Genomic DNA, 144,179 nt, shown 5'->3' with positions numbered 1-144,179 from the left:
ATGGAATATTTGTTCGTCTATAATGTATTTAAAGAAGTTGAGAATGTCTCCATTTCCCGTTTCCAGCCTATTTTAAAGAAAAATTCCCGCATTCCCGCCACTGCTCAGAATTTCGCATTTTACGGGAAATTTCCCACAATCTGGCATTACTGGCTTGGCTGTGCTTACCTCATGACGTCACACGGTGTTGGGCATAGTTCGTAATCTCAGTTTGCGGCGCCCCCCTAGTTTGAAATATGTTGCAATTTCATCAAATTAATAGCGTTTCCAACTAGACATAAAGTTGTTTTGAAATAACGTTATGCCAGATTATTATATATTTCAAATGTACATGACAAACGAAAACTTGTATAATCACAATTATTATTCAGTGTTTGAAATTAGGGATGGTGTGCTATCAGAAACATCTAAAGTTTGGAAGCTTTGCAGCAGTAATAAAGCAAGAGAAATGGCCGGGGCGATGTATATCCGAATAATCACAAAAAACTGACGGTAGTTTTTATATTGTCATCATAATGTAACGTATTTCTAATGAATAGGACAAAACTACAGAGGTTGAGAATTTTACTTTAAAAATATTTTAATTCATATTACTCCTTACAGTTAGAGAAATATCACATACAATTACGTATATTGTTTTCAATAGACATAAAGATCATAATGCCGTTTACAAAGTTTGGTATCACTAACTCTCGAAGTGATATAAAAAAAACATAGGTAAAGGTACCTACTGCTTAAAATGACGTATTCCTGGAAATTGAAAATAAAGTTTTTGTCTGATTCTACAACTTTACAGCAATAGTTTTTGGTGGAAGTATATAATTACAAGAAGATACTATAAGTTGCTCATAACTTTACACAATGTTCCAAATTTTTCCGATGTTCATCATATCAGCGAGTTGATTTGATATCATATTACTGTAAAGGGCTTTAGGTTTATTTGTTTATTGGGAACGATTTACATTAGTTATATAAGCAACTTTCGGAAATAAGACATTTTGAAAGAAATTTTGTTCAACATGAAATTCGTTCCTAGAAATTTTATAAGGACATAGATAGGTATTGAATACATTTTTATAGATACATTTGAATGTCAGAGGAAAGGCATAACGCTGCAATGTTGGCCAAACAAACATTTAGTCGTTAAAAAGGTTCCTGGTTCAATTCAAACTTGAAAGGTATAGTCCAAAAGCTTGTTAGTTAATCAACTAATTGTATGGCTTACATTCATCCCCGGAGAATGAAAAGCCCACTAAAGGAAAAGGGTGAAACGTTTAAGATAGCCAATTATGATTAAATGAAGGATACTAAAGGACATAACTGATCTCCATATCCTTATATTCGTTAATTAAATTATTTTAATATTCAAATATACAGAAAGTCGACAAAGTAATGTGAACATCTAGCTGAAAAGAGAATATCACACCGAACATCGTGTATGACTTTCATTGGCATCCAATACAGCTTGGATCCAATTGGGAATGGAAGCATACATATTTTAAGTCACATTAGTGAAATTTTATGCGGCACGCAATGAGTTTTAGACTAGATGACATGAATGATTAATGAAACTGGATCATACTGAATCTCCTGGTTGGACAAAAATGACGGAGGAAACGAGAGATATCCTATAAAACTCAGTAGTAGAAAATGGATCGATCTGGGCCAGACCTGGCTCATAATAGAACAACTCAGGAGCCACTGGGAAAATGACCACCGTGCACCGTGAGCCCACGGTCTTTTACGACCTCCATTTTAGGGGTGAATTTATTCCCTTTTATGACCACTTTTTAGGGGGTGTACTCGTTCTCTTTTATGAGCACATTTTTAAGGGTGTACTCGTTCCCTTTTACGAGCACTTTTCCAACCCCTATGTTAATTACGAACACGTAGAAGAAGAGATAACACATAACACTACGTAACACACAGCAGAACAGATAACAGATAAGAATATGAAACATAGAAGGGGTGTATTCGTTCTCTTTTATGAGCATATTTTCCAACCCCTATTTTAAGATAACAGAAATTACATACGATTACGAACACATAGAAGAGCAGATAACACATAAGAGTACCTAACATAACAAGGGTGTATTCATTCCCTTTTATGAGCATATTTTCCAACCCCTATTTTAACATAGCAGAAATTACGAACACATAGAAGAGCAGATAACACATAACATAGCAAGGGGGAACTCGTCCCCTTTTATGAGCATATTTTCCAACCCCTATTTTAACATAGCAGAAATTACACTGAGACTATGGACACACAGCAGAACAGATAATACATAGCACAGCTAATAAAAGAACATGGCTTATTTTTCAATCCCTATTTTAACATAGTAGAAATTACACTGAGACTATGGACACACAGCAGAAAAGATAATACATAGCACAGCTAATAAAAGAACATGGCTTATTTTTCAACCCCTATTTTAACATAGCAGAAATTACACTGAGACTATGAACACACAGCAGAACAGACAATACATAGCACAGCTAATAAAAGAGCATGGCTTATTTTCCAACCCTTATTTTAACATAGCAGAAATTACACTGAGACTATGAACACATAGCAGAGCATAAGACTACGTAACACACAACAACCTCCATTTTAAGGGTGGACTCGTTCTCTTTTATAATTACTTTTCCAACCCCTATTTTACCATAGCAGAAATTACATAAAAAATTTTTTTCAACCCTTATTTTAAGACAATGAATACCTATGTAACATAGCGATTGGATACGCTTTTTGAACCGATTTGGATGGAACTCGGCATATGGAGGTTTTCGAGCATGCTGAGTACGAATATCATACTTATTTTTACCTGGGTCCTATAGTTTATGTGGCATACGCCCTTTTTATGACAATTTTAACCGATTTGGGTGAAACTCGGTATATGGGGGTTTTCGGACATGCTGATTACAAATAACATACTTATTTTTATCTTGGTCTTATAGTTTATGTGGGATACGCCCTTTCTATGACAATTTTAACCGATTTGGATGAAACTTGGTATATCAGGGTTTTCGGACATGCTGATTACAAATATCATGCTTATTTTTATCTGGGTCTGATAGTTTATGTGGGATACGCCCTTTGTATAACACTTAAAGCCTAATAACTCGAAAACGGAGCCAAATATCGAAGTGGTGTTTCCACATTTAGCAATAGGTCATCAGGTACTACAAGTTCCAAAATTAGTGGTCATCGAGGTCAAAGGTCAAAATACTTAAAACCCAATCACTCGTAAACTGCGCAACATATTGAGATGGTGTTTCCACATTTAGCAATAAGTCATCAGGTACTACATGTTCCAAAATTAGTGGTCATCGAGGTCAAAGGTCAAATACTTAAAACCCAATAACTCGAAAACGAAGCAACGTATTGAGATGCTGTTTCCACATTTAGTAACTGGTCATCCACTACTACAAGTTCCAAAATAATGATCATCGAGGTCAAAGGTCAAAATACTTAAAACCCAATCACTCGTAAACTGCGCCACATATTGAGATGGTGTTTCCACATTTAGCAATAGGTCATCAGGTACTACATGCCCCAAAATTAGAGGTCATCGAGGTCAAAGGTCAGATACTTAAAACCCAATAACTCGAAAACGAAGCAACGTATTGAGATGCTGTTTCCACATTTAGTAACTGGTCATCAACTACTACAAGTTCCAAAATAATGATCATCGAGGTCAAAGGTCAACATACGTAAAACCTAATAACACGAAAACTGAGCCACATATTGAGGTGCTGTTTCCACATTTAGTAATCGGTCACCAACTACTACAAGTTCCAAAATACTGATCATCGAGGTCAAAGGTCAAACTCAAAAACGGAGACAAATATTGAGGTGGTGTTTCCAAATCTAGTAACTGGTCATCAACTACTACAAGTTCCAAAATACTGATCATCGAGGTCAAAAGTCAACATACTTAAAACCTAATAACACGAAAACTGAGCCACATATTGAGGTGCTGTTTCCACATTTAGTAATAGTTCATCAATCACTGCAAGTTCCAAAATAATGACCATCGAGAACTTGTAAACGGAGCAACGGATAAATTTTGTACAAAGCAGAAAAAGGGAAGGAGGAATAAATTTGAGTGCCCTATTCAATTTTGTACCAACGAGAAATGCCATTTTAACTAGCTGAGAATTATATGTCTTCTTGTACTAATTAAATAAACGAAAGAATATTGTACCAATGAGAAATGTCATTTTTTCTAGACCATGTTCTAATATTTAAACAAACGAAGGGGTGAATTTGAGTGACCTATTCAATTTTGCACCAACGAGAAATAATTGCGTATTTTAAACAAACAATCGAATAAATTTAACCGGCTCAGAAGTTCAATACTATTTAGTACTCTTGAGTGAGCTTTCCAATTTTGTAGCAAGAAGGACCATTTTTTAAACTAACTCAGAATTTCATTTCATTTTGTAATACTCAAATTTGGATGGAGTGTTTAGTTTTGTACGAACCAGAAACATTTGATTGGATTATTTCCTTATGTACTAACTGGAAAAAGTGAAGGGCCATTATTCAAATAAATGAAGGAATACCAACTAGAAAAAAGAGGTGAAGTATGAATAAAATTTAGGTGGACTATTTTCTATTGTACCAACTGGAATGTTCTATTTTTGTATCAATCAGAAAAAAAACGAAGAAGAGACATTTTAACAAGTTCATAATTTCGATGTTCTACTTTTTATACCAACGAGAAAAAAATGAACTAGCTGAATATTTAAATATACGAAAGAACAAATTTAAGTGACCTATTCAATTTTGTACCAATGAGAAATGACTCAGCAAAAGGCGAAGAAGGACTATTTTATATAATTTTACTACTCAAATAAACAATGGAGTATTTAGTTTTGTACCATTTTGGAGTATTCAAATAAACAAAAGACTTATAATTTGTGTCAACTCTAAAATCAATTAAACGAAGTAATGCATTTGAAAAACCGAAGTTAAGTATTTTATACCGTTTTGTATTATTTCAACAAACAAAGGAATAAGCAAAAACAAAAAGGATCGTTTTATATCGTTTTAAACTAGTCTAATAAACGAAGGCATAAATATGAGTGAGCTATTTAATTTTGTAGCAACCAAAGGATTTTCACGAAAGAACAAAATTGTACTAATCAGAAAAAACCGAAGAAGACCCATTTTAACTAACTGAGAATTTCCGTACCTTTTTGTACTATTTAAATAAACGAAGGGATAAATTTGAGTGACCTGTTTTTTGTACTAACCAGAAAAATCGAAGAAGGTACCTTTATACTAGCTCAATGAACGAAAGAACAAATTTGGGTGTTCTACTTTTTTATACCAAACAAGGAAGAACCATTTTAACTTGCTGAGTATTTTATACCATTTTGTACTACTTAAATAAACGAAAGAAAAAGCGAAAAAATACCTTTTTAACTAGCGCAGAATTTCTGTAACGCAAAAATTAATTTGGATGGAGTAACAAGAAAGAAAGCAAATATATGCCATATTAACTATTTAAATAAACGAAGGGATAAATATAAGTGATCTATTCCATTTTCTACCAAGGAGAAATGTCATTTTTATCTAACTTAGAATTTCTAGTGCATGTTGTATTATTTAAACAAAACGAAGGGCTAAATTTGAGAAAGCGAATATGAACCATTTTACTCAAAATTTGGATGGAGTATTTAGCTTTGAATGAACCATTTTAACTAACTCAGATCTTTATACCATTCTGTACTATTTTTTGTACCAATCAGAAGAAAATCAAAGAAGGGTCATTTTAACTAGCCAAGCAGAAAAAAGGCAAGAATTAACACTTTGTACTAACCCGAAAAGGAGAAGGATCAGCATTCTATACTTTTTATGCCATTTATTGGGGTGTCCTATTTCTTTTTTTACCAACGAGAACCATTTTTAACTGACTTAGAATTTTATACCTTTTTGAAAAATTTGTATCAAATCGAAAAAAGCAAGGAAATACCATTTTAAATAGCTCAGCATGTTATAGCTTTTTGTGTTTTTGGTCTACCCAATTTCTTGACCATGTTGTACTATTTAAACAAACAAAGGAATAAATTTGTGTGACCTATTCACTTTTATAGCAAGCAGAAAAAGGAAAGAAAAATTTGAGTGCCTTAAGCAAAGAAGGTCAATGGTAACTAGCCTATTGAAGAATGAATAAATTTTGTTTGCAATTAAAAAAGCGGAGAAGGTCTGCTTTCTGCACCAACCATAGAAAAACAAATTTGTTTGACCTATTCACTTTTATAGCAAGCAGAAAAAGCACGAAAAAAAGGGAAGAAGGTTCATTATAACAAGCTAGGTATTTTTATACCATTTTGTATTACGGATGGTCTATTTCATTTTTGTAACAATCAGAAGAAAAGCTCAGAATGTTATACCTTTGTGATGCTACATTTTGTATTATTTTTGTGTCATCCAGAGAACAATTTAAATTGCCTCTCCCGTCACTAAGTAAGGCTTATAAAATATTTCAACGTAAGATTTAACAAACCTGAATTGCGTCATAATTGTGTAGAACAGACTCCATAGTTATTTGCGTAACATCATGCATGGCCATTTTTGATCACAGCAGAAGAAGAGATCATATCAAAGTAAGAAAAGTTTTCAAAGTTCCATGTTGCTGCAAAGCAACGTTATGAATGCGTTACCTAACATTTGTACTGCTAGTATAGTGAGGGTCCTAAGGTATTGCCTATTTCTCGACGATTCAATTATTTATAGACTTTCCTTCCTCGTCTAAGTCAAAAAGACAAATATATATTTTTGCATTTATGTATTTTATTATAATGGAATATAAGTTTATGGAGTATACTTGGAAAATAATAGGACATACATCATGATGTTATATTGCCTTGAAATATATTATTAAACACGGAGAATACATAGAATGTTTTTATTGTATGTATATAAAATTATTTATTTGATTTGTTTTTGCTGATGAGCAGAAAAATGACGACTAGCATGGAGATTGTTTATGTTTCACCTAGAGAAAAAGAAATTCAGCGTGAAAACGAGAAACCTATACTGTTAATCCAGCCGTCTGACCCCGATTTGCCAGACGAATTACGTGATAAAGTGAGAATCATATATCCAACACAAGAAATAGAAGAAGTGTATTATTTTAGTCGCTATAACAGATATAATGATAAAATACTCCCGGAAAGTGATGATGACAGTGTTTCAAATATTACCTGTTTTGAACTGGAAGCTAATGAGTGCGACTGTACTAATAAAACTATTAGTGATACATGTGTTATACAATTATTTAATGAGTATACACCAAATTCAGTATTATTATGTGAAGCATGTTCTAACCATAATGAAAATGAAAAAGATCACAACTGTTTGCTGCAGTATGATTACGAACTATTACAAAAGGTGTGGACAATCTTAATTAAACGTGCAATGGGAGAGAAAATCTATAAACTTTATATAAAGAAGCATTTTAAAGGTTGTAATATTAAGAACACTTATACTTTGGAGAAAAAATTTAATCTGGTATATGAATACATTACAGTGTGATTATTATATCAACAAAATAGTAGAAATATTTTAAGAGAAAGATAAACAATTATTTAATTCTGTAAATGAACACTGAGCCCACAGTAGCATATACATTTGATTGTGAATGAATAGAAGAACTTGAACTGATAAATGGATCAATTTGTAGTATTGTAATATTAAGAATTTAATAGATTACAAACATTGGACTCTGGCAACTGATTTGTCAGGGAGAGGCAATTTAAATTGTTCTCTGGATGACACAAAAATAATACAAAATGTAGCATCACAAAAGTATAACATTCTGAGCTTTTCTTCTGATTGTTACAAAAATGAAATAGACCATCCGTAATACAAAATGGTATAAAATACCTAGCTTGTTATAATGAACCTTCTTCCCTTTTTTCGTGCTTTTTCTGCTTGCTATAAAAGTGAATAGGTCAAACAAATTTGTTTTTCTATGGTTGGTACAGAAAGTAGACCTTCTCCGCTTTTTTAATTGCAAACAAAATTTATTCATTCTTCAATAGGCTAGTTACCATTGACCTTCTTTGCTTAAGGCACTCAAATTTTTCTTTCCTTTTTCTGCTTGCTATAAAAGTGAATAGGTCACACAAATTTATTCCTTTGTTTGTTTAAATAGTACAACATGGTCAAGAAATTGGGTAGACCAAAAACACAAAAAGCTATAACATGCTGAGCTATTTAAAATGGTATTTCCTTGCTTTTTTCGATTTGATACAAATTTTTCAAAAAGGTATAAAATTCTAAGTCAGTTAAAAATGGTTCTCGTTGGTAAAAAAAGAAATAGGACACCCCAATAAATGGCATAAAAAGTATAGAATGCTGATCCTTCTTCTCCTTTTCGGGTTAGTACAAAGTGTTAATTCTTGCCTTTTTTCTGCTTGGCTAGTTAAAATGACCCTTCTTTGATTTTCTTCTGATTGGTACAAAAAATAGTACAGAATGGTATAAAGATCTGAGTTAGTTAAAATGGTTCATTCAAAGCTAAATACTCCATCCAAATTTTGAGTAAAATGGTTCATATTCGCTTTCTCAAATTTAGCCCTTCGTTTTGTTTAAATAATACAACATGCACTAGAAATTCTAAGTTAGATAAAAATGACATTTCTCCTTGGTAGAAAATGGAATAGATCACTTATATTTATCCCTTCGTTTATTTAAATAGTTAATATGGCATATATTTGCTTTCTTTCTTGTTACTCCATCCAAATTAATTTTTGCGTTACAGAAATTCTGCGCTAGTTAAAAAGGTCTTTTTTCGCTTTTTCTTTCGTTTATTTAAGTAGTACAAAATGGTATAAAATACTCAGCAAGTTAAAATGGTTCTTCCTTGTTTGGTATAAAAAAGTAGAACACCCAAATTTGTTCTTTCGTTCATTGAGCTAGTATAAAGGTACCTTCTTCGATTTTTCTGGTTAGTACAAAAAACAGGTCACTCAAATTTATCCCTTTGTTTATTTAAATAGTACAAAAAGGTACAGAAATTCTCAGTTAGTTAAAATGGGTCTTCTTCGGTTTTTTCTGATAAGTACAATTTTGTTCTTTCGTGAAAATCCTTTGGTTGCTACAAAATTAAATAGCTCACTCATATTTATGCCTTCGTTTATTAGACTAGTTTAAAACGATATAAAATGATCCTTTTTGTTTTTGCTTATTAATTTGTTTGTTGAAATAATACAAAACGGTACAAAATACTCAACTTCGGTTTTTGAAATGCATTACTTCGTTTAATTGATTTTAGAGTTGACACAAATTATAAGTCCTTTGTTTATTTGAATACTCCAAAATGGTACAAAACTAAATACTCCATTGTTTATTTGAGTATTAAAATTATATAAAATAGTCCTTCTTCGCCTTTTGCTGAATCATTTCTCATTGGTACAAAATTGAATAGGTCACTTAAATTTGTTCTTTCGTATATTTAAATATTCAGCTAGTTCATTTTTTTTTCTCGTTGGTATAAAAAGTAGAACATCGAAATTATGAACTTGTTAAAATTCTCTTCTTCGTTTTTTTTTCTGATTGATACAAAAATAGAACATTCCAGTTCGTACAAAAGAAAATAGTCCACCTAAATTTTATTCATACTTCACCTCTTTTTTCTAGTTGGTATTCCTTCGTTTATTTGAATAATGGCCCTTCACTTTTTCCAGTTAGTACATAAGGAAATAATCCAATCAAATGTTTCTGGTTCGTACAAAACTACACTCCATCCAAATTTGAGTATTACAAAATGAAATGAAATTCCGAGTTAGTTTAAAAAATGGTCCTTCTTGCTACAAAATTGGAAAGCTCACTCAAGAGTACAAAATAGTATTGAACTTCTGAGCCGGTTAAATTTATTCGATTGTTTGTTTAAAATACGCAATTATTTCTCGTTGGTGCAAAATTGAATAGATCACTCAAATTCACCCCTTCGTTTGTTTAAATATTAGAACATGGTCTAGAAAAAATGACATTTCTCATTGGTACAATATTCCTTCGTTTATTTAATTAGTACAAGAAGACATATAATTCTCAGCTAGTTAAAATGGCATTTCTCGTTGGTACAAAATTAAATAGGCCACTCAAATTTATTCCTCCTTCCCTTTTTCTGCTTTGTACAAAATTTATCCGTTGCTCCGTTTACAAGCTCTCGATGGTCATTATTTTGGAACTTGCAGTGATTGATGAACTATTACTAAATGTGGAAACAGCACCTCAATATGTGGCTCAGTTTTCGTGTTATTAGGTTTTAAGTATGTTGACTTTTGACCTCGATGATCAGTATTTTGGAACTTGTAGTAGTTGATGACCAGTTACTAGATTTGGAAATACCACCTCAATATTTGGCTCCGTTTTTGAGTTTGACCTTTGACCTCGATGATCAGTATTTTGGAACTTGTAGTAGTTGGTGACCGATTACTAAATGTGGAAACAGCACCTCAATATGTGGCTCAGTTTTCGTGTTATTTGGTTTTAAGTATGTTGACCTTTGACCTCGATGATCATTATTTTGGAACTTGTAGTAGTTGATGACCAGTTACTAAATGTGGAAACAGCATCTCAATACGTTGCTTCGTTTTCGAGTTATTGGGTTTTAAGTATTTGACCTTTGACCTCGATGACCACTAATTTTGGGACATGTAGTACCTGATGACCTATTGCTAAATGTGGAAACACCATCTCAATATGTGGCGCAGTTTACAAGTGATTGGGTTTTAAGTATTTTGACCTTTGACCTTGATGATCATTATTTTGGAACTTGTAGTAGTGGATGACCAGTTACTAAATGTGGAAACAGCATCTCAATACGTTGCTTCGTTTTCGAGTTATTGGGTTTTAAGTATTTGACCTTTGACATCGATGACCACTAATTTTGGAACATGTAGTACCTGATGACTTATTGCTAAATGTGGAAACACCATCTCAATATGTGGCGCAGTTTACGAGTGATTGGGTTTTAAGTATTTTGACCTTTGACCTCGATGACCACTAATTTTGGAACTTGTAGTACCTGATGACCTATTGCTAAATGTGGAAACACCACTTCGATGTTAGGCTCCGTTTTCGAGTTATTAGGTTTTAAGTGTCATACAAAGGGCGTATCCCACATAAACTATCAGACCCAGATAAAAATAAGTATGATATTTGTAATCAGCATGTCCGAAAACCCTGATATACCGGGTTTCATCCAAATCGGTTAAAATTGTCATAGAAAGGGCGTATCCCACATAAACTATAAGACCCAGATAAAAATAAGTATGTTATTTGTAATCAGCATGTCCGAAAACCCCCATATACCGAGTTTCACCCAAATCGGTTAAAATTGTCATAAAAAGGGCGTATGCCACATAAACTATAGGACCCAGGTAAAAATAAGTATGATATTCGTACTCAGCATGCTCGAAAACCCAAATATGCCGAGTTCCATCCAAATCGGTTCAAAGAGCGTATCCAATCGCTATGTTACATAGGTATTCATTGTTTTAAAATAAGGGTTGAAAAAAATATGTAATTTCTGCTATGGTAAAATAGGGGTTGGAAAAGTAATTATAAAAGAGAACGATTCCACCCCTAAAATGGAGGTTTTTGTGTGTTACGTACTCTCAGTGTAATTTCTGCTATGTTCAATTAGGGGTGGAGAAAATGAATACACCCCCTGTGCTATGTCCGCCATGTTTCGTAGTCTCTGTCAGGTTGAAATAGGGGTTGGAAAATATGCTCATAAAAGAGAATGAATACACCCTTGTGTGTTACGTATTCTTATGTATTATCTGTTCTGTTGTGTGTTACGTAGTGTTATGTGTTATCTTCTCTTCTATGTGTTCGTAATCTTATGTGTTATCTCCTATGTTAAAATAGGGGTTGAAAAATATGCTCATAAAAGAGAACGAGTACACCCTTAAAATGGAGGCCTGCTATGTTACAATAAGGGTTTAAAAATAAGCCATGCTGTTTTATTAGCTGTGCTATCTGCTATGTTAAAATAGGGGTTGGAAAAGGGAACGAGTTCTAAAATAGTGCTATGTGTTATCTGCTCTACTATGTGTTCGTAACTGCTATGTTGCATAGTCTTATGCTAAGGGGTTGAAAACGAATACACCTCTGCTATGTGTTCGTAGGAGTTGAAAAATATGCTCATAAAAGAGAACGAGTCCACCCCTAAAATGGAGGTTGTTGTGTGTTACGTAGTCTGATGTTCTGCTGTGTGTTCATAGGGGTTGAAAAATAAGCTCATAAAAGGGAACGAGATCACCCCCTAAAATGGAGGTCGTAAAAGAGAACGAATACACCCCCTAAAAAGTGCTCATAAAAGGGAATAAATTCACCCCTAAAATGGAGGTCGTAAAAGACCGTGGGCTCGCGGTGCACGGTGGTCATTTTCCCAGTGGCTTGCGAGTTGTTAAACGCTGGCCCAGGTCTGAGCCAGATCGATCCATTTCGTACTACTAAACTCATAGACACGATGCTATGTATAACAAACTCACACGCCTTGAATCGTACTAGAGATTTTTTCAACCAGAGGCCAGCTATCCATGTTATATGTAAATTTGGTTATTGCACAACACAGAAGAGACATGCTAGTTTGTGTTGATACCCTCAAAATTTCTTAGTTAATTCTTACAGACACAGCGTCCTTGTAGATTGCATTATAGGTATGGAAACTATTTGATAGAAAAAATCCTAAAAATAAACTCACAGACCTATCAGTCATTCTTCTTTGTAGGGTAGATGATATTTAGAGAATATTAAGATAACCATCTACACCATGTTAGAATATTTCTCTTGATTGACAATTTGGATTGTTGGCTTCTGTGGGTGTTCTTTTGTTCTTCGATAGTGAATAAAGTAAAGACGATCAATTGATCAGCAGTCGATTATATTTGGTTATTGCATCAGTGTAATAAATTTATATGATTCACCAATGTAGAAGTATATTGACGATACCACTCTGAAATAAATGATCATCCTGTAAAGTTCCCGCTGAAAAGTTTTCGAGGAAACCAATATTCTTTAAATAGCAATAGAGTTCTTAGGTCACTTGAATAGAGCTGAAAGTTTTTAAATTAAATTACAAACAAATTTAACGATTTTCTTTCCCTATCAAAGAGTTTCATTTACTTTGCTGAGTATTGTGTTTCGCGGAAAAGATTTTCCCACTTACACATTATGCTAGCATGACGTTGACAAAGTAGTTTGTGATACCTCCAGACACATGATACTATTATCAGAGACTCACGCAATGGCAATCTGACCTATTTGGAAGTGCGTAGTTCATATCTAATAATACATCAATACAACACCGCTCCCAATACTGAACTGATGATAAGTATGTATTTAGGACAGATCACACTAGAATTGCAGAAATATATCACTGTCCGCAACGTATGATGCTCAATAAAGATGAAAACTATATTTCGGGTTTATATGGCTGGTCATATAATTTTTGCCCCTTGTATATATAGGATTAATACTTCTAAACAAGAAAGATTACCAATCTCGCTCACTTTTTGATAAACTGTAATTTCAGTTAAATACTTTTTTATTCGATAAGTGGCCTAACTAGAAGATATAAATCATATATTAGTATAAAGTAATACAGATATGAAAATATGATTTCTTGATCTATACAAAAGGTGAAACTGTAAATATCTTAGATTAACTACTTTGATAATTAATGGGAATTAATGGCTAGACATATATTTAACATTATCAATTTGTCTTATGTTATTGTATTTTATTTGTAACAACCAATGAATTCCTTTCCTGAAAGTTTACCTTTCTCTGGAGATCGTACGTTGTTTTCAGGACGAGGAAAGGGAAAAGCAAAGAAAAGAAAGCATTGTCTTACATATATTTTCTTAATATTGTCTCGTTATACAATGGTGAGCAAATCTACTTGAGAAAACAATTTCCATTTTAGAACTTGCATTACTGTCGAATCAGAGATGCTGTATTTGTTAACGAAATTTATTTTATGGTTTTCGATTCTCAGAAGAAGAGAGAGAATTTTAGAGAACATCTAAATCAATTTAAGATATCTATCAGCCGGGAAATGTTTACAAAAAAAAAAAAAAAAAAAAAAAGTCGAAATGAAGGTTCTACAGTCTCAACGTAGTTGCCTTGTAGCTCTGAAAAGTGTCTTAAAATAAAAGTTCTCTGGCATTCTGGATGCAAATCTGCAAGTCATTAGTTCCTTTATAAGATGATAAGATTTGATTTTAATGACGTCCTTGTCTACCGTCAGAGAATAGAACTTCTGCATGAATCGAGAAAGAAAGAGTCCTATATTCCCATGTATAAGGTACAAATTTATACGAATTTTCCGTAATGAGAATATTGTTTATTTATACATTTACGAGCATAATTCAACATATACACCACTTTACACTGAAGTATCTAACAAATCTAAGGAATGAAACATAATAATAATAATAATAATAATAATAATAATAACAATATTTAAGTGATAAGAAGAAGGTTAACAAGAAAGTTTATCCACCAAACTGACATCTTAGTACACAGTTATATACAGCTTCAGAATTAAATAATTCTATGGGTGTATGTGGCGTTTCGTTGTATAGTTTAGGAAACCTGTAGAACAGAAAATGTTACAGTATTGACACTGTATGAAAAATATATGTGTTTCTTGTTTGTCTCAAGGATTCGGAAACACAAATCTGAGAGTAGCATTTCAGACTTGAATTGACCATGTGTGCGTTGATGCAGATGTTTGATGTCACTGATTTTATGAGAAGTGTCAGGTAATTTAATATTTAGTGACTATGACAATCCATTCTTTGTTATCATACGTATGCTAGGCACTCTAAAGCATACATTACTATTGCAATTAAGAAGTTTAGAACTGAGTGGTGCCGAGAAAGGTTTGTAAGGGCTGTCCATTGTCCAGATAGGTGAACAATATTCCAATTTAGGAGAAATTATTGTCTTGTAGAAAGTCGCTAAGGTTTCGTATTTCTGTTAATCTGCACAAAAATCCTAGAAGACGCATGGAGTGTTTAGTGATAGTGTTTATATGTTCTGTGAAAGTAAGTTTTGTGTCAACAGTAGCTCCGAGATCCTTATGACTATGACTCTCGTAATGAGCAAACCATTTATGTTGTATGAAGTGAACACAATATTTTTCTTTAGGGAAAATATCATGAATTTACTCTTATCAGGATAAACTTTTGGGAGCCATGTGTTACACCAGGAGGAAAAATTATCTATGTCGTTTTTAAGTAGCTCGAAGTCTTCTATACTGCTCACTTCTCTGAAGATTTTGCAGTCATCTGCAAATAATAGGATTCTGCTGGGATTTGAGTTGAAGCACTAGTTAGGTCATCCGTATACAATATGAATAAGAGTGGTCCAAGTACAGGTGCATATGCTACTCTGGATGTTTCAGGTAAGGTGTTAGTAATCGATCACGCCAAGATGACTCTCTGCGTGTAACCTTGTAAGTATTAGTGACCAGAGATGGAAGTGGCCAATGTACACCGAGTTTATTGGAGATTTTGTAAATTAGATGTGAATGTTTACTGGAATCGAAGGCATTAGATAAATTGAAATAAATGGTGTTAAGTTGTGCATTGTTGGAAATAATATTTTTAATAATTAACTTCCTGTCTACATGAAGTTAAACCTTAAATCTCTACTAAGTCAATTTAAGGAGTTTGTTTAAATATAGAAAAAGAACTTACGCTAAAAAGATTAACGAAAGGTTTTCCACTAACATTTATTGTACTTCTAATGAGAAAGCTGTTAGTTTGAGCTGGACTTGAAACACAATGAATTCAATGTTCATCTGCTGTTCTCTTACTCACTAGCAAACAGATCAACAATGAAAGTGAAATGATTTGGAAATTAGAAGAAATAATCAAGAAGTGGAATAATTTAGAAATACGTATAAAAAGCAAAGAATTTATGAACTACGAGTGTGAGAGGAAACGTATGAAGCTCGAAGAAACCCACAGACGTGATTTTATTCACCACACGGCTTTTAATTCAATCCATAATGATTTGTATTGGTTCGTGATTCGACCTCAGGTGGTTTCATTAGAAGTTGAATGTTCTAAAAGGAGATACTCTTGAAATGAAACGAGCGCTCTAGGAGAGATAGAAGTAAATAGGTGGCATGGTTTGAGATTGGATCACAAAATGGTCTGTACGTAGTTCAAATGGCAGACCATTGGAAATGGAAATGGACCTGGCTATGGCAGAAGAATCTTCTTTAGTATGAGTCATAACATAGTATTACATAGGAACGTTGAACTTTAGTTTCTTTGTTCGAAAGTTGGAAAATGGTTTTTATCATTATCTTCCCCCGAGCCACTGAAGTGAGAAACAAAACTAAGATAATTTATATTTATTTTAGAGAATGTAATATAATATTAATGAAATTGAAGGCTAACTGAACTATTACAGTAAGTGGATCTGCTGAATTTTTATAAACCATAACATTCCTTTTGAAGAATCAAGTTCTAAATAACGTTTTATTATATGCTTTTTCTAATCTCCAAAATTGTATTTGTGAAGAAAGGTGTAATTATCTATTTATTTTGTTAGGATGGATGAATGATTATTACTACATTTTGAAGTATAGATATAAACTAAAGTATGACATACCTCTCACTTATATTATTACAATTTCTTAATTATCTACCTTTCGGTTTCTCAGAGTCAAGTATTGCAATTAAATTTTGCACACACTTTCATACTACATCTCTGATATTTTTTACAGGTACGCAAACCTGTTTGCAATACAAAATTTTATACAATTGAAAATTTAGCATATCCTATTATAGTAAAATTATTAAAAGTACGTGTTGAGTGAACCTAAACCGTCATGGCCTGGTACCAAACAACTAGGTATTTTCTTGATTTCATATCAAGTAGTTCTAGCAGTTCTATTTTTGTAATAATAATAATAATAATAATAATAATAATAATAATAATAATAATAATAATAATAATAATAATAATAATAATAATAATAATAATGTATTCCACAATGCAATTTAAACCTTTAATGTACCATGAACAATGAAAAACGCGCATGGTACAAAATGTACCAAAAGATCCCCAAAGGGTTAAAGGGATGTTTTGATACCTGCTCTTTGTTCGTATAGTGTATCAGTTCATATACAGTATTTAACTATGTTGTAAAATCGAATAACCTAGGACATAAAATATTACTATATAGAAAAATCACAATAGGATGTTAAATAAACATGCTTTATTATGCGACGTACTAAATGTTAAATTTGATTAATACAAGGATTAGGCAATTTACTAGCTGCTTTGCTTAAAGATCTAATCAGCGATACAGCTATTAGTCCTCAATGGATGCTATAAGCTGAGGATGGAGATTATTTCATATTATGTAAAAAGTCTTGAGGTTTGGAATGCTCTTGTAACATCTTGATTCCTCTGGCTATCTAAATAGAATAACAAAAAAATAAATATTAAAATCTACGTTTTCTTACTATGAATTAAAGATAGATAAAACATTTATTTTTATAAGGTAATATTTGAATAATAACTTAGTAGAAGTTATTTCAAGGGGTATATTCTGAAACTAGGATTCCTGAATTTATACACTGTAAAAAATGAGGTGTTGAAACAACACAAAATGACTACCACTCTAACGTGTTATTTGTGCGTCAATTCAGCATAATCTTTTTTTTTTTTTTTTTGCTAGTCCTGGACGACTCGCTCCCGCCCAAAGGGTACCGCCCTTTATATCGGGAAGTGGACTAAAGGAATAATGGGGATTAGGAAATTGTGGATGGGTACTAGTAGATTTATTAAACCTATTTCAACATTTTATTTTACATGATCATAAATATATTAATGCATTTACTTATCATCAGAGTAGTATATCATATATTATGAGAAGGGTTGGATATTATGGCCGTTAACCATACTCATATTTGAAGGTGGATGGGAATGAATGGTAATGAGGAGCACAAGACGTCACAGCAGCGGGTTTTGTTAGCAAGACAGATGCGTGTTATCTTCTGATCCGGGGGAAACTCTGGATCTGGTGGAGACAGGGGAAGCCCAGTTAGACAAGAGGACTACTGTGCATAAGATGGAATAATGCAAGGTGATGCCGTGTCAGTGATGTAGTCTGTGATGAAAAGATGGTGAGCACTGTCAGGTGGTAAGGAGAAGTGGTACAGGGTAAAGAGGAACGAAAGAGGGGTATGACGTAGAAGGACATCGTTCGGCTGTAAACCAAAGGGATGCATCATGTCTAGAAGTAGGGGGTGATGAGTTTGAAAGCGAGTTGAAATGTAGCGGAGGCGTAAGGTTTCAGGGTGATAGCGTATGTGGGGAAATGGAGTACGATCGTATAGTTCATGCGTTGGACTGGGAAGGCGGATACGTAAACGGAGTGCGTGCCGTTCAAGAATTTGAAGTCTGTTATAAATGTGATGGAGGTGCGGCAATCCAGGCAATAAACCCGAAAGTTTGGGCGGAGAAAATCTTTATAGGTGGTTAAGAGGTTGTGGGTGTTCAATCCCCAGGTAGTACCAGTGATACGGCGTAAAAGGTTGAGATGATTATGGGCTTTGCTGCAGATGGACTTGAGATGGGCAGTCCATTTAAAATGTCTGTCAAAAACTATCAATAAATAAGTGACGGTGTTTTGAGGCTGAAGAGGACTTTGTCAACATGAACATGGAAGTTAGCACGGTTGCGATACACGCGAGAGCGTTTGTTGAGAGGAAGAAAGATGATGGTTTGCGTTTTAGCAGCATTTAAAGCCAGTCGCCAGTGTGTGCACCAAAGAGAAATGTGTCAATAGCACTCTGCAGAGTTCGGTTCATCTCTTGGATAGTGTTGGCTATGGCGAGAAAGGCGGTGTCATCTGCAAATTGATATAAACTGATATTTGCAGGCAAAGGAGGTAAGTCGGCCACATATAACAGATATAATAACGGAGACAGTAAGGACCCTTGAGAGACACCAGAATGCAGAAATATAGGGTGTGAGAGGTGGTCGTTGATAGATATATAACTAAGGCTTCAAGAGGAAAGTGGAAGATAAAACGAATGTAACACAGAGGAAGGCGGTAAGAGAAGAGTTTGTACACAAGACCAAGATACCACACCTTATCAAAAGCTTTTTCTAAATCGAATAAGAGCAGGCAGGAAGGTTTGGATGTGTTGAACTGCATTGTGATATAGGTGGTAAGGCGCATAAGCTGATCATTGATACTATAAAAAGGTCGAAAGCCTGTTTGCGGAAGTATAACGAAATATTGGATAGGTTAATAATTACCTGTACCTTGGGTAGAAAGTGCTCATATATAAGCACTATACCTTATAGAATGTTAATTTAATAATAACAAAAGAAGAAGGTTTTTAATATCTGTAAGATATGAGAGAGTATTATATAGTTCGTTGCTATGTAATTGTTTATGGATACCTAATTCTCGTGTATGTGCACGACAGTGTGAATGACAAATACATTAAAAGTGTATCAACTAATAAACCATTTAAAACCGTTCATCTACTTTATAATTCTGATAGAGAAGGTGAGAATAGTATTATATACATAATTATAAAACAATATTTTTACATGAAAACAGTTACTACCACTCAAGTTCTTTATATCATCGATCGAACCAGGTTGACGACTACCCTTGGTGAGTCGTTATAAAAATTTTGGTTTACCTCACCCGGGATTTCTTGTAAATTCGCTACCCGAAGCAAAGTAAGGGTGAATTTACTTTTGTAATAAAGTTAATGAATACAAATTTCACAAGACTGAGAAGTGGTAGAATAATAATAAGAAAAATGAACGGTAACGCTATGGAGAATGAACCCAATGATAGTGACAACGGTGAACATAGTGTAACACCAGGAATGACACTAGAAGACCGAATCTTGTTAGCCTTACAGCGGCAAGAACAATATCGTAAAGACGATTCGGAAGCTATGAAGCGAATGGAACAAAATTTGGTTCATATATCCAACAAGCAATACGAGGAATTGAAGCAGACGATAGAACAGAAGTCCGAAGAAAACAACAAGCAATACGAGGAATTGAAGCAGACGATAGAACAGAAGATAGAACATAAGTTCGAAGAATCCAACAAGCGATATGAGGAATTAAGTAAACGAATGGAACAGAAGTCAGATGAAACGAAACAATCAATTATCCAGGCGATGGATGACATCACCTCGCAGTTCGAGGAAAAATTAAAAAGAATATCTGAGGGTTGTCAGGATAATCACGACCACATTATCCAAGAAATCAGTGATGTAAAAAAGGATTTAGAAAAGTAATGGAATCTTCTGTTCGTCAGCAAAAGGTTCAGGTCACCAATAATTCAAACAACATACGTGCAAATACACAACTGATAGCTACTCTACAGGAGGAAATGAGGAAGCTACAGGTCAAGGACAACGCACACCACAATAATACGGTCAGTGATCATTTGGAGTTTCCCCATTCACAAGAGATGACCTCGCCTCCACCCACATCTGATGAGGACCTTATTTTGGAAGAAATTCATCCGAAGAGTACTGATGGACGGATAAGAGACGGTGCAACAACACATCACGTCATGGATAGGAGTTGTCACCCAATAAGTACTCGGAACGATAAAAGGAAGGTAAAGTTAAACGTTAAGATGAGTGAAATACGTGCCATGAGTAAATTCAGTGGTAAATGTAATGAGAATGCTACTTCGTTCCTGGAAAAATTTCAGGACGAATGCAATATAATGTGTATAGATAGATCACAATATATGAAGCTAATCCCTCATTTATTACTCCCACCATGTTCCTTATGGTTTAAGGCAATACGTGATCACATCAATACATATGAGGAATTCAAGGCAGCGCTGATCGCCAATTATGAAAATGATTTTTTGCTTGCAAATAGAGATGCCACGATTAGAAATCAACATTTCAATCCTCGTTTACACAAATCTGTTGTCGAGTTTGTTGTAAATACTTACAACGAATTAAAAGTTGTTAATCCATTGCAGTCGGAATCTAGAATAATAGCATCCATTCGAAATTTGCTCCCATTTAAGTTACAACAAATCTTGTTTTCTACACAGTGTATGAGTTTCAACCATTTGTTAATGCTCGTTCAATGTTATGAAAATCAATACCAGGCTTTGAATCAACAAGCAGGTGTGAGTAAAAATAAGAATAATTCAGATCATTTTGTACCTGTTAGGAATCTAGATATCCGTAGTATGAACGATACGGAATACAACCGAAGCCTAGTAAATTCTAGCAATCCAAACGAGCAAAATAGGCAAAGCTATGTAGGAAATCAACCTAACCTAACCAATCACAATAATAATTATGTCAGTTCACCTGATCGAAGTAGACATAAAAACAATCGAAAGATATGGCGAAATTCCAGGAATACGACAAATTACGTGGATAGACATAATCGCTGTTCAAGAGATGGCACTTCGTATCAAAATCAGAATCACGATGCAATACATGTACAACATATGGTGGAACCTAATCAAGATTGTGCCGTACAATGTACCTTATTAGAATCATATGCTAGTACAAATTTAAATTGATTCTAGTTAATGAAGTTAGGGTTAAACCCATATCAGTTATATATTCTTGTGAATTTTTATTTTTAAGTTTATGTGTTAATATCAATAATGAAAACAATTCTTATAGCTTCGATATACAAGCAATATGAGGAATTATAATTCAGTTCATAATTGATTAAAAGCAAAGATTATTTATATTAGATTGACTTGTGTTGAAAACTTAATTGTCAGAGATTATGTTAAGTATAAGATTCATTCTTTTAAGCTAATTATTCAACGACTATCTTGAATAAGATTCTTCATTATTCTGATGCCTTATAGATCCAATGTTTATTTTGAAATATCATCTGAAATAATTAATATATATAATGCGCCCTGCATCACGGTGACCCATGTATTAAAACGTAATTGATTCTTACGATTTTGACTTCGTACCCTTCAAAAATTATATATTAAGCGACGACGTTTAATAAATGAATATAATTAATGTAATAAAATATAAGTAGTAATGAAATGAAAGATTTGTTATAAATGTATCTATATATGAAATGTAATGAAGATATACGAGGGGCGATCGAAATGTAAAGGACATATGTAATGTAAGATTTCTATTGTAAACGGACCAGTGATTCTTGAAGATAAAAGCCAAGTTCGTTTATGACTTTTATATTCAGTCCCATCGTCGGGCGACATTTTTATATAACGAAATATTGGATAGGTTAATAATTACCTGTACCTTGGGTAGAAAGTGCTCATACATAAGCACTATACCTTATAGAATGTTAATTTAATAATAACAAAAGAAGAAGGTTTTTAATATCTGTAAAATATGAGAGAGTATTATATAGTTCGTTGCTATGTAATTGTTTATGGATACCTAATTCTCGTGTATGTGCACGACAGTGTGAATGACAAATACATTAAAAGTGTATCAACTAATAAACCATTTAAAACCGTTCATCTACTTTATAATTCTGATAGAGAAGGTGAGAATAGTATTATATACATAATTATAAAACAATATTTTTACATGAAAACAGTTACTACCACTCAAGTTCTTTATATCATCGATCGAACCAGGTTGACGACTACCCTTGGTGAGTCGTTATAGAAGAGGAAAAAGATTATCAGCGGAAAGATGACGATGTAGACGTGTGACAAGGATGCGTTCCAGAGTTTTGCTGAACACAAGAGTGAGCTGAATGGGCCGATAAGAAGAGACAGCATGTGGAGGTATGTTTGGTTTGGGAAACATTAGAGTGATCGATGATTTTCAGTGAGTCGGGATGAAGACTGTGCGCGAAATAAATGTGTAAATAACTGCAAGTAAATAGAGAAGAACATAGGAAGCCTCTTTGATATGTCGGTAAGAAATACGATCGGCGCCTGGAGCGGACTGACGTTTTCGCGCGACTCTACTGTGGATATCTTCGATCGTAATAGGAGCAGTGAGATAACTATTTGCAGGTAGGTGGTGCTTGGAATTGGGTTGAAGATCGGGTGAAGAAAGATTGATATTTTCTGCTGGATGACGACGTATGGATGGATCAGATGCAAGAGGAGTGAAAATGCTTTGAAGATAATCAGCAAAGACGTTTGCTTTAGCAGTATCGTCAGCGAGAGGGTCGTCTCCGTCTAAGAGAGAGTACGGTGTACGAGATGGTCGTCTAGTGAGTTGGTGGAATCGTTTCCAGTATCTGGTAGAATGGATGATGGTGGAAAGATCATTGCAGGTAGGGATCCAACGACGACGTTTATAAGCAACAAGGTAGCTGTGAACAGTGCGTTGATACTGACGGTGGAGACGAAGAGACTCAAGGTTACCATTGTGAGTGAAATCACGATAATGTGCCCGGGAACGTTTGATAAGTGTAAGATACTGAGGAGGAAGAGCTGGTTTGTAAGCAGGAGTGGTACGAAGCAGAATATTTTGGACAGAGGCAGTGTGGGTGGAAGATGTAATAGTATCTAATGCGACATAAAGGTTATCTTCTGTTTGTAGTTCCGGGACATTTTCTAAGTGATGTTGAAGAAATGTGCGGTAACCGTTCCAGTTTGCTTTGTCGAACATAGGATAAGAGCGTGGGGGTGAAGGAGTAGTGCGAGAGGATCACTGCCGAGAGAATTCAGGACATGTACTTGCACCGAATCTGTATGTTGAGAGAAGTGATAACAATATCTGGTGTTGTATTACTACAAGGTCTTGTAGGCTTAGGTAGCGGATGAAAGTGGTCGGAAATATGCTTTATAAGGTAGTTGCGGAAATTCTGTTGCTGGCGAGGAGTGCGATTGTGAAAATTCTGATCCGCTAGAATGGTGTAAGTACGATAGGTATCTGAAATGTACTGAATAAACAAATATGGAAGAGGATGTCCAGGACGGATGTAGATTGTCGCAACAGTGATGTTGAGCTGTTTGAAATATAAAGTAGTAACTAGATTTTCGGGCAGTGGTTGTATGGGAAGAGTAGGGTGGCGAAAAGGAAGAGATGGTGAAAATCCTTTGGTGACATCGCCACTTGCCCTCCTTGCTGGAATCGAGTTATCGTGCCGAAGCACAGTATAATTTGGTAGGTGTACGTGGGTGCGGGCCTTAAGATGAGTCTCTCTCGAAACGAAACACGCAATATGTTTTGCAAAGAGGAGCTGTTCAAATAAGAGTTTATGTTGAGATAAAGAACGAATGTTCAGAAAGAGAAGCGTAATGTCCATAACGATGTTAAGAAACAATATATTGTCGGATAGAGTCTTAAACGTCTGTTTGCAACGGATCTGAATGAAAATAAACAGATTGGCCCTAGTAAGTAGCTGTGAAGTTGATGTTATTTATGGCTTTGGCAGTTTGTTGGACTTGGCAAAGAATATGGTTGCGCAGTAGCGGATTGAAAATTTCGTAGAGTAACAGTAAGAAAGGACAAGAATTGGGTAATTGTGATGGGCTGACAGATATCCTGATACATATAAGCTGTTTGAGTCATATGCGGTTTTAATGGTAATGTTAAGTCTGGCTTGAATGGATCTGCAGTAGGTTTAGCCTTGCATTAATAACTGCTAAGTAGGATGTCCAGTTTCGTTACAGGTGGAACATTTAGGAGTATCCTTCAGGTTAAGAACAATTGCGGATGCTATGGGCCAGTGCAGAACCCACGTTTAAGTTGGTTTGGACATGCGACGGTGGGATGATTATTATATACCTGGCACTTTTCACACTGCATTGGAAGTTGAGCAGGAGAAAAAGAAGGCTCGGCACGATGACGTTTGCGATAGATGAAGGATCCATTTGAGGAAGAAAGTCTATGGTGTGTGAATTGGTTTAAACACGAACCATGTAGGTGTTTCCTTGTGGGTTTTTGATACGGGTACATTTAATTATAGCATGTCCCTCAAGCTGGAGTTCCTGACTGATTTCTTCGTCCGTCAACACCTCGGATGACAACTGACAAAGCAGGTTGTTTGCGTGATGGCGGTGGTTGCTTGGCTGATGGACTTTTGAGTGTAGTGATAGAAGCGTTTTTACCAAAGATTTCGAAGGAATGACTATTGCGAAGTGTGGACGCAAATTTATAGTCTGGCGTTTTAATAATGATACCTGTCTGGGTGTAGATGATTTGTGTGATGCTCGTCCGTTGGATGTATTTGGTGATGCGATGATAGAGTTTGTTGAGACCGAGATATTAAGGGTCATAATTCGTGAGTAGAAATTAATGAACAGGTGGTTTTACAGATGTAAATGTAGAAGTTTCAGCGTCCATGCGAAGGGATGAGTCTGATGCAGTAAGATTCGCTGAGAGTACGATGACGCTTTGGTTGAGGTGACTGAGGCTGATTCTGATGAACTTCGTTACATGAGGTGCGTTTAGAGCTCTCCCTTCGCTTGTCGGCAGATGCTGACGGAGCGTAGGGGCCAAAGGAAATATTAATAGAAGTGTGAGGCCCAGTAGCCATGATAAGGAGTAGAAAAAACAAAACACACAAAACAGCTAATAACGTATGGTGAGCAGGCAGAAGCCACCCATTCGGATAGTGGCTTAGGTGAGGAAATGCCCCAGTCTAAACGTGTCGCAATGAGTTACCCTTGGCTGAGATAAATCTGATAGCTGTTGCTCAGCGAATATCTGACGAGCAAGTCCCAGGATCGTGGACAGGATTACAAAAAGCAGCCGTCAGAACAAAAACATCGCATTTCGAGCATATCAAAAATAACTAGTGACTACCTAGGAGATTTTGCATTCGTATTTATTGTTTAATATGAGTAAAGCTTTACAAGATATCGTTGGCACTTCTGCCAAGTAATGAATAATGTTATATGTTTTCAGTAATCGGTCACAATAATATTGTTGTAAACCTGAGAATCGTCTGACAAGAGTAACACAGGCAACAGTTCTGCCATCTTATGTTCATATATGCTAAGACACAAGAATAACAGATAAAGAAAAGAGATGAAAGTACTCCCATATGGAAGATTTCATTTCATTTTAAAGTTGAAACGCAATGATCCAGATTCCACCTTAAACTGTAGACCTATGTCTCATAGATCATAGATGTTGTAGTGGAATATCAATTGGAGGTTTTTTGATGCCACATATTAAGTTTTCATTTTTTACAGCTCATTATTGTATAAGCAGCTTTGTATACTGAGCATAATTTTAAGTTTTTGGATGATTTATTAACAAACAGGAAACATTCAATATATTAACAAATAATATATAACAGGAAATAATTGCAATAGATACTATTGTATATACAAAAGCAGTATGTTAAATAAATATAATAAGATCTGTTTTTCTTAGTTTAACCCTTAACACACCAAACGGGGTCCTCTAAGAAACCCTGAGGGTGAAATTTGTTGATACTGCTGCAACTATAAGATCCAATTTATTCTCGATTTTTATATGTGCCCTGCATCCTTTTGGGATATTTGCTACTTCATTAGATCAGTGATATGTTCATTAAAAAAGTGAAAAAAAATAAGTTGAGCAATTAAAATAATGCTTGGGGACTCCAGAAGACCATAGCTTGGTAAACAACGTTCACGATTTAGGCTTAAGGGTTAAATATTTCATAGGTTATCAGAGACGTAGTAATTGGAACCTATTTCAAGGTATCAACAGCATTATATTGCTATTGTATGATGCCAGAAACATTAGGACTCTACAACATTGTATCGGAACATCATTTCAATGAAGTAAAATGATTTCGATCAAATTTACAGGTAGATATTTCTTATGAAAGAAGAGAATACGTGATATTATCTTTAGCGGTAAATTGACTGTTGGAGAGGAAAGCCGTCGCCCAAAAATTAAAAAGATGACTCCAAGAGACATAAGAAAATGAAGTTGCGCACATATATAGTACGTGTAAAATAATGAAAGGCAAAGTGGCCCCCTCCAACTTATGGTTTCGAACTGTCAAAATTGATAATAAAGGTTAGTCAGAAGTACCTAAAGTATATATAGGATTTTAAATAAGCTGCCTACAGAATCAATACATATAAAGTAAGGGAATACGCGTTTTTTCTTTTATTTCCTGCAGAAAACTATTATTGGGGGCAAAAGCTTCTGTTAAAGGATTTAAAACTCGATGCCACGATTACAGGAAAATATAAGTGAATGAAATTCCGAACAGGTATACTAGAAATAGGATAAGGAAATGTTTTTTTATATATGCGAGGGTTTTTATATATATCGAGGAGAAAACGATTAGGGGTAAAAGCCCCTCCAAATGTAAGACCAAGAAATGTAAAAGTGGATAATAAAAGCAGCTCAGAAGTACGTAATGTACATGCAGGATTGCAACGAAAATGTGAACAGAAATAGTACATAAGATAAACGAACACTTATTTTTTTTTTTTTTTTTTGTTTTCGATGGGGAGAAAATATTCTTGAGGAAGAACCCCTCACCCAGAAATTTTCAAATCGACAACAAGAGCCCAGGAAGAAAAATAACAAAACAAATGAAATTGGATATAGATACAGTAAGCGTGTAACTATAAATCTAGTAGAGTACAGATAGCAAGAGAACAACTACGCAAACTCTGAATACACCCCTATAAAGGTAGAAGGGTATGAGGAATCATTATGTCGTTTTGTAACGGGCGTCTATAGGTAGGGGTGCAGCTTATTGTAGATACGGTGACAGTAGGGGCCATCTTAAAATCCGCTATCTTGGATTTGGGTTACATTTTTTAAATGGGAAAAGGGTCATGTTGTATATTATTTGACACATTCCTTTTCTGAGGGATACACCTGTGCAACTCGTTTTGCGATATCTTTATTTGTATAGGAGTTATGACCTGTTAAATTTTGGGACACTTCTCACAGTGGACATTACTACAGCATATACTCAATATGACCTCCATTGCGCTGGATGCACGGTCGAAGTCTTCTTTTTTTCAGTCCTGCTGCGCACGTCGCAAGGTCTGTGGTTAACAGAGTCACACACACCCTCAATACGCAGGCAGAGATAGGCTGCATTGCTGATTTTTACCTCATAGATAATTGATACCAAATGGCCCCACAGATAAAAGTCAAGAAGTGTGAGATCAGGGGACCGTGGTGATCATTCCATAGGACCTCTCTTACCTATTCACTAACCTGGAAACTATTCATCCAGAAGCTCTCTAACCTCAGTAGCATAGTGGAGAGGTACATCATCCATTAAAAAAAAAGTTGGGAAATCACTATGCGGATTCAACAACGTAGGAAACACATAATACCGGAGCATGTTAAGATACCTCTCCCCATTCAAAGTTTCATCAATAAACACCGGACCCATGATTCTTATGTCCCAAATCCCACAGCAAACCATCACTTTTCTACCACTAGCAACTTTACAGAGATCCACGACGAGGGGCTTGCATGTGACTAGTAACGGTGATTCTGTTTGTTTACTTCACCTTGCGCATAAAAGTTAGCTTCGTCACTGAACAACACCTGTTGTATAAAGTTCTGATTACTGTCACATTGATCTAGAGTCCATTCTGCAAACCGTAACATTCGATCAGGGTCATCCTCCGAGAGATGATGTTGTAACCGTAACTTATACGAGTACCATTTATGTGTGTGCAACACAGGCAAGGTTGAATGTTGACTGGCACAGAGTATTGCTGATAATCGGCGCGTAGTGCGATGTTTACTTTGTACAACCAACGAAACAATTGTTGTTGCAATCTCCTCCTCAGTGGCTGTTCTTGGAAGTCCACTGCGAGGCTTGTCACCCACAGAACATGTTGCACGAAATTTATCCAATAACTTGGTCAAATATCACTTCTCTCAGGATGCCGGGCATTAATGTCAGTAGCAATCACTCTGGTAGTTCGTTCGCTACTCATTAACACAATTTCAATGTGTTCCTCCTGTGAAAATGCCATTGTGGATCACCTGCAACGATAAAGAAAATTGATGACCTCCTTGCAATTTTAAACTTTAACAGGTCATAACTCCTACACAAATAAATATATCGCAATACGGATTGCACAGATGTATTCCTGAGAAAAAGGCAGTATAAAATGGCATATGACGTGATCCCATTTCCATTTAAAAAACATAACCCAAATGCAGGAAAGCTTAATTCAAGATGACCGTCGCTGTCTCCACACTTTTGCCTGACCCTCTACATTCATCATTACACCAGGGAATCTGTAGTTCTTATATTATAAAGTGTTGTTTGAATGGAATACTTCAAATCAGGAAAATCTAAATAACAATATCTAGATTTGAGCCAACTCTAATAATAATGATAATAATAATAATGATAATAATAATAATAATAATAATAATAATAATAATAATAATAATAATAATAATAATAATAATAATAATAATAATAATAATAATAGCAGCTCCATCGTGACTAAGCAATTAATGTACTCACCTTTGGCGAGAAGAGTCGAATTCGATTCCCGACGGGAGCTCATGTGGTTCGGATCCTAGGTTAAGCTGTAGGTCCAGGTCTCATAAAGCCTCGCTGCTGAAAGGGACACTCAACTAAAAAAACAAATCATATAATAATAATATGTTCGTTAAAAGTGAGTAATTAGAACATTTAATTAAATCGTATTTAATCTACAGTGTACAGTTGGAGCAAAGAGATCAAAACTAGAAGAACTAAATGATCAGTTGTTCACTTTCGGTACAAACATTTAGACACGTGTATTGTGATGCGTTTAGACATTTAGGTTAGAGAAATGTAGTTTAGTGAAAAGACTAAAATGTTTACACTCATATTTATATAATGAAATAATTTTGTTACACAAACTTGCAATCTCGAATATACACGCGTTATGTAATTGTTGGTATTTTACAAAAACTTGAGACAAGAAAAATGCGTATCTGTTCGTTAAAAAGGAGTCAGTAAGGTGAATCTAATGTATAATTTTCAAATATTATTAGCATTTAACGAAGAAAGACTTGTTTAAAGGTGAAACATGTGCTAGTAGATATATGTATGTTATTGGGTTGAATAAAATTATACTTGTGATTGTAAGCTCTCATAGGTACTTTTGGATATGGCGGAGAAATACAATTAATTTTGTAAAATTAAAAACAAAAACAATTCTGTACGAGAAATATGTCACTTATTTCGGTGAAACTGATTCTGAAATGTGCCCTCGTTAAGCTCTACGTTACATCACTGGAAAGAAGTAATGAAATATGGTATAAAATTATCATTACCTTCTAATTGTCAAGTTCAATTTAATTAACAGTTTATCCAAACATAAGGCATATCTCAATCAATGGATCACATCGAGTTGAAACAACACAACATACTCAAAGAAACATTTTCATTTGGTAGTTTTCGAGGAAATAATAATAATTTTTGGGCGTCAAAGTGAATAACGCTCGTTTGCTTATATTAACTGAAAAAAATATGTTACTGCAATTAATAATAATACTAACGATAATAATACGAAGATGATAACGATGAAGAAGAACAAAACTGATGATAAATATAAATTTGAATTAAAGCGTAAGTTATAACAATATTTGATTGTTAAATTTGAAATTTATTGTTTCATTTTAAATCTTTTTATAATAGTTTGTTTTATAATCATTATTATTAATCATTATTAATAAAAAATATTCAATAATAGTCTGTTTTGACAATCTGAGGAATTTTCGAACATTTTTGTCGTATGTCCATATCATAAAGCTATAGATATATGTTTTCATAACCTCATGGGGTAACATATGACCATTTTAATGTTAGTACCACTGAAATATAGGTACTCAAAATAAATAATATTAACCATTTAATGAAATATTATGCATACAAAAAATGCTAAAAATGGAATTTCGTGTATATGTATGTTTGTATTTAAATGTATGGTATCCATTTATACTAAACGAATTTTTGTTCAACCAACAGTTTCCATATGTAATTATTTAACTAATAAACTAAACTTTAGTTATTTATGTACTTTATTTGTAGCAAAGTGCTCTGTTAACTAGTAGAATGTTCTTTCTCTTTCGCTAACGATGACACAAACACACACATATTCTTTACGGACATACTATATCTTTGTTATTTGTAGGCAAAGTTATCTTTTATACGCATAAGATATCTTTGCAATTTAACTCTTTATTATTTTAAAAAGGAAGAGAGCAAAAGTTGATTTCGACGGACCCCTCATTAAATGGAAATGTATCCTGAAACTAGAAACTTTCATGGTCATATGAATAGAGCTCCTTTCCAAATACCACTTAAGTCAGTTTTTCTCAATTTTAAACCTTTTGTTATTATGATATTGTGGATAAGATGCACATATTAATCTTGAATAAACTGCAAAATTCACTCAAGTCTCACTGGTGTAATGGCTCAAAAACTACGGTTTTTTTTTTTTTTTTTTTGCAAAGTCCACCTTAGTAATTGAAGTTTTTGGTGTTTCCTGTAAATTTTAAAAATATGACTTAAGTGGTATTTGGAAAGGAGCTCTTCTATTTTGAAGTGAAAAAATATTTTAAATTATCTTTCTAAACGCAAACTGTGTTAAACGAACACCGGAAGCCGAAATAAGCCTCTTAACGGAAACTTCAAGTTCCGACATGCAGCGTTAAGAAACTTTCCAGACTTCATGTGAGAGGTCAGGTGTGTATATATGTATATGTAAGAGGTATGACACACTACATTGCCTGCGTAAAGGTTTTCGTCTTCTTGTTATCCAACATACAGTTTTAACCCTTTGATCGACAAAGTTCGTCCTGTTACGTAACGCTCTAAGTACCGTACAACTTTTTGAGTGAATTTTAATATTCGTTTACTTAGTTTCAATTGCTAGTAACTTATTTCGTAAGTGGTATAGACACATCAAACAAAAAGTAATACAGCACGCACAGTAGATGAAAGAACAGACAGCCAAAACTTGAAAGCGGACTCCTGTCAAAGCAGAAAGCATTCAAAATGTGTCTTCACCTGAGACAAACAGCTCATTTGTACAACATTTGAGAAAACTATGCGTATGTCATTTTTCTAAATTCATTGAAGGTTTGGGCGTATTAATTCGTAGCAAAAGTAAATACTGTAATTAAATAACGCAGCTCTAAAATATATTTCAATTTGTCAATTTTATATATATATATATGTACAGTCAGCGACAAAGGTTCTTTCCATTTGATGAAATTAGTTTCGTAGATAAGTTCAGATTGGAAGGACAAGCTGAGCACAGTTTGCAGTAAATTTTTTAATGATTCATTTTACTTTATTTGTTTATTTACTTTTTTAAAGGAATTAGTTTTGTGAAATCTCCTTTATACATTTAGCCTGTTTATCCATTTGGAGCCAAAAATTCTCAAGAACTCTTGACCAATCATCATCAAATTTGGTGCAAATATAGAGGGTCAAAACTTAGGAACCGATTTCTCTCTTCTTTTTTTTGAGTCGATACTAAAACCGGAAGTGGTAGACGTTAATTATTATCGGTTTTTACCTGGACCACTATAGAGCAAAAATGGTAATAGACAGAAGTCAAATGAAATATTTCAGTTTAATCTCTCATGATTTTGTCCTTATTTTAAGGAAGATGATTAAAACAAGTGAATAATGATAGAAGAATTGGTTTAATGAGAAAGTGAGAAGAGACGGGAGTACCCCGCTAAAGCCCATGGACACGATGTCTACCACAAACGTTCTTGGCTGGGGATTGAACCAGATATCCTATGCACTAGAGGTAAACTTTCTACCTTGAGCCACCATAACAGATAGAGAGAGCCACGATAATAGATAGAGAGAGAGAGATGTAGTTTTCTGCAATTGGTTAAGCGTCCCAAGAATATATTACATCTTCATCTTTCACTCCCTATTAAGACTAGAAGTGATAGGAATCCCCTCCACCCTCTAGTTTCAATATTAATTTATATAAGGGAAGAATGATAAAGGATAACGAGAAGTTGTTTTATGAAATCCATTTGGCCTCCTAGAAGTAGATAGCAATTTCTCTCTTAACCTTCTATTCAAATCGAAAATGGTGCAAACCAACCACTTATGCTTATAACTTTGATCATTATAGAGTGAAAACGTTAACAGATAACAAGAGTGGTTCTTTGCAACCTATTGAGCGACCCAAGAATATACTACAACTTCACTCTAATCTCTTTATTAAAGCCGGGAATGGCAGAAGTAAATCACTTACAGATTCATTGTTAATTCCTATAGAGAAGAAATGGTAATAGATGCAGAGAAGCGGTTTCCTGCAAACGGTTAAGCGTCTCAACAACACATTTCATCTCAACAATACATTCTATATCCATAAATCAACCACTATATAAATACAAATCAACCACTTCCGGTTTTCGCGTTAATTGTTATACAGCGGAAACTGCAACATATAGTGAGAAGCGATTTTTTGTCCAAAGAACATATTCCATCTTCATCTGTACTGAACTTGGCACATTGATATAAGTAACATTTACACATCTATGAAATTCAAACGTTTCTGGTACCACTGCAAGGGAATTGGAAGTTTGCTAGAGTAGACAAAAAGGAAAAAGCAAAAATAATGGAACTTATTCCCAAAAAAGTGATTTCTGCGTTAAATTTTAGCCAGTTCTCTGCCAATCAACATGTTAAAATTGTACATAAATATAGGCATGTGAAAGAAATTTCGCGGCTACAATCTTGAAGAAATGGCGCCGAAATTTAAAAGAAAGTATGAAATCACGTGGGGTATCAAATTACAAGGAATATAATGATGTACGCGAAAATGGTGTTGGTTTTTTGGTAAATTATCTTTTCATAATCTATTTACTACAAGGTATAGTGAAGTAAGTTATATGAAGAACAGCAAGGAGTCAAATTAATTGTACAAAATGTACATATCTGAATCCAAGACAGTAAATGTCAAAATGGAGCCAAGTTTCGAACACGTACAAAAAAGTTATCAAAGTTATCAAACCCAAATTCTTTATCCTAGGCAAGTTATGATCGATTCTGCCAAGATTTGGAATAAATGGCAGAAGGGATAGAAAAGATGACTTACTGTTTCAACGTTGATCATTATATTGTTAAAATGGTAATAGTGATAAGCTGTATTTTTGCAATCAGTTAAGAATGTATGTTATCTCTATTCTAATATTTCTACTAAAACTGGAAGGGGTAGATATCTACATCATATAGGGTCTCAATATTAAATGATAAAATATGACGCCATACAAAGCAAACTTATTTACATGATGTACACGTGACTTTTCTACTTGTTTTATAGCACCAACAGTAATAATAGTTTTATCTACTTCAAATTTCACAGTGCTTCCCCTATTAATGTAACGTATTTTGGTGGTCATTATAAACAAAGTTTTATACTCCTTTTAGTTGTGATTCTCTTTCCTTAGTTCTCAAATGTTTGAGTAACTCTTTTTTTTCCCTTATGAATTGAAAAATTTAGTTACTCTTCAGAAAAAAAAAACAATCTTTTTAAATCATTAGTTTAACATCATCTGGTGAGTCGATGTCAAATATATTGTTTGGTATTTTTGCAGAAAGCATTTCCGAAGACCCGTGATTTTTATTTTCTTGGTCTTGTGTTTCTGAATCCCCAACTTCATCTGTCAATTTGTCTGATAGTTCGAAGGCATCATTACTTGATGATTTCTCTAAAATCTTTTCTTGTGAACTACCTTCAAACACTTCTGTTGATTCTAAATATTCACTTACAGATGATACTGTTGTATCTTCATTATTTGAATTTGTCGTCGTCACCTGGAGCGAATGCGTTGGTGAAGGTGATACAATTTTCTTACTGTTGTTGTGTTCCCCATTCCTTGGATCTCTCGTAGTACCAATGAAAAGAATTGCGTTGCTTAGCTCCTCTTGTACAAGAAACACAAATGAGTGATTCATCTTGAATTCAACTACGTTGTCCGTTGGAACTCATTTACCTGACATGTTTGCTGTAAGAAAAGATAATAAATAACATTAAACAGCTGGTGAAGTAACATAAGGGATAACGGATAAAAGTAACTTTGAGAGAAAAAGTGAAAATATAGATGTTATCTTCTAAAGCTTATATAATAATCGTAATTTTAACAAGACAAGCTGTAAATGTGAACAATTGGTAATTCAATTTTCAAGATACATCAGTATGATTAGAACTGTAATGTTTAAAACATATTCTCTCATATATTTTACATAGCACTCATCCATAACAATTTATACATACAGCTGCATCCAAAGTTTTACATGTAAAGTGAATGCTACTGTATTCTAGTACGATAGGTGACAACTGAAGACAATGAATATGGATAAAATTGTAGGGTTTAAGTATCTCTAAATTTGTCACAACGACGAGCATATTTTCAGTTTCAACATTTCATTTTATTGGCAACTTAAATTTTAAAAAAATGAATAAATTACGTACACTCCTTAGGGGCCTAGTAAGTGGTGTTTTACACTCACGCATTTTGGTTGGTGTATTGTAAACACATCGGTTACCATCGTTGCTAATGCTACGTTCTAGAACCGAGTTTGCTATTTCATTCTTTCAAGTAGCTTCCAATTTCTTTTGAGCACGCTGGGTGGGCACCAAAATATGTATCTGGTGAGTACCAACGGTCACCCATCTTTTCTCTGACCACACCTCACACCCTGTTCTCATAAGAAGCGGTACTTAAGTCTGCTAAGAAAATTGGCTTTGTCAAATTTACTCTTTAATCATAAACACTGCCTTTGATTTCACAACTATCACTAATAGTCGCAATGATTAAGACCTGGAGCAGTGACACGCTGTTGCACTGGTCGTAAACAAGGAAGATCATACAGATAACCATTAGGTGTATTCCGAACAGGTGTTTACTGCTGTTGAAGGAATCAAACTTGTAAAAATTAAAGTTTAATCTCTTCAAGCCAAGGGAAGGATAGTTATTTAATGTACAAAATAAGTAAACAGAAATGAGAACATTAGATTACTCTTCTTATCTTAATTTGAACTTATAAAACTTGGATATTTTATTTACATGATGTCCCTCACGACCAGGTTTCTGATTCAGAATCACAGTAACGAAATTTCTAAGGCGATGAGATTATAAAATGGATACATCAAAAAGAAGCGTAGCTATGGCTAACATAGCTCCATCAGTCATGTGTAAGATTGAAGTATGCTTTGTCTATTGCATAACAAACCTTGTCTTACAGTACCTGGAATATAAAGGGAAATTTGGGATCCCGATAGACCGAAGTTACTTGCAAGGAATCTCTGTCATCGTCTGCGAGCTATATGACTGATGGTACGTTATCCTGCGAGAAAGAATTCAATTTTTTTCACAAATCGTAAAATACTACTGGAAAGGCGAAAGCAGGCTTAGAATGGATTGGCCAGAGAGGGTGTAGATTGGCAAAAGTAAGTATAGTGTTTCGACATGAATGGCATAACAGGATTAGATGATGCACTCGCGAGATACCAAATTAAATCAATGAAGAGCATAGGAGAATTACTAATTGTATGGGAAAGCTTTCCTTGGAAAGAGTATTGCTCCTGTCCATAAAACTGAGGGTGAGATGAATCCTGAAGTTTCTGTAAACATGTTTGGAGATATTATGTTGTCGTTTGCAAGCAGCAGTTACAACTTCTTATTTCAGCACGATGCGGTAATCCGAAGATCACAGTAGCTGTGGTACAGGACTGCTTGAGGTAATCACACCAAAGATTATCTACATTTTGGTCATTTTGGCCTAGTTATACTGCCTACATCTTAATTATATCTTCTATGCGTATCTGTAAATTTTGACAAAATTTCCTTCTATGTAAAATACACTTTAATATAAAATCAATAATTATTTTCACACATATTATATGCAAAACTTTGGTAGATTTTTGTTTGTTACAATGCAGGGTATATATATAAGTTTCCTTATTTTTTCTGATGCGGCAGAATATTGCGAGTAGTCTGCAATCTAGGTAGGATTTCCGTTTATAATTTTCTGATTTTCCATTACTTTATATAAAATGTATACAGTTGTGAATTACAAATATCTTGCTAAAGCGAATATGTATGCAAAATTTTTATATCTTAACATGCATACTACAATTTCAATGTTGAGTCGCCGAAATGAAATTTGGCTAACCAACGACATTCGTTCGTCATTCCTGTTGTAAATGAACCCTTAATGTTTTTATTGGGTCATCATGAAAATATTTGAAGTTCCCGCAAGACGCACTTTCAGAATATCCATTTCACACGCATTTTGAGAAAAATATAGTTTCTATATTTTTAATCGTAAAAAAATTAACTCTTGTAATATTTAATTCAATAAATTAAAAATTAACAAAAAACTTCACTGATTAATTGATAATTCTGTTGGTGTGTAAGATTATTTCTAAGTTCTAGTTTGGGATGTATTGGCGTAGGTACCGTAATGAAATCTCATAAATCAAACTTAAAGGAATCTTAATAGGGTTTAATTTTGAATGTAAATTACATGTGTCTATTAGTGAATTGTCTTATGCACTTTTGAAGCCTAGCACAAACACATTTCTCTGACACATACTTGATTGATCTTGATGATGATGAATATTGAGTTCAGTACTTTTGATTGTCATTTCAGCTTCAATCCTGATATGGTCTAGATTGGTGGTAGTTTATAATCTCGGAGACGAGGTACTGATGACTAATAATCCTTTACTAATCCTGTAATTATGTCGAACATCCTCCGTTTCGGCGGTGTTAAACTTGGAACGAATATTGTTTAAATCGAAATCAGACAAAGAAAGAATTCAGGAATTCAGTTATCCATGATGACAACGGACATAAATCTTACGTTGTTTGTCTTCTGAGCACCACTGGACTGATCTGCACTCTCATTAAAATTACCTAATATATTATATCAGGGTCGTTGCTGTGGTTGATAATCTGAAAGCTCATGGACGTGACATGAAACCACGTGCAGTAATAGAACTATTCAAAGTCCGGGTTCCAGAACTTCCAGAACAAATTTCGAAATTTAGAAAGAAAGAAGTGAGTCTGTGCCAGCTTCAGGTAATGAGCTCAATTACGTAAGAGGAGCTATGATCAGCCCATAAGACGAATTCACAGACATGATTGTATAACAGAGTTTAAATCATAATTCAATTCTTCATATACAATTGCTTAGAAGTTAACCTAGTTCCGTATTTTCTTATGTTCCATACAATGAAATGAGAATCAAATTTAACTCGAAGTAAAATCTAAGATTGGTACTACCACAATTCTTTAAAGAATTAATTACAAGCCTGTTTTTCAGACATGGTTATTAATGTCAGTTTCGAATATTATGTGCTATTTTTGTATTACTATTTTAGACTATTGATTCTAGAGAAACAAAGTAAAGAACCTTATTCAGCCATCTTAATTTTCCTATTTATAGATGATTCTATTAATGAATGTCCAAAACTTCGCATGTATTATTAGTCTCTTCAATTGTCTATTCTTTTGAAAGCTAATGATTTGATGTCATTGAATGTTAATTCTTACAAAACAATATATACGTGCTCTATTGGCATGACCGAGAAGAATCATAAAGTGAAAATTTAAATATATACAATTAATATCACGGGAGATGTTAAACAGTTATTAGCTAAGTCCCATCCTAATACTTAGAGTGGAATATTACATCAGAAGTACATAGTTAGCTTCATATTTCACTTCATATTGTAAATCTTACATTTATAAAATGGTTTCGTTCTGGTCTATTTCGATTTACTACGCGGTTTGGATTCGGATTACTCGTAGATGCAGAGAATTAAAAAAAAAAAAAAAAAAAAAAAAAAACAGAGAGAGATAAAATTAAATTTTGAAGAGAAACAGAATAAGCGAGGTTGAAGAATATATCTCTCTAATTAAAGAGCCAAACAGATTGTTACGACTTAAAAACCAGAGCAAAATGAAACGGAAGAGAGATATCCGTCTTTTCGCTCATCTGAGAAAAAAATTCGATAATCAGCTTATCCTGAGTTAAAAACTGAATTTCTCATTATATTGGCGTAGGATTTAATTCCAATGAGTGGCGTGGCATATATATATATATATATATATATATATATATATATATATATATATATATATATATATATATATGGTTAAATACAGGACAGGTTCGAAGATTTTTTGGAGGGGTGCACCAATAACTTTTAGTACGTTGGTATCAAATTTAAATTTTATAAAATGCCTCTAGGCATCTGTGATGTGTATGAGGAACTGACTTAAACTATTGTGTTTAGCAAAACCGCTTTCTTTTAAGCTCGAAACGGAAACATTACATGAAATTATAGGAAAGTATTGCTATTTCCACTGCCAGTTTCTCTCTTTAGATAATATATATTCAGAACGAAGGGGGGTAGTGCACGTGCTGCGGTGCACCCCCTAAATCCGGTCCTGGTTAAATAAATTGTTTAAATAATGCAGTAATATAGCGGTGAGATTTTATTGAGAGGATGAGTGTTACCACCTGTCATTAACTTAATAAGTTATTGTGTGGTATTAAAAACAAAAGACAAGTGTTTCTATTTTCCCCTTTTGCCAAAATGCAATGTTTTATTTGCAGGTAATTACAAAAATCAATCTAATGATTACATATAAAAAGAGATAGTCATTAATTGTGAGGCTTAACTTTATCGCAGGAAAGCAAAACTAAAAGCTTGGGACATCAAAAGTAACAGCGTTTTGTGAATGACAAATACAACTTACATTAAACAGGATTTAATCCACTTTTCCGTCGTCCACCCATTCTTCGAGTTACGATTATTGGGAGTTTTTGTTCTGAGTCCTAATGTGAACCTTAATGCCCTCTGTCCTTTCGTGTATCTTTTTATATTTGATAAATTGCATCATTCTGAACCCTGAGGTCCACTATAATTACTTTATTTTTTCTCCCATTGGTAGCAAAATGACACGAGAGGATACGTAATCGTCCGAGACTAAAAAATCTTTTGTTACATTTAAGATTCCCATCACCTAATATTCATGTTTTTAAATTGCCACAAAATAATACAAAAATGATATTTGGAATTTCAGTCTTATTTTCCTTTAGCATTAGAGTGAAATTTTTCATGTCTTTTATAAAATATATACATATATTTTTTAATTCTGTTCTTAGATTTTCATTACAATATATTACAACAGATGAAGTTTAAGATAAGTAAGATGAGAGTTGTCCGGTTTAAAAGGTATAAATTTGATTTTTATGTCTGGAATTCAAGAAAATACTAGAACTGTGCACTCTTACAAACAACTGATATTTATGTACGCTAGATAATTAAACAGACTATTTTACTAAATATTTTTGTCCATTACTTTCTGTATTTGTTCCTTTGTTATTTAGAAATTAAAAGTTAAATTTTCGTTTGTTTAATTACTTTGCTTTTTGTTTAGCAGACCGTAATCATCGGAAAGGGGTCGGAATGGGGAAAGGAAATTGTTGCTGAACCGGGAAAAAATTGCAATACAATTTCTATTAATATGTTTTTATGGAAAAATATCTTAGGAAAACGACGGACGAAAGTTTTCCACTCTCCGAGGTGAGATAAGGCTGGTACGGAGAGTTTTTCATCATGGCCGCCACGTGCTACTACGATTCGCAAACTTTTACTAACCCGCCTCCTGTTCCACACCTAATTAACACAGGGCAATGAGTTATATATCCTTATAAAGTCTATGGAACACAGATTCCAACGATGTAGCATTGTTTCACATTTTTCCCACAAAATAGAAGAAGAAGAAATTTTAAAAATAACAAAAAACTGGATTTGGTCCTAAAATATTTCATCTCTGTGTAAAGAGCAGTGCAACAAAAAAAAAAATTATTATATAACTTACACATTTGCGTGTATCACATACAACAGCCCCTGAGATCTAGGCCGAGGATGGTGTCCCAATATGAGATACCCATTATGGATTGTATAACAGATTTCAATAGAGAAAATAGACCATTATACTGTATGAGAATACCCTGTGACCGTCCAAATTACCACAGTGTCATGGTGTACATCGTTGCGCAGCTCAAAGAACGTAGATTTCAACTATTTAGAATTAATGCCTATTTGATCCACCGGGTAGAAGAAGAACAAGAAAGTTGAAACATTATAAACAAGTTTTTCATTTATTGATTTTATTTACTATTAAAAAAATATAATTGCTGTATACGCATGCTATATCACGGATTTTTTGGAGGAAGTACACCAGAGCATAACACCCTGCAATGTAATAGTTGTACTTTTTTTCCAACTCGAAAATTGACTAATAGAAGTGGAATTTGGGCCTTAAGAGCCTAACAAATTTATGTAGAAAAGGAAATACTGAAACACAATCTTATTGTAAGTATAATTTAGCTTTGACCTCTTTATATGAAAAATACCTTACAGAAACGGTGCTGAAAAGTCCGCTACTCTACGAGAGTGCATAGTTCCGCTATGATAAATATTCCAATATTGGCGCCACGATTCCTACTACTTGGTATCATTGTATGTTGAGGATTGTTCAATATCTGGAACCTTATTCTTTCTTTCTTTCTTTCTTTCTTTCTTTATTTATTCATAAGAGGTTTCAGATACAGTACTGGGCCATTTTACACTGAAACATTTTAACAATTTATAACATAACAATTCAATAATAATTTGAGCTCAAGATTGTACAACACAGCAACGATATTACGAAAATATTTGGTCTAGGAATTAATTCGTGCGGGTGGACAAGAGATGGCGCAACGAACGGAGCGTCCCACAGTTCCGTGTATCCACACATGTGTTGCAAACCCCTGTCATCGCGTATCGTTCGTAGTATAGGGCAGTGGATTAAAGCGTCAACAACACCAGTTTGTAGGTAAGTGAACATGGCGCAATTTGTGCCTGATAAAGTGTTTTTGCGGGGTGTCCTGCTGCATTACTTTAACATACAGAAAAGTGCGACTGAAAGTCATCGTATTTTGGTGGAAGTGTATGGTGACCATGCTCTAGCTGAGCGAACGTGTCAGAAGTGGTTTGCACGGTTTAGAAGTGGTGATTTCGGCTTGGCAGACCAAGAGCGAGCTGGACAGCCAAAAAAATTTCAAGACGAAGAATTGACAGCATTGCTCGAGCAGGATTCGTGTCAAACGCAGGAACAACTTGCAGCAGCATTAGGCGTTGATCAAACAACAGTCTCCAAACGCTTGAAAGCCATGGGAATGATTCAAAAGATGTCACATTGGGTTCCACATGAATTGAAAGACAGAGACGTTGAAAGACGAAAAACCATTTGCGAATTGCTGCTTCAACGACAGAGCAGAAAGGGGTTTCTGCATCGAATTATTCCGGGTGATGAGAAGTGGATCCATTACGAGAACCCTAAGCGAAAAAAGGCCTGGGTGAAACCAGGTGAACCAGGTCCATCACAACCAAAACGAGATATTCACTGTGCAAAGATTATGTTGTGCATATGGTGGGATATGAAAGGTGTGGTGTACTATGAGCTGCTGCAACCGGGTGAAACTATGAATGGAAAACGTTATCGACGACAATTAATGCGTTTGAAGCAAGCTCTGGCCAGAACACGACCAGAATGGGAGAACAGACATGATAAACTTATTGTTCAACATGATAACGCTCGCCCACATGTCGCAAAACCGGTCAAAACCTATTTAGAAAATGTCGGATGGGAAGTTTTACCCCACCCGCCGTATTCACCAGACGTTGCTCCTTCGGACTACTACTTGTTCGATTGCATGAACAACGATTTGATTGGACAGCGGTTTACTTCTTCAGAAGATACCGAAACATGGGTCTCTGACTGGATCGCTTCCAAGGATGAGGACTTCTTTCGCCACGGAATCTATACATTGCCTGACAGATGGGCGAAAGTGGTGGCTAGCGATGGACAATATTTTTCTTAAGGTGTTTATGTATTTTGTGTTTGTACTACAGCTTCAATGTGTGCGTACCAACCGCACGAATTAATTCCTAGACCAAATAGCTTATTTATAGATGATCTGAGTGTAAAAGAGATCACTAGACCGTGTTGGTCTTGCGGGTACGCGAGAATTGATCTGACTTAGCAACTGTTCACATGATATGTGGCCATTTACAATTTTTTGCAAAAATATTAGGTCAGAAATTTTGTTTCTCACTAGCAGAGGTTTGATATTGAGGGATTTTAATTCGTCATTTTTTGGAAGTGTTCGGAGATGAGGTACTCGGTAGGATACAATGGCTAAATAGAAATTAATTACGGAATTTAACTTTTTTAAATGAGTAGGGCAAGCCGTAGACCAGATAGGAGAACAGTACTCAATAGGGGGAGCAACATATGACTTGTAGGACAAGCTTAAGGAATTAGGATTTTTTATGTCAGTGAAACGATAAAGGAGTCCCAGTTTTCTCATAGCAATAGAAGATATTGTGCATATATAGTCCGCAAGAGTAAGCTTACTGGCAATTATAACACCAAGATATCTGAAAGAGGAGACAGAATTTATGTTCTTATGACCAATTTTGTAAATTTGTTTCATAGGTTCGTTTTTTAGAGAAATCGTAACAGAAGGACATTTTTCGGTGTTTAAGCTAAGTTTGCAAGAGTTTCAAAAGTTGAGAAGAATTGAAGCATCATGTTGAAGAAGAAGCGCATCATACTTGGATTGAACTTGTCTGTAAAGTTTCAATCATCAGCGAATTGAAGAATATTGGTAGAGCTGTTTGTGGACAAAGAAGGCAGATCGTCTATGTATAACAGGAATAGAAGTGGACCCAGAACACTGCCTTGAGGAAGTCCAGAAGTTAAGGGAATAAAATGTGAAAAGTAACGTAGAACTGAAACTCGTTGTGTTCTATTACTGAGATAGGTTTCCTGAAGACTAAGCAATTTGCCATGTAAATTGAATCTAGAATTGAGTTTGTATATAAGAAGATAGTGTGGAAGGGGATTGAAAGCTTTAACCAGGTCCAAATACAAAATGTCGAGTTGAGAATTTTCTGAGATTTTGTTCATAGCATCGGACAGAAGAACAGATAAATTAGAACAACAAGATTTTCCTACCAAAAAGCCGTGTTGTGAGGAGTTTGTAAATGGAGCAACAAACTGAAAGACCCTGTTTTTGATTATATTTTCAGAAACGAGTGAGAAAGGTGATAATAGAGAAATAAGTCGATAGGAGGACACATCATTTTTTATTCTTACCAGACTTATGAATAGGAGTGATAGTAGCTCTCTTCCAACCGGTAGGAAAGACATCTTCTGCAAAACAGCGATTTAGTAAATTCGAAAGGGGTTGAGAAAGCGAACTGGCAACACTGCTTAGGAAGTAAGTGTAAATACTATCTGGCCCTAAGGCGCGCTGCTGGGGCAATGTCAAGAGAAGAGAAAGTACTTCGGTCGGAGTGGTATTGATAGAAGACAAAGATTCAGAACAAACAGGGTGAAGAGGGTAGGGGAAGGAAGAAGAGACGGGAAGGGATGAAACAAAGCTACTAGCAAAATATTCATTAAACACGTTTGCCCTGTCTTTTACATTTACACATGCATTTTTGTAGGTCAGTTCTGTCGGTATACGAGAACTATTTTTTCGGTTGTTTATTAGGGTCCAAAAATGCTTAAGGTTATTACTTGTATTGATTGTAATGTGTTCAATGTATTCCTCATACTTTCTTCTCATAAGATATTTACTATGTTTTCTAATATAAAAGTTCTTGTAGGTATATTCACTGGAAATATCCTTCCATGCAATTTTTTGTTGCGAAGTATGCACTTGAGTCCCTCATCAAAAAACGGGGGGAACTTTGAAGAAGGTCTTTTACGGAAAGGCACAAAATCTTTAACCACAGCCTGAATGACGTCAGTAAAGAAGTCAGCTGCATCGTCAACTGAGAATGAGGCAAGTAAGCACCATGGAAAAGTATGAATAATTTGACGCATTTTACTCCAAGGGGCCTTTTTCCACTGGGGTAAAGAAGGCACTGATCTTTGTCGTTGATATAATTTGTGTTTGACGTGAGGAAAGAACACACTGAGGGAATCGTGATCAGATGGAGAGAAGTTTATCTTAGGGACTACAACCGTCGATTTATGGGTTACCATAATGTAGTCCAGGTTACTATCGCCTCTAGTAGAAAGCCCAGAGCATCTATAAAATTGTTCAAAAACCAACTATCATTATTATAGTTTTCAGAATGTGGGACATCACATGTGGGAAAAAGCCAGTCAAGGGAGATACTGAAATCTCCAAGAAGTGTTGCATTGCAGTCTGTTACGGCGGCAATCATAGAGTCACGACCTGCTTCCAGTATGTACAAGGGAGAGTTTTTGTGTGGCCGATAAAAGCAGTCTATGAGTTGTTTCGGACAGTTTGGAATGTTTATTTCAACCCATAAGATTTCACAGTCCTCACTGTATAAGTCGTTACGTTCTTTACTTTTTAGTTTAGAATTCACGCATATCATTACACCACCACCACGTGAACCCCTCTCCCGTCTGTATATAGTAAAGTTATTGAAGAATGGCAGTTCAGAATCAAGCAAGAGAATGGCAGTTCACAACAGTCACCCAAATTTCAGAAAAAAACTGTCGTATTCTAGAAGTTCAGTATATCAATTGAAAGTAAACTCTCAATCAAGTTTCTTTTTCTCTAACAGATTTAGTACACTATATTTTTTCATGGTAAACCACAGTTTATATCCGGTACAGTGTTCATTAGTTTCCATTTCTTAGAGCTTATTTACATGAAAATAATTATATGGTACACATCTTAAAATATATGCATTATGTTGAAAATAAAAATTACATGTACGAGTATAATATGTATACAATTATTTTAATTTCTGCTACATAGAATTGCAAATGAACTAAATAATGTTTAACACTATTTAGATTAATTAAGCTATGTTTAAGTGAATCCCAAAGTAAAGTCCGGGTAGGAAAATTTTTGTCCACAAACTTTCACGTCGAAAATGGCCTGAAACAAGGAGATGCGTTGTCGCCATTATTATTTAACTTTGTGCTGGAATACGCCATAAGGAAAATCAAAGATAGCAACCAGGGCCTAGACTTGAACGGCATTCACCAGGTTATGGCATATGCTGATGATGTAAATTTAATAGGGGATGATAGGAGAACAGTAGAAATAAATGCAGAGATCTTATTAAACGCGTGCAGGGACATGGGTTTAGAAGTAAACGCAGAGAAAACTAAATACATGGAAGTGCGTCGGGACCGTAATACTGCAAATTGTGGAAGCGTTAAAATATTAAATAATACTTTTGATAAAGTGGATACTTTCAAATATTTAGGACCAATATTAACAGACGAAAATCATATTCACGAAGAAATTAAATGTCGACTAAAAGCAGGGAATTCGTGTTACTATTCGGTTCAAAATCTCTTGTTGTCGCGAATTCTGTCGAGGAATTTGAAGCTTAAAATATATAGAACGATAATCATGCCTGTTGTTCTGTATGGTTGCGAAACATGGTCGCTTAGTCTGAGGGAAGAACATAGACTGAAAGTATTTGAGAACAGGATCCTGAGAAGAATATTCGGACCCAAGAGTAACGAGAATGGGGAATGGTGGAAGCTTCATAACGAGGAACTACATAGTTTATACGGTTTACCCAACATTGTTAGGGTCGTCAAGTCTAGGAGGCTTAGGTGGGCAGGTCATGTAGCTAGAATGGAAGAAAGTAGAAACGCTTTCAAAGTCTTGACTGGTAGACCCTTAGGAAAACGACCATTAGGAAGACCTAGGCGCAGATGGGAGGATAATATTAAGATGGATCTCGCAGAGATAGGAATACAAAGTAGAAACTGGATGCAATTAGCTAAGGATAGAAGTCAGTGGAGAGCTTTTGTGAACGCGGCATTGAACTTCCGGGTTCCATAGGCCATAGAGTGAGTGAGTGAGTGAATGTTTAACACTAATAAATTTAAATTTTCAAAGTTCTTAGGTTTAGAGTTGACTGTTCCCTATTTCTCATTTTTTACTCTAAAACTAGCAAAACTATATTATCTTGATATGCCTCTATTAATTTCTTCTTAATCTGAACACACACGCGACTATCATATTCTGCGGTTGATTGTAAAGCTAACAAAAAGACATGAGCACCATTTTCTAAATAACATGGCAACAAATGATGTTTCTGTACATCACGAAGGATATGACGGATAGAAAAATCCTCAAAGTGATTAAAATTGACTGAACTGACTCGTTGAATTTGCCAGAGAATCTGGGGGTTTCTACTAAACGATCTAACGCTGATAAGATAACACAAATATTATCCATTATAGCTATTTTCAAAATTACACTTCCTATATATATCGAACACCAGAATATAGATGACACTTCTTAAATACTAAAAAGAATATAACAACTTGGCAAAATCTTCTCTTCTCACCCACGAATAAGTCAATAAATAAAAAACAATGAAACAAAAGTTACTCTAACTAAGCAAATGCATAAAAGTAGCGAGGGTGGATAGGTGGGTTAAAAGTAACTCTACTTAATTTGTCTCAGCAAAAGCTATAAATTACACTGTACTCGTTACTCAATATGCATCGTTATTATGTTCAACTCAATAGGATTTATCTTTTAAAAATCTCTATTGTACCTGACTTGTCTATCCAAACTGTTATATATCGAAAATATTTAGGAATTTGGGATCGTTACAATGGCGTAAGCCTTACAGCATCTTCATCATCTGCCGGTGGGCACATGTAAAATATTTGGAGATTTGGGATCGTACAGCATCTACCACCAAGTGCCAGTGAGCACATGTAAAATATTGAAAATTTTGGATCTTACAGCATCTAGCACCATGTGCCGGTGAGTACATGTAAAATATTTGAAAATTTGGGACCTTACAGCATCGACCACCATGTGCCAGTGCTGTGTCATCAGTTGTAGCTCAGAATACTCGTTAAATGAACACAACAAATTTGGGATGAAACTGATGCACTACACGGTACTTAACTGTACAATTATGGTTGAATTTAAATGAATATCAAATGTTTCTATTTTGAAAATAACTGGTTGTGGGAAAGGTAAGATAAAGAGAAAGGTTTTAACTAAGGAAAAGAAACGAGCACTAACCTGATAGATCCAACGAGCCTGGCGTCGTCCTGGTTATCTGGAACTATGAATGTCTTTCTTTGGAGGAGCCTGGATAAACTGGAGTCCGTCAACATCTGGATCTCTATCTGGTTGATCTGCAAGAGGCGTCGAGTTCTCTCTTTACAATGCGTCTTTACGATGATGTTCTCCTATGCCTTCATTCCACTAGTCTCAACTTAAGCTCGACGTATCTGCGGTGATAAACCAACAGAATGATACTCTTGGGTAATGGAGCTGGTTGTTCTCCAATGGTGAAATCCGCTTCTCTCGTCGATTCTGCACCTATCCTAACCGTGTATTGAATATCCCTTTGTCGTTGTATCCTCCGTAGTTTTGTCTGGCTGTAAAGTGATGACTCTGGCGTTCAATGAACGGGGAAGTATCAGGCTGTGCGTAAAGGTATGTGGAAAGGCAAGAAAGAAATTAGTCTTGTTTATTAACAATATCACAAATGGCAATTAACAAATACATGTTTATTGAAACTGTCTGGCAATGTACAACATTAATAAAAGTTTTGTTCCGACTGATTTTAAAGAGTCCATAATTCTGTAGTTGATAAATGTAATTTAATAAAATAATTGAATTTGGCGAAGTAAGTTAAAAGTTTACGCAGTTCTCACATGATCACTTCACATCTAATACACAGCTACAATACAATCCTGAACTTGGAGGATTATCTTTATGCCAGTAATACATGACGAATGACGATGCGCTGACCGTAGATTCAGGCCATCGCTATGAACACGAGGTGTTATGGAAGGTTCGGGAGATAATTAGACGACTGGGGCTTTATCTCAGTGATTTTAATTAAAGAGAACTCCTTTCGGAGTGAACGTTAGAGTTTTGAATAGTTATAGATTTGCGACCAATTGTACCAACGGAGGCAAACGGAACAGAAAGCTAGGTACAAATCATTGGTATGAGCCTCAAAAATCTATCCGGCACCATAAGCTGTTAGATACGCTTTTCTCGTTTGAAAAGCGGACAGTTTCTACACCAAGCAGAATGATGAAATTTACAATTGACACAAGAGGGCTTGATGGCTGTACAAGAATCCGCACCATGACTTTAGTGGGCACAACTAACATAAATTGCAGCTGACGCATTGTATTACGTGCTGTGTGCCCTAAATGCACATATCTTAAATAACTAAGATGAAGATGAACTTACGGTCTTACTTTCAGCCTATAACATCCAATTTTCACAAATCGCGGTATTATAAGCAAACTGGAAGTAAGGAACAGAGAAGGCAATCATTTTATACTAATCATATGAGTAGCTTCTACTTTGATACTAGCAACTTGTTTGTCTTTTATTACAAGATATCGGACTACAAGAATCATGATAGTTGTCTTTTCTACATTTTCTACTTGGACAATTAGATCACTCTCGCTTAGTTTGGACTTCCTACGAGAGAGTGAGCCTGAATCCGTATTTGATGATTGTTTTTCATAAAATCTGATGGATAATAAATATTTAAAAATAAATATATTATTTGAACGCCGCAACTTCACATTGCGGCGCATAAAGACAAAACTTGCGCTACTCCCTGGCAATCCCTTAAACATGTTCTCATCGGATAACTAGCGTGAACCCTTTGCGTCAAAAGGAATTAGAGTTAAACAAACCAGCTCCCTTGTCGACAAATCAAATGACCTCAAAATAATAATAATAAAATTAACGATGTAGAAAGCAACAATGTACAAATAAACCAAGCACAATACATACAAACTCAAAGCAAGTAACAAATATATGGTATGAACTATATCAAAATGTTATATTTTTATATGTTTTATTTTCTATATGATTTTACATAAAAATCAAATAAAACACTGGACTTACACAAAAGCTAGGACGAAATGTTACACATCTACGTGAGTCACGGGCCACCAACTATCAGGTTACTTGACAACTCCCAGCGAGTATTCGCGGCTTAGAGAACATGCAATAGACTAGCAAAAATATATGTGAAAAAATGACTGAACCGGATACAAATAGCATAACAATTTTTGCCAACTGACTCTTACGGAAAAATATTTCAGGAAAACGATGGCGAAAATCTTCCACTCTCCGAGGTGGGGTAAGGCTGCTATGGAGAATTTTCTACCATGGCCGCCACGCGCTACTACGATTCGCAAACTTTCACTTGCGCGCCTTCATTGCCACAACTAATTAATATGCAGTAGTGAGTAATATATCTGTGTAAAGTCTATGGAACGCAGATTCCAAAGATGTAACATTGTTTCACATTTTGCTCACCAAATAGAGGAAGAAGAAGAAATTTTAATAATAAAAAACTCGATTTTATCCGAAATTATTTCATCTCTGGCAACACTGTGTGCAGAGCAGCGCAACAGAAAAATAGTTATTACATATGTTACACATTTGCGTGTAAGATATAACAGCCACTTAGATATAAGCCAAGAAGGGTGAACCAATATGGGATACCCTGTATGGGCTGTAACAATGATTTCAATCAGGAAAGTAAGAGTAAACCATTCTATTAGAACACCCTGCGACCATCCTAATCACCACAGTCTCAGGATGCCTTGACTTATACATCGTTGTAAAGCCTGTTTAACGCAGATTTCAACTACGTAGAATTGATCCCTGTTTGATCCACCGGTTGGAAGAAGAACAAGAAAGTTGAAAAATTACAAAGAAGTTATTTATTTATTGGTTTTATTTATTATTGAAAAATTATAATTACTGTATACCCATACTGTATCACGGATTTGATTGGAAGAAGTATACCATTACATAACATAATGCAATGTAGTTGTCCTTATTTTTCTCCAACTCGAAAATTGACTAATAGAAGTGGAATATGGGCCGTAACACCCTAACAAATTTAAGTAGAAAAGGAAACATTGAACCACAATCTTATTGCAATGTATAATTTAGTTTTGACGTTTTTATATGAAAAAAATATCCTAGAGAAAAGGTACTGAAAAATCTGTCACTTTCCGAGTCCGGTATGGTGAATTTTCCAATATGGGCGCCACGTTTCCAAGTATTTGATGTCATTGTATGTTGAGGATTGTTCAATATTTGGAACCTTATTCTTTAAATCAATTGAAAGCAACGTTCTTAGCAAAGTACTTAGGTTCAGAGAAGAGAAGCAATTTTCTTGTCAGCATGCGTAGTTCGCGATCGAAGTCGTTGGCAATAACAGACGAACATATTATACATCCTGTTGGTAATAATGCTATAAAGCAAAAAAAATAAATAAAAATAAAATAAAAATAAAATAAAATAAAATAAAATAAAATAAAATTAGATGTTAATACTCAGAATGTAAATGAAACTGTAAGTCAGCCTGCAGAAAAATATCTTGATCGCTCAATTACACGTTCTCAAAGTCCAATTACAAGATCTCGTGCAGCAGACTGCGCTCAAAAAAGTTTCTTATACACACAAAGGAAAATCTGTGTGTATACAATCTTATGAGCGTGCGCGTTTGGAGCGAAGAAATCCATTCTCCTCTCATTCACAGCCCATTGCTTCCGTTAATACTTTCAAGGTAAACGAGAATGTTAAGTCGAATAGTAGAAATAAAGTATACAGTAATATGTGTCATAATATTGGAAATAGTAAGCGACATTATGTGTCTATTCAATATGAAGATAATTTGCCTCATGTTGAAGTATATATTGATAATAATCCGCATTTAATTCTATTGGATTCAGGCAGCACTATCACTATAATTTCTGGTAATAGTTTAAGTAATAAGTATAAATACTCAAAGGAACGACTTTTACTTGTGGTGTCACTGGAAATTCTCAAGAAAGTGATCAAATCGCTTTAGTGAAATTCAAATTAGGATGATTTACGCATCCTTTTCGAGTGTATAAAGATTTTCCATATAATAGTATGTTTGTGCCAAGATTTCCTGAAAAATCATCTTGCAATGGTTGATCACAATAAGAATTCTTTTAGTTTTGTGAAATATGGTATTCCTACAAGATTTGAATTGCAGCCATACGTATATTTTGATGAAATTTCTAATCATTTAGCGGAATTATAAAAAACTCAACTTTAGAAGCTCGTTCTGTAGTTTTACCTCCGAATTCAAGTTTTCAGGTTACATTAAAGAAAATATATGATCTTGCAGGTACTCGCAATTTACTTGTTCCCAATGAGTTAACAGATAGGCAGGCAGAAATTTTGTGCGTAAATCAATTGTAGACGAAATTCATCCAATAAAAATAAATCCTACTAAAAGTAAACTACTTGAAAAACGATGTTGGTTTGGGCTCTGCCGAAAATGTTATCAGTGATACCAACTTCAGGAAACAAAATTGGGCTAACAATAGGCTCCATCAAGTCAATGCAGTAGATACAAAATCTTTTCGTGAAGATTACGATAAAGACCGTGTAAATGTTAACCCTGAATTGTCGCCACATCAACAGCAACAATTATATGACTTAGTAGAGGAATTTCATTCTAGTTTTTCTTGAAATGAATTTGATTATGGTTCTGCTAAAGGATAAAAGCATAAAACTGAATTAGTAGACAATATTCCAGTGAATCGCCTGCAATTTGCAATCCAATATCATTTACGGGATGAGATTAAAAACAAATAGATATTTTATTGAAAAGTAAGATCATTGAACCTTATTAGTCGTTATAAATCTCCACTAATGCTTGTTAAAAAGAGGAATGGACAATATCGATTTATAGAAGTCGGGAGATACATAAAGAAAACCTTAGTTCCTGATTCATTTCCGGTTTCTTCTACACAGGATATTTTGACTAATTCTTGGCAGGATGCAAATATTCATGTTTTCGGAGCATTTTTAATATACCTTTCACTGAAGAATTAAAACCTATTACAGCTCTTTCGATTCCTAGCGTCGGATGATACCATTTTAATTTTTTGCCTCAGGGTATTAGAACATCTACTAGTGGTATGAATAGATTAGTGAAACTCACTTTAGAAGGTCTTCCACAAGTTAAAATATTTGATTATGTTGACGATTATTTTTGGTCTAGTGATAGTTTTGATTAAATTGTGCAATAAACTCGTATGTTGCTTCAAAGAATTATAGAAATTGGTTTAAAGTTTTCCCCAGAAAAAAGAAAATTGTGATATTTTTCATTAGATGTTTTAGGTCGCACTGTTAGTAAAGATGGCTTGTCTATTTCGAAACGGATAATTAATTCCATTTCCAACTATCAAGCAGGAAAAAACAAAGAAACAAGTCAAAAGCTTTCTAGGATTGACTTCTTTTGTTCATTCATACGTACCTAATTTCAGGCAATTGGCGCGAAGCGTTACTTTTTTGTTGAAAAAGACGCTCCCATTCGTTGGAAACAACCGCAAGAGACAGCATTCAATAATATCAACCAAGCCATTATTTCAGCTCCTTGATTAATGAGATATAAGCCTGATTATCCTCTTCATTTCTATTTTGATGCCAGCAAAGTTGCGCCTTCTGGAACAATTAAACGTCAAAATTCACTTGACGACACAAATCTAGTATCCATTAGGTATTGAAGTCGTGCAACGTCTTCTACTGAGAGAAAATTACACCTATACTAGTTTGAATTACTAGCATTGCTATATTCTTTACGTTCATTTAGATATTTTCTTTTGGGATGTCATTTTTATATTAAAACGGATAGTCACAGTTTATTTGTATTTGAATTAAACGAAGAATGTAAGTAAAATTTCCAGATGGTTGAGTGAAATTGAATCGTATAATTTTATTATTTCACATATCAGTGGCTCTAGTAACACACAGGCAGATGCTATTTCACGTTTATCTACCCCCTAGAGATTTGGAAGATGAGGTAAAAATCAAGAAGATCCGAAAATCTTGTTTACTCAGAACACAAATTAATTTTAATTTTAGATGAACGAAATTTGGGTACAGAACAGCGTAAGATCCATGTTTTAAAGATATTTTTCTTGGTTGGAACAGAAAGAAGATAGAAATCCTAAAATAGAACGCTAAGCGATATACTTTACTATTATAGATGAATTCTGTATAGAAAACAGAAAACTTCTCAAGATATGAAATTGTTAGTTGCAGTTCCTATTTCTTTGCGGTATAAATTTTTTAATGCTTGTCATACGTCTGCATTGTGATCATCTCATTCTGGTTATTCTAAAACCTATGATATGTTAGTAAAAACAGTGTATTTTCCCAACATGAATATATATATATCAGAAACGTCGCGACTTTCCGACTGTCAAATATCGAAATCGAAAATTGGTTCTTCCTATGGTACACTGCTTACTTATCCATTAGTTCCGCACTTCTATCTCGTACACATAAATTTAGGTGGGAATTATTCTCCCAATAATATGTTGAATCATAAATGTTTGGTAATTGTAGTATACAGTTGTACCAGATACATAATTGCAAATTCCCTTCCTGACGTTACAGCAGTACTTTGCCTTCATATCTTTATCATAAAGTAATTGTAAAGTTTGGAGTTTTCTATGAAATTGTCTTAGACAAAGGCAGTGCATTCAATAGTGGACTATTTAAGGAATTATGTGTTATGATTGGTGTTAACATGCGTTTTGTAAATGTAAATGGGTATTACAGTAATGGTGTTTCTGAAATTAGTATTAGGAACATAGAACAACGATTAAAATAAGCTTTATGTGACAAAGATTTAGGAGAATGGATTGACTTATTACAACCCATAGTATTTTCGCTTAACGTCACCAAGAATTTATCGTCTCAAATGTCACCATTTGAATGTATTTTTGGATTTACATATATGTTACTTCATCAGGCGATTTTAAATACCCGTGTCAATAGGAAGATAATTCTATTCGTTTACAGCACTTACAAGAGACTAGGGATAGAACAGAAGAAAATCTTTACAAGCGTCATAAAGCGGCGACAACAATTTTTGACAAGAGGCATACGAAACCTGCTTTGAAAGAAGGAGAAAATGTTTGCATAATAGACACTACAAGAAAGAAAGGTCACGCCAAAGCATTCAGCGGAAAGTTCATTGGTCCAGGCATAATTGAACGAGTGGAAACCCAAATTCGTATTGTGTTAAGTAGAACGCCGCCCAAGGATCTTACAAGATAGGCAGTATAAGAGTCCAGAGATTGAAGAAGTTTTACGAGAAGGAGAACCCGGAAGAGGAAGACCACATTGAAGACTTTGACGACGAGATGGCTATCGATGTCTGTACGGAAGACCATACGATGAAAAACAAGACGAGACGCGAAGACCATCAAGAACCAGCAAGTGAAGGGATTTCAACCCCAGGAGACAATGTATAGAAGAAGTTTCATCCCTTCTCTTCATATTAAGGATGTTGTGATTGCTGAAAATCTACCAGTGTGAGCAACTATAGGGAAGAATTCCACAGAAGAAAAAACAAAATTTACTTGTAATACTGCCATCAATCAGAAGAGTAGTATTTATAAAGGTAATATAGTGGAAATAAAACCAGATGCCTTAGTAAATCCGACGAATGAAATCTTAACTCTATTAGGTGGTGCAGATAAAGCTATTCAAGACGCAGCTGAATCCGAATTTTTAGAAGAATGTTTGAGTATATCATCATTGAAGCCAGGAGAAGCGAATATTGCTATTGGTTATCGTTTATCCGCTAATTATGTAATTATGACATGTTACCACGGAATTCAGACAAGAAGATTTTACGAGAGACATATAAAAATTGTTTTAAAGTGATGTTGGTGAATGATCTTTCTACAATTGACTACCTAACATTTCCACTGGAGCATTTAAATATCCGAGTTAGAAGCTGCCAAAATTTCCTTGTCTACAACAAGAATATTTTAGAGGACCATCTAGATGACGTAGACCGTATCGTATGTTGTGTTTATGATAGGGAAAATTGGGATATCTATCAGCAATTACTCCCCATATATTTTCCAATTGATGAAGAATTTCTTAGGATGTCTGTCCGCATGTAACATCTATGTCGATTACTTTAATTGAAGATTGGATTGTGGATAGGATCACCTTGTAGATGGATGATGAACTTTCTTTTAGCACTGACCCGCTGAAAAGTTAGTTTATCTTGGTTTTGAATTGTGCATCCAAATCCACCGGTGGAACACTTCGAAAACCTGGAATACCTTGAAACTTGAAGTACTTCAAACAGTTGAACAGGAAATTTTCGAATAACTAGGTTATTTACGATCCGCTAGCCTCATTAACAAATCTCGAACATGTTGGTATCTTCAAGAATTGTACCATTTCATTTGATTGAACAACGTATAATTACAAAAGTTTCTTACTTTTACTTTTTGAAATGTGAGTATGTATGTGAAGAATGAAGAAAATTAACGTCTTGTATATGAATACACGTTTCGATGATAGATGAAGAAGATGCAAGAAGATTGTTGTCAGGACTGCTAGAACCATGCTCCACCCTTTTAGATGTCCAGGATTCAATACCCGAAGAGGAAAAGATTTAAGAAAGAAGATAGAGACAAAGAGAATGTATATGTTAGTTAGGTTTGTAGGTTATACAGTATGTGGTAAATAGATCGATCGTACTGATTTCATATAGTTTGATTACAGCCAGTATATGGGTCTATAACCATATTTTTAAATTCTTTTCCAGTCTACGGACGCTTTAAGTCTAAATAACTTAATTGTCAATTTTCTCAAACTGAAACCAGTACCCTACTTGTGCCGTTTAACTTTACTATCTTTGGTTAGCTAGATAGTATGACATTTTTCTTCTCGCATATTAGTCACGTTTGATATTGAAGTTATTTTTTTCATTAGAGGAACACACACACACACACACATCACACACATACATATATATATATATATGGGTCTATATAAGATTTTATTACATTCATAAGATATTTATTTCATTATGACTTTTCTATTATACGGATCTAAATTTCTGGTCATTCATGTTAGTGAAAATTGAATTTATTATTATTCCTACCATTCATTTCTCATCCCTGTGCACTAACTGAACTCCACATTAACATTTTAAAACGCATGTTACTCACAACGATATTATGCAATTACTAATATTTATTTTTCCTTTTCTTTACTTTCTATCTTCCCAGAGACGCTGTCGACACATGTTCAAGGATATCCACTGCATTACATTAACTGTCTTTGAAATACATACTCAGCAGTTTGCAATGGATCGTTGATTCAAAGAATATGTTGTAGAAAGAACTCTTTATCTTCAACAAACATATTTTTTGGAATTTCTCCGATTCCTTTTTTGTACTACGGAAAATTGAAATTTTCGTGTATTTCCAGTTTCAAGGAGGGGGAGTGTAGTATCTGTGTATTAGATGTGAAATGACTATGTGATAACTGTGTAAACTTTTAACTTACTTCATCAAATTCAATTATTTTATTAAATTACGTTTATCAACTACAGAACTATTAACTCTTCAAAATCAATCGGAACAAAACTTTTATTAATGTTGTACATTGCCAAACAGTTTGAATAAGCATGTATTTGTTAATTGCCACCTTCGAAATTGTTAATAAACAAGACTAAATTCCTTCTTGCCTTTCCGCATACCTTTACACGCAGCCTCATACTTCCCCGTTCATTGAACGCCAGAGTCATCACTTTACAGTCAGACAAAACCACGGAGGCCACAACGACAAAGGGGTATTCAATACACGGTTAGGATAGGTGCAGAATCGACGAGAGAAGCGGATTGCATCATTGGAGAACAACCAGCTCCATTACTCAAGAGTATCGTTCTGTTGGCTTATCACTGCAGATACGCCGAGCTTAAGTTGGGACTAGTGGAATGAAGGTGTAGGAGAACATCATCGTAAAGACGCATTGTCAAGAGAGAACTCGACGCCTCTTGCAGATCAACCAGATAGAGATCCAGATGTTGACGGACTATAGTTTATCCAAGCTCCTCCAAAGAAAGACATTCATAGTTCCAGATAACCAGGACGACGCCAGCCTAGTTGGATCTATCATGTTAGTGCTCATTCCTTTTCCTTAGTTAAAACCTTTCTCTTTATCTTACCTTTTCCACAACTAGTCTATTTAAAAACAGAAACATTTGATATTCATTTAAATTCAACCATAATTGTACAGTTAAGTACCGTGTAGTGCATCAGTTTCATCTCTAATTTGTTGTGTTCATTTAATGAGTATTCTGAGTTGCAACTGAAGGCATAGCACCGTCGGTGTATTATTAACCTTATCCTCTAACCTAAGAAACACAACTCTCCAAAAGTTCTAAAGCCATCTTCCATTTCAATGAAATCTGTCATAATGGGTTGAACTAATGGATTGTGAGTGGATGGTAATTGGCACGTAATAAAAGGTTCGCCTTATGCTTTAATCTTTCTAACTATGGTGCTTCTACGTTGGAGCCTTAATGGCTTCTGTAGTCATTTTGATAAATTTAAATACTTGCAATCTGATCACTCACCAGGTGGTGTTTACTTGTATGAAACTCATTTAAAGCTTAATCAGTCATTTGCTTTGCCTCACTACACAATTAATAGGAGAAACAAAAATGCAGATAGTTGTGTTGGTGGTGGCATAATCAATTATGCATTCTGAGACTTTCATTCTCGGCCTAACTTAAACTCTAGGTTGCAGGTAATTGAATTGCGTCCGTTCTTCCTCACCTGATAACCAAGTGCTCATTGTATATTCCTCGTACAAGTTTTTCCACCAGCAGATTTCTTTCAACTGTACAAGCACCTTGAGCCATCTGCTTTAATTGTTGGAGATCTTAATTCGTATCATCATTTATGGAGTTCTATTAAAACTGGCAATTGTGGTCGTCAAGTGCCGGAATTTCTCGATGAGTGGGATAATCATTCTTAATTATGGTAATTCTACTAACTATTCTACAGGAATCTGTACTTACTTATGGATTTATCTCTCCCAGTGTACGGTTTCCTTTGCGGCTTCCTTCACGCAGTGAATTCGTCCATATCTCATTGGTAGTGATAATTTTCATTTATATGACAGAGATCTCTCTATTATTAATTTATACCATTTTTGATGCCTCTACACCAAATGTGAAGATTTGGAAAATTTTCCCGAGCTCAATGAGATTAATTCTGCTGAAGACTTACTCATATTTTCAGCTGAAGATCTATTTGAGCAGACTATGATTGACGCTTTCCATGGTTTCTGTAAGGAGGCGATGATTCACAGCAATGAGTTCCTTCGTGATCTTCGGACATCCATCCGGCTATCCTCGCTTACCGATGTCTTCTTGCCACTTTCAATCTTCATCTAACTGACAACACTATTCAAAAGTTTCACATTGTTTGTGCCCGTTCTACATATCTGATAAACTCCGCGAAGCGTCAAAGCAGGAAAGATTACGTGAAGTCTTCATATAGTGGAACGTCTACTACTATTGTGTGACGTCGTGTTTGCTCAATAAATGGAGACTATTCTTCTTTTAGTGTGCCTTCCTATTAGCAAACAGGGTTCTGGAGGTTAACCTTTCGTTGGTAACAGGAGTGATCCGTAACACTATCTCGGATTATTCTGTTCTTTAATAATAGAAATCCTATTCCCAGATTTGTGCGCCTTCGTGTAAATTTCGTAAACAACTGTGTTTATTAACGTGTATGTGTTCTTCTTTCGCATCACCCTTCTTTAGTGAATTATGAGAGTGTTGGGGTGACTGGCCACCCCTGTTACCATTCGCGTTCGTAAACTTTTTAAATAAAATCATTGAACACTTTTATGTATAATTGCATTTATGACTGTATCATAATTCTGAGAATCCTATTTCTTCTGAGTTGGAATACGATTCTGAGTGCAGTACTGGTGGCTTTTCTAAGAATAAACAGGACAATATAAAAGTATAGTTTGAGTCAGTGCGGAAATACACGTTTCGGATTCAGAGGCTGAAGTAAGCAATCATCCTGAAAAGGTAGAGCCTGCCACACTTGGTCCACTAAGAAAGATAAGAACAGCTGTTCGTGTTATTGTACATATACTTCATGTTAACACAACATATACTTATAGTGATGGGGTTATCAGTAGCCCCGTGTTACCATCCACTGGTATATAATATATGTTACCACCGGAGGGTTAACCTTACAAAAATAGACAACATTAGACTTTTCCTCCATCTTTGAATTAGCACAGTATTTAGGCGAGTTTAATTACTTTCGCACTCGTACAGAGAAAAATATTTTAAATTTCCAAAGAGTCAATACGGAAAAGAACATTTCCGTCACTACTTACATGTTCAACACTGTCTTAAATGAGGAGTCCAGCATTAATTTAGAGATTGATCATATGTCTTATGTGTTGCCCAGACTCAAGTGATTCACTGGTTTTATTTTTTCCAGCTCTTTGATTGCAATTCATAGGAAAATACATTTTAACCTTGGAGGAATAAGACTCTTGTGCTGGGAGTATTGAAACCAGAGAGAACTGCAACAACCGCCATGAGCTACAGATCTGTTGCTCTTATATGCTGTGCCTGTAAGCTTTTTGATCCCATTGTAAACAACTATCTCGTTTGGTATTTAAAATCAAAATCTCTGTTGAGAAAGTTCAGTATCGCTTTAAATTCTTCCGATTCACTACAGACAATCTTGCTAATCTTGAAAGCCAGATATGAAGTCCTTCTTCCGTTGTCAGAAGCTTGTTGTTATATTTTTTGATTGGAAAAGGATTATAATACTACTTGGAGCTACAAAATTTTGAAACAACTAAGTGACTGGGATATTCGTGGTCAAATGACAGTATTTATAAATAACTTTCTGGATGAAAGTTATTAAACGATGCGTGTGGGTGTGAGTATATCATAGCGATTTCCGCAGGTAAACAGAATTCTTCAAAGTTGTGTTCCTAGTTTCGCATTGTTCCCTCTTGTCGTAAATAGGGTTTTGGGAAACATTACATAATTTTTCAGGGATCCCAGTGAGAATTTACAGCGTTCGTGTATGAGTACCCCGACTTTAATGTGTTTTATACGTGCGATTTGAAAGGTGGCAACTATGTAGGCTATGCCCTCGTCATACATGAAGACAATTCAGAATTTAGTCTGCATCGCATCTGTTCAGTATTCACTGCTAAACTAATGGCAGCTAAACTCTCTCGACCATGTTCTTCAACATTTGCTACTTCCTTGTTTATTTGCACTGACTCATAAAATAGTATTGCCTTCAGAATGCATTTAGTAAACATGCTTCAGTCCAAGATATTGTAAGATGCCATTAACTACGACAATAGGACTGTGTCGGCGTTTGTCTATTGTTTGCCGGGTCATGTTGGTTTCCGGGGAAACAAGCATGCCATATAGCATTCAAGGACGTCCTATTCTGTGCTTTGATCTTAGTACTTATTTCCTCCAAAGAATGCGCTCCCACGGGCAAGCAATATGGAATCAGGTAAACAAAATAAACTACGCTCAATTAAAAATATTTTGGGCAATTGGCAGACGGCTAGATATCACATACTATTCGCGGAGATAAAGTGATCCTGAAACGCTTGCATATTAGCTATTCACATCTGTATGGTTCGTGGGTCCAACGTATCCGTATTACGAATTCTGTGTCGTCTTATACTCGGCACACTCTTGTAGAACGGCCAGTATACTCAGATGTCTGAGAACGCTTAGAAAGTCTGAAAATCTTAATCAATTAATGGAAGATCGTATTCTTAATTTTGTTTATAAAATGCGAGTAAGTAATGCGCTCTGAGATTTTTTACAACATTTGTTTATCTCTTAGTAATATTGTTAGTTTAGTTATTTCCTTATTATATGAACGGTTCTCACTGATTTTGGGTCATGTAGCAAATTATTGTTTCTCGGTTGCCGACATTGCGCTTTAAGTAATTGCTTTTGTGGGTTTTGTTACTCTACCCACAAACATTCCGATTGTCGCCATAGTCTGAATTTCTCGTATTTCTTCAGTCTGTGCCTAGCCATGCCACGCTGGCCGTGAAACAATCCAATTGCTCCAAGACCGGTTCCCAGATCGCCTCCTTTCGAACAATGCTACCCAGCATTGGCTCCCGAGGTCATGCGACTTAACTTTTTGTGATTTTTTCTTTGGGTACTCATAAATCATTGGTGTATGTCAATAAACCCCATTCCATCCGTGAATTAAAGGAGAAAATTCGACGAGTCATCTGCGAAATCCAAGTGGAAACTTGTCGGGCAGCCATAGTGAATTTCATGAACAGTTATTGTATACCAGCCAGTAGAGGAGGTAATATCACGAACCCCATTGACCGTATCTGAAATCCCAATGTGTGATGAACATGTTTATGAATTTTGTCATTGCGTTTTGAAAAAATAAAGTTCATAATTTGTTGTAACAAAACCGCCGCGCTTTTTGAATAACCCTACATTTATAATGGATTCTGTTCTTCCAGTCCTTTTATGAGCTCTTTTATAATTTTTATAGTTTATTTCTGTTTCGATGTCTCATTAAGCACTTTGATTTGAACTACACTTTTTTTGTAAATATTTATTTTGAATTTTTCATGTGCAGCTTTGATAAATATAAATGTTACCGAATTCATGGATATACTTCATTACTGATTCATAATATATTCAGGCAAGCAATAGTACCTATACTCGAACTGAATAGCTCATGTGGTTCGGATTCCACGTTAATCAGTAGGTCCACGTCTCATATAGCCTCGCTGCTGAACGGGACGTTAAATTCAAAATCAACTCAACTCGAACTGAATAGCAATAACTTGTAATTATGTAAAACCAGGAAATCAGGAATATACAGACAATATCGGATATAACTCTTTAGCATGTTAAATTACAATGGACTGGGAAAATTATAACATTTTATGTAAACGATTCCTCATTATATCACAATATTGCGAGCGGTGATAATATTCAGTGAAAAAAAGTTTACTACTCACCGTAAAAAAAATATGTAGCAGAAAATTCTGCTAATTTTTTTTTTTTTTTTTACGGTTAGTGGTACGAGTAACCTTTTTGCTTTCTCTCATTAATTCCTCATTTATTCAGTCATTACTCTACGAATCAAGAAACTCCCCAGATAAACTAAATAGTACACTTTTTCAACTTAATTGTTCAATTGGCTACTGACATACTGTAATATGTAAACACTTTAAATCCGCTAAAGCTTTTGTCGGCCATTAGTGTTATTGTGTTGGGGCAAATAGCCTTGCTACCCACGCTTTCATTAAATTATAATCATTCACTCACTCACTTGATGAAGATCCACTGTTTGAAATACTGAATGTGTGAAATTATTTTTCCAACTGGTAAGAAAGATATGTAAAGGAAACAATAACATATTTCTATGCACAGGGTGTTGCTACACAGCACAGGTAACATTTTGGAGACGGTTCCTGATATCAAGACCGTAAAATAAAAAGCATAGACCAACTTACTTCTAGAAGGGTTTCCTTTCGGCCCTATGACCAACCGAAAATTTGTCGGAGAAACGCAAAAGCAATTAAAGTTCGCGAACAAAATAACAAATATAGATCAGATAAAAGAGAATGTTCATTATTTTTAGTCGCAGATTCTATTAACGCACAAGTGAATGGGGTGCAGCAGAGGCTGCATAAGCGTGAGCCATAAATAAATAGGAGAATTTCTGGAATATTCAATCAAGAGTTGAATGAGGAATATAAACTACAACCATGTACAATATCTCAACGAGCATAAATCATAGTACATTAATTACTTTGGATGATCAATTATAGATTTCGAAGGAAGAGGAGATATATGTACGGGATTAATCTACTTTTCAGTAAGGAATAAACTATTTTAGGGAGAGTTAAAAAGAAACGAATTCTTTCTACGTTACAGCTGTATTTCACAAAAAAAAAAAAAAAAAAAAAAATCAAGTTTTAATATGATTTTGTCACTTTGTTAAGAAATTACGTTTGAACAGTGTTTAACATTTCGAATGTCACCAATGTCTAAATTGCATTCTAAACGGGGGTAAATTTGTTGAAATATACCTGAAGTTCTGATGTGTGTAATGAGATGAGTGTACGTTCAAAACCGACTTCTAAACATTCCTAAGACACTTTACACGTTACAAACACTACTGACAAAGTTACGGATGATATTTATTCAACTTTTCTAGACGCTTACACCTTGTTAACATGCACAAAATGACATTTTGAGGGAGAATATATATATATATATATATATATATATATATATATATATATATATATATATATATATATATATATATATATATATATATATATAAATTCAGCTTCTAAGGTTACAATATAGTCAGAATTTTTCAATTATGTCCAGATGGGTTTGCAAAAACTATCTTAACTATACTGCAGATTTTTCTATATTTCCATGTTTTTATTCTAAAATCATATCGATATATTCTCTTAATATGTATATGTTACAATTGATTTGCAAATGAAATAACCAAGTTTTATAGTGCATATAATGCATATTTGGGAGGTTAATGAACATTCCTACGATCACTTCATTAAGAAACATCCCTTCGACAAGCCAAAATAAAATCTAATGTCACCACTCCTTTTCACCCCTCCTCCCTGAAAGAGGGCATAACCCTCTCACAGGGTGCTAGCTAAAAAAATTGTCAAATGATGGGTCAAAAAGTTTAGTCGTTTGTTGCAACTCTCACGTTCAGTAAATATATGTGTGAATTCATCGATTAATTGTTATTTAACATAAATAAAACTAAAATTTTATATTAGTTTCTTATATAAATGTACACTTATGTTCTAAAATATTGTCGCACGTCTATAAATATGTTGTTGCAGGAATATAATTTCATAACGAATTCGCCTAGTATTTCTTAAAATGTTACTATGTGTATAAACAGCAAAGATATGTATGTGGCAAATGTCATGTCCAAAGAGAAGTAATAAAGACCAATAAAGCGAAAATAAAATTTTCTTGCCCATTTAGCTACATTTTGTTTTAGTCACTAATTTTTGGATTTATAGTTCTTTTCCTATGAAATTTACCACAAATATATATTCCCCGATTATACACACAGTATCAGTATTAAAAGTACCCTGCAAAATCATTATCAAATTATATTCTTACAAGAAAACAGTTATAGATAAGCGACAATCATTTTGAACATGAGTGCACATATGGCCAATTTCTTGCATTGTAATTCAATTTTATTAGTAGGTGTTGTGAACTTGTTCAATAAAGATACGCCCAGCCAGAAAAGTATCTCCCCTGTAAGTGCTCTAATTCCTTTACTTGGGGTCCAAGTAATTTGCAGTTGTGAGAACACCTGGACAGATGCGACCCAACTTATACGTTACTTTTCTTGGCAGTGACAGCAGTTGGCAGCACTGAGTCAAGTCTGTATGGAAGTAAAATTGTGAGTAGATGACGCACGAAACATTTCTCCTTTCTAAGATCAATCTGTATGGTTCAGAACGTGTTGTCCAATGAACACCATATGTTAATTTCAATATTGTTGTGTACGTAGTGTATTTTTCATTATATACTGCATATTCAAAGATATAAAAACATTGATCACATATGAATCAGGAAATGATTGAAAGTAGCTGAAAATATCAAATCTAGAACAACTACTGGAAATAACTTTGTAGATAATTGCCTCCATTGAGAGACCTTCTCCAATTCTCCTCATTCCAACATCTTTTTCTTTCTGGAGGAGAGAAGATCTTACATGTCACACTGAGTATGCATTGAAATTGAAATTGAAACAGAAACACTTTAGAAAGTTTCAGCTTCGCTGGGATTCGAACCCGGGTCCACCAAATAGAACACCAATGCTGTAACCATTTTTTTAAAAAAAAAGTCAGTTTTATTGCGAGAAATTACATTACATATATGTATATATAATAAAAATAAAAGAGTAATCACAAATTGCAAAAAGGATACTACTGCAATACAATTGAAAATCAATCACATGAAGTATACACACAAACACAAACACGAAAAAAAATTAGTAAACAGTAGTCGGGTAGTGGGCAAAATGACGCAAGCGTAGATCTGAAGGCATTGCTTTTAAAGAGCACTGTAGTCTAAAAATGTACATGGCTTGTGTCAGCAGCTCATTTTCGGTAAGTAGGATAGCCACTGAGTGAATTGTTAACCACACTATGATTTGTGTTTAGGACGCGGGAAGTATTTGAAATCAGGCAAAAGAAAAAACGGCTCACTATTAATAATCTGTTGATCAACACGAAGTATTCGTGCTGTATAGCTACGCCACAAATGCTGGATGGATGGACATGTTTGCAAGCGATGGATGAGTGTGTCAGCTTGTCCACATCGGATACATTGAGAATCTGGTCGAAAACCGAGTTCCCATGCTCGATGGTTAGTAAGAAATACATTATGCACTAACCTATACCATAACTCTCTCATGCCACGGGTTAAAAAGGAGGAATTAATATTATGCCAAATTTGCGCCCAAGAACAATTGGGATGGCAAGTAACACAATTTGGGGGGTATAGAGATAATTTGCATAATAAGTATACAATTTCTTCACAGTCACATCTTCAATAGTTGTGTGGCTGATAAGAGCATACGAAATGTCTAGAATGACGGTGCGCAGGTAATGGTAAGGTTGGGACCAGTTCAGAATAGAAACAGGTGAACTGAGAGTCACGTGCCGAAGGCAACGCATGATATGGCACGCGGAGAAAGACTCAGAGAAGGAAGTTAACAGCTGACACGTGCGGTGCAGTAGTAGACAACGGCCTTGAAGAGCCACGTCTTTAATATCTAACCCTCTTACTTGCTTGGTCATACACACAGTTCGACGATGTACTCACAGTGTCGATTGATACCACAAAAAGGCAAACAGATGTTTGTTAAGTGTGTTAGCGTCTGAGACAGAAAGCTGAAAAATCTGCATTATATAGTACAATAGACTGAATGCAAAAATATTTAAGAAGGTCGCTCGCTTATGTAATGTAAGATTGCGAGCTTTGTGTTTATAAAGCAAGTTAATGACCTTAGGAACAGCCACTCCATATGTTGCCTGAATAGATGTTTTTATATTGGTATGCCAAGTAATGTCGAGAATTATATGAGTGTTAACGACAGGGAAGGGGGACAAAAGGGCAAGAAGACGTATCATTCAAAACAAGTAATTTGGTTTTCGTGGGATGTAATTCCGCACCGGACAGTTTACTAAATATCTGGAGATTAGTAAGGATAATATCTAAATCGTGCTGGGAGCGAAAGAAGAAACAAATATCATCTATGAAACTCTGAACTTTTTAATTATATGCGTAATTTTTAAATTTAGTTAAGAATTTATCATCTGTCACATAAGAAAATTCATGTTTTCCGCGGAATATTATCTTTTGCCCCTTACTATGAGAATGAAATCGGTACACATTCGTTGCTACCACCTCGCGATTTAATTAAATATTTTAAAGGTTTTAAAAGTTCAATCCCTAACCAAATCGATAAATGCATGATCTCACTCTTCGCAGTTCTCACAACACACTATATAAATATCGTAAAACTTAATAAAAGAAAAAAAACGTTCTTTCACTTCTTGAAGCTTACCGCTTTTTCCATATATTTATAGAGTAGATGACTTCTGTATCTTATTCCGTAGCTTATTGGATCCGTGCCAATTCCCATTACCGCGATCCGTGTTCGAATCCTCGCCCTATTATTTTTATTTTTATTTTTCATTCATCAGCTAGGACTCCAGTAAAATGAAACATACGGTTACAGTTTAAGATATGATTCGATATTCTGAGCGTATTCATTTTATATTGTCACGCAACAACATGAAATAGAATTTTACAAGCGTAAAACTGTTCTAGATTTGACTGTTAATAAAAAGTATGAATAAGTTTACATTAAATTGAATTTCTTCAATTGTAGTCCAAAATTAGCTATTTCAGTTATGTTGTCCGTGGTCAGCACATTGGCTTTCATCATCTTTATTTCTGGAACTAAATATAACTAATGTTATTCTTCGTTTAGATATAACATACACACCTTTAATTCCTAATGAAACAGAAAGCATAGTGCAAAATGTTTACTATGGCATTACATTTCGTTATATAAAGAAATGAAAAAGAATACATTTATACCTGAAAATGTCGAAGATAATATGACAAATGTTATGAACAATTTATAATAGAATTAAGCAATGGTTATATTGAAATAAATTTTAATGAAATGCAGGGGTTTCGAAGTTAGCAAAAATATTTGCCCTTATATGCTGAAATACAATTTTCTTTAATAGATAGGGAAACTTCAACTTGAAATGCTCACCATGAATTTGACTCTCGATAGAATCTGAAACGTGTTAAGAACTTTAAACCTTGAAGAACGCAACAATGTTTGACGTCCTATGGTTACAATATTGTCGTTACAAACTGACTAAACTAGCGATAAATTCAGGGAGCAGCTCACTGTTCTAGCTCCTGTTTTTCGATTTTCTATATAGGGGCCTAAGTTAACGTCTTTAGCGCCGAATTTTGGTCAAAAGATATTTTTCCTTTGCATGTAATTCAGGGAGAACATGTAATGTCAGCATTTTATTAGCAAATTTAGCAACTGATAAAATTGGATAATGCCAAAAATAGGCTACTTTGCTTGGTAGAATCTATTTTTAGTGGAAGTTACTACATCATTTTTAGGTGTTTCAATACTTCGGATTCGGAAGGATTTACAGGTGGAAGTGAACTCGAGGAAAGAAATAACAACGAATTTAAATTTAGCATTGGAAGTCATTGAAAAACAGAATGTTATGGGCGCAAACAAAAAAAACTTTTTATAAAGTTTGAAGACATGATTAAGAGATTATTTATCTCAACGGATCGACCATTTCTCACGCGTGTGTGAAGTGTTTAGTTGCGTCCTCAATTGGTGCTGACTGATTGCGACTACATTAAAATTTGTTTCTTATTGAGTTCCATTACCAAACGTCACTTCAATCCCCATTACTTCTCCTCGTTTGTATTTGCACCTCATTTTTTCATTCAGGTATAATTGATCATTCCCTAAATAGTGTCCAAGTTCGCTACCGGGCGCCAGGTGACCATTTCTTACAAGGGGAAAACAGACTTTGGTAAATGAACTTCGAGTCCATACTTCGCGAGGTAGTAGTGCATATTCAAAGTGTTAATATTACAAACTGGGAGAGTATAACAGCCAAAAAGAGTTGAGGAAAATTGTCTTAAAGATTCCGATTCGCGTATATATGATATGACGTGTAAAGTTATCAACGGACTGTTTGACAGAGTTAGGAACATCTGCGATTCCCGTTCAAAGCGTCAAGGGTTGAATTCCCGCTCGAGTCAACATTTTTGTTTAACCAATAAAGTAGCCATAAAATATTAATTCACCATATGCTTATAATGCATAATTAAAACAATAGAAATGTTCAAATCAGTTGTAAAATCTTTCAATATTCCATGTAACTAGCAATGAAATGAAACCTATTACGCATTGTATATTGATATCACGAGTTATACTATGATTAACACAGTCAGTGTAAAAAATGTTCTTGACACTTCTTGTCTATATTTAAGGATTGTGCACGAATTACAAGGGGGATGAGGCAGAAATTCCCTTTGATAACACTGATGTATGCTATAATCATTGGCCAAAGTGAGGCCAAAATGAGTAAGTGTTTTAGCTGTTTAAAATAAATCTAGGAGATATTTAAGAATTGGAAACACTTAGGTCTTTTTCATTTCACTTCGAATAATATTTCCATAAATTATACAATATACATATTATATAATATATGATATATATAATATTTCCATAAACTTTTTCTTCTCGTTCAAAGAGTGAGTATTTCAACTAGTTCGTGTGTGACCTTAAATGTTGCTCCTGTCATTATTTTTAAACGAACTGGGTATTCTGTTTTATTTACGGATCTTTTGAACCCATATTAGGAACCTAGAAGAACAACTTTAGGAAGCTAAAAACGAAGTTATTTATGGATCACAACAGTACAGCGAGCGATCAACTTTTATACATAGATGTGTGACTTTAATCTATTTTGGTTACCTGGAAATTGCTCCATGCATGGCTCGTAGATTAAGAGAGATCTCTTAGAGTTTACAAACCAATCATCTTTCCTCAAACTGATAGTTCTAAGACTGATCAGTTGGTTCATTCAGAGTGTAATAAACCTTTCAGCACAGAAACTATATGAGACATAGTTTTACAACTCAACTTGGGATACTAAACTAAATGAACTACCTTCAGGAATCAATCCCTTGATAAAGTTGATTCCATAAGTGTTACATTCTATTCATTTTCACGTGAATATTCCCAAAGAGAACATGGCCTTTCAGAATGCATACTGTCTTTCCGCTCGGTATGAACACTAGTTTATTAATCATATTGTCATTAAATAGTGAACATTTCGGCATACTGAAACATCGAATAATAAAATCAAAATATTAATATTGTTTCATTCCTCTTCTCTTTATGTTTTCACACAGACCAGTATTTCATGGAAAACATTGTATTTGGAAAAAGGCGTGTTCAGTTCACAGGTAAGACTGAGATAAGACGGGCAATTGAAAGCTCCTTAGGTTATAATACTTTGCTCTTCTGTTCAGTGGTGACTCACCAACTTGCTATTTTCAATTCAATTACTTGTATATTAAGTTTTGGATGTAATCTTATTTCTATATTTTATTAATGGAGAGAAGTCTAGAACACCCTTACTTTTGATCTACCTAGGTAGAATCATACGTGCAGGCTTATATTATTACCTTAGACAAGAATAAGAAAAATCTAACAACGAAACCATATACAAAACTCTAATACTAGAAGTAATGGATGTTCCTTTGACGAAAAGAAAAAAATAAATACTACAAGTAATGGCTGTTCCTTCGACGAAAAAAGAGAAGTGCACTTAACGAAGATTCTAAAGAAACGTATTATGAAGAAACATTTGATATTTAGTAAAGCTTGAACAAGTAACACCCTTTATAATGAACCATCGAAACGTCTGTATAAAGTATAAGATGTCACTACAACATATGTTATAGTAGGACACGCAGAAATCTCATAATTTGATGGGAGAAGAAATAAGCAGGTACGACATAAAACTGAATTGAAAATAAAGTACAATTTGTCATATAAAAGTACATGTTTTTTGAGGGATAGCATCTCTTGCCCCTTGAGGCAAAGGAAGATATGAGGAATACATTAGTTTCCTTAATGTATTTGACTTTAAAAACTTCTAAGGCTTTTGATCTTGTAAAACAACTAAATATATTACGTTTGCAAATGCAATTACACAACAAATAACACTAATTGTGTGGGAAGCAGGGAAAGCAGAGAAACTGTTATATGGTACAATGACAGAAATAAAAATCACGAACTGAATGTTGAAAGTGTACAGCAGGAATACAATCAAAGTGTCTGACGTAGTGCGTAACGTTCTAACCTACCAATTATCTGATCTATGACAGAATTATAACTGAAGTTTTACACAATCAGAAAAAAAGCTTTTTCAACAAAAAATTGTCTTTTTTAAAAAAATGTGTTTTATAAGTGTAATACGCTACTAATAAATTGTAAAATGTATTCCTTTTCTATTTATTTATCTTTTTTATAATTTTCTCTATTGAAATATGCCAATAGCTACTTATTATAGAGGTTATTTGTATGTTCTCCATCCATTGCAAAAGTTATGAAAATCGTATATTTTCTCAAAGTTTAGGGTTGTTGCGCTACCGCCAAACGCAGAAAAAATTTTCCTCTTTCGCATTTGAATTATCTTCCATAGAGGCAGGTTTTCCGCAGTGTAGTGTTTCAAACAAAGAAAAAATATTTTTTCTGCCCACCCTAATATATATATTGTAATCATTTTGGTAGAGTCAATAATGCACCGAGATTTTATCCCTTCATCAATTTTATTATAAAATTGTCTTTGTGTTTACAAATATCTGACAAAATATCCTTTCAATTTCCAAGGTCACGGGTTATAGTGTTCGCTACGGACGACTCCTTAGCTTCAGTGCAGCACCTGTGAGTCTCAAGGATTTTGGTTTTTAGTAACCTCCGCTAATAGCAGTCCTCACGAGGTATAATACTCCCTTAGCTTCATAGCAGCCTCCAGAGATTAGGTGTGGTTAGGATAACTCGTTTAGCTTCATAGCAGCCTCGAGAGTTTAGGATAGGTTACGATCAGTTGGTCGACTGATGCTACGTCCCTCAGTGGTCCGCCTTTTATCTGTCCTTTTCGGGTCCTTCCGTGAGGTCCGTCTTCTTTCGTCGATCCTCGGTGTCTTTCGTGTCGGCTTCTTGTCTGCTAAGTAGTTTATAATCGATAGCACGTGTTGAATTGACACGTGCTTTTTGGTCGTGATGTGGGGATCCTTACACTCCCACACTGGAGAAAAAACAATCTGGAAGGGTATTTTAAGGAAAAAGTACACATAATTGTTATTAGTGAAAAGTAACTGCACCACAATACTGACACACTTGGAGACATTGTTCAGTCACTCTAAACACTACGAACACTACAAACACTAAAAAATCACTAGAAGAAAACGTGTTGCGAAATGTACATATAATGGTAATAATACTTTTAATTCCGTTGCAGCTAAGCATTATCAAAGTAGTTTATCATTTTCCTCAAACTGGGCAGAAGTGATATCACTGTGATTAACAAATATATACCAGTTTATTAAGTGTTCGTCTCTATGTTTACGTCATCCGGTATTTGTAGTCTTCATTGCTGGAGTCTCACATTCGATTACAAGGCGCCAGTGAATTGAGTCTTTTTAATGGTGAAGATACGTTTAGCCAATTGGTGAAGTTTTCTTTTGTAACGTGGCTTATGAAAGATGAGGCACAAATTAATTATTATTATTATAACGAATGAGAGGAGAAAAATCGGTTTTAGAATTTGGAAACTTTTCTCTTTATAGTAAAAAAATAGAGAATCTGAATGTTTGTTGACTTTGTATAATGTTATAAAGAGCCTGATTTTACGAACATCCTGTACAAGGAGAAAAAAGGACATAATAAGCATTATTCAGTCTCTTTATAAGAAAGCATTATATTTCGAACTTACAAGGATTAATTACTTTTGAGAGTAAAAAAGAAAGAAAAATGTTGGTCTTGCATTTTGCGAGGAGAACGAAAATACTAATGTAGCGAAGTTGAATAATAGAATGAAATACAGCTTATAATTGAAATAAAGAAGTGCGGATTTGTTTCAGTGCATCTTTTTTTGTTTGTTCGTTTGTTTCTTCTGTTGTTGGTCATTCTTCTGTTCCCGGTAACTACTTGGAATTTTCTTCTTCTTCTTCTTCTTCTTGAATTTGTGCCTCTCTCTTCTTAATTTTGTGTTCCCTCAGTTTGGTCCTCGTAGAATGGCTTTAAACGGTCCACCGCAATTTCTTGAATTATGTCCTTCAATTTAGATGGTAACTCGACTCGATATAAATTTGAAATGACCTTCTGCAAGATTCGTGCCGAATCTTCATAGTTAACGGTAAAATGTTCAGGTAAACCGATCTTTCTTGTGGGATAATATACCAAAACAAGGTCCCTGGATTATAAGTTGTCTGCCTATGGAACTTATCGTAAAACTGCTTTTGTTTGTTATATGCCTGTTCCAGGTCACTTCGTACTTTCTTTTTGATAGTCGCTAGTTTATCAATTTGTATATGTTGCCTTGATTCGAGCGTACATTCTGTTGGGATCCTAGGTTTGTCACCAAACAATAAGAAGCTTGCTGAATATTTGTTCCCTACTTGTATGTAAGTGTTGATTTCAAAAGTAGCATGCGGTAACCATCTCTTCCAGTCCGTATGGTGTTTCTGTACGAAAAACTTAAGACAATTCTGTATGATTTTATTTGTTCGTTCTACTAGTACAATGGAAGCAGGATTATACGCGGGTGAATACTTATATACGAAATCGTACTTTTGTGCTAAATTTTGTAAGCGAGTCGCTCCATGTACTGGATGTCGTTCCCAATAGAGCGTTGTAAATGCTCAAATTTGAGGATATTATCATGTTCCAAAACTTCTCAATATTTTCCGCGTTCATGCGGCTACTGTTTGTGCGATCTCATATCGTCTAGCTAGTTCCGTGGCTACTAGTGTGTACTTATTTCTTCCTTTTCTACTTGGAAAAACCATAGTTCGTCATATATCCATGTTGTTGCTATCTCTGCCACAGGGTGAGTACTAGCATGGCCTGCTTCTTTTGTGGTAGTTTCTTTACACGTTGGCAATCCTCACATGTGCGTATTTTATGAGCAAAATAATTTTTGAGATGCGGTATATAAAATTTGTTGATGGCGGTTTTGTATGATTTTGAAAACCCAAATGTGAATTGGTCGCCTGGCGGTGGAAGGTTGTGAACCACAAATTGGCTAACGATTTCAGTATACTAGAAGGTATAGTAAACCATAATCAGGGGGTTTTTCTATATAGTGTGGCGTTTTTAAGACAAAAAATCTTGCTGATCTGACCTTGGAGGTCTTGTCCGGTTCCTTCCCCTTTAAAACGGAAATGATGTCTTTGTAACTGTCATCATTACGCTGTTCTTTTGCGATGATTGGTAAAAGTTCGTTATGCCCTGCTTCTACAATATTAACTTGAAGACTATTTGATTTAAAAGCATGGTAGTCTTCACCCATTTCTTCATCATTTCCTTCTTTTTCCTCGTCTTTCCTAATATCTTGAGGTTGTTCGAGCCTACTAATTATATCTGCTGGATATTTGGGCCCTGGTAAATACTGTATATTAAAATCATTATCAGCTAAGAATAGCTTATATCTTGTGTACTTCCCGACTTTGTTCCGCTGTCTTCATTGCCGCTATACACATTTTGTGTCAACATATAGATTAAATTTTCTATTTAGTAAAAAAAGGGAAATTTGCGCAACACATATATGAGAGCGTACAACTCTTTCTGCCATATGCTAGCTTTCTCTTCACTTTTCTTTAGCCTCTGAGAACAATAAGCAACAACCCTCTCAGTGTCTGTTTTTGGCTCACAGCAGGCCAGTACGCCCCCTAATTGCATTTTACTACTATCGCTGTAGACGCGGATTTCTAATGAGTCATCAAAATGAGCGAGTGATGGGGCGTTTAGTATGCTTTCTTTCAGTTGTTCAAAGAGAACGTCGTGCTTCTCCGTCCATTTAAATTTAAATTTAGATGTTACTAATTGTTGGAAAGGCTCAATTTTTATTGTAAAGTCTTTAATGTGTGCTCTAAGGTATGAGCATAGGCCAACAAAGCTTTCGAGAATCTGCTTAGTAGTCTGTCTCTTAAAGTTTCGTATCTTCTTATCTATCTTTGGGGATATTTTCATGGATTCCCCACTGACAAGGTGTCTTGTAAATATATTGGCAGAATTTCCATTTTCTTAGCCGGTGACCATGCCTGCATTACCTCCATACGGTCGAGTAGTATGAAAAATCTGTCCCAGTCCTCGTGCACGTGTCCCGCATACTTTATTAAGTGTGGCATATTAAAGGATATACTAGATGCACCCTATGTCATATTCGTGTTATTCACTCCTGATCAATATGTCTGTTTACCCGATCTAGTTTCCGGCATAAATCGTACTTAAGGAAAGGAAGAAAATACAGGGAGCGAAAGAATTTATATATATTTTAGCTGCATTTTGCTAGTAAACCTTAGATGAAATAGATTCTGATACTGACCTTATCAGTGCCTGTTTAAAAGTTAATAAAAGGAGCGTCTCGTACAAAACTCCGGTGCCTATCACCATGTAATGACTTTGGTGGAGTCCATAATGGACCGAGATTTTATTCCTTCACCAATTTCATTATAAAATTAAGTCTTGGTGTCTACAAAATTCTAACAATAAAATATATTTTCAATGACCAAAGTCACGGGCTACAGTGTTCTGTACGTGCGACTCGTTAGCTTCAGTGCAGGCTCTGGGAGTTTCAAGGGTTTTGGTTTTTAGGAACCTCCGCTCATAGCAGCTCTCACGAGGTATGATATTCAAGGTGATTTCCTTAGCTTCATAGCAGCCTCCAGGGTTTAGGATAGGTTACGATCAATTGGTCTACTGATTCCACGTCCCGCGGTGGTCCGCCTTTTATCTGTCCTTTTCGGGTCCTTCCGGGAGGTCCGTCTTCTTTCGGCGATCCTCGGTGTCTTTCGTGTCGGCTTCTTATCTGCTAAGTTGTTTATAATCGATAGCACGTGTTGAGTTGACACTAGTGTTGTAAATAGAAAAAAAACCGTTCGTTTTTTTTTCAGAAATGTACGTTTTTTTTTAGAAAAAAAACATTGCCTCTCGTTTTTTTTCTAAATTTCGTTTTTTTTCAAATAGTCATTTCTAATGCATCTTACGTCTATTTAAGTATTAAATATTTTTATGTAGGTATAATCACCGTAAAATGCAACATAAATTAAACGCTAGATACTGATACGCTACAAATATTTTACAATTTACATGAATACCATACCTATTAACAATTCGTGTTTCAGCAGTTTTCATCAATATCAACTAAGAAATAAAAGTAGAAATTAAATTTTGTTTTTTCGTGAAAGCAGGTCTTTAATAAGTACGAAAATAATGTCACGAACAGTATAAAATTCATATAACTTGTCTAAAGATAAAAACTAATGCTAATTTGCCTAATAGTATTTTTCTAAATGTCATATATAAATAATTTGTCGACTAGATACATATGATATGCAGAGCCGGCTCTACCATATATGCAAAACGTGCATTTGCATGGAGTGGCAAGTTTGGATGGTCCGGCAAAATCTGTCATAAGTATATTATTTAAATTAAATATTTCTTGTTGGAAACAGACTTTATGATGATGGTAGTTGCATTTACTAAGCTGACCTTCTATTTGAATACTACATTCATAAATTATGTTTAGGATGCATTAGTTTAAGGCCACATGGACAATGCTAAAGCAAATAGTCGAATAAATCCGAGCACAAATTGCTTGATTGTTGCCAAATGCAAGAATTCAATTCTCGAATAGTAGTGAATATCTGTTCCATTTAGTAAATTATCACAGTTTTGACATGACAACTAGTCTTGTTTTTGTCAGAAACAAGTTCCTTATCATTGAAGATAGAAACAAGTTTTTAAGAAAATGTTAACAGATATAGAAGAGAAATCAAGAAATAAAGATAAAAGAACTAGTTGCACTGGAATTGCAAACTGATACATTGAGATTGAAGCTCGATAGTGAATTCTATAAAAAGGATTACCATCTATCCTCTGCAGGTGTGTTTGCCTTATGTTTCACTAACATAATAGATTAATATTTAAAAAACACACACACACAATGGGATTGCATTTTTAGTGAGTATTTAACCCTTATCCGGGCAACCGAGGCCTCCCAGGCCCAGTAGCTTCATTTTTCTAAAATTTCTCAATAACCATACATATTTAGAAGACATAAAATACTGAATTCTTCTATCTTTCGTCGAAGTTAAAATCATGAACATATCGAGTTGGTAAAGCTTTTTTTTTTTTTTTTAATTTGAAAATCTTTTCCTGACGTAACCGGGCAACCGGCGCCTAGGAGGCCCCGTATAACTTTAGTGAAATTCCTGTCAAATATTAGATCAAATTGTCACATAATTATATATTGAACACGTGACTATTGTAACCTTTAGTCGGAACAGTATGCGGCAACAGACATTGAATTTTGAGTGTTCTGCACTTAAAATATATACTGGGCCTGACAGGCCCCGGTTGCCCGTTTACGTTACAAAAATGTCTGGACCGGATTTGCTATTCTGCTTGGTCGGCTTACAAAAGCGTGACACGAAGTTTCGCTACTTGACAAAAATATATACCGGTACATTCTAGACTAGTCTGAACAGTAAGTGACACTGGGCCTCACAGGCCCCGGTTGCCCGTTTACGTTACAAAAATGTCTTGCCCGGATAAGGGTTAAGTCTTTCTGAGTGCAACTGCACTTACCCTCACCTTTGTTGTTCATGCTGGAGTAGCATACTTAAAATCATGACTTTTAAGATTTGTTCTTTCTGGAGAAAGGGGGAGGCGGCAAATTATGCCATTGCATGGGGCGACAAATTGACTAGGACCGGCCCTGATGATATGTATATAAAAGACACGAATATAGGATGACTCAAATTGAAGCAATGCAGGATGTTTCAAAATTAATATTAGGGTTTTGAAACTTTGTAGTATCTATTACAATTAACTTACAATTATAAATATTATATAAAATGAAAGAGCAACTCAAACAGTTTTGTACGCACGCATGTACATGCATTGTTTCTTCTGTCTGCCGTTAGAAACAGCAAGCAGCAAAGATGTAAACTGGAGAGCAGAAAGTTTTTTGTGTTTTAATAAAGACTGAATCTGTACAATGCAACGGTCTGTGTGAAGAATATTAAGGAGACACTTGCAACTACATCCTTATCGTTTGCAGTTGCTACAGGTCTAAAGTCTACAGACTACGGTTTACATGCCAATTTCGCAAGTGAAATATTGCTGCATAACAATGAAGATTTTCTGGATCGTGTCGTCTTCAGTGGTAAATCAACATTTCACCTAAGAGCTAATGTGAACACTCATAATGTTTGTATCTGGCCGTCAGCAAATCCTCAGGAGATGGTACACTTGAAACGAGACTCTCCTAAATTGAATGTATTTTGTGCCATATGGCGGAAAGTTTATGGGCCTTTCTCGCCTATCGACTAGATGTGTGCCGTGTGACGAATGAATCTCACATTGAACACTTGTAGCAAAGACTGTTTGAGGTGCTCTTTTACTTGATGCATTGTTTATAATTGTACGTAAAATGTAATAAATACTACGAAGACTTAAAACCCCAAAATTCATTTTGAAACACCCTGCATTTCTCACCAACAGTGTTGGAACTAAGATGTAAAAAGGAGAAAATTTTCCTTATAAAGTTATTATTTACAACTACGGTAGTATTATTAGTCGAGACTATAACAACAACAACACGAGTTAGTAGTAAAACAAAATGTAATCAAATGTATACTCAGTGGCCCAGGTGGCCAAAGTGGCACACACGGGTGTGTCATTTGTTTAATCCACTCCTGTGTGGACACTAATTAAGATATCGGGATATTATTCTTGCAAAATATGGTTGGACTATAGTTTATTATATTAATTTTTTTCTTCTGGTGTCGAATTTCCTTCTCAAATTTCACCCCAGCCAAAAATGCGAGAATTTTCTGATTACAAATTTCCTTTACTACTTTTTCCCTGTAGCTTCCTTCGTTGTAGAAAGACCTCCTTAAGACTTGCCAAGTAGATACCTCGTATGGATACCTAGCTGATGACATCAATTGGACGGGCCTGCGCGCAGTGTTGCCAATTAGGGAAATTAAAATTTTCCTAAATTTGGGCAAAAATTAGAAATTTTTATTTATAAATCCGTACCTATACGTCCGAGTGCAAGTCAACTTACGCCAATCGAACATTTGTCCTTACTTAAGAAACGCAAGTTCAGATCGTTACAATGGGATAATTAGGGAACGCACGAAGAATTCATATTTAGGTTCTAACCCTTGATTTTTCTAATTTTTCCCTACTTTTCTGTTTACCGTAATATATTTTTGGTAATTACAAGTTTTGTTCCTTAAATATCGTCATAACACTTGTAGAATATATTAGTGGTGTACCAATGTTTAATTTAAGATAGTTTACGTCTGTCTGGTAGCAGTATTACCAGATACAGAAAATTTTAATTCCAGATTTTAGGGGGAAATTTTGGAAAAAATATCTGTTTTGTCTCTATTATTTCCCTCTTGTTGGCTATATCGGACCAAACGTACCAGTATCTGAAAGTCTCGTCTTTGCTCTACACAACGCACTATAGAAAGTTTCAATAGGATAATTAGGGGAAGTACAGTTGAGGTTTACAGTAGACCTTGTTCTCTAATTGGGAAGATAACTGATTTTTTTAAAGGTAGAATGAGATATTTTTTATTGACATGCTTACTTTATTAGATGTCATACTACTTGTAGGATATATTAGAGGGATACCAAATCTTATTTTAAGATAGTTTGTGTGTGTCTGATAGCAGTGTTGCCAGATACAGAAAATTTTAATTCCAGATTTTAGGGGCAAATTTTGGAAAAAAATCCCTTTTTTATTTCTATTATTTCCTTCTTGTTGGCTACATTCGAACAAACGTAGCAGTGGCTAGGAGCCTCATTCTTAGCCTAAGCAGTGCACCATAAAAAGTTTCACTAGAATAATTAGGGAAAATACAGTTGAGGTTTATAATAAACCATGTTCTGTAAGTGGTAAGAAAATGGTGAATTTCTGAGGTAGAATGAGATTTTTTTTTTAAATTTCATGCTTACTTTGTTATATGTCGCCATGATACTTGTAGGATATATTCTTGGAGTACTAAGGTTTATTTTTAGATAGTTTTCGTCTGTCTGATGGCAGTGTTTCCAGCCAAAACAATTAATTCCCGCTTTTAGGTGAAAAATTCGGAAAAAATTCCCTTTTCCCCTCTAATATTGCCCTCTTACTGGCTACATTGAAACAAACGTACCACTACCTGAAAGCTTCCTCTTTGCCCTACAGAACGCATCATAAAAAGTTTCCATAGGATAATTAGAGAAGTTGTAGCCCCGGCATATTTGATTTTTGCTTGTGAGGCGTAAAAAGTGTCAAAATTTCATGTGTATGACAGAATTTTTTCTTTCTCTCTTTGGATGGAAGCAAACGACTACAGGATTTCACTGTACCTTGTCAACACACCAAAGATTCTTTTTGGTGATTTGAACCGATATAGCAGGAGTGGTACTAGATACAAAAAAAATTGAAATTCGGTTAGGGATTTTTTTGTAAATTTTCACCCCTACATTTCCCTCAATAATTTCCTACCCATTGGCAACACTGCAATGCAACTTACACCAAAAAATAGTCACATCTATTTTCCAAAAAATAAGGCCTTAACCATATCAATCGAATGAATGGTTTTTGAGCAATAAGTCACTAACTGGAAATGTAGGAAAACGCCAAAAATGACCTGGGGCCGAAAGGAATAATCACACAATTTTGCTAGTATATACGTATAAAGAAACAAAAGATTTGTAAGTTACGAGGGCTTCGACTCAAGTTCTGTTGATTATTTCAATAATCTCCAACGTAAATCAATAAATAATAGTTGCCAGAAAAAAAACAGAAATTTGAAAAAAAACATGAAAAAGAACGATGTTTTTTATTGAAAAAAAACTTCACAGAAAAAAAACTTTTTTTTTACAACACTAGTTGACACTTGCTTTTTTTGTCGTGATGTGGGTATCCTTAAGTGTAATACGCTACTAATAAATTGTAAAATGTATTCCTTTTCCATTTATTTATCTTTTCTATATTTTTCTCTATTTAAATATGCCAATAGCTACTTGTTATAGAGGTTATTTTTATTTTCTCCATCATGTATTGGAAAAGTTATGAAAACCATATATTTTCTCAAAGTTTAGGGTTGTTGCGCTACTACCAGACTAAACAAAAAATTATTCTTTTCCATTTCAATTACCTTCCATAGAGGGAAGTTTTCCTCAGTATAGCGTTTCAAACAAAGAAAAAATACTTTTTTCGACCCACCCTAATGTATATATATATATATATATATATATATATATATATATATATATATATATATATATATATATATATTATGTAAAGTTTGGCGAATTTAGCTATGTTTGTGCTGCTGTTGTCATAGATGTTCGTGCTAGTGGTGTGGACACATACGTAGAGTATTTGTAATAGCATAGCTAAAACTTGAAGATACTTGAGTATTTTGCGATTTATTCCATTTTTGTAGTATGTTTTTTTATAAATACATATGGACTTTTAAATTCAGATCATTCTTTTCGAAACACCGCGTATATATACTATTAGAAGGTGTTGTTTCAATTCTAGAAAGCTCTGTTTTGTTCAACTTGACTCTGGTTCGATTCTAGCTCGCGGCAGGTCTTGTGGTGGGCACACACCGTGTACACGGGGTTTCTCGAGGTTCTCTCGTCTTTCCCGCTTCATTAACGCATTGTGATGCATATAGTGTGTTAAACAAGAATTGGGGAAGAATTCAAAGACCAAACCTCTTGTTTAAAGATGAGTAAAAAAAAAAAGCGCTTATGACAATATCCTACTAAAATCAATGAAGAACGTAATTCTTTCATAATCGAGAAATTCAGACTCATCTTTCCTTTGGGAAGAAATTCATATGTTCCTCACATAATTAAGTTCTTTCCTCGGTAGCAAATGGAAGACATGCAAATTTAATTACGACCGTGGAATGGATTAAGTTGACATTGGTTTCCAAAGACTTTGGCTATATTTAATAATTTATTTATTCATTCCGTAAAGTTGTTAGTACCTTCGAAACGAAAAATCCCAATAGTTCCATGACATACATGGAATAATAGTTTCGTTTCAAACTTATAATTTTATTCCATTGTGGTGTACTAGTAATGTATTGTAATATAATAAATGCACATATGAAATAAACTTATAGAGTGCACTCTCGTCGCAGCCGGGAATAAGAAGGAACTTTGTCCTCTGTATTTGTTGAGAACTTTTGTTGAAGATGATATAAACTAATGTTAAGTATGTTTTAAATTAAATTAACTGTAGTTTAAGGAAATCTTACTTCTTCAAAGATATGTTTTCTTCCTTTATTATTTCCTTTCATCTTATTCAAAGATATTCCATCTGGAAATTTATACTAAATGCACTGCGCACAAAAATGAAGTATTATAATATAACAAAAATACAGTGCTTGTTTTACATTGCAAATGATAGATAGCAAATGTCATGTGGTGAATTACTAGTGATCATATATAGAACAACGCATATTATGTTTTATTTCTTGATAATTCTGATTTATCTTTTCGTAAATTTAATTTGGTTTTATCATTAGTTATGAATGACTAGAGGTGCAACAGTTCGAGAAAATGACTTTTGTTTCGTTGGCTCTTTTGCCTGGAAATTTTTGAGCTTTTAAGAATATTTCAGTTTAATGAGGAAGTAACAGCACATTCCATCTTTCTGTTTGCATTCTAACACAAAAAAATAATAATAATAATTCCTCTGTTCTAACCTCAGTACAATAATCATGGAATGTTAAACTCTATGAAAAGTGATAGCTATTCAGGTAATAAATAAACTTTGTGAAACAAAATTACCAATTAATTTTATTGGATTCAGCACCTTCAAATTAGTATGAAAAAGCACACTTAGAAATTTATCCACGTATGAGCACATTTTAAATTGTGGTATGATCTGTAGTCTTTTATTTAAAAAAAAAAAATTACGAGGGTGATTCAGAAAGTAATGTCTGCAAGCTCACTATGTGACCAATAGTACCGTAAACATTCTGAAGTGTTTTTCATTAATGTACTGACTTTTAAGCTATATAATGTCACTTTCTTCACCTTCCTATCTTCTCTCGTTCCAGGAAATGGAGTAATCTATGTTATCCAGTAGTGACATCAGGTTGAAACAGCAGGCTACCATTACATTTCTGACTAAGGAAGGTTGTGCGCCCAGGAACATTTATCACCGGCGACGAGCCGTGGATACACCATTACGATTCGGAAACGAAGCATCAATCGATGGAGTACAGCCGTACGTACACTCCTCCGCCAAAAATATTCAACGTTGTTCCATCTGCTAGGAATGTGCTATTGACATTCCGCCTCATCTTGCCTATAATCCGAATATTACGCCCTGCATTTTTATTTCTTCCCCAAACTTAAGGGCCACATTAAGGGCTAACGCTACAGTTGTCACGTGGAAGTACAACCAGCAGTTCGGCGATTGTGTCGCCAGCAACCACCACAGTTCTTCTCCGACGGCATGAAAAGAAAAACTTGTTTCACGTTGGCGCAAGTGTCTTTACCGTAATGGGGACTATGCTAAGAAAGGATTTTACGATTTCTACTTGGCATTGGAAGCTTTTCGTTGATACCTGTATCGGTTCTATCTGCTTAACACAAATAAAGTATTACTTTGAAGCAACTAATATCTGAATCGGTCTTGTAATTATTATATATAGTATCTGCATAAAGGAGTAGATGTATTACCCTTAGAAAGAGGAAACCAACGGTATATAGACAATCTGCTAATTAACAGTATGTTATTACATATGCAAGTAATACATAGATAAATATCAATTTCTTTCAACAAAAGAAAAACTATAAATTATTATTGGCATCTATCAACATAATTTTTATCGTCGCAAAAGATCCTTTCTCATGATTTTCTCGAATGCTATTACAATAATACCCACCCACAAGTATGTAGATATGTTCAACTCAATGCGATATACTGATACATATATGTCTTAAATAAAGGTAACCAAGAACGTTCAATCGCTTTTTTACCCAACAAATTCGAACATCGATATCTCACATAACACCTACCTGAAAGATATAAAAATAGTTCCCATCAGCATCGACGAGCTTCAGCTAACATTCTGGAAGACCATGGATTCCATCGCGGTAGAAGTCGGTGGGCCGTTAAAGGGAAGAACATATCAAGTGCATTTTGCACCTCTACTAGGGATTTCAACTGCCGTCCTCTAAGTCGTATGTCCAAGGAATGGAACAGGTGAGAGTCGGACGGTCTAATGTTCAGTGAGTATGGCAGATGCAATAACATTACCCATCCAAGGTATAGAATGATGTCCCGGGTCATCCTAGCCACGTGGGCTTTGGTGTTGTCCTGTAACAGGACCCCTTTGTGATTCAAAAGTGCTGGTTACAAAGTTTTGAGTTTTTCTTGAACATGGCTTAACTGCTGATGGTACATAGTTTCATAGATGCTCTAACCAAGTGGTAGCAGTTCCCGATGCACGATGCCACGAGCAGCTTACCAATCACACAGGGGGATTTCTTCTGATGCAGTGCTGGTTTTGGCTGTTTTGGCACCGGTTCATGAGATGCTAACCAATGATGACGGCGCCATGGAGCTTCGTACAGGACCCACTTCTCATCACATGTCAGCACGCTATCTTTAAATGGCTCCTTCCTCAGACGAGACAGCAAAGAAACACAGGTGTCTACTCACGTTGCATTCTGGCCCAGTTCAAATCATGTAAGACCCATCGACTCATCTTTTAGAGCTTCCCAATTTTATACAGGTGCTGCAGATTGATTTCTCCACTCACACTGAATTGTAATCCCAGATCTTCGCATGTCTGGCCAGTATTCGATTCAATTGTTACCTGAAGATCTTCATTTTGTATATGTATTGGTCTTCCAGCACGTGGTGATTCTTCCAGTGTTTCGTCACCGCTTTAAACTTTTTAAACCACCACTGCACTATCCGCGTAGTCACGACACCTTCACTAAAAGCCTGGTATATCTTAGCCTTGCTGGAGTGGCGTTTAATCCCGGTTTAAACTCTTACAGCATACATGTCCTTATGACTCCCTATGGAGGTCCCATGTTCACCCTGTCCTTACGTAACCTCACGGTGTAGCTGAACTGCTACAACCACCAGGTAGTATGTAGGATATGTATCAATATCAATTTCAACTGAATAACTGTCGTATATATATATATATATATATATATATATATATATATATATATATATATATATATATATAATTTATTTGTTTTTTGGCCATTTTCGCAAAAATTACCGTTTACACTTACGCAGTTTAGTTTATTCGGCTCAACAAGATTTACGATTATGTTTGATTTTTAGACAATTACTGTTTTTTTAAATCGTAACAATATTGTAGAATTTATAAATACACTAGAAGATCATTAACATTTTGAATTGGCAGTGTAAGAAATTAAATGTCGACTAAAAGCAGGGAATTCGTGTTACTATTCGGTTCAAAATCTCTTGTCGTCGCGAATTCTATCGAGGAATTTGAAGCTTAAAATATATATTACGATAATCATGCCTGTTGTTCTGTATGGTTGCGAAACATGGTCGCTTACTCTGAGGGAAGAACATAGACTGAAAGTATTTGAGAACAGGATCCTGAGAAGAATATTCGGACCCAAGAGGAACGAGAATGGGGAATGACGGAAGCTTCATAACGAGGAACTACATAGTTTATACGGTTTACCCAACATTGTTAGGGTCGTCAAGTCTAGGAGGCTTAGGTGGGCAGGTCATGTAGCTAGAATGGAAGGAAGTAGAAACGCTTTCAAAGTCTTGACTGGTAGACCCATAGGAAAACGACCATTAGGAAGACCTAGGCGCAGATGGGAGGATAATATTAAGATGGATCTCGCAGAGATAGGAATACAAAGTAGAAACTGGATCCAATTGGCTAAGGATAGAAGTCAGTGGAGAGCTTTTGTGAACGCGGCACTGAACCTCCGGGTTCCATAGGCCATAGAGTTAGTTAGTTAGTTAGTTAGTTAGTGTAAGAGGAAGGACAGATTCAGATAAATCGGCTATAACTCCTGCTTACACCATTAGCCATCAGAAGGAAATAGCAGGCGATCTAGCTCGAATTGATGAGCTACTGGGATCGGACGGCTGTTTTCTGGGGCAAAAGCAAGGATATACAGACATAAATTTAGAGAAGAGAGACAGGGTTCGGGAGGAAATTAAGTGTGAGAGTGGAATACTTTCATCATTTTGACTTCTAGGTGTTCAGTTGTCCACTCCTTGCAGATCGGGTCTCGTTTCCTAAGTCTTGGCTCTTTCTACTCTCAAGAGACCTTGCCGTCTGCTGGTCTCAAACCTTTATTGTAGTACTCTCTCGTGGTTCAGAATCACGACCACTGGCCAACCACTTTAAGAGGAAGTATACGGTTTTATATAACTACGACCCCAGAGGCTCGCCAACTATTACCAGTGAGCAAAATAGCAATTCTGGAACGTCACGGTAGGTGTGGTAAAGGATCGTGGGAGGAGTTAGAGAAAGTCTCTCAAACGTATATTTCAAAAGCCAAAACAATTACATTAATTACGTCGCAATAATTACAAGATGCTGAATCAGCTTAACACAGGACAGTCGTTCGCTGGTTCCTTGGGTAATAGTCCACAACTTGCTCATTCTTCACTTTGCAACATAAACATCCGACAACAAGGAAAGGGTCTCAGTCCTTGCCAAAAATACAAAAAAAAAAAATAAAAAAGAATCCCACAAAACATAAACGGTATGGACAAAAAATACACGCACCACATCATTGTACGCTGAAATATATATGTATATATATATATATATATATATATATATATATATATATATATATATATATATAGTATTCAAAACGAATAAATTAACTATTGTTAATGTGGGCGCCAGCACCAGCATACAAATCCCTTTACAATTTATTGAGACTATTAAAGTTCGAAAGTGAGAAAGGACTCCATACTTTCATGTTTTTTTAATTGTGAAATGGTTATACTTCGTATATGAATTAGCGAAACTTATCATGGGAACAACAAGGACTACTAAGAACTCTAAACCAAGCTCTCATCTATTTGAAATATGGAAGTTGCATAGAGAAGAGAAATTGATTTTGTTTAGGTATATTCACACGAGTAAATTATTCTTATTATAGTGTGTATATTTTTGAAGAGTAAAACTGAATAACGCTCGTAACTCTAGTTAAATATAGATGCATGAATAAAGCAAAATTGCTGAAGAAATCCCATCTTTAATAATGGTTAATACGCTTGATGTGTTTCATCATGCAATAGGATGCCATGCAGTCTTTGCTTTAATATTGAAAAAAATGTCCCAATGAAATGAAAGCCAAGATAATCCACTCGTTTTAGATGGTTCAATTATTTTTAAAAGGTAAATCTGATTCTGGGATAAACGTAATACCTTCATTGCAAGATGATGATTTCATTTCCACTAATGTATCAGATTTCAATATATATGTACAGTTGGGAGGCGGTACCCATCTTCTCGAGATCAGTTCTAATGGTAAGCTGAACCTGTTCCAAAGATCAAACCGTCACTAACACGAATTTCGGAGAATTATAAGGTAGCCCTAATTAAAAGGTTGTTCAGTTTGGGATGGGGTAAAATCTATGATAGCCAGCTAATGTTCTACTGAATGAAAAACCTATTTAATATCAAATTAATATTTCCCCACTTTATTAACTAACATTAACAGAGATTATTTACATAAAACACAATAATAAAAAGCCAATTTAATTGCGGATAAATAACAAATTTTATATATATCAGTAGTAGGGATTAATTTAAATACCGTATGCAAATGTATAATTGAGTCAAGTAACAAGTTTCTATTTGCAACGGTACAGCATGTAGACAATGATGAAAAATGTACAAAGCAACATTTACTTTCAAAAATTTACGCATGTAATTAGTATACAATTTAAAACGCTAGATGAAAATGGGCACCTCATTCTATTGGGTAAAGTATGGAAAGATACATCAGAAAAACAGACTATAAGCGTGGAAGATGAAGTGAACAGTCACTAAAGTCGGCTTCAGCAGAAAGTTTGTGGTAAGAAAATGGGATTACAAGTACCGTCCTACGAGTCGGCATTACGAATCGTTAGTGGAGTCATTTTCATGCAGTTTAAAAATATTGAGGCTACTTTTTTACTTCGTTTCTTCTCACAATAACTCTTGATGAAAAGTTACCTTTTAAAATTTTGATTTTTTCTAATAAATAACTAGAGCGACTATTTCAACTGAGTTCGTTTATGGAATCAACTTCGTGCAGATTAAGAAGGTATATATTTTGTGCGATTTCTTACATTTTTTTAACCAGAATTTATTTCTTGCTTGCCAATTTCAAAGGAAAACATGTTATATAAATATATAAGCTGCTTGTATTTTGCTATTTTGAAATAACGTTAAAGAATGGAATACTTTGTTTTCCTGTATTCTTTTGAGAACATATAAAAATGTGTATTTTTGCAAAGAATCACAACACATAATGAATAGTTTGAATAAACTGATTTAACAAACAGGGGATTGAATGATGTGTAATTGGTAATCGAGTGATGAATAATTCGATAACGGATAATGATAGACAATGAGATAACTAGATGATTGGCCATAGTATCATAAGTTGATGAATTGTAGATTGTGGATGATCAGGTGTTGTATGATTAAATTTTAATGTATTAATGACAGGTTATTATATGTTAATTGGATGAATAATGGATGATGATTGATTCGATGGTCGAAAACGGGATGTTTCACTGATCATATAATGCATGCTGGAATGATAAATGCATGGATGAAGAGTAATTAGATGATTAAAGATAGAATTGAGGATAACGAATTATTGCATAATCGAAGAACAATACAAATTATACATCATTGAATCGACTACTTGTTAAAACAACTAATCCTACTTAATTCTTAATATATTGTGGTTCTTTACAAAAGACATGTTTCATCTCTCCTAAAATGGATACAAGAAAACGAAAGTATTTAATTCATTAACATTATTTGAAAGTAACGGAAAACAGAATAAAATTTATTCTCTATATTCGTGTATCCTCTTTTCACATAGTATTAACAAAATGATAGACAACAGCAAGCAGTAAATCCTGGTAAAGACTGCAAGAAAGATGATATAAGAAAAAAATAAATAAAATGTGGTCCACATATTCTTAATCTGAACAGAATTTACGCGATTAAAAGGCTCGATGGAGATAATCGCTGTAGCTATCTACTGCAAAACACAACATTTAAAAAAGTTTTCGTTCAAGAGTTACTGTGTAGAGTACCGAAGTAAGTAATGGCCCCAATATTATTAATCTCCACGTGATTGGCTCCATTAAAAACTCAGATATTGTTGATCTAGTTATTGTAGCAAAACATAGAATTTAAAAATTCAGTTTTGTTGAAGAGTTATTCTGCGGAGTAATAACTCAACCTTATAAGATTAACAACGCAATATCATACAAAATCTCACTTGCGTGATCGTCTTAATTGAGGGTTTAGGAGATTTTTGGGTGGTTGACAAGTGACTTTCATTGAGTCAGACGTCAAGAATCGAAATATCATAAACAAAATAATAATAATAATAATAATAATAATAATAATAATAATAATAATAATAATAATAATAATAATAATAATAATAATAGAAGCCCTTTATTTATAACGAACAGTAAATGTGAATTTCTATGAAAAACACCAGTTTGTAATTAGCTTAATGCTTGTTTTGCATATTTCGTGCGTCGTTATAGCCCACAATTATTTTAGATATTTCCTCCAGTAAGATTTTAAATACATTTATAGATAATACTTGATGGTTCTCATTCGGAAATAACCTTGATAATGTATCAACTGGAACATTAACAACTCCTTTAATATGTTGTACATCAAAATCAAAAGATTAAAGTTCTAAGGAACATCTTAATAAACGGATTTTATATCCTTGTACTTTCTTAAGATGACGTAAAGAATTATGACGGTAAAATGACAACCACTAAGATATGAAGCGAATTTTCGCAGGGAAAAGCGTACAGCAAATAGTTGAAGTGTATCCCTTTACGACATTCCCTTCAACGTTCGGCTAACATACGGTATAAAAGTAGGTTCATCTGTTGTAGGATTTTGTTGCCAGAGTATGCAAGAAATTCCAGATATTGAACCATCACATTGCATATAAAAAGGATAATCAAACTAGGATGATTTAAACGAATGTTTTTCATAATACATATCTTTAATTTATGAAAACTCTGTTTAATTTATGAAAACTCTGTTCTTGTAAAGTACCCCATTGTCACGGTGTTCCTTTCTTAGTTATCGGGAATAAGGGTTCTGCAATTTCAGCAAATCGAGGTATTGATCTTCAAAACCAATTAAATAACCCAAGAACTTGTCGTGCCTCTTTTAAATTGGTAGGAACGGGTAAATCCTTTATGGCCTGAACTTTAGATTCACTAAAACACAGTCCGCGTTCATCAATGGAATAACCTAAAAATTCAATTGATTCTCTGAAAAAATTAGATTTTTCAATATTTACAGTTTTTTTCTAATCGTTCCAGAACTATGTCCAAACTATCCAAATAATCTTTGGGAGTTTCCCCATAATCAAAATATCACCAGCATAAAAGACAACATTAGTAGATCTTGCCATATTACTTTATTCAAACATGATGCCAAAGCAGCACTACCATTAATTAGTCCAGAAACAACACGATTGTATTCATACAATTGTCCTTCAAATGAAAAGGCAGTGTATGGTTTTGAACTTTCCCCCGCACCAATTAGTGCTCTGAAACGGGTCGGGTCAGGTCAACTCGGTTCGGGTTTTCGGGTCAGCTCGGGTCGGGTTGTCGGGTCAGTCGGGTCAGCTCGGGTCGGGTTGTCGCGTCGGGTTATTCGGGTCGGGTCAATCGGATCAGCTCGAGTCGGGTTATCGGGTCGGATTATCGGGTCGGGTCAATCGGGTCAGTTCACTTTGGTCAACTGAGTTTAAGTTGAGTTAACTGCTGGAGTCGAAAGCTGCTGTTTTCACTAGCTGCCTAATTAAAAATAGCAATTTTCAATTGATTTTATAGGAGCCATAAATCTATTTTGAACACTTGGAGCTAGTGTTTTTATGGTAAATGCTTATTTTTGTACTTGTATGTACTTTAATTTTTAAATGTGGAAGATTGATTTTACCAATCGACTGTAATATTAATATCTACGCCAATATGGAGTCTGGATTTAGAACAAAACTAGAAGTTGTTTAAGCAAGGCCAAATGAAAGATTGGATATGGACGACCAAGCCCAAGCAAGGCCGCAGTAGCTCAGAGGTAGAGAATTCATCTCTGGTGCATGGCGTCCATAGTTCGATCCCAGCTTCTGCTAAGTGGGCTTTGTGGTGGAGTATCAACGTGTAGTGGGTTTTCTCTAGATTCTCCTGTTTCCTCCCACTTTCTTCATTCCACCATTGCATTTATTTCTCATTGCATTTATTTCCACCATTGCACCATATCCCTTAGCCTCGGTGCAGAATCGAAGGACCTTAAACTGAATATTTCATTTTATTTCACCAAGCCCAAGATCATCGATACAAGAATAAGATAAAGATTGGATATGCAAGAGGAAGTGCATAGTAATCTTGCTCTTGGCCTTGTTTTGGTGATCACGAAGTAGCGATGAGCATATTTTCTTGCTTTCCGTATAGTATGAAAAACCATAATCAAAATCATACTTGGTCTTCATTTGTACCGATGAGGTGAGCATTCTTGGCTCTTGTATAGCATGAAAGACCACCAATTCTACGAAATGCAGGACCAAGACTTCACTGTGTAAGACAAAGAATAAGACGCAGTATTCATGACCAAGACCCAGGGTGCGAATTGTTTGAATTTCATTTGTTGGGCGGAAAGTGATGAAAAAGATTAGTACTTTACTATTAATTATCGTACTGTATTTTAAATTTTAAATTACAAAATTCATATGTATCTTCTTACTTGCAACTATATATACTGTAAAATACGTTTTAATTACCGAGAAAGAAAAATCAAAGTGGCGTGAGTCCCGGAATCATAAGAACCTATTTTGGAATGAAAGTTGAAGGGTTGGAAAAAATCACAGGTGTTCTCAGGTTTCCTCAACCCTTATCATTGTAGTTAAACGATTTCCTTTTGTCTCCGCCAAGAGACTCTTACTACTGCCCTCCGAGAAGACCCCCTGCCGTGCGAGCAGGTGAGAACACTGACCTTGAATAAAAATTTCGTCACATAGAAATAAAGCTAGAAAAAAAAAATAAATTTCTCCCACGTCGGACACTGGTCTCAATTATAAAAAGAAATAACCAAACCTCAAAAGTGCCACATATTCCTTAAGATGCATATACAAATCCACCGCTTGATACAGTTAGTGGTTAACGTGTAAGAGTTCGGTACACGTGGTCCGGGTTTAATTCCCAATGGGAGTGCATTTTGGCGTTCACCCAATGTCGTGACCTAGTGCTCTCAAACGGGTCGGTTCAGTCGGGTCAGCTTGGGTCGAGTTGTCGGGTCAGGCTACTGGGGTCGGGTTGTCGGGTCTGGTCAGTCGGGTCAGCTCAGGTCGGGTTGTCGGGTCGGATCAATCTGATCGGATCACGGGTCGGGTGACTCGGGTCAGGTCGAGTCATCGGGTCGGGTCAGTCAATTCGGGTCACGAGTCGGGTCGGGTAGGGTAGGCACCAATTTATAATGTGCGTGGTCCTTTGAAGAGTCTACACATTCATTTTTAATTTCAAATTTTTTGACACCATATAACAGTAAGTTAAATACTAGTTCTGTGAATAATGAAGTTTGGTACCGCGTTATACTAAGATCATACACAAAATAGCCGCTTATGACTTTGATTTTAAATTTTAATTGTACATGAGTTCATATTAAATTTTAATTGAATACTTGGAGCTATGTAAAACGTTTCCCGAGCGAAGAATGAAACGAAAGCGAAATTTCAACCCCCCCAAAATTGTAGGTTTACAGTATTGTTTCCTGTCGTCATTTTGAATTTAGTCTGCCAGTAGAAGACATTGAACAAGACGTATAATTGGACATTGTAGATGAGTCAATGTGGCTCTTATCCAACGTCAAGCTGTAGGTCTAGCTTTCATATAGTCTCACTACTGAAAAAGGTCCCTGCATTCAAATCCACTCCTCTCCAGGCACTAAATATAATTGTTAGAAAACCAACACGACACTTGAGATATGGTACTGTGCATAACTGACATTTAATGGCTACGATGATTGCCAGTGTGAGAACCATCAAGAAAGCCAGCTCCTTGCTGAACATAGAATTCGCATGTATGCAACTTTTTAATCGCAATTACTTGATTGAAGAATCCCTGCAGGGATACGAAAGTGGCATTTGTATAAGAACACAAGAAAAACCATAAACAGAAATTTTCCATTTTTAAAAAGGGTTTTTCTTGGAAAAAATATCTGCCCCAAATAGTCATCTATTTTGCATCTCCATGCATAACCATTAATTGAGAAACCAACTAAGAATGATCGTAGTTGTCTTCTATTCTTAGCTTGTAAAAGGAAGGAATCCCTGAACTATGAAGAGAATTCCTTATGCATCAAGGAAGAATTTACGGACAACGGAAAGTTTTCTTAATTTTGTTGTTGAGGACTATCCAAGATAAGGAACGAGGTTTACTTAACTACTTTTTAGAAAGTGCTTTCGTGAAGGAAACTTAGTGTCTGAAATTTAAAAGTACTTAATGTACAAGTTCTACGCATACCTTCTACAAGGAAATTAGTTATCAATATAAATATAGGAAAATGTTTGACAAAATACGTCCCTTGTTCACGTCAATAGGTAAACTTGAAGAAAAGCGTTGTGCATTCTTTTTTCAGTTACTGCTAGCTCGACGTTCAAATAAGGTGTATAATTCATGAAGATGTATATTTATTTCCATGATTTTGGCATTAGAGACAAGTGTTGCCAAGCTAACATTACAATTATTAATTAATATAAAAACGTATATTGGAAATTTATTCTGTTCGTTCTGTAATGTATCTCTCTCTCTCTCTCTCTCTCTGTATATATATATATATATATATATATATATATATATATATATATATATATATATATATATATATATATATATATATATATATGAATTTAAGAATAACGAAAGTTTCAAAAATATCTAATCCTGTTATTAATAGAATATTACAAACTTCATTTGAAAATATCAATTAAAGCTTTGCTTAAATTAAAATTTCTCACTCATATACACTGTAGGATAAAAGAGACGATTGCCTCTTGAAATTGAATGATTGTGTAAGGATGGTGTAAAAGAAGTCAAGAAAGAGAACTGGAAGTGCTCTGAGAAGACCCATAAACGTGATGTTATGCACCACAAACTCACACTTTCGGCAGCGAGGACACTTATTATAAAAATTATTATTAACGTTATCATTATTTTATGTTCTGCTGTTTTATGGCAAAATATAATAAATATTTTTGTGAATATCACAATCAAGCATGATAATACAAGCAAGGAAAGATATAATAAGTAAAAGATACTAACGTTGTGATTATGACAGATAGTTTAAACTAGTAGCTGGCTTTGAATGCATCCATATGGGGCGTCTTATTAAACGCTGATCCGTATACTGTAGAAAAATGAGGTGTTGAAATAACACAAAATGACTACTACTTTAGCGTGTTATTTGTGTGTCCATTCAGAACAAAGTCTTTTTTTGTGCAACTACTACCCGAAGAGGGTTACGCCCCCTGTACGTAACACGATAGAAAAGAAAATGTAGTACGATATGCAGGAATCAGTGGTGGGGTTATAGGTAGATCCAAAAACTTTATTACACATACTTTAACGGTCTTTATGGAATTTAACCATAAACATGAGGTAAGGTGGGTACATAAACTTCAGTGAAGAAAGTAATAACTGTTAATGATATTATGTGAGATGATGAAATGAAGTGCGAAACACATCACAAAACATAGGTTCTGTTAGTGGAACAAATGCAGGTTATCTTCTCGCCTAGGGGCGACGCTAGGAATTAATGAAGACACAGGCGCCCTGTTAGCACAGAATGTGTTACTGTGTGTATGATGGCCATATGTGAGGTATATGAGCGGCTGTAGTATATGGCTCGTAGTAGACGGCGTCAGAGTGGTCTGGAGGTTGAGTGTAGCGGTACAAAGTGAATAGTAATCAGAGCGGAGGGAACAGAGCAGCAACGGAGGAGGTACTTCCAGCGTGGTCGGCAAAAGTTTGCTGAAGGGGTGGATAATTGTTGTGCAAGCGCTGGGTGATATATTTAGTGCGTAGTGTTTCTAGATGATATAATATGTGCGGAAATGTAAGTCTATGGTAGAGAGCTTGAGTGGGACTAGGTTTTTAGATACGAAAAGCGATTCACAAGACACGACATTCCAGGATGAGTAATTTCTCATAGTATGAGGTCGGAGCAGATATCCAAGCTGTAAATCCGTACGTGAGAACAGGGCGGAGAAAAAATTGTATGTGATAAGAATGGCATGAGTATGGAGTCTCCAGGTAGTTCCAGCAAGGCTTTTCAGAAGATTGAGGCGAGAGTACGCCTTCTTGGAGATATCTTTCAGATGCGCTGTCCAGGTTAGATGATGATCAAAGGTTACTCCTAGATATTTAACACTGCGAGTAGGTTTTAAAGGTACATTTTGTGCAGTGAGGGTCAAGAGTGTTGGGTGCAGTGAACACAGGAGCGATGCGTCGGAGCAAGAAATACAATAAATTGAGTTTTTGCTGGATTTAATTTCAGTCTTCAGTGGGAGCACCAATCAACAAAAGCATTGATAGCATCCTGGAGAGCCAAATTGAGCTGATGAATTGTTTTTCCGTGGCAAAAAGTGCAGTGTCATCAGCATACTGAAAGAGCTTAACAGAATGTGGGATTGCTGGGAAGTCAGAAACGAATAGTATATAGCTATAGTAAGGGCGACAAAGCCAATCCTCGGGGAACTCCAGAATGAAGAAAAATAGGAAATGAAAAACTAGTGTTGATACAGACGTAAGTCAGTCGATAGCTAAGAAAATTAAAGAGGAAGCAAAGGTAAGCAATAGGCAGGCGGAGTGTTAGAGTTTATTGATGAGAGCGGGATACCAGACTTTGTCGAATGCATTCTCGAGATCAAACAGGACCAAGCAGGATGTATTACCTGTGTTAAAATGATTAGATGTGGAATTTGAGAGGCGAAACAATTGGTCATTAATACTAAAAGAAGGTCTGAAACCAACTTGTTCGAGTGGAATGACGTCATGCTCCGCCAGGTATGAATGAAGACGTTTCACAATGATCCGTTCCAGTATTTTACTGAAGGTCGATGTTTGTTGAATAGGACGGTATGAGCTAAGAGAAGCAACAGGTTTATGTGGTTTGAGAAACAAGAGTTTTCGAAGTTTTCCAGTCAGCAGGTACAAAGCCAGTGCTAAGAATAAAGGTAAAGATATGAAAACGCAGATATAAGACTACGTACGGACTTTCTTTAATGTGTCTATATGTAATAGAATCTATGCCAGGGGCTGTGTTTTGTCTGTGAGCTACAACTGAATTAATGTCAGAGATAGAGATTGGTGCAGTAAGAGGATTGTTCTCGGGCAGAGTGTGATTAACATTAGGCTGGAGGTGAGGGGAATCCAGATTGAGTTTGTCGACTGGATGAGAACGATGAGGATGTTCAGATGCGAAAGGCGTAAAGATATCCTGGAGATACCTTGCAAACGCATTTGCCTTATCTGTATTGGTATGCAGCAGAGTGTTGTTGTCGATAAGAGGATATGTTGTGCGAGTATTTTGACCTGTAAGTTACCGGAATCGTTTCCAATAGTGAGTGGGGTGTGAAAGTGAGCCAAGATTGTTGCAAGCTTTGACCTAGCATTGCAATTTGTAAGCTTTAAGGTAGTTGTGCACCGTCCATTGCAACTTTCTGTAATGATGAATACAGTCAAGTTTGCCAGTGGCAGCATAATCTCTATAAAACTGTCGGGACCCTTTGATCAGTGGTAAGTAGTGAGGAGGTAAAGAGGGGCACAAGTCGAAACTGTGGACTTAAGGATGTATTTGTCTGTGGTGTTATGCATAGTATTGACCAGAGAATTCAGAGTTTCAGAAAGTTCTGATTCTGCAGATGGTGGAGGTAAATGATGAAGATGATCCTGAAGATACGATCTGTAGGCAGTCCAATTTCCTTTATCGTAACGATAGATAGTACGGCGAGGAGAAGGCTGAGAAGTGGTAGTTACACGAGTCTGAATGTCTAGTTTTACTAAGGCATGATCGCTATCAATGAGATCAAGAACGTTAACACAGCTACGATGTGATATGTTGCTCGAAACAATAACTATATCTAGAGTAGTCTGACTCGTGGGATGAGTCGGTTTTGGTAGTGGCAGAGTCACCCCAGTAGTATGACTGGTGATGTAATTTAGGAAACGATCCCGTTGCGTATGTGTCCGGCTATGTAAAATCACATCTGTCATCATTATGTAAGTGTGGAAGGTATTGGAGATATACTGAAAGAAGCTGAACGGAATATTATGCCCAGGACGGATGTATATGGTTGGAACAGTCACATAAAATTCCTGATAGTATAATGATGTGATAAGGTATTCAGGAAGATTTGCAGAGCCGGAGAATGACTACGAAAGGGATAGAAGGTAAAAACCCAATCGCTACTCCCCCGTTGGTTCGCATAGCAGGTAAACTGCTATCTTCACGTAGCAATTGGAAGCGAGTTATGCGGCATGACAATCGGGATGTGAGATGTGTCTCATTAAGGATAAAGGCATGGATTCGTTCTTCGAGTAAAAGTGCTTTGAAGAGCGGCTTATGCTGCGGTAAAGAACGGATGTTTAAGAACAAGAAAAAGAGGGCCATAATGCAGTGAATAATAATATGGATGACTACAGGATAGCTCTTGAACCTCGGTTTTGAGTGCATTTGAGTGATAATAGACATTATTGCCGGAATATGTTGTGCAGATATTGGCATGGAAAATTGCCTTGCCCGCGGTTTGAATTTGTGGAGAGATGTGATCTCGAAGGAATGGATGGATGTTTTGTAGCGAGAAAGTAAGAAAGGTGAGAAGCTGATGAACAGTTACAGGTTGTTGTAAGACAGGATTGGCGGGTGGTTGGATTTGTTCCCTTATGCGTAATGGTGCCACAGTCTCTGGTTTTGTTGGTTTGGGAGGTGGTTTGGATCGGCATTTGTAACTGTATGTCGGGTGAAAATGATCCTGACAGGTGGAGCAGGTTGGAGGTGATTGTAAATTTGTACAGCTTCTTGTAGGATGTGGGCCGGAACAATCACCACATTTGAACGGATTTCTACATTGGGAAGTAGATTGTTAACCATAAACCTGATACCGTTCGCAGCGAAGGGGTAAAGGAGTGGAGGTGCGTGATGGTTCGACACGATGGCGCTCTTTATAGTTATAGGCACCATGGGTGAGTAACTCACCGATAGTCTGTTCAGAGCTTGTGAGAACCCGCACCATGTAGGTCAACCCATGATCGTTTTTGATTCGGATACATTTTATGATATTGTGCCCTTCCAGTTTGAGTTCTTCAAAGACCTCTTCGTCACTATAACTCGGATCCACCCGTCGTATAACAACAGACAATGTTGGTGATTTCCTCGGTGGTGTTGGATGTTTCGGGCGTTGGTCACTAAGCTTTGTCACTGTTGATTTGGAACCAAAAATCTCAAAGCTGCACTTGTTCCGTGTCGTACTGAGAAACTCCGGGTCAGGCGCCTTATCAATCATGCCATTCCTAGTCTTGACTATTTGAGTGATGTTCGCCCGAGGCATGTATTTTGTAATCTGTACTAAAAGTAGCTTTGGATTTGAAAATTTTGGATCAAAGTTCTAAAGCAACAAAGAGTGGATGTTTGGTCGACTAGGAGAAGACAGGTTTGAAACTGGCGGTCACCCTGAATGTCAATGATCATGGATGCCTCAGAGCTGGCATCGCTTAGCTTATGCTGACGTTTAGCGGGTGGCAGTTTTGTGGATTTAACAGGAGAACGTTGGCAAGCTGACGAGCCCTGACTGGTAGAAATCCTTTCCACAGAATGGCACCGTCGTCTAATCGGTTTCCCGAAGGAGCACGAAGGTTCCGGTGCAATAGGCGGTAAGCCGGAATGTTGCCCAATGACAGGTTGGGACGCCGTAAGTCCCGTTCAAGGTTTTGATACAATATATCGATTTGAAAATGAATGAATGATGAAGCTAAGCTTCCAAAAATATGTACACTAATGTGTACGGCAACGCAGTCTCCACTCGGGTGAAACCCTGAATCTCTCCCACTCTCTCGCCTGTTGCCGAGACTTGCCGTACTTGCGTCCACAACTACGTAATAATCACAGCCTGGACTTGACAGAGCTGGAAACAAGCGAGGTATAGCACAAAAAATTTTTTTTGTCCGTCGTCCCGGTTAAAGGGTTTTGCCCTTTCTTCGGGTGAGTACTTCAGATATATAAAAGTTTAATTGAACTTTAATGTGGTTGGTCTAAGAGGTTGCATATATTTAATTTTTTATTCATTAATGACATATACATATAGAGGGGTGATTGAAGGGTGCGAAATAACATATAATGACGTACAAGCATAATATAATGGGAGACCAAGTGTGCAAGAGTAATATTGTAGGAAAAATACATTTATTAGTATGCCGTGCTGAGTTATGACGAATGTAAAATTGGAATGAATATAGTGTAGGTTGCAGTAGACAGAGAAGCAGATGAAGAAAAGATGCAGTGCTCTGAACGCCACATCACATGGACTTGTTAGTATTGACGAATGCAAGTTATCTTCTGTTCCTGGGGCGATTCAGGAACTGATGAAGAAAGAGGAATCCCATGTTAATAGGTAGTTACGGTGCATATGATGGGTAGATGAATGATGAAAGCTCACGTGGTTCGTAGATGTGAAAGATTTCGGGATCCACTACAGCATCATCGAGTTGCAAATGATAAAGAGTCATGAAGTGCAGTAGGGGACCATCAACGTAAGTTGATGGTGTGTTGTGATCCCTATCGTATCGTAAGATATCAAGTATCATGGGATGTTGCTGGTGAATTCGATTGCAAACGTACCGAGTACGAAGCTATTCGAGATGATGCAATAAAGATGGAAAACCAATCAGCTCGTAAGGTAATCGTGTCGGATGCGGTAAGCGGATGCGATGTGCTGGGCGTACAGCATGGCGCTCTAGGATAGCCAATTTCTGAATTTTGGCGGTGCGGATGTCCAGGCAGTGTGTCCATATGTTCGTGAACTTCGCATAAAGGCCTTATATGTATTAAGGATTGTTAGTGGTTTGAGTCCCCACGATGTACCGACTAATCGCTTCAGTAGGTTGAGCCGATTTTGTGCTTGGCGTATGATCTTAGTGATGGGTGGAATCCAAGTAAGTTTGGAGTCAAATATGGCACCAAGATAAGTGAGAGTATTTGACGACAGGTGTATGATCTACCTGGAGGTTTAATCGACTTGGATTTCTGTATATTCGTGAACGACGTCTACGTGGCAGGAAAACAATAGCCTGAGTTTTCGTAGAATTAATACTTAACCGCATACATTACATCAGTGGAATGCGTCAATTGCCGTTTGCATGGTTTTACTAATGGACTGCACTGTGCGGGCCGTCGTGAAAAAGCCGGTGTCAACAAACTGAAATGAGTTGATGTTGTTTGGAACAACAAGGTCGGCAACATACAATAGATATAGTAGAGGAGACAGTGACAAGCTTTGAGGAACGCCAGACTGGAGGAAAATTGGATGGGAAAGTGTTCCGTTAATAGAGATATATGCTAGCCTCCCTAATAAGAAAGAATGAATTAATCTGATATATGAAGATGCTAGAAAATAGTTTTGAAGTTTGTATAGTAAACCAGGGTGCCAGACTTTGTCAAAAGCTTTTTCTAGATCAAAGGCTACCAGACAAGAAGGAAAATCTGTATTGTATTGATTGCAAACGGCCGTAGATAGTAGTAATAACTGATCCAGCGTACTAAATTGAGGTCAAAACCCGCTTGATGAATAGGAAGTAGATTATGATTTGCAAGATGAGTATGCATAGGCGAGCTAGAATGCGTTCCAATATTTTGCAAAGGCAACTGGTGAGGTGAATAGGGCGATAAGACTGTACGTCAGATGGAGGTTTTTTAGGTTTGGGAAATAGAAGAAATTTTGAGTATTTCCAGTCGATTGGAAAAAATCCAGTGCGCAGGATGAAAGTACATATGGTGCTGAGAAAAAGTAGAAAAGCAGGTGATGCTTGTCTGATGAGAACATAGGTAACAGAATCAAAGCCTGGGGTAGTGTTCTTTTTCCGGAGCAATGTTTGGCGAATATCGTCTGGTTGAATCAGAGTGGTAAGTTGATTATTGGGTTCTAAAGAATGTTTGATAGATGGGCACAGAGAAGCAGAGGTTGGATTTGTACGTCGGTTTATTGAATTTTTTAGGCGCTGCGGTATATGCCAACCTGGGAGAGGTGTAAAAATATCTTTAAAAAATGAAGCAAACATATTAGCTTTGTCCATATCAGTAATGACTGCCTGATTATTCTGGGCAATGGGGTATGGTGTGCAGGATACTGTCCCGGTGAGTTGATGGTATTTGCGCCAATGCTTACTGGAGTGTGATTCACTTGCAAGTGTGTTGCAAGTTTGAGTGCAATGGCGTTTCTTATATGCAACAATATAATTGTGCCTAATGCGAAGGTATTGTCGATGAAGTGAAGCGCTTCAAGATTACCCGTAGAGAGATACTTACGATGTGCTCGAGGAGAAGCAGATATGAAAGGTAAATAGTGCGGAGGCAATTTTGGTTTATGTAATTGTATTTCTGTTGTTGGAATGGAACGGCGTGCTGCATCTTGAATAGATTCATTAGGCGCAGATATTGTGTTATCAAGATCAGATTGTGTAGTAGGCATGAGTATGGTTTTAGTGGCATTGTCTAAATCGGTGAGATATTGTTCCCAATTACCTCGCTTGTAACATAATACTTTCTGAGAAGGTAGCTTAGGTTGAGAGTGAGGAGAGCGGTAAAGTGCAAGTTTGATAGGCACATGATCGCTACCAATGGAATCAAGCACATCGATTTGTATACTTTGAGAGGGAGATGTTGATGTGTTTACAACATCAGGAGTAGTATTGCTGATGGGGCGTGTAGGCTTCGGTAACACATGAAACTCTGCAACTGTTTCAGTGTGAAAAAAGTCTAAAAAGTTGTTTTGTTCCGCTGTGACCGACTATGAATGTTTAGATCAGCCATGATAATGTAGTGCCGAAAGGTAGAATCGATGTATCGAAAGAAGTCGTAGTTGATTGGTTTGCCTGGACGAAAATATGTGGAGACGAAGGTAACAGTGCGGCCTCAAAAATAAATAGTCGTGACATTATGCTCAGAAAGGTAGAATGTGAGCGGAGGTGGAACTGTGACTGCTCTATAAGGAAGGCGTTGGCTAAGACCTATAGCTGTACCTCCGTAGATCCTTGGACCAGATGGAGCATCATATCGGAGTAAGTGATATTTCGGAAAGTAACAGTTCAGATGTGGTGCAAGGTACGTTTCGTTAAGTGCAAAGGCTGAAATTTGTTCTTCTTGAAGAAGTTGTGTAGAGAGCACATGGTGTGTTAAGAGTGATCGAATGTTAAGAAAAAGTAAGTTATAAGCCATAATAATGCGTATTATACTAGCGTATGTAGAGGTATCCACATTAAACGTAGACTTCGAGTGGTTGAATTTGAAAGTGAACTGTAGGTCCGGAATATGTAGCATGAAGTTGTAAATTAAACAGTAGTTTGGCTGCATACATGATCTGATTCAGGATATGATTGCGATCAAAAGGATGCATATTCTGCAGAGAAATAGTGAGGAAGCGTAATAGGTCTTCAACAGTTATTGGTTGGCGCAGCGAATTTGTTGGCGGTGTTGGAATGTCAACAGAGCGTATGGGTACAACAAGTTCTGGCTTAGCTGGATCGGGTTTAGGTTTAGCTTTATATTTGTAGCTATAGGTAGGGTGTCCCTCAGAGCATCGAACGCAATGTGGTGGTTCCTTAAGATTAGGGCAGCTTTTTGTGGGATGTTTAAGTGAACAGTAGCCACATTTGATGGTGTTCTGACACTCAGATGTCGGATGGGAATTGTATTGTTGGCATTTCTCGCATCTAACAGGCAGTGGAGAAGAAGTTGGTCGATCAGTTGTTGTTGATCAGTAAGTACGCGGACTAAGTATGTTGGAGCCTGGTTATTCTTGATACGTGTACAACGCTTGACAGGTAGTCCTTCTTGATGTAATTCGGAGTAAATTTCCTCATCAGTAAATTTAGGTTCCATGCCCCGTATGACGACTGATAACATTGGCGAACGCCATGGTGGAACATGATGTTTTTCGTCCATTGGCACTTAAAGTTGATATTTTTGCTTTCAACCAAAAAATTTCGAAAGTAGCATTGTTGCGGATATGTGTAGCGAAGTTAGGATTTGTCGATTTCAGGATGATACCCCGGCACGTCTTGATGATTTTTCGTATTTCTCGACTTCGAACATACTTTACTAGTTGTTGAAAGACAGCGCGCACTGTGTCGTATTTTGGATCGTAATCAGTTAATAGGAAGTTATAAATTGTTTCTTGGTGTAATGTTGATTGATTTCCAGTGAAAGTGGATGCCCGATCCATATTGGTGCTTACATTAGCAGCAGTATGATCTGCTGTTGTTGTAAGCCGTTGTTTCTTCGGATCTAATGTTTGTTCGCCGTCAGAAAGAGATCTGGATCGAATTCGTTGTCCGGTAATTACACAGTTTGCATAAGTGGTAGAAACAGTGGTGGGAGTTTGTAGTGACCGTACCAATACGCGGTTAAATTTTTTGGCGACCATGTGGGCCAATGTTCAATGGAGTCGTTTCAACAAGATTCGATGGTCCAGAAAAATTGCCAGAGTCCGCCATACGGATGAGAAGTTTTAGGGCCAATGCCGAAGCACTAATAGAAATCGTTATCCAGTGGAGGTGCCAAAGTCGTCAACTAGTTTCGGTGATATAGGCATCTGAAAAGGAGAATATTAAAAAAACAAATCGTTAACCCAATAGAATAGCAAGTTCGTCAACAGTAAAAAATCAGTTAGGTGTGTTAGCCTCCGTGGAGGCTTAAAACCAATTCGACGGTTATTTCCTTAACCCTCAGAGAGGTAAGTAGTCCTACTGTATTTATGAAGTTCTCGATTCAACCAATGGGGATGGAAACACTAGGTGACTCGCTTATTTTTTTCCGCCAGCTACGGATACTTCATTTTTTTAAAGCTGGTTAGAGCTCCAGGTGGTCAGTTCCAGCACAATTTTTTTTTAAGTGCTAGCCTGAAGCTAGCTTCCTTTTAGAGGCCTACACCCTCTCTTAGGTAGGAGAAATGAAGGTATTATGGTAAAGAAGTAAGCCATGGGTGGGCTAAGAGTAATTTATTTATTTATTTATTATTAGAAATAGGAAATTATGATCTTTTCGATCATAATCATACTTGAATGGTAGGTGTAGTTTCAGTAACGTAAGAGCAGTAACATAATAACGAGTATAATTGAACACAAAATAAATATAAATATGATAATGATAGAAATATATAAAAGTGAGAAAACAAAGCAAAACATGTGAACAGTAGAAGTGCCAAAAGTAAGATATGATAGAGTATATAAATAGATGAATGAAACGTTACTTTACATATATATGATTGTTATTAAAGGAAAATAAATAAGAAAATAATCAGACAGTATATTATAAACAAAGAACATTAATGTTCATAACGAAGGATTAAGTATAGCATGCACGATACGGATGATATAGTAATGGGCGTGAATGATGTGGCGAGGTGCATACACAGGACAACACGTGGGTGATGTTAGACAACTGGCTTATCTTTAGCCTAGGAGCTGCTCTAGGCAATGATGAAAACGAATGACGCCCATGTTAGTAAATAATGGTAATCAATGTGCTGGAAATGATGGGTGAATGAGAGGAAGATGTTCATGAATGACGTAATCGGCGATGATAAGTAAAGCGGGATCTAACGGTGGTAGAGTATAGTAATATAAGGTGAATAGAAGCGAAAGTGGAGAATGATAGTAACGGTGAGGTGTTGGGTGAAGTGCTGAATAACGCATTGTATCCTGAAGTAAAGGATGTCGGGTTTTGAAACGTATGGTGATATATGTTAGCCGCAGCTTTTCAAGATAGTATTGTAAGGTCGGAAAGGTAATTCGGCGGTACAGGTCCTGTGTGGGACTAGGTAGCTTAATACGGAACGCTGTACTAAAAGCATGGCGTTCTAGGATTAAGAGTTTATTGTAGAACTTTGTCGGAGCAGCTAACCAAGCAGTGAAGCCGTACGTTAGGACTGGTCGTTGAAAAAAGAATAATGTACGTATTTAGTACGGTGTTTGCTTTACGGCCCCAAGTGGTACCACTCAATCGTTTCAAGAGATTAAGTCTATTATAGGCTTTAGTAGTAACATTTTTCAAGTGTTGCAACCAGGTAAGATGCTGGTCATATGTAATTCCCAGATATGTAACAGTATTACTGAGTTGAATAGGCACCCCATTAACCCGGAAAGAGTTTTCATGGATTTCTACGGAATTTGGAAGTTTGTCTGGGTGGTAAGAAAACTATGGCCTGAGTTGTCGCTGTCTTGATAGTAAGCCTCCAGAGAGTACACCTGGTATAGAAGGTTTCGATAGCAGTCTGTAAGATAGTATTGATCTGCTGGATAGTTGTCCCAACTGCTAGAAGGTCCGTGTCGTCCGCATATTGAAAGAGGTGTACTTTATCTGGTAATCGGGGCATGTCAGCTACATACAGAAGATATAGTAAAGGAGACAAAGCAGACCCTTGCAGTACTCCAGTGAATAGAAAGATAGGGTTTGATAAACTGCCACCTACGGAGATATAGGTGATACGATTGGTAATGAAATTGTATATGAGGTGAATATATGAGATAGGAAGCTGGAATTTGGTAAGTTAATATATGAGCCCAAGGTGCCAGACCTTGTCGAATGCTTCCTCCAAGTCAAGTAACACTAAGCAGGAAGGTTGAGCTGATTTATAATGTTGTGTGATGAGCGTTGAGTCGGAGTAGCTGATCGTTGATAGAAAAGGCTGGCCTAAAACCTGCTTGTGTGACTGGAAGTAAGTTATGATCGGCGATGAAAAGATATAATCGTTTAACCAGAATACGCTCTAAGATCTTACTGAAGGTGGAGGTAAGTTGGATAGGTCTATAGGTTGCAATATTCTGCGGCGGTTTCTGTGGTTTAGGAAACATGAGCGTCTTAGATGTTTTCCAAGCTAAAGGAAAGTAGCCAAAGCGCAATATGAATGTGTAAACATTTGCAAGAAGAAGCAAGAGAGATATAGGACATTCTTTGATATGGCGATATGTCACGTTATCGAGACCTGGTCCAGTACTTCGTTTATTATGAAGAACTTGTGAGGTTTCGTGAACAGTGATGGGAGCAGAGACAGCAGTATATCTTAGTAGGTCAGATATGAGTAATATTTGGTTGAAGTTGTGGCGATGAGGTGTTAAGTTTGTCTGTGGCGTGTTGTCAGCTGACGGTGTGAAAATTTCTTGTAAGTGGTCTGCAAATGCATTCGCTTTATCTCGATGAGTAGTAATAGGTGTGTCGCCTAATAAAATAGGGTAGGGTGTAGTAGTAAACTTCCCACACAATGCATTAAAGCGAATCCAGAATTTTGTAGGATGCGATGTTTCGGAAAGATTGTTGCATATCTTCACCCAAGAGCGAAGTTTATATATTTTGACGTAGTTGTGAACTGTACGTTGAAGTTGTTTGTGATATCGGAGTGCTTCTGGACTGCGAGTGCGAAGGTAGTCTCGGTAGAACTGGCGTAAACGTTTGATCATAGTGATGTATTGAGGCGGAAGCTTAGGTTGATAGGGAACGGATTGGGTGGTTGGAATGTATAAGTTGCTGGCTTCTTGGATTGCAGAAGTAATGGTGTCTACAGCCTGATATAAATCGTCGCTTGTGGTGGGTTCGGTTAGATCTCTGGTGAGGTCTGAAATATGGGTACGATATTGATCCCAATAAGCTCTATCATAACGCAAGCTCACTCGCAATAGTAACGAAGAACTAGTTGTAGCTAAATATGGTTTATAAATTAGCTTGATGGGTGCATGATCGCTGCCCAGAAGATCAAGGATTTCGACATTGCAGTGTGAGACAAGATTTGCTTAGGCAATGACTATATCAGGCTTGGTGTTCGAGATGGGGCGTGTAGCTTGCCGAAGATCAAGAATGATTCCAGTAGTGTGCGTCGTTATGAAGTTAACAAAATTGGTCCGATCACCATCGCTGCGGCTATGCATATTGAAGTCAGCCATGATAATATATCTATTGAAAGTGTTGGAGATATATTGTACGAACTGCTCAGGTAATGGATGGTTTGGTCTTCTATATATATATAGTCTGGCACAAAGACATCGCCTTCCGAGCATATCAAAAATAACTAGTTACTACCTAAGAGAATTTACATTGATATTTATCCTTGAATATGAGTAAAGCTTTGAGAAATATCTTTGGCACTTCTGCCAAGTAACGAATAATGTTTATGTTTTGAGTAATCGGTCACAATAATATTGTTGTAAACCTGTGAATTATCTGAAAACAGTTACACAGATAGCTGTGCTTCCATCTGTTTTCTTTATCTGTTATTCTTGTGTCTTAGCATATATGAACATAAGATGGCAGAACTGTTGCCTGTGTTACAGTTGGCAGACGATTCACAGGTTTACAACAATATTATTTGACCGATTACTGAAAACATAGAACATTATTCGTTACTTGGTAGAAGTCCAAATAATATTTCATAAAGCTTTGCTCATATTAAACGATACATACCAATGCAAATTCTCCCGGATAGAAACTAGTTATTTTAATATGCTCGGAAGGCAATGCCTTTGTGCTGAAGTCACTTCATGTGCATAATACGCCCATCATTCCCACACGAACCGTTACATACTTAGGTATCATTTTTGACCATCATTTAACTTGGAAGCCTCATCTTACTCATGTTAAAACTAAAGCTTATAACCGCCTAAATCTCCTTAAACGACTCACCGGCACAACCTGGGGACTCAAAGCACCAGTTGTTCTCAACACATACAAAGCTTTCCTTCGACCCATTCTCACATATGGTTTTCCGGCATGGATCTTCGCTCCTTCCTCATACTACCAGAAACTAGCCATTTTAGAAAGACATGCATTCCGCATTTCTCTCCCCAGCCCAACCCGCGATTTATATTCCTTAATATCATTTCCTATACTCAGCTACCATCTTGGAAGTCTCCGCTTAAAATTCATCACACAACGCTACACTCATCACCATCCTCTTCTGTTTGAAACCATGCACCATCTTGCACTTCACTCATCACCTGCACGCTACCATAATACTCCACTTCATCTTCTCTTTACACTATATTGTTACACAGTCCCTCCAGACCATCTCGATCTCCAGATCCTCGAAGACTATCGTTTGCATGCCCATCTTCCCCATCTTTTTCCATCTTATGCACAGTGATTCCATTTCACTAACAGGGTTCACCACGTCTCCATTAGCCTAGAGCTACCCCTAGGCAGAAGATAACCTCATTCGTCTTTCTAACAAATTTATGTTGTGTTGTGGCGTCAAGTGCAATTCACCTCATCACTCATTTTCATCAAGCCTTATATTTCTCTTCCTTTGCTTTTTGTCTCTTGTATTAAATTTCTTACACTCATTATATTGTATTTTCTCCTGATTATTAATATGTTTTCTATCCTGTCAATGTGCATGTGATTGTGATTATATATGAATGTGTTTTTACATCTATTTCTATATTATAAACCCTGTTGTATTTATGCTCATGTGTATACCTTGTTTATGTTCCAGGATAACCGCTAATATGTTTATGATCGTAAAGATCATAAAGACCTTTCCACCAGAATGATGAAGATAATAATAAAGTTTAATAAATAAATAACACAGCCCATAGCCCAACAACCCATTTCTTCACTACCATAGTGATCCTCTTAACTCCCTTCCCTAAAAGAGGGTGTAGCCCTCTTAAAGGTTGCTAGCCATGGATGGTTTGTGCTGAACATCGCATCAGCTTACCGCATCCGACACGGTTACTTTACGAGCTGATTGACTTTCCACCTTTATTGCACCATCTCGAAAAGCTTCGTACTCGGTACGTTTGCAAGCGAATTGACCAGCACCATCCCATGTTACTTGATATCCTACGGTACGATCGGGATCACGCCGCACCCTCAGCTTACGTTGATATATCCATATATCATTCATATATCCATCATACGCATCGTAACTACCTATTAACATGGGCTTTCTCTGTCTCCATCAGTTCCTGAATCGTCCCGGGAACAGAAGATAACTTGCATTCGTCTGTACTAACAAAAATACCTTGTGATGTGGCGTTCAGAGCACTTCATTTCATCTTCATCTACTTCTCTCCATATTGCCTCCTGTACCATATTCATTCCAGTTTTGCACTCGTCTTAACTCCGCACTACATGGTAATAAACTTATTATTTTCTACAATATTGCTGTCTCATGCTTATAGTATGCTTGTACTTCATTCGATGTTATTGTCACCCTTCCATCCCCTCTCTGTGTATATGTATTTAATAAATAAATAAATATTATATACTTGTGCACCTCTTAGACCGACCACATTAAACTGCAAACTACATTTTATATAAAGCACTTACCCGAAGAAAGGGCAAAACCCTTTAGCGGGACGACGGACAAAAAAAAGTGCTGAATTAACACATAAGTAACACGCTAAAGTGGTCATTTTGTGTTATTTCAACACCTAATTTTTTACAGTGCAATGTCGTCAATAAACGGCGAATGGGAACTACTGGATCCACGTAGTGAATCGTTGTTTCTACATATGGTCTTGTTAAAAAAGTTTTGCCCGCCTACTTTGTTTTAAAAGGCTATATTCAGTCACTCATACGAACAAAATTCTAATGCTTTAAAAGCCAATCTCATTTGCTCAAGGAAAAAGTACACTTGTTAGGATTATTTCAAACTGTAAGTCAGAATACAGGACTTCCAAAACTATTTACGTGAGCAGGATTTTTTGAACAAGACCGTACGTTACGAGTATAAACATAATATAATGCAATTTCATATGCTATATACGTTTCGTATTTCACATTGTAGCTAAATGATTCTCGGATCGTGTCACTTTTCTCTATTTTTGAAACGTTCTGTAGAAAATATATTTCTTGTGTCATTTTAATAAAAATCAAAACGGCATGCTAAATTAAAATATTATTTGTAATCAAATGCTATAAAATAAACTAGATATCGTTTATGATCTCATACATAATTTGAAGAAATTTTCAAGAGCTAGAGGATCAGGGAAGAAGGTACTACTAAAGATTAGTGTTTTTGGTAATAATATCTTTGCGTAAAAGTGAGTATGGTTCTTGCGTTTAGGAATCCCTTTGATGTGCGTTATTTCCTGATTGAATGAAATTTGAAGTGTACAAGGTCTGTCCATTGCAAATTCTAACGCCAGTCTTCTGTAACACGCTGTGTGGTAGATACTGGATTGATTTGTGTTATTGATAACATAAGGCTCGGCTACGGGAAATAATCGGGGTTTTGATATATATTTTTCACTGAAATTTAGCTACATTATGTGAAGGATTGAAATAGAACTGTTCTTTCAGGTAAAAACTGTTCTCTTTTGTCATTCTTTCAAGTCCAAGTTTTAAACGAAGCCTTATTACTAAGGCCCGGGTTTATTTGTAAAAACATTTTTTTTCAAACACGTACAAGCCGAAAGCAATGTTTATCATCCCAACTAAGAGTCTACAAGTGTAAATTACAAATTTTATTTCACATAAAAATACATATTTTCTGGAAAAAAAGTTATGTAAATAAATATTTCGGACATTTTGGTAATAAATACATATTTTTAATAATTTTCCATTAATTTATTCTAAATTTCGCAATGAACGGTTTTTTTAATTAACTATCTCTCGAAAGAATTAACACCGGGAGAGTAAGCTACATAAATCTATCCATCGTGTATGTAAGCAATTTCCGACGTGCCAAAACAGTTTCGTCATAACTTCTGCTTATTAATACTGGGGTAACCTGGAAAACAAAGAGCTTCTGAAGGAGCGCTCTGTACTAATGGGAGCAAGTTAGTGTCAATTGGAAAAAAATCTTAAAATTGCCAACTAGAATTGAACTTTTCAAAGAAACAAATCCCGATCGTTCACTTCCTCCAACACCGATAATCATGTGGTGGGGTACCTGGCATAATGTTACGTAGAGAATTTTGAAGCATATGTATCTGTAGTAACTAAACTAAACTCAGACGATGCTTCATTCATTGAAGCTGTTCAAAATTTAATAAGTGACAGTAACTTGGCTTTCATATCTGCCAATTTCGCTTTCTTGACTGACCCTATAAAGAAACTAGAAACTATGGGAGATTTATTGAGTACTTTGGTTAAAAAAGTACATAAAATACAGTGCATTGAAAGAAAGCTCAATGTTTTTTCTGTTTCGATAGCTGAAGTCGTACAAAAAAGGATTTGTATAAGAAAAACTTTGGGTATAAAACCCTATGTAAAATATGTGAAGTATTGGAAGGCCAAAACAAGTGAAGTTGATGGTGTGACTATTCATGATATGCCCCTTTTCAAATATACAAGGTTAATATCATCTGATGTAAAATCTTCCTTTCTCTCAATACAAGGCATTATTCCGCGACAATAGGCATGGCTTTACGATGAACAATTTAGGAAAGACGTAAGTTATTCACTGCCCCAATGCCCATGGAATTTCCACATCCGATGAATAAGAGCTGTTGGTGAGTACCAACATTTATTTTTCTTACGTTGGGTGTTTTCTCATACTTTTCCTTGTTATGTTTATTAAATACTTTTTTTTTAATTTTTAGCAAATATTTTTTTTTCAGTTGTAGCACATAAAAAATAAATATTTTAGATTTTTAGCACATAAAAATCCGGGCCTTACTAATTACGTATTTAATGTTTTAATCTACTGGTTAACACTTACCGGCGGTGCTTGCTGCGGCTTCTGTACCTTTCTCGTTAACCTCAATCATGTCCTTGTGTGACATTTCATCTAATTTAGCAGCATTTTCACAAATTCCTGAGAAGTCAGCTTACTCAGTAAATGTTGGCCCTAATTCTGTCTGTAACAAGAAGTGCGTTAGACTAGATGGCAATGAAACATTTCTAAACTAACTTAAAGTAGATCTCTTAACGGTACACAAAGTGTAATCACTGGCTAAATGCTGAATGTACAAGTAGGAAATATATGTGCAAGATCAGTATGTAGACTTCCATCTCCTTTGTTTTTGGTTGTTTACTTATTTCAGTTTTACGCTCTATGGTTATGCCGGCTAGGCTAAAGGAGACCGTGATAATGAGAAACGAATGAAATGGTGGAATGAAGAAAGTGGAAGGAAGCGGGAGAATCCCAAGAAAACTCACGAGCACGGTGTTTGTAAACCACAATGTCCACACGGCCCGACCTGAGATCCAACCATGGACCCCAAGCACCAGAGGTGAACGCACTACCACTGAGCCACCGATCCCCCTGTGTACTTATTTATTCAAGTAGATTCCAAACTACTTGATGATGTTAACATTACACTAATAATTGACTTCCATAACATTAAATAAAAATGTGGTTCCTTTAACCTAGCATATTTTTATTTAATACACATATAACGTCTGATGAGATGAAGATACAATTGTTGAAACTGTTACAACTTATTTTACTTTTAATAAATAAGTATACACTCTAACCAGAAAGGTATTAATTATTTAAGTAATATTTCCAGAGTGGAATGGATGAAGTGATATATATTTATATATATAATCAAACTTCAGTCTGTATAAAATTACATACGCAATGCAGAAATAAATTTTCTGGACTGATTTCATAAAATGAAAAATATTATACAAAAAGGTGGGGTCGTTTCAGTTTTCTGTCAACTCGTACTCCATAGGTGAAGTATCAACTTCTGGAGCAACAATTAATCTTCTAAAGAAAATCTGTCGAATACGGAATGACAATGCCTTCTTTTTTGTAATCAAAAGCTCCAGTTAATATTGCAGTTGAATAAGGGGCCAGTGCAAGAAGGCTTCAATTGCTGGAGCTGATCAATTATGGCCTGACATGAATCATTCACTGAAGTAGTCGCTTCATTTCATCTACACAGAGGCTACCATTAGGAGTCTGGACATCTGAAATAAATTTCTGAGACAATTAGCATATGAGGCCCTTAGCATCAGAAAAGATAATCGGCAAAGACTGACTTCTGGATGAGAACCTTGATTGGCCTTGGCTTTCCTGGAGGATTTATATGGTACTGTGATTTCGTAAAAGAATCATACTTGGTACATTATGTTTCAATTTATTGTAGCAAAGGGTTCACTCCCTTCTCCATATAAATTGTACGATTCTAAACCACCTGAGTACCACTGCAATATGTTGGATTTGTGGCGTTTTTATCGAAATTATCTTTTGAAAAAAGTATAGCATACCAGCAAAAACCATTCTGACATTTCTCGTTTGGAACATTGATTATATAGGGATTGATCGAAAACTACGGCAATAGTAATCTTAAAGAAATACCTATAAAGATAGAGAATATCGTTTCTCCTAATTTGAGCACCTTTATTTGAGTGTAAGAATTTTTGTAATGGAGACATAAACAAAATGACCAGTTGTTGGATTTTAAAACCATTTTATTATTTCAAAGCTGTAATTAAATTTATACTTTTATAACAATGTTTGATTTCAAGAACCGAGAAACCATTTCAGTGTTCAAAATCAAGAAAACGGAAAATCTGAAGAAAGCGTTACGTTATTTATTTATACTAACATGACTGATAAAATTGGAAAATATATAGTGATTGGAAAAATTAGGGCGTTCTAGCTCTTCCGAAATCTGGATTACACCGTCAATTAGCGATCTAATAATAAAGCCTGTTTGACCAGTGCTCTAAAGTAAGAGTGGATTCTTTCTTTTATTAGAAGAATGAAGTCAAGGTCGTAAATTGCTTTTGTTCTAGAACAATACAAAATGCTATCCAACGATTGCATTTTCTAATGTGAAGCTAGGCTATTTCCGTGGGACACAACTTCAATTACACCACCTACCTGTTATTAAGGGTATAATTGATACACTTAATCCTTTTATAGAAAGTTGTGCTGTAGTCACTTGTGCTAGAATTGGCACCTGTACCAATGCCTCTCAACTCGTTAAACAAATTATCAAGTCACCTTGATCCTGTTAACTGGATACAATACACCTAGAATAAAATTATCTCCGTAACTGAAGAAGTTTCCTTGAAGTTGGTTTTCCTTCACAATGCATCGCTGGTCACAGAAGATATTTACACTAGAAAACTTGCCGGCAATTTCTGATCTGTGTAAGCAAGGGAATCTGTCAGATAATGCAAAAGATGTAGTAGTCTAAATTTTAGACTTTTAATTTTTTTCTTCATTGTAATCCTAAGCAATCACGCTTTCTGTATTTGTTTCATTGAAAGTAAACATTTTATAACATTGAAGCCTTTGAAAACCGAGAAATATGGCGGAGCAGTTTTTCTGTACTATAAATGGGGATAGAGTTTGTAACAGATTATGCAACCACTGAAGTAAACCTGGAAAACAAACATAGAGGGAGAAAATGAATTAGCAAACCAGTGGTGCGTTTTGTTGGAACGTAACTAAGGAGAAAACTCTAAGACAAGAGTTCAAAGCAGAGAAGAATTCCTATAGCAAAATCAGTTTACATTGAGGAAGCACAACAGAACAGAGCTTATCACACCAGAAAATTCAATTAGTTCATACAGTTCCCGAGCTTGCTAATTCGTTTCCTCGGGATTGAAACGTGAGATTTGTTTTAAGAGATTCGTTAGCTTCGATTAGAGCAGATGGCAACGTCCTATAGAAAGCTTTCAGAGGCAGTTTTGCAGCATTTTTGTTTTCTTTACCACTCACGGTTTATCTGTAAGAAAAACTAAAACTGTTTCATTTGATTGGTTGGTAGTCTGGTAATGACAATATTCGGAATATCGGAATTTGAGCAGGTGTGCAAGAGCAGTTTCCTGTTTTTTCCCCTCAAGACACCAAGAGTACGAAGATGATAATTACATATACGTATACTTTTAGTACCTTTTATTTTATTGAAACTTTTCGTTTAATTTTGAATAAATTCAATTATTATAATTGCTGCAAAATAGTTTTCAACATTAATATCCATGCTCTACGATATAGCGGATAAAAGAAAGCAAAGGAGAATCATATAGTTACTTGCAGATTTCACTGTGGTCAACAAAATGATTTGGATGAGTAATAATCCTCATGCATATTTATTGAGAATATTTCTTTCTTTCTTGTAAACTTTACTATCAATGCTGTACTATATCCGTGCCATCTATTAAGATGAAATTGTTATTAAAGCATATCCTCATCAATTTTTTTTTATTATGGTACTAATAAGCCAACATTACAAACTATGGTTAATAAGATATACACCAGAGTTATGATTAATCCCTTTAGGATTTTTGGTAACTTTCGTTACCATAGTGTAGAATCGTCTTTGACCGCTTATTTAGGTTCTATAACGGGTATTTAATCCGGTATTTTTTATTGGTCAAGTCAAGAATGCACAAAAGAGTACCTCAGATGCATTTTGGAACTGTATAGCCAAGTGGGGGCGGAGGAGCGTGAGTTTTTTTCTTTTTCTTCTTAAGCCAAATTTCAAAACTTTTTCACGCCTTTAGTTTTCGAGATATTAGATTGAAACTTTGCAGACGGATTGTGAGTCCCTTTGGGTATTTCTAATTTTTTTTAGATTCATACGTGAAACCAGGCCCAGGCCCGCAAGTGTTCCGAGGGGATGATTTTATCCAGAATAGTTTCCGCTTTCTCCCGATTTTTCCGATTCAGATGTATGATACGAAGATGTGAGTGTTAACGTTGGTAAAGGATTCTTAATCTGAAAACAATGGTGTTTAAATCATGACTCTAGGTCAGATAATAATGACGCAGTACATGTTTGAAATGTATATGTACATATATATATATATATATATATATATATATATGAAAAATAGGTCACATTCCGACTTTCAAAATTTTCTCCCGAACTCAGTTTTCAAGATAAAATATTGGAATTTTGCACACGTATTGTGAACATAACATCGTTTTTTTAAATAAGATCCCTATATGAACCCAGGCCCAGGCTAGAGGGGCTTAAAAATTTCGAAAAGATGTTTTTCGAAAATTCTACATGTTTTTCCCGATTTTACCGTTTCTGGTGCATAATACTGAAAAACGAGTGGTACCGTTGGAAAGTATGCTCTTCTGAAAAACAATCAAGGTATGAATCATGATAATACTATAAATAGTAAGGAAGCAGTAGGTTTTTGGTTGAAAGTCTAAAATTTGCCCCAAAAAGTGGAAATCCAAAAGGGATTAACCCTCTAGCATTAATTTCTTTTTAACTATTGTATTCTCAAAAGGTGAGTCCTACATCAATCATTCGACAGATTAAGATTCTCATCCATAATGTTTGAAGAAAGTCGAAACAAGTTAATTTTTAATGCGATAAAAAAAGTACGTCATTCGCAGAGCCGTAGCTAGAAATTTCGGCTCCCGGGGTGAAGTAGAATTCAGCGCCTCCTACACTGAACATACCAAATTTTTGACTTTTTAATATAAGAGAAGCAGCTTTTGTTATGTTATAGTGAATTTTTACCAGGCTGCTTGGACAGACCATTGCAACAGCCAAAAACCACGATTATGTATTCTTCTACAAATAACAGTGTTTTCAAGAGGCTTTTTTGTTAAACTTCACAAAAGTATCTATAGTTCTATACAAATCTATTTGGAGAACAGTTATGAAAGTTTACAGCTATTTACAACGTTTCATACCATCGATAAGAAATCAAATTTCAACATATTAGAAATAATGTGCTCTTAAAATAGTCAAAATAGGTGATAGCATTAATTTCTAGGCCTTAGTAATAATTGTAAGCTTTTGTAATTTTATAATGTATGTGACTTCACAAATAACATTTTAATTTCGATTCGTTTAATACCAACAATTAAACGGGTTGAATTTGTTAATGGTAGACTTTCTTTTATTACTCTTAAGGGACGGTGGTGTGATATTATTGTTTTAAATGTACATGCCCCAACTGAAGATAAGGATGACGGTATAAAAGACAGTTTTTGCGAAGAAGTGGAACGGATATTTGACCAACTTCCGCGATAACATATTAAAATTCTTTTTGGGGATTTCAATGCGAAGATAGGACGAGAGGATACTTTCAAAATGATTAAAGGGGATGAAACTCTGCATAAGGAAAGTAATGACAACGACGTTACATTCGTGAACTTTGCAACATCTAAAAAGCATATCGCGAACAGTATCCGTACAAAATTCCCATATCGCGATGTTCATAAATACACATTGACTTCGCCAGATGGGAGAACGCGCAATCAAATTGATCACATTTTAGTAGATAAAAAGGTCCTGATAGTGGCGATGATTACGATCTGGTACCAGCGATAATAAAAGAGAGATTATTGTTACATAAAGGGAATATTCAACATCTAATAACAAAGGGGTTTAGTTTATGGGAACTAGAAGAGAACCAGGGTAGAGGGGATTACCAGATTAAAGTGTTCTCGGTTTTTCAGAAGGTTTTGAAAAGACTAGTGTTGAGTATTCTTAGGTTCAAATTAGTGATAGCATTAAAATTTCACAATTCGGGCACGCGCAAATACGTAGGAAGAAACCATAGTTCGACCAGGATTGCCAAACTAGCGGAGAAAAGAAAATAGGCAAAAGTACGTTGGCTAGAAAATCCTAACGGTATAACTAAACAAACATTCGTTGACATCAGATGGAAAACTCCGAAATGTACAGAACAAAGAAACACGATTTAATAGAAGCTAAAATTAATGAACTTGAAGATTATATATATCAAGTTCGAGTATCAAGTTCTCTTATATAACGAGAAATGTATATAAGTTATCAACCTCGCGCGTAAATTTTAAAGAGATGACGGAACAATTCTCACTGATGCGGATGCCACTTGAATTGATGGAAAGATTTCTTTGACGAGTTGTTTAACAGGCAGATAGAAACTAATGTTCGTGGAAAAAGGGAACTTCACACAGCAACAACCATATATTCCAGAACCTAGCCTAACAGAAGTATAAATCGCTATAAAGAAATTAAAGAAACACAAATCTCCTGGTATACACGAAATTCCAGCTGAATTAATTTTAGCTGGAATGGAAAAGTTTGGGACAAAATACACAAACTCATTCTCCATATCTGGAACAAGGAGGAATTACTAAAAGAGTACAATGAATGAGTCATTGTTTCAATTCAGAAGAAAAGCTACAAAGCAGATTGTAATAGTTATCGAGGCATTTCTGTCAAGATCCTATAAAATCCTCTCAAACATTCTCTCAGAAATGAGAATACAAAGTACGAACTGGATCCAGTTGGCTAAGGACAGAAGTTAATGGAGAGCTTTCGTTAAAGGGGAATTGACTCTAGTTACTACATTTTACATGTTTAAAAATAGACTGAAAAGTAGAAGACCATATCTAAAGTTGTTACGTGCACATCTATAGCGGGTTAAAAATGGGGGTATACTTCAAATTGAAACATGTCCGTCAACAGTTTCTGTTCAAAAAGCAATTTGTTCTTAATTGTTGCAAAATGCAACATGTCCCTTTGTATTTTAAAGCTATTCTCGGGTTAAACAGTCACATTGTAACTTGTCCATATGTTGCGTAATACATTAATTGGTCACATGGTGTAGTTTATTGGCAACACTGTAGCTATACTGTTGTGTCGCAGTAGTTGGGCTGTGCGGAGGAAACTGTAAGGTGGAGGGAAATGTGTTTGTTGGTGAATGCAGTGAAAGCAGCAGAAAGAAATTGAAAAGAGGACATAAGGGAGAAAAGTAAAAGGAACGAAAGTATGTAGACCAGGATCCACATCTAATGAACTTTGAACCAAAATGCAGTCACAATAACCAGAGATTCCAATGCAGAAACGTACCAGCATACGAGCGTCGTTGTGTGTTTGCTGCCCATGAGGTAGCACATCTTTCGCTACCGTCCAGTGTCTTACCTTGCGAGTGGCATTGAATGTGCCTAGTGTACTCTGTGTTTGATTGGAATTTACGCTTTACTTTTTTCTAATCTCTTTCAACCTGTGGTGACTAGTGAGATTTATTTAGAATTACGTCTATATCAAGTTTGTGAATACGTTAAAATTAGGATTCCGTGCGATTCCTAACCGTTCCTGCACAATCAAAATCCATGAGGGATCCACCATCTTCCAGTTAAAGGAAGAACAAATACTAAGTCTCGAGTTGGATATTTATCCTAAATGTGTATATATTAAGTTATTGTCTGACTTGTGAGACAAATTGTTAAGAGCACATGGTGATAGTGTTAATTTTCAAGACGATAGTGGAACATACCCAGTGACATTAGAATTAGTTGATCGGCCTTTAACCCATGTGCGAGTACATGCTATTCCCACGAAATATAATGATGCTGATGTCACACGTGTTTCAACAACAACTTTAGAAGACTCTGAAAGTGCTGAGGAACGCTCTCGAGATTCGCAAACCCTTGAGATTACTGTGGTTAAATCTGTTAATTTGCCTACTTTGACTTCAGATGTGAACTTTTCAAAGTTAATGACTGCGCTTGCTACCCCTGTGATATAGGGTCGTCCTGTAGCCACTGCTCCTATAATGCTTAATGATAGTGTTTCTAACCAACCATGTTCCGAAGAAATTTCTGACAATTATGCCCAGGATATGAGTGTCAATCAGAACAGGGCCTCATCTTCAGCCCCTCCAGCTTTACATGGTACTTCTCCACTAGCTGACTCCGATATTCCACAGAAATCTCACGTAGTCATTGAGCAGGATACAAAGAAGGTCTTGCTAGAAAATACATCTTTCTCCCCTAATGTTGTTGATGGTAATCAGAATCCAGAGTGCAAATTTAGTGTACCAGAATTTTCCTCTGTAAGTGAAATGTTCACAGTTCAGTCAAAGGAAAAAAATTCCATATTATCCCCTGTGAGTTGTCCTAGTGGGAAAAAAGTACCCGATGCCCGGAATTCTCAGGAAGCCTCCCAAGACGGGCTATAGCTCAAGTCAAACAACCTAAGAAGACGGATCAGGGAATTTCAGAAGTATCACTTAGAATCACCAGGTCGTCTGTAGCGAAATTAGTGAATACGGAATATACACCTGACACCGAAGTTCATACTTCAGGTGAGTCACGAATAGTTTCTATTCCTACCTAAACATTCAGAAGATCAGTTCTTGCAGAAAAACAGTGGTGCTTTATTATGAAGTGCGTTACTCAAATTCGACACCTTTTTACTACTATACTTACGTGTACTATCTTAAAACCAGCAACTATAAATATTAATGGCATCCAATCACCAGTAGAAATTGAAGCTCTCAATGATTTTTAAAAAAATTCTGGAATAGATGTAGCTTTTCTCCAAGAAGTTGCCCAACAATTGTAAACGTACATCCATCATATATTGTATATAATAATTGTAAATATAATAGCCTTGGTACTTCAATTTTGGTTAAAGAAGGCATCCCCCTCTCAAATATAGAATTGCATGATAGAATTGTAAAAGGTCAAGTTAATGATACCACACTAATCAATGTCTATGCGCCCAGTGGAAGAAATAGTAGAAAAGAAAGAAATATTTGTATGCAAATGAGGTGGAACCATAATTTAATGGCACAAATAATGCTATATTTGGTGGTGATCATAATCCAATCACAAGTCACAAAACAGAACCGACTTATAATTATTGTCCTACATTGAATGAATTAGTAAAGAATTTGTCCTTGGTAGATGTGTGGGACTTTAAACACCCAAACTTACAGGGGACACATTTATTACCCAAAATTGAAGCTCAAGGATAGACAGGCTCTATGTTAATGATACCATAAAACGTCAAGTTGTTTCTGTATATCGATATCCCTAGAGTTTCACTGATCATCTTTGTTTAATAATGGAAATTAAAATAAAGGACAAGAAGCTTGTTCGAGGATGCGTGTATTATCACATGAATGAAAGTCTGCTTAACGATGAGACATTTTGACAGCTCTTTTCTCAAAAGCGGGATTATTGGCTTAAACAAAAGAAGTGGTTTAAAATATATCTCGAGTGGAGGAATCAATACTGTAAGAATAAAATCCCAAGCTTTTGTAGGTGGTATCCCTCTGACCCTCATGCTGATAAGCGAAAACTTTATAATTTCTCTTACAGATGTCTTTTAGGAGCACAAACTGAGGCTATGACAAATCGACCCGCCCTTTCCCTTGTATATAAATACAAAGCAAAATTATTACAATTTCATAATCAGAAAATTGAAGGGATTAAGGTATGTAGTAAAGTTCCAAGACTTCCAGAAGAACAATGCTCTGTTACACATTTGTTAAAGGAAGCCAAACGTGGAAGGAGGAAACTAATCACGTCCCTAACAGATGCTCAAGTCTCTATGCAAACTACTCAGGACCATATTCGCAACACCTTGTATGATTATTACTACCTGTTATTTGGGATAGATGCTGCTACCAGCTGCGACAATAAATTACTTGATAGTGTGTCTAAAGTGATAAATGCCGAAGACAATCAAATTTTATGTGCTCCATTTACTAAAGATGAAGTACAAAGAGCTGTTAATGCTGCGAAAGGAGGGAAATCTACTGGCCAAGACTCTATTTCTGGTCGTTTGTATGTTAAATTTTGGGACATAATGGACGGTAAAGTAACATTGATTGTCAATGAATGGTTCTCTGCTTCAAAGACTATAAAGCGCCCTAATACAGCCATCACGGTATTTATACCCAAAACTGCTCAACCTTCTAATGTTAGGCATTATAGAACTATATCACTTCTTAATACAAATATCAAAATTTTTAGTAGATGTATCAAAAACCGTCTCATGGAATACATGGATACGTTATTACATAATTTGCAATATGTGCTATTAAAAAGAAAACCATCTATCATATTAAGTTAACTATTAGAGATAGTATTACTATTTGTAATGATTGCGCTCTTAAAGCAGCTCTGATTAATTTAGATTTTAAAATTGCATTTGATAATATTAAACACTCTTATTTATGGTCTGTTTTCCGAGACTTTGGTTTTAGTAATCAATTTGTTACCTGGATGCAATATTTTTATAAAGACGCACATACGAAGTTAAATGTTAACGGTCACCTCTCCACAAGCATTCCCGTCAATCGTTCAATACAAGGTGATCCCCTTTTTAATGCTGACTTTTGCTATTAGCCTTTCTCCCCAGGGCCTCTTCAAGAAAGCTAGAGATCTGCGTCCACATGTTAAGTATGTGTGGGTTAGTGACTGCAAGATATTGGCAAGGAAAAGCGAAAATGACAGAGTGGTATGGATTAGGAGTGAAGAGGATATTGACTTATTAAAGAAATAAGTTAAGATGATTATGTAGCAACTTAGCAATAAATGGATGGTTATTTAGATTTAGGATTAGGGCTTATATGTAAGGATCTTTATTATGAGTCTATTTTAGAATACTTATCGTCTGAATATTATCGACTACAACAGGAAGGTGTAACATGTGTAACAATCAATGCGAGAAGCATAAGAAATAAATTACACAAAATAGAGACAATATTGCATAGACTATCGCTAGTGGATTTTTTGGTAATTAGTGAAACATGGGTTGATAAATTGGAAATAGATTACTTTAATATAAGAGAATATGTATCAGTACATGTGAATAGAGATAGGACTGGAGGAGGTGTAGCAATATATATCCATAACTCTTGGCAATTTAATATATTAAATAAAATTGAAAAAGAACACAGCATTTTAGGGATTGAAGTAAAAAAAGATAACATAAAAATGATTGTAATATGTATATATAATCCCAGTAACAAAAGTAGTCCACTAATGATGGAAGATCTTGAAAAAATACTGTCACTATATTCTAATAGAAAAATAATATTAACCGGAGATTTAAACATTAATATAATTAATTATGTAGATACTTATAGAGTACCTTTACTTGAGTTAATGATGTCCTATGGTTTGTTACTATGTAATACAAAGTACCCTACTAGATCTGGTAACACAAATGAGTCACTTTTAGATCATATGTATTCTAACAATTATGAATTACAGCATGTTGTATGTACCATTGAAAATGATATTAGTGATCATAGGGTATTAGTAACAATTATTAAAGGATGGAAAACTGAGCATAGAGGAAAACATGAAAAGTCAGAAGAGCGGGTTTCGCACCAGATTGACCATAATAAAGCTAAAAAATATTTTGAAACGCAAAACTTTAATAATGATGATAATGATGTAAATAAGCATTACAACAATTTTATTTCATTCTTAAATAATGGAATAACAACTTCCACTTCGGTTAAAAAGAAAACAATCTCAAACACTAAACACTATACACCAGTAGCACCTTGGGTCAGTAAAGAATTACTTGAATTAATCAGTAGACGAGATATCCTCTTCTCAAAAACCAGGAGAAATCCTAGTAATGAAATATTAAAAGAAGAATATATCTTTTATAGAAATAAAGTAACAGAAGAAAAGAGAAAACTCAAAAACATATATTACCAAAATAAATTTAATAATTCGTTAGATAATCCTAAAAAGTTTTGGAAAAACGTGAATGAAGTAATAAGAAATACAAACGATTTCCCTAACAAACAACATTTCACAATAAAAATCGAAGGTAAAATAGTTCCTCCGGAACATGTACCAGACATTTTTAATGATTTCTTTGTCACTGTTGGTTCAAATCTTGCTACAAGTATTAACGATTCAAGTCCTATCAAATATATGAAAGAGCCAATAAATAACAATTCGTTTTTTCTAAGCCCAGTCACAGCCTACGAAGTTCGGAAGATAATAGGAATGTTGAAACCAAAATATAGTGCAGCTAAAGACAAAATAAACAATAAATTTATGATTAATTACAAGGATCAATTAAGCACATACATTGCTTATCTTGTAAATCATTCATTCACATCGGGAACAATGCCCACTAATTGTAAAATAGCTAAAGTAATTCCAGTTCATAAAAACGGAAACGTTGAAGACCTAAATAACTATAGACCTATATCAATTTTGCCTGTACTCTCAAAAATAATTGAAAAATGCGTAAAATTTAGATTAGAAAATTACTTAAAATCTGTCAATTTCTTTTACGAACACCAGTATGGGTTTAGGGAAGCTTCCTCAACACAATCAGCAGTTTTAGACATTAGTGTTAAGATAGAAGAGGCTTTAGATAAAGGACAGGCATCAGCAGGTTTGTTTATTGACCTTCGCAAAGCCTTTGATACAGTTAAACATGACATTCTGCTTAACAAACTTAGTAAATTAGGAATTAGAGGACTTGCATTGGAATGGTTTAAAAGTTATTTAAATGGACGAAAACAATATGTTGAGGTAAACGATTTCACAAGTGCAGAACAGACAATTACATGTGGGGTACCACAAGGTTCCTGTTTGGGGCCTCTCCTATTTTTAATATATATAAATGATGTGGCAAATATCAAATTAAATGGTACGTTAGTATTATTCGCTGACGATATGTATGTATCATACACAGCGGAAAATAAAAATACACTAGAAAATATAATACAGCAGGATCTAAAACAACTGCAGGATTGGTTGAATTGCAATAAACTTTCACTAAATGTAGAAAAAACCGTATATATAAGTTTCCACAAGAAAACAGATATTCATGTAGACCATAATATAAATATTTATTTGCAAGGTCAACAAATAAGAAGAGTCACTGAAACTAAATACCTAGGAATAATAATTAATCAGCATCTTGAATGGGGACCACACATAAAACTTTTGTGTAAAAAAATCTTACCAATAATAGGAGTGCTTAATAGATTTAGAAATATATTATCGCCGAACCTTAAAAAAAATATCTACTATGCTTATGTACACTCTCATCTAACTTACATGAACATATTATGGGGACGTTCGAACAAAAGTGCACTGCATCCACTACAAATTTTGCAGAATAGGGCATTGCGTACCCTCTACAATCTACCACGCTTAAACCCAAATGTAAATACCTATAGCACGTCTAAAGTATTACCAATAGATTATTTAGCTAAAGAATCAACTATGTATTATATGTTTAATGTTATGAATAATAATATACATCATAATATAATAGTAAATAGAAATAGTCACTTTCACAATTATGAGACAAGACATAAAGAACAAATACATGCGGAATCTTATTCTTCAAAAACATACGGAACAGAAGGGATTAAGAACTATCTCATAAAATCATTCAATGAAATTCCAACGGAATACAAACAGTTGAAATCAAAATCTTTATTCAAAAAACGGATAAGAGAGTTATTATGGCAAAAACTAAGAACATGAAGTGTAATTATATAAGGAACAGCATTTAAAAAAGTAGCAAGTAAATGGAAGGATAGACTCAACAGATATTGCATTACTTTTATTCTTGTTTATGTATATTAAGTATCAGCCATTTAAATTTGTATATCAATATGTATAAGCAATGTAACTGTATTGCCCCTTAAAGTGAGTCCAAGACTCGTTGGGGCCTGTAGTCTGAAATAAATAAATAAAAAAATACGCTATGGATGACCGCCTAACTGGTCTAAATATTATTACACCTGATCTAAAGTTGGCTATAAATACCGTTTTGTTTATAAATACCGTTCCTCGTGACGACAGTGTCACAACCTTAGCAATTACTTTTTATTCTAGCATAACGAACACTATTGATTATAACTATAAGAATGTTGTAAACACATTGCGTCATTTAAGGTACGTGAATCAATCTAAAACTCTCTCTTTATATTCGACAGCAAAATTTATAAATGCTTATCTTTAAAGTAAAATATGGTATCTGGCAAATGTATTACCTATTCCTCAACTCATAGGAAAACAAATTCAAAGTTTATGTGGTTGGTTTCTTTGGAAACATCAGGTCTTTCGTGTTAAATATGATGTAATGTGTTGTTTACATTCACAAGGAGGTATCAGTTTGATAAACGCAAAGGAAAAGCTGCCACTTTGTATGTTACTCGATCATTGACCCTGTACACAGACGAAGCTGTTAGTGTAACACAACAACTGCTCAATTATGTATTAGCCCAAACAGATAGAAGTCTTCCCCTGTGTGTGTTTGACCTACCTCAAAGCTGTAAGTACCTAGAAACTGTTCTGTTCAATTATATATATCTGTCTTAGCATTTTGATTTCCAACATTTACGTAGTGTTTTTAAAATGAATAACTTATATGTGGCACCTAAAATTGTGTTAGAAGACTGCTTGTGTAATTGGTCCACTATTTGAGCCAATATCAATACACGACATTGAGTGTCGCCAGCAAATCTATCTGGCTTATGATTGTTCATGACATTATTGATACCAAAGACAAGCGAAACAAATGTGGTTTTAGTCATGGTTCTATTTGTCATAAATGTAATAATATAGATACGTTAGTTCATAGAATCACAACCTGTCTTGAATATGAACAAATATTCTTTAATTTACGTCCCTTTTTAGCCCTTCTTACTCGTAGCTCAGAACACAATATAAATATTAACATAATTTTACGGGCAGATAATCGATTTTATCCAGCTAATAAACAACACAGTGTCAATTGGTATATACGAACAACCGTAAAATATATTTTTACTTCCAAATTAGAAGCAGGGGGAGCCTTCTATTTACAGTATTTACAAAAAGAATAGCTAAACTTATCAACGGATGTACGTAATAAGAAGATTGCAAACTTTATAGCCAACTCTTCGTTCTCTTAACTTCCACAATGTTCATGTGATTCTTTTTTAATTTTATTTTACGACTTGTTATCTCGTGACAAAGCTGCATAAACACTTCGTTGTAATTGCATCTTGAGTACAATAAAATTATTCTTTTTTTAAAAAAAGTGGTAGATCTCTGGTTCTTAGAGTCCCTGGTTCGATCCCAGCTCGCGCCAAGTGAACTCTGTGGTGGACATACACCATGTGCGTGTTTTTCGTCTGGATTCTCCCGTTTGCTCCCACTTATTTCAATCATTATTTCATCATCCTCGTCTCGTTTAGCCTATCTGGCATAATCGTGGGACGTAAAACTGAGAGATTTCATTTTCAAATTCCAACTTTTGCCTTTTTGCTATCCATGTATCGATACGTTCATCTTCGAATTAATGAGGGTCGTCTACGGACCCGAATTCTTCAGTATCCAGTAATTCGTCATCATTTACATAATCTTTATATGAACTGTTAATGCAGCTAGTGCCGTAGGAGTATCTACGTAGGGCAGAACACGAGATGTCCACTTTTCTGCAGCTGCAGCCTTTCTAGAAAACCAGATTTGCAGTTGCAGAAAAGGAACTTCAGCAGGCAATCAAGAGCTGTGCTTTTCGGTCATTACTGATATTAGATTGTCTCCAAGTAGCTGCCATCCTTATTCTCTTGCCAGTAGGTCATTGTCTAGCCATTGTTGCACGTTGTAATACACTCACAAAAATGTTGGAGAGCAGCCGCGCTTGTTGCTGGTATAGATTCCAGCTTTATTCTTCCATGGATAGAAGTCTTTGCGATAGCTTTCATGAAGTTATGATGCTGCAGAACATTCAAGTGGAAACATAATTCGGCGCCCCCATACAAAGCAAGCAGATAGATACTTTTCTCCAGCTGCAGCAATCGAAGATTTAGATTCATTATGGGCTGCAAATACGTATGCACACTCTCGCAAATCTTTTCGGCTCTGTAAAGTTTTGAAAGATTTATTCTTTCCTTGCCGATATGGTGATGAAGTGGTATCGCAACCATTTATCGCGTGCAAGAAAACAAAATGTTCTTTCATTTCACCTATAGACTGTAGTACTGCTGTTGTAGTTTTAGTGCTCAATTTTTACAGAGGCTTGTTTCATGAATGAAATATCCACATGTTGACCTGCATACCTCAGGATAAGGACAAGCAAGTCAATATCATGCCGGACAACAAAAGCGTGCTCAGATCTGGAAACGGGCAATTCAACAGCAGTCTTCACTATAAGCGTATTTGCGTCATCTGGTGTTGTCAGAACAGAGAATCTATCTGTGGAAAGGTGAGAAAACTGGACAATTTTCTTGAGGCGTTACCACTAGTGTTGAAGCTGTGAATATGACATTTGTTGATCGAATGGATCGCGACCGTCGTTTTTTATTAACTTTTTTGGTGGTTTGCTCGTTATAACCGTCAAATATTATAAATGTTTGCCGCCCATAATATCGATTGAGGTAAGCGCTGTAAAAATATCACTAAACATTAGTCGCGTGAAGTTGGCCCAACCACATCGTAGAAATACAAAAAAATTTATGTCAAGATTTAGTGCTTAATTAGTGCTAATTAGTGCTCAAGACCGCAGAATTAGTGCTCAATTGGTTTTCGAGATATATTGATTATTAAGATGGTTGGGCCAACTTCACTCTTTCTAAAAGTTGTTTCAAAATTCAAATTAAACGGTATAGGTAATTAGTGCTTAATTAGTGCTCTTCATCCCACATGGTCCCAGAATTAGTGCTCAATAAATAAGGGTATACGGGGCATATGTATTTTTGGGGTAAATGTGAGTTGGCCCAACCACTTCGAAAGAAATCCAAAATTTTCATGTCACGAATTAGTGCTTTCAATCCCGCATGGTCCCAGAATTAGTGCTCAATTTATTCTCGAGATATATTGATTATTAAGATGGTTGGGCCAACTTCACGCTTTCTAAAAGTTGTTTCAAAATTCAAATTAAACGGTATAGGTAATTAGTGCTTAATTAGTGCTCTTCATCCCACATGGTCCCAGAATTAGTGCTCAATAAATAAGGGTATACGGGGCATATGTATTTTTGGGGTAAATGTGAGTTGGCCCAACCACTTCGAAAGAAATCCAAAATTTTAATGTCACGAATTAGTGCTTAATTAGTGCTTTCAATCCCGCATGGTCCCAGAATTAGTGCTCAATTTATTCTCGAGATATATTGATTATTAAGATGGTTGGGCCAACTTCACGCTTTCTAAAAGTTGTTTCAAAATTCAAATTAAACGGTATAGGTAATTAGTGCTTAATTAGTGCTCTTCATCCCACATGGTCCCAGAATTAGTGCTCAATAAATAAGGGTATACGGGGCATATGTATTTTTGGGGTAAATGTGAGTTGGCCCAACCACTTCGAAAGAAATCCAAAATTTTCATGTCACGAATTAGTGCTTAATTAGTGCTTTCAATCCCGCATGGTCCCAGAATTAGTGCTCAATTTATTCTCGAGATATATTGATTACTAAGATGGTTGGGCCAACTTCACGCTTTCTAAAAGTTGTTTCAACATTAAAATTAAACTGGATAAGTAGTTAGTGCTCTTGATCCTACATGGTCCCAGAATTAGTGCTAAATAAATATGTGTACATGAGGCATATGTACGTTTATTGTAAATGTGAATTTTGCCCAACTACTTACTGTTAGAAAAGAATAAAAAATATTAATGTCAGCAATTAGTACCTGATTTTTGCTCTCAATCCCGCGAGGTCCAAGACTTTTTGTTTAATAAGTAAGTACATATGCGACTTATTTATTTTTGGGGGATATATGACGTTCTCCTAAGCACTTACAAGAAAATGGAAATTTTCACGTTAAGAGTTATTGTTTGATTAGTGTTCTCAATCCCATATTATGCCAGAATGCTAAATAAAAAAGGGTACCGGTATACTGCTTATATGTACGTTTGGGGTGAATGTGAAATTGGCCCATCCGCTTAGAAGAAAATGAAAAATTTTCGCGTCAGGTTTTAGTGCCTAATTTGTGCTTTCAATCCCGCATTGTACCATAATTTGTGTTCTATAAATGGGATCATAAGTGTCACATTTATATTTGGGGTAAATTTGAAGTTGACTGAACTAGTTACAAGAAAATTAAAATTTGGCACGGCAGGTGTTAATGTCTAATTAGTGCTTTTTGTCCCAGATAGACCGAGAGTTAGATCTTAACAAATAAAGGCTTGGAGGGCATATTTATAGTTTCAACATATGCGTATGTTACCCAGCCAATTTTGGAAAAAATAATGTAAGTTTTTCTCAGGATTTAGTATTTCTTTTAGAAGTCTTCATTTAATGTCCTTAGAATTAGTGCTCAGGAAGTAAGAGTTTATCTGGCATATTTATGGTTTGGATTTACGTAAAATTAACCCCACTGTTGTTAGGATGTAGTACTTATTTGGACCGAGGTGCGTTGCTCAAATAATGAGGTTGTAATCGTAATAGCTTTGTTTAAAGTATTGATTTGTAAGTTGTTTATGCAAGTTGTCATGTTTTATGAGGCATCAAAATAATTTACACTTCACTTTACATACGAGAATTTATAGTTTCACTCCAGGTTTATTTCTTGAGGGCTACTGACCGAATCTCAATGATTTGTAGGGCAAGTAGCTCATCGTCTGGGGGATGAATCACGGTGTCCATTTAGTAGTAGTGCGACATCTTCAAATTTGGATTTAAGTAGCTCAGAATTTTGTTCAGTTTTTGTACCTGTTTGTACCAAAAAGAAAAGATTTTGTATCATTCAAATAAACGAGGGAGGACTATTTCTAAATATTGGCCACTTCGATCACTTTTCAAATTAATTGGCAACGTCTTCCACTTCGAAATTTTACTTGGTTAGAATTTTGTACTATTTTTGTGCCTTTTCATTCCACGAAGAAACAAAATGATACCATTCAAATAAACGAGGGACAGACATTTCAAAATATTTAGGGCCGATTTATTGTAGTGCGACATCTTCAAATTTGAATTTTAACTAGCTCATATCTTTGTACTATTTTTGTACCTTTTTGTAGCAAGCATAACAATTGTGCCATTCAAATAAAGGTGGGAGGGCCATTTCAAAATTTGGACTGCATTTAGTTCTAGTGCGACATCTTCAGATTCGAATTTGTTTCTTTGTGGAACGAAAAGCCAGTCAAAAATCATGTTTCAGATGTCATACTACAACTAAATGTACTCAAAAAGTTTTGGATTGGCCTCCCTTCGTTTATGTAAATGGAACAGTTTTTTTCTTGGTGGTACAAGAAGCTACAGGAATAGTACAAAATTCTAAGCTAGTTAAAATTAGAATTTGAAAATGTCGCGCTACAACTAAATTCACCCACAAATTTTGAAATGGCCCTTCCTCGTTTACTTGAATGGTATCATTTTGTTTTTTGTGGAACGAAGAGGTACAAAAATAGTGCAAAATTTTGGGCTAGCAAAATTTCGAATTTGAAGGCGTTGCACCGAAGGTGATCGAAGTGGCGAAAATTTTGAAATAGTCCTCCCTAATTTTTTGAATGGTACAGTTTTGTTTTTTTGGTGGTACGAAAAGGTACAAAGATTGGACAAACTTCTGAGCTAGTTAAAATTCGAATTTGAAGAGATCACACTATAGGTGATCGAAATAGCCCAAAGTTTGTAATAAGCTTCCTTTGTTAACTTGAATGTTACAAAATTTTTTTGTTGATTGTAAACAAATTTTACAAAATTATGAACTAGTGAAATTTGAATTTGAAGATGTTGCACTACAACTAAATGCAACCCCAAAATCTTAAAATGAGACACCTTTTCGTTTATTTGAATGGTACAATTTTTTTCTTGGTGGTACAAAAAGGTACAAAAATTGGAAAAAATTCTGAGCTAGTTAAAATTCGAGTTTGAAAATGTCGCACTACATTTGATCAAAGTGGTTCAAATTTTTAAGAGAGCTTCCTTTGTTATCTGAATAGTACATTTTTTTCTTGCTTGTACAAAAATATCCAAAAAATGGACAAAGTTTTGAGCTAGTTAAAATTCGAATTTGAAGATGTCGCACTACGTTTGATCGAAGTGGCTCAAATTTTTTAATGAGCCTCCTTTGTTTATTTGAATGGTACATTTTTTCTTGGTTGTACGAAAATGTACAAGTAATAGACAAAATGCTGAGGTAGGTAAAATTCAAATTTGAAGATGTCCCACTACAACTAAATATTCTTTAAATCTTGGTATATTTGATAGCTGAACTCGGCCAGACAGAGGTTTGGCTCGACAGGATAGGAGGTGTTCCATAGCTTTGCACGTCGGGAGCTTCTGAGTTCGGTTCCTCACAGGTTGATACATCTTATATATATCTGGTTGTTTCACTTTTATTTTTATGATGTTGTTCTAAAAGTAAATATTGTTAAAATTTGTGTTGCTCACAACTGTGTAGCATAACAGGGAATTTTTTGTTGGGAAGGTTTCGATAATACAAGACACTATGTATATCTAGTATCTAATGGGTATTATTCAACAGCCGAAAACAAAAATATAAATAATTTTTAAATACTAACAGTTATACTTTCACGAAAAATGATAAAATTAGATTGTTTTTATCAGAAGAGAAATAGTACAGATGATGAGTAAGGTCAAATCTTTAGCCTATATCAAGGATTTATCTGCTAAGCACGTATAATTTTATTAAGAAAGGGTGCAAATGTACACAGTATGTTGGAAAAATAACGTAACTTTTCAAATTAAACAAAATGAATTAAGTATTTTACCAATTGTACTTTTTTAATTCAAAATACATCCCTTCCGCATCAATACACCGCTGGGCACGTTCAACCAATGCTAGCATAGTTTTTAATGTCCTTTCTTGGAAGCACCTCAATGACCGTCGTCACGGCAGACTGGAAGTGTGTAACATTGTCATAAAAGGTTCCTTTTATAGCCAATTTTAATTTTGGGAATAAGGAATAATCACACAGTGATAATCAAGCGAATACGGAGGATGCAGAAGCAAAGTCACGAACTGCGACATAAAGACCAACTGCCTGGTGCTTGACACTCGGACCTTACGCGAACGATTTGCTTCCACAAACGCTCCATAACACCCAGATAATATTCACCATTAATGGTTTGACCATGTGGAACGAATTTCCGAAGCATAATGCCTTCGGAATCATAAAAATAAATCAAAATAAAAAAATGAAATGAATTTTTTTAGTTTTACGTCCCACGCATATGCCGGTTAGGCTAAAGGAGACGGTGATGATGAGAAATGTATGAAATGGTGAAATGAAGTGGAAGGAAACAGGAGAACCAAGAGAAAATTCACGCACACGGTGTTTATCCACCACAAAGTTCACTTGGCGAAAGCAGGGTTTGAACCGAGGACCCCATGCATCAGAGGTAAACATTCTACCAATGAGCCACCGAAGCCCCAAAAAATACGCGTGTCAAGTTAGACCAACCACCAACACTAAAACGACCGGAACATATCTCAGAATTATGGGTTATTTTTGGGCTAATTAGTTGCTCTAATCCCAATTTTGGGCTCCTACTGTTTAGCGGGAAATCGGATTCAAAATAGGCGAGTCTTGCTTGATATCAAGCTAGAATCCACCATATGGTTACAATGGTCCGATCGAAGAAATTCAAACGGGAGAATTATGGGCTATTTATGGGCTAATTAGTTGCTCTAATCCCAATTTTGGGCTCCTATTATTTAGCGGGAAAACGGATTCAAAATGGGCGAGTCTAGCTTGATATCAAGCTAGAACCCCCCACATGGTTACAATGGTCCGATCGAAAAAATTCAAATGCCAGAATTATGGGCTAATTAGTTGCTCTAATCCCAATTTTTGGGCTCCTACAGTTTAGTGGGCAATCGGATTCAAAATGGGCAAGTCTAGCTTGATATCAAGCTAGAACCCCCCATATGGTTACAATGGTCCGATCGAAAAAAATCAAACGCCAGAATTATGGGCTATTTATTGGCTAATTAGTTGCTCTAATTCCAATTTTTGGGCTCCTACTGTTTAGTGGGAAATTGGATTCAAAATGGGCAAGTCTAGCTTGATATCAAGCTTGGACCCCCCATATGGTTACAATGATCCGATTGAAAAAATTCAAACGCCAGAATTATGGGCTATTTATGGGCTAATTAGTTGCTCTAATCCTAATTTTTGGGCTCCTACTGTTTAGTAGGAAATCGGATTCAAAATGGGCGAGTCTAGCTTGATATCAAGCTAGAACCCCCCATATGGTTACAATGGTCCGAGTGAAAAAAATCAAACGCCAGAATTATGGGCTAATTAGTTGCTCTAATCCCAATTTTTGGGCTCCTACTCTTTAGTGGGAAATCGGAATCAAAATGAGCGAGTCTTGCTCGACATCAAGCTAGAACCACCCATGCGGTAACGATGCTCCGATCCAACAAAACTCAAACGCCGGAATTATGGGCTATTTATGGGCTAATTATTGCTCTAATCCTAATTTTTGGGCTCCTACTGTTTAGTAGCAAATTGGATTCAAAATGGGCGAGTCTAGCTTGATATCAAGCTAGAACCCCCCATATGGTTACAATGGTCCGAGTGAAAAAATTCAAACGCCAGAATTATGGGTTAATTAATTGCTCTAATCCCAATTTTTGGGCTCCTACTCTTTAGTGGGAAATCGGAATCAAAATCAGCGAGTCTTGCTCGACATCAAGCTAGAACCACCCATAGTGTTACGGTTACAATTGGTCCGATCGAAAAAAATCAAACGCCAGATGTATGGGCTATTTATGGGCTAATTAGTTGCTCTAATCTCAATTTTTGGGCTCCTACTGTTTAGCGGGAAATCGGATTCAAAATGGGCGAGTCTAGCTTGTCATCAAGCTAAAAGAAAAGACGTGCGGTTACAATTGTCTGATCTTCAAAATTCAAACGCTAGAATTATGGGCTAATTAGTTGCTCTAATCCTGATTTTTAGTCTCCTACTTTTAAGCGGGAAATCGGAATCAAAATGGGCGAGTCTATCTTGACATGAAGTAAGAACCCTTCTTACGGTTAGACATCTCGAATCGAAGAAAACCAAACGTCAGAAATATGGGCTATTTATGGGCTAATTGATGCTGTAATTCCGAGTTTGGGGCTGCTACCTTTTAGCAGGAATTCTTTATCAAATTGTAAGATTTGGCTTAACTTCTAGCAATAAACCTCCGACTATAATACTCCGATGAAAAGAATCAAAACGTCGGAATTATGGGTTATTTGCATGCTAAATTGTTGCTCTAATGTCGAGTTTTTTCTTCTATCGTTAGCAAGAAATCTCATGCAAGATTGATATTGATTTTTAGATAAGGTGGTATGATACTTTCCGTGTTGCCACGTTTGGCCTAATCCTCATTTCGCCTAACCAATTATCTGACACTTTTATGACAGATAAATGATAAGGTTTGTGTCCGCTATTTTAGGCGAAAAAAGGATCCTCGTTTGGCCTAATCCTCGTTACGCCTAAAATGGCGGACAATGAAAAAATCGTGGAAATTCAACTAGAGGGATATTATATAAGAGAAAATTCCCTAGCATATAATGAATTAAGAAATGCAAAATATATAGATTAATATTATAACTATTTTCGAGGAGTTAGGATTACCAAAACTCCTTTATGTATTTACTAGGACCATGGATATATACGAATATATATGAGTAGGAGAATAGCAAAACCCGTTAAATTCAAATTTTATAATTTGTGACAAATCGAGAACAACTGTTTAAACACGTCGTAATTGTAAAATAACATTAGAAACTAGAGAACATTAAAAAAAATTAAGAACAATGTGAGTGTTGGTCTGTCGAAAGCTGTATAATCACACTAGTCTGTGAATTACGTTATTGAAGGAAATAAGTTTGGATTAAACAGGTTTTGCGTATGTAAATGGACATAACAGCTTTTGTATCTGGACGAGCGGCCATTTTTGTTGAGGCTCAAGATACAAAACCTATGAAAAAGAAAGGGAGTCAGAGTCAGAAATCAGTATTATACCTACTAAAATATTGGGGGGTGGGGTGGAATTTATTATCAACTATACATTGCACAAGATTAGCACAAATGAATATGGATATATAAATGCTACATTAATTTTCTTCTAAATTGAAAACAATGGATCCAAATGTGCAAAAAATTGAATTATGTAACCTCCTCTCCATCATCATCTACTAAATGGAAATCCATATCGCCGTCGTCCTTTGGTGCATCACCATTTTCTCGATTTTCTATTGCTCAAAAACCTCTTTGTAAAACGTGAGCTTTGAGCTGCTTTCAATCGTCAAACCCTTCGTTACTACAAGCGGAGTTAATTATACCTATCTGTATACATTTCTAAACGCAATGACTATATTTTGGAAGAGTTTGTAACCTTTTATGGACTGACATAGGGTGAATATTAATTTGCCAATTATCCCAATATATGAATTTGAAATATAGCAAAACAAAATGTGCAAATGTTGAGTTTGAGCAAAACAGTGGCAGAAAGAGAATTAGAAATGGTAAATAAGTGGCAAAATTTTTTAACATGTTATACCAGAGGCATGTTATAATTTTGAATGATAATTGACACGAGACATTTTAAGAAAGAGGTTCTGCTGAAGCTGAAGAGACCGTTTAGAGAAGAACCTAATCCAATAATCTTTTGTTCAAAGGAAAGAGTTACCCTGAAATACAAAACAAACGACTTTTAACCATAGATAGTCCACTCACCTTGTCTTTTAGGCTACATTTCGTTTCCAGTTTTTCATGTGTCTTGTACGTTTTCTAGACAATTTTGGTGTTGTCTGATAACAAAATTATGATCATTGCTGCTTAGGGTATCGTTTTCTTTCGATTTTGCGTGCATTTGTCTAGAATTATTAAAGAAAACCAAATAAGTACAGAAAAGTTTCACGAACAGGTAGGTTAAGACGTATAGTGTCTCCATTTTCAGTCCAGTGTGCGCGGTGGCTCAGTGGCAGAGCGTTCACCTCCTGTGCTTGCGGCCCCTGGTTCGATCCCAGCTTGCGCCATGTGGACTTTGTGGTGGACAAACACCACGACCGTGGATTTTATTGGGGTTCTCCCGTTTCCTCCCACTTTCTTCATTTCATTCATTTCTCATCATCACCGTCTCCTTTAGCCTAACTGGCATAACTGTGGGACGTAAAACTAAAGATTTCATTTTCTTTTTTTTTCAATTTTCAGTCCAAAAGTAAAAAAATAATGAAAGCACACACTTCAAATTCTGCCAAATAAAATTTCGAATGATTTACGAAGAGTTGCAATAAATATTCAGATTACTAAACTAATCCTATACAGTACGAAACCACAAATTATTTGAAATATGGAATTAATCGGGTTTGATTTTGCTTTTCTCATTAGGTTATTTGCAGGTTTGGGATTTAACAGTTTATGAAACTGAATATGGAAGAGGGATTTAACTGGTTTTGCATCTGTTGCCATGATGGATTTAACAAGTTTTGGTAATTGGCACATATTTCAATCTCAATTTTCAACTAGTTAAAATGGCTTTTTCTACTGAATACTGTTTGGAAATAATAGCTTTCCAAGTAAGGTTTCCAGAGCAACCACTATCTCATTTTTTTTTAAGTGAATTTAACGGGTTTTGTCATTGGCCTACTCATATATCGTATACATATCGACACGTTCTCTAACGATCCAAACAATTTATGGTATGGATTCCAAATCTTAAGAATAGATTTCATCTCAGCTTGAGTCTTCTATTAAAGTAAGAACTAGTACAACTTGCGGTTTCAATATTGATTCCTAAATATTAAAAATCGTAAGAGATAATGAGAAATCGTTTTTGATGAGAATTCAGTTTCCGATAAACAGGTTGCATGTCTCACATTATCACTCTATTACTGCCGTAAGTTATAGATATATTTCCGGTTTCAATATTCAATCTGCATAATTTGGAAATCTACAGTAATTTAACAATGTAAAAAGAAACCCACATGTAAGAGAACAAGGTATAAAAATGTTTTCATAACTTTGCTTACTGCACCGAACACCAGTAAACCTTAGTCAAGACGGACACCCAACTGAATAAGGAGTTCAGCCGGATAGTTAGTAGACAACGTTCGCTTCATCTTATGGACTTCAGAAGCCGATAACCCACGAGGTTACTACTTGTCATTATATGTCACTACGGTTAATGTTTTACACTGGCAACAGAATGCCGTGACTGGACCATAAAAACGAGTAGCATGGTGCGATGCAGGGTTGGCAAAAACAGTTTTAAAAAAACAATAAACCCGTTTTTTTGTTTAAACCCGTTATTTTTTGAGTTTAAACCAGGTCTTTTTTTTGTTTAAATGATTTGCTGTATGTATTTATATCACATATGGAGAGAAATAAGTTTGTTTCATCTTGGTGTTATTATACAGCAACCGGGTTATGCTGGAAGCGGTCACATAAGCTTAAAGCGGAATCAAATCGCTTCTCGCCTTACATCCGAGAGAAATTGTCCTCCATTTGAACTCGAAACCGGGACTAATTGACCACAAATGCGATATGTCTGCCGACTCACTCACCCAGCAGGACAACCACCTTCGTAACAGATCCCGGTTGGCCACCATCTGTTTGGAGTAGCATTCAACTTCTTCCTACTGAAACAACCACCGAGAAACCCGGATTTCAATCTCATTGTGCATCTCAGAGACTTATGCTATGGACATTCCCGGTAGTATGTGAAACGAGTGGAAATTCAACTCAAAAGTTGTAATTTCAAAAGTAATAATAAGAAATGAAATATATTTTTCTTCTTTCTTTGTCAGTAACGCATTAAGGTGTTTGAATTGTGGAATTATCCAAAGAGCAATTTGTCAGCGGAGCGATTTGTCACAAATCACTCATTGCGATCACAATTGTCCTTTGTTAAGTTATGAGCAAATTTAGGGATCTTTTGTCAGATCTAGCTCGAAATAGTTACAAATTTCATACGAATTTTAATTACAATAGAATCACAATCGGATCTTCTATAATGCATTAACAGTTTCAAAAAAGCGTTGAAACTGGAATGAAATCGTGTGAAAGATCATCAAAACCTACAATAAAACAACTTTTACACCTACATAAGAAACACACAAACTATATTTCCTTTAACGTACCGCTTAGCAGTACCATTTGGCAATATCAGATAAAGGAAACAAACTGCAAACTAAAAGTTACTTTTGAACAGCACTCACCTTTAAACAAAACTAATGACAGGTGTAACCTTTTGTGTTTCTCTCATCTCAAATATAGTCACTATACACCCTGTGGGGGCATTAATATTCTCAAAATGGAACGGAAAAGTAACTGTACAATTGTCGAAACATTTTTTCTGAAAGCAAATAGTCCTATTACAAATTAGTTATGGGAAAACTAATTGTATTGCTCAGCTCTTCACATAGTAGGGAATATTTTTTTTTTCGAAAAATTTCCCTCCAGTTTTATCTCCAAGATTTTTTAATAGTCCACCATTTTAGGCAAAACGAGGATTAGGCCAAACGAGTATCCCTATTTCGCCTAAAATGGCGAACATAAAGCTTATCTTTTATCTGTCATAAAAGTGTCAGATAATTGGTTAGGCGAAACGAGGATTAGGCCAAACGATGCAAGATCGATACTTTGAAAGTTGCAGTGAGAAAACGTCGATGTTCATTAACTGAAAATTGATTTATTTGCACTCTCTGCAAATGTAAATCTATATCTCTACTAGTAAATCCATGAATTCTTTTTTCACGTGTTTATCTTCATTATGTTTGGAAGTAAGTAGTGTATATATAGAATTTATATAGTGAAATATCATTATTTTTTAAATAAATTTTTTGTGCAAGAGAAATGCCTCTTCGCCGTTGTTGGGGGCACAGTGGCACAGAGGTAGAGCGTTTACCGATTGTGCGTGTGATCCCTGGTTCGATCCCAGATCGCGCCAAGGGATATTTGTGGTTGACAAACAAGATGTGTTTAGATTTTATCGGGGCTCTCCCATTTCCTCCCACTTTATTCATAATGAATATAATGAACATAAAAACGTGAAAAGACAATTCATGGATTTACTAGTAGAGATATATATTTGCATTCGCTGAGAATGCAAATAAATTAATTTTCAGTTAATAGACATCGACGTTTCCACACTGCAACTTTGAAATTATCATCCCATGTTATCTACAAATCAATACAAATCTTGCATGAGATTTCTTGCGAACGATAGATGAACCAAAATCGACAATAGAGTAACTAACCAGCACACAAATAACCCATAATTCCGGCATTTTAATTATTTGATCGAAGTGTTATAGCACTAGGTTTGTAGCTAGAAGTTAAGCCGAATCCCACAAGTTGATGAAGAATTCCTGCTAAACGGTAACACCCCCAAACTCGGAATTAGAGCAATAATTAGCCCATAAATAGCCCATAATTCCGGCGTTTGAGTTTTGTTGGATCGGAGCATCGTTACTGCATGGGTGGTTCTAGCTTGATATCAAGCTAGACTCGCCCATTTTGAATTCGCCCCCGCTAAACAGTGGGAGCCCAAAAATTGGGATTAGAGCAACTAATTAGCCCATAAATAGCCCATAATTCTGAGATATGTTCCGGTCGTTTTAGTGTTGGTGGTTGGTCTAACTAGACACGCGTCCAAAAAATAAATCAACATTGTCTTCTCACGTGATTTTTGAAAACGCATTTTTTTTTTTTCACATTCGGACAACTTGGGGACTTCCAAGTAGCACTTTAGAGTTTTATTTGCGAGTCGTACTTGAAGCAAGAAGTCTCGTCAGCAGTTACAATCGATTTCAGGAATGTTGTGTTCCATCCGGCTGTTTTAATCAGGTCCTTGCAATGTTCAACGCGAGCAATTAAGGTGTGCGGAACAAATCGAGCACAGACTTTTTGTTTCTTTAAAGCCTTTGGTAAAATTTCGTGAACCATGTCTTTTGTTGTATTTAATTCCTCCGCCATCCATCTCACAGTCAAATTCGCATCGTATACAATCCTTTTTCGCACTTGTTCCACCAGATTTTTGTTTTCCGGTCTGCCTGGTTTTGGGTCGTCTTCCAAGGACTCACGACCGTCCCGAAATCGCGAACACACGTATACGAGATAAACACTGATCGCCATACACTTGTTTCATCATTTCCGATATTTGTCTAAATGATTTACGTAGCTTGAAACAAAATTTAATATTGGCTTTTTGCTCCATCGTGTTTTTGTAACAAGGTGACACCAGATACACTCACTTTTCTTGCTATAACTTGACACTATTAATTGGTTCTCATGATTGCACTTTTGTTGAGCAGATAAGTTGCTTCAATAGATGGAGTTAGTGGTTATCTGTAAAGAAAAAGTTCCGTTACCTTTCCTTCATATTGTATATATTAAGTTACGAAGTTTGGGGGAGGTCCGGACCCGATAGACCCTCCGTAAGTGCGCCCTTGCAGTGTATTGTCTGTCTTTCTAAAGTTACATGTTTTCAGTTGGTGACTTTGGTGAATGAAATATGATAATTTAACATTTTCCTAACTCTCCGTCGTAAAGATGGGGTGTATGACTTATAGTTGTAACTACTAGATGACTCCACGGGTTAGAAAGCAAAAAAGCAAAAACAATCAATAATATAATAGTAAAATCATATAATAGCATTATTATATCCCAACTCATTAAAAATGTGCTAAAAATATAGCCAAAGCTATTTGAGGTGATGGGGTGCAATACATCCCACCTTTCAGTGGCGTTGCGCGAACCTACCTTTATAACGAAGGGTTAATTCTGGGGTAAAATGTTTTATGTAAATTTTTTGTCTAATCATCTGTAAACAAACAAAATGCAAATATGATTAAGACTATTTTATTTGTGGTACTGTATTATTGTGTGTGTGAAGACGTACTTAAGGTACTTAATGAAGGACGACAGATCGTGAAGATAATAGGAAAAAGAAGAAACAATATGCTTGGCCATCTTATTCGGCAATACGGTTGGATCATCCTGTAGATAGTGCGAAAGGAAAAAGGAAAACGAGGAAGACCAAGGAATCTAGATGCAGTTACGACCTTATCAAAGTATTAAAACAGCTCTCGTAAGGGAGAGAAAAGTTTTAAAATTTCGATGTTGCCCACCAATCTATGGTCGAGGCAAGAAAGAAGAGAACACTGTATTATTAAAAAAATAATCTTTTTTATTACTTTATAATTAATTTTCGTTATTAGATACTGAATTATAACATGAATTTGGGTATACTTTTTATGTAGAATAATGAAAAAGATCTACTTCGTTTTATGAAAATTTATTGTATTATAAGAATTGGAACATTTGCATTCTGAAGTATGTCTGGTAACATAAAATATAACCAATATTAAGGAGTTTTTTCTAGTGTTATTGCACTGCTAATATTACACTTACTGTATAAGTTATGATCGTTCATATATTCTATTGTTATAAAAATCTATTTTTTTCTACTAGTCTCTAGTGTCTATGTTTCTTTTCATTTTCTTCCACTGTCAGACATCATATTATAGTAATTTTCCTTTCATCCTTTTTACTGTAAGCTGAAAATTAAGCAAACTTCTGATAATGTTGCATTCATTTTTCAATACTGTTAGCGTTTCAAATAAAGAAACGTAGCAAAACTAAATCCAATTGTTGGAGCAATGGAAGGCATGTAGTAATAATATTGTTTTACTTAATGTAAGTCATGGAGTCCTTTTCCTTTCCAAATACCTCATACTTAAAAACTAATTAGCGTTTAGATGTCAAACGGTGATGATTCTTATGCTGCAAATGCATAACAGAATGCAACTGCAATCAGAATAAAATACTATTTCTAATGCAATTGTAAGTGAACTGTTGGCAGACGTAATTGTTTTTGCAGGGGAGGGGGAGAAAAAATTAAATGAAGATAAAATGTCGTTAAACTGCTTTTGATTCAATAGTACATTCTTGAGCTGAAAAACGCTGACTAAGATAGCAAAGGTGCCGATGTTGATAATTGTTTCTAGTTTGATTTGAGTTTAGCGTCACTTTCAGCAGCAAGACTATATGAGACGTGGACATATAAATTAACGTTGAATCCGAACCTCATAAGTTCCCGCCGGGAATCGATCCCGAGCATCCCGCGCCAAAGGCTGTTGCTCATTGTTATTAACTATCCTCACGTATTAAGTTGAACTATCCGATTCTTATTGTAGGCACTTCTATTGGAAGTGACACGTTTTCTTACAGGCGTCAAACGCATAGCCCTAAATCCAGGCGCACCCCCCCCCCAAAAAAAAACAAAAAAGGTTGGGAGGCGTTCAAAGTTTTCGGGTCAAATACACAAGGCACTATATCTAGCATTGAGTCGGTGTTATTATAAAATCCTAAAAACAAAAGTAATTTTTAAGTGTTGGCACCCAAATTCTTATATAAAAAAATACGTAACTTCATGCAGAGGTGTTCATTCCCGCAAGGGTAACCCTCTTGAGACCATCCTCATTCTCAAATCTCGTTGCCTACAATGACGCGAGTGCGAGGGTACACGAGGGCGAGGACAAGCTTCGAGAGGGAGGGCGAGATTGCACGAGGGAGAGGACAAATTCCCAACACAAGGACATGGGCGAGAAAGGGCCCCAGACAACTTCCTTCGCGAGGGTAATGGTGAACGAGTGTGAGGGCCACTGCGAGGAGGAGAATACGCAAGGACGAAGACAAGTTTCCGTACCCCAAACAGAGTGAAAGCAA

The sequence above is a fragment of the Thermobia domestica genome, chromosome 15 (genome assembly GCF_964235325.1).
Source record: "Thermobia domestica chromosome 15, izTheDome1.hap1.1, whole genome shotgun sequence".
Lineage (NCBI taxonomy): Eukaryota > Metazoa > Arthropoda > Insecta > Zygentoma > Lepismatidae > Thermobia > Thermobia domestica.
The sequence above is the reverse complement of the archived record's forward strand: the minus strand, read 5'-3'. Positions refer to the sequence as shown.